This window comes from Haliotis rufescens, unplaced genomic scaffold (assembly GCF_023055435.1).
Source record: "Haliotis rufescens isolate VD_foot unplaced genomic scaffold, xgHalRufe1.0.p SCAF_119, whole genome shotgun sequence".
NCBI lineage: Eukaryota > Metazoa > Mollusca > Gastropoda > Lepetellida > Haliotidae > Haliotis > Haliotis rufescens.
This window is the reverse complement of record NW_025963801.1, coordinates 551,678-695,856: the sequence shown is the minus strand read 5'-3', so window position 1 is coordinate 695,856 and position 144,179 is coordinate 551,678. Positions and strand designations below refer to the sequence as shown.

Here is a 144,179-nt window from a genome sequence, read left to right as displayed (position 1 = left end):
GGGTACGCTCACCTTTGTACCTGGTATCATCACTATTCAATAATGACTCAGTAACACATGCTCATGATATAGTCGGAAAGATACATGGAAAGGGCTTTGTCACTTTTATCTATCACAGACAAGCACTTACTACAAAGTGCTACATGTTCACGTTACATCTGAGACCGACGCCAAATATATATTGGACCGATCTATAAATGATCTATAAATATCTTGTGAACAACATCACGTTGTACGTTGCTAGCCTGCAAGAGTTGCGTCCCTTATAACACAAGCAACACGCTGTTCGTCCTGCGCTGTGACTATATATATTATATAGTTGTTGAGACAGCGAAAGTACAATGTCTGAAACTGATATAAAGAAGATGGTGTGTGTATATATATACTGAATGGAATTTCATGGATTAATCTTGTATTTCATTTCAGATATGCACAACAACATTGCTACTCTCTTGTGAACAGGTCGATAAACAATACATACCACTTTTTTCGTTGAACATGCATGTCCATTGTATCATGCGCACCCCCTTCTATGGTATTCAGTATTTTTTGGAAAAATTCGAGTATTATGAGCAGAATTTATTTAAGTCTTTGGAAGTCAATGTTTTGCATCGTATCCCTTCAGCAAACTCAGGTAAACGAATAAGTGATATATTTGGTTAATGCAAATTTGAAATTTGAGATAAAACATCACTAGACATGACGATTTGCCGTTTAAATTGTATTTACACTTCTACTAGGCATTGTTTTATATGCACCCGTTAAGATCCGGGTTAGAATTGGTCTCCAGCAATCCATGCTTGTCGCGAGAGGCGACTAACGGGGTCGGGTGGTCAGGCTAGCTGACTTGGTTGATGCATGTCATCATATCCTAAAATGCGTAGATCGATGCTCATGATATCAATCACTGGATTGTCTGGTCCAGAGTAGATTATTTACAGACCGCCGTCATATAGCTGGAATATTGCTGAGTACGGCGTTAAACAACAAACAAACAACCAGAGTGTCTGAGTTGTGTTTAGCATTGCTTCGGTTGTCACAGCGTGTCAGCACCTTGAGATCGATGTAGGTGGGCCGAGATATGGAGAATCCCTGGCCAATATACACGTGGGCTACAATGGGATGTTATTAATGACAGTGCACACACAAGGCTACTTTAACAACTTATTTACGCAAAGAACAATGAAGAACAAGGCGAGTTTTTTTTTCACGTTAAACATTGTTCGAGAGGGAAGTGTCCAGTGAGTTATTCCCCATAGATGTAGTTGGACAGCGCAGATTAACGCAATCGGCATTGGGAAAAAAGGTCCACCACCCCCCACCCCACCCCCCCACCCCCCTCATGGTTTATTCTCCCTGCAGTGTTTTATTGTTTGATAAACAGCTCCCACTCGTCGTGTATTTCTTAAACACCGGGTGCTGTAAGCATTATGTAAAAAGTCAGATAATCTTGTTATGAAATAAGTAGCTTCAGATGTATAGAACCATTTATATTTGTCCACATTAACATGATTAGTAAAATGTTCTTGAAGAAAATGTGTCCTTGATTTGCAAACACGACATAGCATTCATCTTTTATTCCATATTACAAAGTGGGTTAACTGTTAAAGGAATATCAATCGCCTTGACCGACGAACGTGCGATCCTCATCCTAGTTCCATCCGGACGGACACCAGCGTTGCAGTGTTTCAAACCATTAACTTTACAAAGGGGTGAGAACAACATGTAAAACAGTATTTGTTCTTGATACAGATGATACTGGAACATCATGTAAACTGATGAGCACAGGAAGTATACCTTGGAAAATTGGATTTGATCGAACATTGCAAAAGTTATCGAAACGTTACAAGGATGACAACAACGCGACTACGAGACCCGTGTCAAATACATAAAGATCGAGTAACTGTCTTTTGTTGTTTCATTATTAGCCACCAGGAAAGTCAACATTGGTGTGTACTTTCTTTTGCCCGGCTGTTCAGGATAGAACAATATAATGACACTGTTAGCAAGACAGAGGCTTCGGCCACAATGAATGATTGACTCGCCGGATCAATCTAAATATTTACTCGAAAACGTTATGGAATAACTCTATGAGGACAATGTTGGACTTTGTTTTATTCCCAGTACGTTGCTTTGTCTTGTTCGTCCAGTAAAAGCCTGTAAAAGTCGATTGTCGATTCCAGCACGCTTTGAAACCCAGTGTTTGCTGGTACACAGGTGTCTCTTTGCACATATAAATAATTGTTCAAATAATATACAAACAATGCTGCCAACCAAACACCAAATAAATAAACGATAGTGTGGAATACCGGTAAATAAGCATACACTATTCTTAATATATCTACTTTGAAGTAATAATATATTGTATGGCGTATTGATCCGTGAGGACTATTCGCCAAGAAACTAAATCGAAATCGTTCTTAAAAATATTGATCAAACCTAATATATAATGAATTCTGTATCCATTTCGCAGTGAAAAGCCAAGAGGATTTCACGTCCCAATCAACAACAACAGATTGCAGCACAGACTTTACAATGCTGACTTATGGTGCCAACGATTTCACTGAAAAATAAAAAAAGACCAGCGATACATTACATCCATTTTTTGCATCATAGTGAGTGAGTGAGTTGGGTTTAACGCCCTTTTAACTGTATTACAATTATATCACGGCGTGTCAGCTTAATGTGGGAGGAAAGCCCGAAATGATTCAGGTCTCAGACGTTTATCGCTTCGGTGAAACCCACGAGCACGGGTATGGTGCTGACAAACCTAGAAACATAACCGGGGCGAAAATGGATTCGAACCCACAATCATAGGTTTCTGGCGTGCCAAGGGACGCAACTCTGCACAGCGAATCGCGGCGCTTTAGACGACTGGGCCACCCGTGCCCCCTGCATCATAGACGCAACGAGTTGAATACTCACATTTTTATATGAGTTATCAACATTATGTACAGCCTCCTTCCGGATGATGATAAAATGTGCAAGCTTTAAATATTTTTTATCCGTATTTTAATAATGATGACTCCCTGAATATAATACGACCTCGGCAATGTCGGACAAGTCCATTTTATGCACAGGTGGTATTTCCCGCATATTGTCTCAATGCTCACGTCCATTACCTGTACCTTTCTCCCAATGACGATTGTCATATCTCCCCCTGTTTTGGATGCGATGTAGATCAGCCATCGCATTTATCTGCGTTGCCCAGCTACATCTATGAGGAACATCTCACTAGACACTCCCCTTTCAAAAATAGCGTCGTTCAATATACGACGTCATCAAGTTGCGAGCGCATTTTCGAATCTCCAAAAATAATGTCATGATAGAATAATAAACCACACTTCGTTCTTCATTTGTCTTTGCAATTTATCGCGTAGCTTTCTTATATGATGGTAATATTGAAGCAACCAATTCAATACCCGCAAGTCAGAAAATTGTCAAAGTTACGAGGAGTTTTCTAAATTATATATTTTACAGATTATCTTCGTAATTTGTACCGAATAAACAGTCTGTACTTTGAATGTATTGTTATGAAAACAAGAATTCGCTTGCCCGCAAACTCGTCAAAAGTGATCATACCACTCAAGTACGTTGCAAATTGTGTGTGTGTGTCCAACATTTCGGACCAAAGCTCACGTGAAGGTTTTGGGAAGTATTGCATAGGAAGTACTCAAAAAAATTGGAGACTTTGTTTAATGTGTTTTATTAACATGTTTACATTGCAACGCATTAGATATGTGAAAAGCGATATCACTACAGAAAACCAGTTCAGCCATGCCAAAATAATGGCGTCATTCAGAATCACATTTCAATGAAATATTAAGTTCCTATATGACCAGAACGCATTTTCAGCAAAGGACATACCTAAAAATACCCGTAGGACTATTGTGTCCAAATGATATCTTGTGTCAGACAAAAAAACATTTTTCTTTTTAAAATACCAGGCTGTTACTTAAGAAATTATTGTATTTATAAATTGACGGATTTCAAAATGTGTGATAGATGTACGAATGCCTTAGATACAATAACGGTTTTCTTTCTTGCAAGTGTTTTACTTTTCTTGCTAATTGTCAGAATCCACTGAATGGTATGACGAAGCAAACGTTTTCCACCAATCAGAAGAATTTATTTCTACAACCAATCAAAAATGAGAAAATGTTATACAATTAATTAACCAGTTACAGCACAACTGATGAAACAGTGAAACTAACACGTTGTCTCTGTGAAACAAGGGTTGCCATTAAAATGCTACTTTGCTAGAATTGCCAATGTATCTATGCCTAGTCCAGATTTGATAAAAGTGCACAAAATAGTTCCAAGGCCAATGTAGCACATCTGCGTATATAGACAACACTTTACATATGTTAACAAAGACACTAAAAGCAATGTTGCTTGATATTCAGATATGTTCGTCATAAATACTACGGAATAAAAACACTAAAATCTAATGCTTTAATTAAAATATGTCAAAATATGTCAACTTAGTATAGGTAAAAGTGTATGGTCAAAAGTGCCATGATCATACTATATCAAGATCAAAATATCGTGAAAAGGACACATTCGTGTGGAACCCAACTACTTACTACACATCTATCAAATTTCATAACATTTTCAAACAATATAGTGCCAAAGCACTGCCGCTCACCTGAAAATCTAGTCAACGGTTTGAAATGTTAACAAAGACAGGCACTTAACAAATCATTGCTGTCAACCGTTATTTAAAAAAAGTGATTGAGTGAGTGAGTTGGGTTTAACGCCGCTTTTAACAGTATTACAGTTAAATCACGGCGTGTCAGATTAATATGGGAGGAACGCCCAAAGTGATGCAGGTCTCAGACGTTTACCACTGCAACTCTGCACAGCGAATCGCGGTGCCTTAGACGACTGGGCCACCCGTGCCCCCGTATTCAAATGATGTCTGCACACACTCTTCAAAAAATGAAACGCACAGGCAGGTTTTTAGGAAATTTATTGTACCTAGCTTTCCTTTGATAAAGGGCAGTTACTCTAGCGGACGGACCATGGATTGCTGCGAAAGGCAAATAGAAACAATTTGTGTAGGCAGTTGTTATTCTGCCTTGGTGTAGTTACGCCACTGTCTAAGAAACAGGTTTCAGTTGGAACTTTATTGTCACTGTCCGACTGACAAATCAGTGACCTTCTGACGTAATACATATTCATGCACATTCATGCATATTCATGCACATGTATTCTAGGAATACATTGAAATGTTAAGGTACCGTTTGTGAGATGAGAAAGGTGTTTTTTTACAGCAAATATTAAGAATGACAATACATGATAAAGAGGTTATCACGCGTGAGTGTTTATCAGGAACGTCATAAATTAATTACTGTTGATCCTAATATTAACGCGTCTCCAAATTAATACGACTGCTGACCCCTAGCTAACAATACGACTCAATATCAAAGCGACTCCCAACACCCCATCACCAGTAAACATATTTATTTACAAAGATATATTCCTGACCCATATAAGAATTTTCAAGATGGCGGCCGTGATTCACTGTAAGGCAAACTTCTCAGAACTGGCAATGCGCCTGTGCCTAGTCCACCTATAGTAAAAATGTAAAGAATAGTGCCACGGGCACTGTAGCTCACCTGGGTGTGTAAGCAACAGGTTACAAACGTCAACAACGACAGACACTTAAATAAAAGTTGAAGTCAGCATTGATATTCAACTATTTTCTGCGTACATATTACGGACTAACAACTAACAAATATCTGACGGTTTAAACTAAAAATATGTCATCTTAAGAAGAAACACACATTTTCAGATTACTCAATCTGTCACTTTTCAGAGAAGAATAAATACGTTTATAGCGCCACTTAGCCTTTAAAAGAATAGAAGAGCGTAGGTAGAAACTGTCAGAATATCTTGAAAAGAGAAACATGCGTTATCCCCGATACTAACGACACATTTACCGAACTACATCACATTTGAAACAATATAGTGCCGATGGCAATGTAGCCCACTTGGGTTTGAAGACAACAGTTTACACACGTCAAAAAGGACAGACACTAAAAGAAAAGTTGCTGTCAGCATTGATATTCAGATATATTCTTATAAATACTACGGAATAAAAACTCTAAAATGTATAGTTCAAACCAAATATGTAAAGAATACATGCATAGCATAGGTAAAAGTGCCATGATCATAATATCCAGTGAAAAACTACATATATACCAAATTTCATTACATTTTGAAACAATTCAGTGTCAATGCACTGTAGCTCACCTGGAAATCTAATCAACGGTTCAAAATGTCTACAAAGATAGCTACTTAAGAACGGCTGAAATCAGCCTTTATATTGAAATAATGTCTGCATAAAACCTGAAGAAATTTTTTTGACGATTTGAACAAATTGTGTGATCATATATAGAGAAACATAATCAAAGATCAGCTTACTCAATCCGGCATTTTCAGATGAGAATAAATTTATATAAGAGAATTTGAGAGCATGGTCAAAACAAGATCAAAAGTTAATTCTTCTTTCCGAAAAGGAACACAAAACATATCAGTATTGAATCCGACAACAAAATTAACAAATAGCAAATGCAATTACATTTTGTACAAACATGGTTGAGTAATGGCAATAAATACTTTTTCAACATTGATGCCGTGGGGGCCATATTAAAACTTCACATTCGAAACATTTGAACCTCTTCGGTTAAAAATTTAAATATTGCAAACACTGAGCATACGTGTATTGAGTTCCAATATTATTTACACATATACGAAATTTCATTATATTGTGAACCCAAATTGCCGACTTATGGTCATTAAAAGGTATTTCAAAATGGCTGCTGTCGCAGTTAAATTGAAAATTGGATTCGAACCTTTTGAGCAAACTCGGTTGTCATCATACATGTATGTGAAGGGTTAGTTTCATTTGTTCGGCTGTTTCCGAGGAGAATATTGCAAGACACACTACGTATGACGCACGATTGAGACCGGACGATGGACAAGAACGCCGTGAAAAAGCCCACTTGACTTTCAGGTGAGTAGGAGTAAAACGGTTAATCGATTCAGCTTGACACTTCGGTTCCGACGATCCCAATACCTGTCAGATGGGTGTCATGGTAGATTACCCAAGCCTATCGTCCACTGCCGATTTCACCAGATGTAATTAGGGTCCACGGCGACACTCAAATCAAGAACTGAAAAAATAATCGATTTTACAGACAGAAAGTAAATTTGGATTTCATCGAGATGAATCCTTCATTTCGGTATCCAGTGTTTTTGGAAGATGTATTCGTTTGTTGAATCGTCCAAATTTACAGATTTCAGGATTAACGGATCATTGGTACGTCATGTGTATATTTTTCAGAATGTTCTAACAGCTTCTTACGACAACCATGGTCGCTTTTTAAGGCAAGCATGTACACCGCACCGCACCGCACCGCACCACTTCACACCACACCCTAACCACATCACATCACACCCTAACCCCAATTTGTTTTCTCTGTAAAAGATACAGGTTCCCAATGGCACCTGATCCATGAATTAAAGTCATTTGTAAATGCAAAACGGCATTATTTGTTGATTTCCATTTTGTATAGGAGCGGACATAAAGGCAAATTATTGGCATGACTGTGTTACAAATGTTATTCTAACACATCCTACGGCATGGGTCTCACCGTCGGAAGGGTTAACGACCAGGGTTAGAGGTCCGTTTGGTTGACAGCTGCCAGCAAATCCTCCGCACAGAATGTCCACCTTGGTCCCATCGGTTGACCTGTTCACTTGTTTCCAGGCGTTATTACCAAACAGATTCCAGGTTGTCTGTCGAACAGCATGAAGAGAACGTTCATTATTTGTTTGCTTTATCAACACAAACGCATGATTGGAAACCGCTTCCAAAGGTATCAAATCGATCTCGGAATAGATGCGAAGGGAAAATAATTACGTTTGGTTGTTGCCATCAATGATAAATTAAAAATATCAAACTGTGAAATCATGTGGGGATTCCAAGATAGAACTTGTCCTCAGCAACCTAGAACTAGTCCTCAGTAACCTAGAACTTGTCCTCAGTAACCTAGAATTTCTCCTCAGTAACCTAGAACTTGTCCTCGGCAACGTAGAACTTGTCCTCAGTAACCTAGAACTTGTCCTCAGTAACCTAGAAGTTGTCCTCAGTAACCTAGAACTTGTCCTCAGTAACCTAGAACTTGTCCTAAGCAACCTAGAACTTGTCCTCAGTAACCTAGAACTTGTCCTCAGCAACCTAGAACTAGTCCTCAGTAACCTAGAACTTGTCCTCAGTAACCTAGAATTTGTCCTCAGTAACCTAGAACTTGTCCTCGGCAACGTAGAACTTGTCCTCAGTAACCTAGAACTTGTCCTCAGTAACCTAGAACTTGTCCTCAGTAACCTAGAACTTGTCCTCAGTAACCTAGAACTTGTCCTAAGCAACCTAGAACTTGTCCTCAGTAACCTAGAACTTGTCCTAAGCAACCTAGAACTTGTCCTCAGTAACCTAGAACTTGTCCTCTGTAACCTAGAACTCGTCCTCAGTAACGTAAAACTTGTCCCCAGTAACCTAGAACTTGTCCTCGGTAACCTAGAACCTGTCCTCGGTAACCTAGAACTTGTCCTCAGTAACCTAGAACTTGTCCTCGGTAACGTAGAACTTGTCCTCGGTAACCTAGAACTTGTCCTCGGTAACCTAGAACTTGTCCTCAGTAACCTATAACTTGTCCTCAGTAACCTAGAACTTGGTCCCGGTAACGTAGAACTTGTCCTCGGTAACGTAGAACTTGTCCTCGGTAACCTAGAACTTGTCCTCAGCAACCTAGAACTTGTCCTCAGCAACCCAGAACTTGTCCTCAGTAACCTAGAACTTGTCCTCAGTGACCTAGAACTTGTCCTCGGTAACCTAGACGTTGGCTGTGGCTACCGCATACTCTCGTCGGTTCACCGTTTAATGTCAATATTCTTTTCTGTATGTCCGCTCCCCCCTTGAAGAACGTTTGCTATGCATATGTGCGATGTAGGGATAAGCCCACTTCTACACCTCTAACTGACTACAAATTAAACAATAATAATTTAAAGTCATACACCAAATCTTCCTTAAACATCGCTCCATAGACACCTACTTCATACCATCAAAAGTGAACACTGAATGATTATTCCAGACCGAAAACAGGAAACGATGGCGTTTTTATGGGGCGCCATTTGCGATCATTAACCCGTGTCGATTTATGTTTTCGGTGGTCATGTTGTCAGTCACTGGTTTCCCTGGAGTCATTTACAAACTGTCGTGATATAACTCAAATATAGCTGAATGCGACGTTGCACAACATTCACTCAATCACGAACTTCCTCTAATGCAAAGAATCCTTCGGTTCAAAGCATTCCCATACACAATGTAGGAGAGACGAGACACGTTTGCGCGAACAAGGGAGCTTCCTATTAGCATGACACTTCTACACAATTTTAAAATCATTAAATATTGACATCATTACACTGATGACGGGAGTAGATCGATATAGTTCTTTTTTAAAGTTTCTTTTATTCATCTTGTGATGAAGCAAACGATCTTGATACCCATTGTCTCTGCTGGAACATTTCAATGTAGAGATATATAGAATACTAAACGAGCTCCCGTGTAATACCAATTTTATGAAACGAGTGAATAGTTGTGGTATCTGACTCGCTTTCGCTCGTCAGATACCACAACTATTCTCGAGTTTCATAAAATTGGTTTTACACGAGAGCGAGTTTAGTATTTTATTTATTACTTGTCATTTATAATGATTTTAGAATTATACTGTTGAGTGTAAATAGGCTGACACCTACACGATCCATGGCATAATCCAATTGAGTTTAACAGAATAATACTTCAAACACGTCAAAAGTTGAAACGTATGAATTTAATATCATACAATGGTCCACCTTTAGAATTCAGGCGTTCGTCCCACAAAATTATCGTAGTGCTAAGGCTATCACAACTCACATAATTTAACTAAGACTAACGACTGTCGTTGCGCTAGAGTACGATCGCCTTGTGGAACGGGGCCTTGCACCTCAAAGTTTACAATCACGTCACAATACCCGATGACGTTATTTGTTGAATTTTGTTGCAAGATCCATCGGCGAAACAATGCCATGTGACGTCAGCCTAGCAACAAGGTTGCTGGGGTCATCGAGTGTGCATAAGCTCCTCCCAGTGATCTATCATCTCCACACACAATGTCGTTGAATACGCCAAGGGATGTTGAGAACTTTCAATATTTGTTCGTGAAACGTGTTCCGAGAGTACATAAGCACGCGTTTTGGTATTACACAATGTGTAATAAAGCTGTATGTTTATTAAACGGGTGATCTCTTCACGGGCAAGTAATAAAAGGTCGTATCTCTTACAACAATGTACAGTGAAGACTTATCCCTACAGGCAGGGTACAGTGAAAGCTCGTTTATCCGGAGGGTACCGTTCGTGGTGGATAGTGGGGGAAACCAATATCCGGATTAACGAATTAGGGAGAGTAGTAATATCGTATTAGGTGTCGACTTTTTGATATTTTGATCGTGGTGATGTGTGTTGGGAGAACGATTTACTGAACAATAACTTTGCTAGACAGTCTGAAGACAATAACGTTGTAAATATACATATATATATATATATACAATCACATTACAATCTCATCCTTTCAGGTACCCATGAGCTTCAGGGTCAACAGATGCATATTTCGAACAAAAAACAATAGACGAAAAGTCGAGATAATGACTCGAATGTGTAACACGTGAATGACAGAGCAAAGGAGAATACCAGTGAAACTACTTTTGAACAAAAATTGCCGGGCAAAAGAAAGTAAACACTTGAAAATTGGATTTGACCCAAATATTACAAACGTTATCAAGGTTGAAAACACTTCAAACCTAAGATCCAAAATACAGTTATGAAACCAGCATCAAATACATCACCGTCGAGTAACCATGTCTTGTTTCTTTCATTTTCAGCCACATGCACCATCAAAGTGGGTGTATACTTTCAGTTTATGTGAAGAAACGTACGGTAGGGTCAATGATGAGCCCTGTCCCCGCTGTGTCGATGGTGAAGTTGCCCTTTGGTCCACACGAAGCCCGGACCCCTTCTATGTGTCGGGAATAAGCATCATCTGCATGGCCATACGAATAGCTCTCGGTCAAGTCCCCAACCATAGGAGCGAACGTCACATCACTCTTGTCGACTGTCATGGCCTAGAAGGAGTACACACTCATTCATTTTCAAATCATTATTCATTGGTCGGGTGTTCTTTGATGCCATGCATAAGGTAGAGAACACACTAAGTGTACCCGCGGCGTACTTGAATACACAGATATGATGGTTGTTTAGTTATCAATATATTTACGGTATTTGGGAAAGGTGAATACAATTTGGAATTTTACAACAGGTGAAATTAGTAGCAATCGTTTTTAGAATTTTAAAATTCAGATATGGGTTGGAAAAGTTGGATATTGAGAATGGTTACTTGGTGTTAATATTTTGTTGGGCGATGGGATATGGCTTGAGTTTATCCTCAATAAACAATCCAGCTCTTGACAAGACAAGAAAATGAATGAAATAGATAAATACGCATTTCACCACATGGCTTACCATCGTTATTATACACTACATAAGAAAGTCATTGCCAGAGAATAACTTCGATTTTCTGGTGAAACAGATGCCATGGGGCGTAAAAGACAAAAAAGTGATAAAAGTTGGACACAAAGCTCTTTTAAAGTTGCAGGGGGTGAAACAAGTACGATAAAAAGTTATAAAACTCAAATAATCTCCCAAAGATGGTTCATTTCTCGATATAACCTTCATATCTCAGCATTGCACAATAATCACCATTCTAGCATATATACCTGTGTTCAGATATAGCAGGTACAAGGTCAAGGACACTTACAAATGGGCTCAAAGTTACTCGGATCTTCAGGAATTGGTACACCCCTTCACCAAAGCCTGTTGGGGTTTCTGAGCCACATGAAGGCCTGTAAACACCAGGTCTGAAGCCACCATTGTAGTTTGGCAAGGTGATATATTCTTCTGGTGAAGCTGTCTCCATGAGGTGGCAGTACATCTTTACAGGTTTCCCGGCGAACACAACCGGATACAGCCAATAATCGTCGTCAGCGGTGACCTTGAACTTGCTTTTCACCTCTGCACACGACTTTGCTGCATCGTAAAACATAAACCAAAATGTGGCAAATTGATAAACTGCACGATGGTTCTTTCCTTATGACAACTTCTGTGTAAAGCAGCGTTAAACCATTCTTACCTTCTTATTGTTTATTTAAGTTCAAAGCGGCGTTAAACCATTCTTACGTTCTTATTGTATGCTTAAGTTCAAAGCGGCGTTAAACCATTCTTACCTTCTTATTGTATACTTAAGTTCAAAGCGGCGATAAACCATTCTTACCTTCTTATTGTATACTTAAGTTCAAAGCGGCAATAAACCATTTTTACCTTCTTATTGTATACTTAAGTTCAAAGCGGCGATAAACCATTCTTACCTTCTTATTGTATACTTAAGTTCAAAGCGGCGTTAAACCGTTCATACCTTCTTATTGTATACTTAAGTTCAAAGCAGCGATAAACCATTCTTACCTTCTTAGTGTATACTTAAGTTCAAGGCGGCGTTAAACTATTTTTACCTTTCCAATGTATACTTAAGTTACCACATAAACCAAAAGGTGGCAAATTGATAAACTGCACGATGGTTCTTTCCTTATGACAACTTCTGTTCAAAGCAGCGTTAAACCATTCTTACGTTCTTATTGTATACTTAAGTTCAAAGCGGCGATAAACCATTCTTACCCTTCTTATTGTATACTTAAGTTCAAAGCAGCGATAAACCATTCTTACCTTCTTATTGTATACTTAAGTTCAAAGCGGCGATAAACCATTCTTACCCTTCTTATTGTATACTTAAGTTCAAAGCGGCGATAAACCATTCTTACCTTCTTATTGTATACTTAAGTTCAAAGCAGCGTTAAACTAATTTTACCTTTCTATTGTATACTTAAGTTCAAAGCGGCGTTAAACTATTCTTACCTTCTTATTGTATACTTAAGTTCAAAGCGTCGTTAAACTATTCCTACCTTCTTATTGTATACTTAAGTTCAAGGCGGCGTTAAACTATTCTTACCTTCTTATTGTATGCTTAAGTTCAAGGCGGCTTTAAACTCTTCTTACCTTCTTACTGTATACTTAAGTTCAAAGCGGCGTAAAACTATTCTTACCTTCCAATATACTTCAGTTCAAAGCGGCGTAAAACTATTCTTACCTTCTTATTGTATACTTAAGTTCAAAGCGGCGTTAAACCATTCTTACCTTCTTATTGTATGCTTAAGTTCAAGGCGGCGTTAAACTCTTCTTACCTTCTTACTGTATGCTAAAGTTCAAGACGGCGTTAAACTATTCTTACCTTCGTACTGTATACTTAAGTTCAAGGCGGCGTTAAACTCTTCTTACCTTCTTACTGTATGCTTAAGTTCAAGACGGCGTTAAACTCTTCTTACCTTCTTACTGTATACTTAAGTTCAAGGTGGTGTTAAACTCTTCTTACCTTCTTACTGTATACTTAAGTTCAAAGCGGCGTTAAACTATTCCTACCTTCTTATTGTATGCTTAAGTTCAAGGTGGTGTTAAACTCTTCTTACCTTCTTACTGTATACTTAAGTTCAAAGCGGCGTTAAACTATTCCTACCTTCTTATTGTATGCTTAAGTTCAAGATGGCTTTAAACTATTATTACCTTCTTATTGTATGCTTAAGTTCAAGGCGGTGTTAAACTCTTCTTACCTTCTTACTGTATACTTAAGTTCAAAGCAGCGTTAAACTATTCTTACCTTCCTATATACTTAAGTTCAAAGCGGCGTAAAACTATTCTTACCTTCTTATTGTATACTTAAGTACAAGACGGCGTTAAACTCTTCTTACCTTCTTATTGTATGCTTAAGTTCAAGACGGCTTTAAACTATTCTTACCTTCTAATTGTATACTTAAGTTCAAAGCGGCGTTAAATCATTCTTACCTTCTTATTGTATGCTTAAGTTCAAAGCGGCGTTAAACCATTCTTACCTTCTTATTGTATACTTAAGTTCAAAGCGGCGATAAACCATTCTTACCTTCTTATTGTATACTTAAGTTCAAAGCGGCGATAAACCATTCTTACATTCTTATTGTATACTTAAGTTCAAAGCGGCGTTAAACCGTTCATACCTTCTTATTGTATACTTAAGTTCAAAGCGGCGATAAACCATTCTTACCTTCTTATTGTATACTTAAGTTCAAGGCAGCGTTAAACTATTTTTACCTTTCAAATGTATACTAAAGTTGCCACATAAACCAAAAGGTGGCAAATTGATAAACTGCACGATGCTTCTTTCCTTATGACAACTTCTGTTCAAAGCAGCGTTAAACCATTCTTACGTTCTTATTGTATACTTAAGTTCAAAGCGGCGATAAACCATTCTTACCTTCTTATTGTATACTTAAGTTCAAAGCGGCGTTAAACTAATTTTACCTTTCTATTGTATACTTAAGTTCAAAGCGGCGTTAAACTATTCTTACCTTCTTATTGTATACTTAAGTTCAAGGCGGCGTTAAACTCTTCTTACCTTCTAATTGTATACTTAAGTTCAAAGCGTCGTCAAACCATTCTTTCCTTCTTATTGTATACTTAAGTTCAAAGCGGCGTTAAACCATTCTTACCTTGTTATTGTATACTTAAGTTCAAAGCGGCGATAAACCATTCTTACCTTCTTATTGTATACTTAAGTTCAAAGCGGCGATAAACCATTCTTACCTTCTTATTGTATACTTAAGTTCAAAGCGGCGTTAAACCATTCTTACCTTCTTATTGTATACTTAAGTTCAAAGCGGCGATAAACCATTCTTACCTTCTTATTGTATACTTAAGTTCAAAGCGGCGATAAACCATTCTTACATTCTTATTGTATACTTAAGTTCAAAGCGGCGTTAAACCGTTCATACCTTCTTATTGTATACTTAAGTTCAAAGCGGCGATAAACCATTCTTACCTTCTTATTGTATACTTAAGTTCAAGGCGGCGTTAAACTATTTTTACCTTTCCAATGTATACTTAAGTTACCACATAAACCAAAAGGTGGCAAATTGATAAACTGCATGATGGTTCTTTCCTTATGACAACTTCTGTTCAAAGCGGCGTTAAACCATTCTTACGTTCTTATTGTATACTTAAGTTCAAAGCGGCGTTAAACCATTCTTACGTTCTTATTGTATGCTTAAGTTCAAGGCGGCGTTAAACTCTTCTTACCATCTTATTGTATGCTTAAGTTCAAGACGGCGTTAAACTATTCTTACCTTCTTACTGTATACTTAAGTTCAAGGCGGCGTTAAACTCTTCTTACCTTCTTACTGTATGCTTAAGTTCAAGGCAGTGTTAAACTCTTCTTACCTTCTTACTGTATACTTAAGTTCTAAGCGGCGATAAACCATTCTTACCCTTCTTATTGTATACTTAAGTTCAAAGCGGCGATAAACCATTCTTACCTTCTTATTGTATACTTAAGTTCAAAGCTGTGTTAAACTAATTTTACCTTTCTATTGTATACTTAAGTTCAAAGCGGCGTTAAACTATTCTTACCTTCTTATTGTATACTTAAGTTCAAAGCGTCGTTAAACTATTCTTACCTTCTTATTGTATACTTAAGTTCAAGGCGGCTTTAAACTATTCTTACCTTCTTATTGTATGCTTAAGTTCAAGGCGGTGTTAAACTCTTCTTACCTTCTTACTGTATACTTAAGTTCAAAGCCGCGTAAAACTATTCTTACCTTCCTATATACTTAAGTTCAAAGCGGCGTAAAACTATTCTTACCTTCTTATTGTATACTTAAGTTCAAAGCGGCGTTAAACCATTCTTACCTTCTTATTGTATGCTTAAGTTCAAGGCGGCGTTAAACTCTTCTTACCTTCTTATTGTATGCTTAAGTTCAAGACGGCGTTAAACTATTCTTACCTTCTTATTGTATACTTAAGTTCAAGGCGGCGTTAAACTCTTCTTACCTTCTTACTGTATACTTAAGTTCAAGACGGCGTTAAACTCTTCTTACCTTCTTATTGTATGCTTAAGTTCAAGGCGGTGTTAAACTCTTCTTACCTTCTTACTGTAAACTTAAGTTCAAAGCGGCGTAAAACTATTCTTACCTTCCAATATACTTAAGTTCAAAGCGGCGTAAAACTATTCTTACCTTCTTATTGTATACTTAAGTTCAAAGCGGCGTTAAACCATTCTTACCTTCTTATTGTATGCTTAAGTTCAAGGCGGCGTTAAACTCTTCTTACCTTCTTATTGTATGCTTAAGTTCAAGACGGCGTTCAACTATTCTTACCTTCTTACTGTATACTTAAGTTCAAGGCGGCGTTAAACTCTTCTTACCTTCTTACTGTATGCTTAAGTTCAAGGCGGTGTTAAACTCTTCTTACCTTCTTACTGTATGCTTAAGTTCAAAGCGGCGTTAAACTATTCTTACCTTCCTATATACTTAAGTTCAAAGCGGCGTAAAACTATTCTTACCTTATTATTGTATGCTTAAGTTCAGGACGGCTTTAAACTATTCTTACCTTCTAATTGTATACTTAAGTTCAAAGCGGCGTTAAACCATTCTTACCTTCCTATTGTATACTTAAGTTCAAGGCGGCATTAAACTCTTCTAACCTTCTTACTGCATACTTAAGTTCAAAGCGGCGTAAAACTATTCTTACCTTCCAATATACTTAAGTTCAAAGCGGCGTTAAACTATTCTTACCTTTTTATTGTATACTTAAGTTCCAGGCGGTGATAAACCATTCTTACTTTCTTATTGTATACTTAAGTTTAAAGCGGCGTTTAACCATTCTTACCTTCTTATTGTGTGCTGAAGGCGGCGTTAAACCATTCTTACTTTCTTATTGTATACTTAAGTTTAAAGCGGCGTTAAACCATTCTTACCTTCTTATTGTGTGCTGAAGGCGGTGTTAAACTTTTCTTACCTTTTTATTGTATACTTAAGTTCAAAGCGGCGTTAAACTATTCTTACCTTCTTATTGTATTCTTAAGTTCAAAGCGGCGTTAAACCATTCTTACCTCCCCATGTATACTTAAGTTGAAATCGGCGTTAAATTATTCTTTCCTTCTTATTGTATACTTAAGTTCAAAGCGGCGTTAAACTATTTTCACTCACTAACCTCTGTTGTACCTCTGTACCTCTGTTGTACCCCAAAGATGCCATTACCCCTAAACTATAAACCTTGGAAAAGGTTATGTACCTTCTGTTCTTGGTTTTCATATTTCCTGAACATCTTTTTGAACTATCTGCATATGGCATAGCTCCCACTCTGATAAATGTCTATGACACCAGTTTATAAGATGAGATTGCCAAAACAGTGTACACCAGATGGGTACTTCTGGTATCAAAAATGCAGCAAACGCAAAATATTAATACCTATTCCCACTGAACAGTTACAGTGTCACTGGAACATCTATCGTGTTCTCTATTTAATTTTGAGTATATCACTTTGAAAATGAAAACAGATACTATTATTCACCCGATTAATACAGGGTACGGGTGGGTGTTTATTACAAGCAATGTAAGGTGACAAATGTAAGCAAATGGTAGTTAATATGAACTCGAGCACCAAATACATTCACATAATCAATGTGATGCTTATTTCAAATATACTTAACAACAAATGTTCCTGTGACATTGAATAAGATTTAATGCAAAGTTACGTTTTTTACCAAATCTGAAACAATTTCGGTTTACAACAGAAAAAAGACTCCTGTAAGTGTTCAATTGTTTAATTTGCCATACTAACTTGAAAATGCGTGATTTCATAAAAAAAACATGAACATGCCAAAATGTCAATTTACAAATCAATAGCATGTGTGTCCACCTCTGGTTGCGATGCAAGCAACACATCTTCGTCTCATAGAAGTGACCAGGCGTCGCACAAAGTCCTGTGGGATATCTGTCCATATCTGCTGGAGCATGTTTCGAAGTTTCTGGAGTGTCTGTGGAACGCGTGGTTGGCGTCGAAGGCGCCGATCCATCTCATTCCAGATGTGTTCGATTGGTGAGAGGGGAGCGAGCCGGTCAGGGGATGACATTTATAATAAAAATAATAATAATAATATATGCATTTGTATAGCGCAGCATTCACTGTGCATAAGTGCTCTGTGCGCTGACATTCACGTTGTTTTGTTGAAGAGAATCCTGAACAAGTCGAGCAATATGAGGCCGGGCGTTGTCATGTTGAAAGGTAATGCCTGGGCCATGACGACGCAAAAACGGTAGAACAACAGCGATCTCGTCGCGGTAGCGCAGTCTATTGAACTTTCCCTCTACCACTATGAAGCGGATCCTCTGTCTTCCCACCCCATACTATAACGCTGCCGCCCCCGAACCGATCTTCTTCCATGAAACAATGATTGACGTAACGTTTACCTCGACGTCGGTACACTCGAATCCGTCCATCGCTGTGGCTGAGGTGAAAACGAGACTCGTCAGTGAATAGAACTTTTGCCCACTACATGGCCGTCCAGCGTAGGCGCTGTCTGCACCACTGTAGACGTGGTTTCCTGTCAAAATGGGACGTCTGGCGGGTCTTCTGGCGACAATCCCTGCAGATCTGAGGCGACGACGTACGGTTTGTGAAGAATCGTCGAAGGTCAGTGATGCTGCTTGCAGTCACTGTTGCTGGCTGGAATCGATTTCGTAGGTGTTTTGTTCGAATCCAGTTGTCTTGTCGATTATTGGTTACGCGTGGCCTGCCACTCCGCGGATGGTCTCTGACTGCATCCGTCTGTTGCAAACGTTGCAATAAACAACAAATGGTGTTTCTGTGGACGTTAAATTGTCTTGCAACATCACGTTGACTCGATCCTGCTTCAAGCATACCAATGGCTCGCAGACGCTCATTTTCGGTCAGGCATGGCATTTCGTAATGTTGAATAATTGCGTAATTTTGTTGTTTTTCTGAGTGTTGTTGTCAGCACGATGCTAAAGAATGCATATGGAATCCCGTTAACGCACATGTTTTTATACCCATTCTTGGGTAGTGAAATGCATTGGGCTTGCATCAAAGTCAACTTTTGCATGGAATGCATGCTTGATTCCATATATGTACTTCAATATTGAAAACCAAACTTTACTTGTTTGAAAAATACACTAAAATATTGGTGTTACAGGAACTTTTGTTGTTGCGTATATGTACGCCTTTCAACACTAAATTAAATTTGTTATCGATATCAGTAGTTCGTTACTCGTTAAACCTTGGCCGACAATTTTGATTCCCTACAACTCACATAGGTATCATTCATGTTCTGGCATGAACGATACATTTATCAATTGTGGGGGAATCCATGGCAGTGTAAGTGCGTTACATTGTTTCTGTTGAGATTCGTTAGGATCTCACTGCATTGTATTTGGACAGTGATTAGTTGTCAGGAATTTAGTACTATTTCTTGTAAGCAGTGGTGAGGAAGATCCGAAATAGCATGGGTGGATGTCAAGCGTTGTAGAAACATTTGGAATATTCTATCTCAAAATCACTGTGGTAATTTGAATATCATTTATTTTATTTCACGAATTTTAAAGGACAATTTTGAATTATTCCATGCGGAATGTCACTCTTACGATGTTATTTGCTTAAATGAAACATGGCTTCATGGTGGTATCCCTAATGATGATATTTTTGTTCCTGATTTCATCGTTCTTTTCGAAAAGGCAGGAAAGTAATCAAAGTAATCAATCACCTTGCACCGACCAATCTCTGTAATCTTGTTCCACCTACAAAATCATATCTGGTCTCCATACAAAATACCACAGGCACATCCACCCTCACACCCCATCCGACCCAACCCCACACAACCCACAACCTCACTCCCACACACCTGTCATCATATGATGGAACAATAATGGAACAATTTAAAAAATAGCCATGTGGTCAACTTAACAAGCAATCTTCAACAGTTGCCTAATCTAGAGGAACAGCTCTCGTTTAATGAATTTGTCCTACCTTTCAATCGCAGTCCCCCAAAGTAGGAAGAATCCCCAGCATAAGTGGTCGGAGTGACATCATGCTCAAAATACCGACATGTTCTTGTAGTGTGGTTGTACAAGATACCAGCACACCGAGCCTCCCGGAGACATTGCAGGGTACATTCCAGAACATCCACATCAGTTGAGAGCGCCATGGAGGAGGCGATGGTCGGCTTGTTGTTCATGTCAACTCCCCGACGAACAAATATGACTTCATCACTTGAGCAAATGCCAGAACAAATGATTGAAGATAAGATCGCGAAGCGATGCACAGCCTTGAAATATACACACATCGCTGAACTTTCTTAATGAGTGATGTGTAAAATCTATTTTCAAAATGACCAACATAAATTGTGATGTTCCCGAGATCTTAGCACAAGTCAATCTCTTCCCTCGTACTCATGTACTTCCGTAGACACTGCTGATCAATACTTACCTGAATGCTGGTTTAGCTAGAAACAATGTACATCGTGGATGGTGTTGACAGTGTTGGACAGATTGAAAGCAACAAAGATTCGTTGCATTACACTCGGACGTTCTCTAGATTTTGAAGAGCCTGTATGCAAACAGTTATATATTTGACCATCACTCGAGCTGTTTAAAGCTTTGATATCGCTGATTCAGCTATACAGATTTAGGTGTCTATGTGCCATTCAATGTTAAGCCTGAACCATGAAACAAATATGACCAAGACGATTGTTCGTCCTGAAGTTAATGATCAATGTCGATATGTGTTAATGTGTAAATGTTAAATGTGTTTGCAGTCAGCAAAGTTTTTAGACATTTGTTTGTTTTCCAACAACCATTAATGATCTCTGTTCACCAATTCTTTTATCCTTCCATATTTGTTTCGTATGGTATGAAAACACTGTATGTTTATTCGGTTTTAAGGTCACATGGCCCATTGTACGGTTGACATCTCAGTTTCATTTGTTAAGTCAAGTGATATACATGACATACAAGATCTATCTGATAGAGAAGATATGTTTCAACAATATGGCTGGCTAATCAACGTATAACAGCAGAGTTGTTGGATTTTAAAAGACTGATCATTAACATCTTGTTTTTATGCATATTGTTAAACCTTGAAATATACATTTCTCTAAGATGTTCATTCTTATCACATACTCGTAAAATATGAAATCCATCCTCAGTCTTTCTTAATTGGCAGTTCTTACAGATACGCATTTTAACTTCTCTTTTTTTCACATCTTCGTCTGAAATGTTCATTGAAATTGTGTTATGACACTCTGGACTTAAATACAGCTCTAACAAGCGACCTATCATCAAACATTATTTACTTCTCTGGTTCTGTAGCAGAGTTAATATCATTGTAATGGCTGGACATACCAGCTTTGACTATGCATGTTACGCAACCTTTGTTAAAAGGGTATAAGAACAAATTTGTATCCCCAACACCTTGGGAAATCCAAACAAAAGAATAACCACATGAAATAATATATATCTGGCATTGGACATCCAATTCGTTTACAATTGTCACCAAGAGCTTCCAGTAGTTTAGAACATTGTTAGTGATATCTTTGCGATCCCATCCTCAGTAAGTTTCACCAATATTTTGTCATATTGGAGTTGACTGAATATATCAAAGGGAAAGCGTACTGTTTCACCTAAAGTTTGGAAGCATATTTTCCAACCTTTAAAAAGCGTTTAAAGTAAGAAAAATGTACTTTTTCAATATCGTCATTATATTTTGTACCCAATATTTCTGCTCCATATAACAAGATTGGCGCAATGTTGCGGTCAAATATAATAGCACAAAAATAAGGATAAATGTATATTTTGCTTGCCAAAATAATAGGTAGGTATAATTGCCTTTAGTTTTACGCCGCTTGTAGCAATATTCCAGCAATATCAGGGCGGGGGACACAAGATACGGGCTTCGAACATTGTGCCTATGTCGGGAATCGAACCCGAGTCTTCGGCGTGAGAATAAGTAAAGAATTGAGATTACATCCCATGGTATGAATTTGATCTTATGGTACTACAATTTGGACAACTTCTTTCAGTGGCATTTAGAGGTTGGTGTGATGAAGAAAGACAAGTTCTATGGATGAACAACTTCTTTATTACAATTAATGCGACGTTTCGGTGTAGATCCTAACACCTTTATCAAGCAAGTGATGGATAGTGCTGAACAACATACATGTAGGTATATATACTTATTAACATCAATGTTTATACAGTTAATAGATTGATGGACACAGAGAGCTAATTAAGATGATTGGAAGCCAGTGAATGACTAATGGGACAGGGTAAACAACCACGGAAGCTGATTGGGATGATTGGAAGCCAGTGAATTAAAAGCCATTGAATTCTCTAATGGACACAGAACTAATTGTAATGAAGAAGTTGTTCATCCATAGAACTTGTCTTTCTACAATTTGGACATATGAGTGAGTGAGTGAGTGAGTATGATTTTACGCCGCTTTTAGCAATATTCCAGCAATATCACTGCGGGGGACACCAGAAAATGGGCTTCACACATTGTACCCATGTCAGGAATCGAACCCGGGTCTTCGGCGTAACGAGCGAACGCTTTAACCACTAGGCTACCCGACCGCCCCCTTGGACATATGAAGAAATAATAAGTAGTGTCCTCGAACATCGAACCACAGGAACAAGAAGGGTTTTCAGAGATGTGTCTATCGCACGTGTGGGCATTCAAGTCACTACATCTTAGTCTGATGTCGCGAGAGATAGATTTGGTATATTCTCTACTCGTAGTCTGAGTAACAATGATGTGTATGATCATCGGTTTTATCAATAATTAGTTTAAACGATCCTCTGGATCCCCGTTGGTCAAATCTGACGATGAATTGTTCCATAAGTTATTGGTAGTGGGAATAAATGATTTTGCATATTTTTCAGTTCTGCAATTAATAACTTGTAAGTTGGAACTATTCCTCGGTGAGTAATTACTTATATATAATTAAGATGGACACGCGCAAAGGAACAAGATCAGACAGATAAGTGGGAGTTACAATCTTGAAGTAAGACGAGAATAGTATCGCTTGCTTGATAAAGGTGTTAGGATCTACACCGAAACGTCGCACTAATTGTAATAAAGAAGTTGTTCATCCATAGAACTTGTCTTACTTCATCACACCAACTTCTAAATGCCACTGAAAGAAGAGTTACAATCTTCTCTGGTTAAAATGTCCCTCGTTAAAACGCCAAACGCCTCGTTATAACGCCACCGCCAACCTTTCTCAGAACAAATATGTAGTCAAATTCCCTGGTTATAATGCCAATTTCTTTTTTGTGCAAGGCGGTCAACTTCCACAACTTCCACACACCCGCTACCATGATGAGGTCATTATTCAGTAAGTGTGCAAAGTTAAGATAATTGAAATCACCTTGACCTGTCAACTGAGACGTTCAATTCACTCTCAGATGATGAGATCATCTCTACTGGGAAGGACTTTGATGAAGCATCCCTAGATGTGTTTGGACTAAACGACAGGAAGATGATAACCTTCCCAAACCCCCTTCCCAACAGGAGGCTAGAAAACTCATCGGATTGTTTTGAGCCCTTGTTTGTTGCAGAATCCTGTGACATTAAAATGTGTTCAGACAGTATGGACACACCTGTTTCCTGATCGGCTACAAACAAGTGAGTGAGTAAGTTAGTATGGTTTTACGCCACTTTTAGCAATATTCCAGCAATATCACGGCGGGGGACACCAGAAATGGGCTTCACACATTGTACCCATGTCGGGAATCGAACCCGAGTCTTCGGCGTGACGAGCGAACGCTTTAACCACTAGGCTACCCGATCGCCATCTTCAAACAAACAAACGAACAACAATGTGTGACTTCTTTAAGCCACAATTAATGTCAGTATGACAGTGTGCTAATCATTACTTTGCTATGTCCATTCAGTCCACAAATAATATGAATGTTTTATTTTTTTTCTAATTACAATTGTGTGTACTTGTTGAGTACAACATTGATGTTAACTAAATGTATATGTATTCATAGCTTGGTTTTGACTGACGAGAATGGCTACTACGGTTATAACGCCACCCTGGTTATAACGCCAACCTGGTTATAACGCCACCCTGGTAATAACGCCACCCTGGTTATAACGCCAACCTGGTTATAACGCCACCCTGGTAATAACGTTACCCTGGTTATAACGCCAACCTGGTTATAACGCCAACCTGGTTATAACGCCAACCTGGTTATAACGCCTGTTCTTCCTGGCGTTATATCCAGGGTAGCCCGTAACTAAATAACCATTTCATAGCAGAGCATCATTTTAAAATTGTTTCGCCTTCTCCCATGAACTTTAAACTTTGTTTCCTCGAAGATATTTCCATGACAAGTGCCTCTTGCAACCACCAGATGAAGTTGTTTCTAATATTTAACTGACCTGTCGCGCAATTATATTATCCCATATCAGTGATTTGTACACAGTCTAAAAAGTTTCCCGAGATAAATGACATTTAAAACTTCGAAAACAATGTATCATAGCGCGCACTTTCTTTACAGTTTCCTCGATATGTTTAATCCAAAGTCAATATTGTCAATATTGTCAAGATCAAACCTGGATGTTTGTGCTTCTGTCATATCAGTTGATTTTAATTGCTAACGCGGGTTTTATGCAAGGAATTAAATTTCTTGAAAATTGCATTGTTTCCGTTTTGTGGATTAAAATGAACTTGCCATGTAAAAATGCTAGAGTTGAAAATCATATCTCAATCATAATTACTAACAGTAGCAGTGTGAATATGGTCATCTAATATTGAATATTGAAAAGATAACCCCTTCAATGATATCATTAATATTAATATATCAAAACAACAGCTGTCCTAAACTTGATCCCTGTAGCACGCCTGCATTTTACTAGGTTAAGGTCAGATTGGGAGCCCCTTGGATTACTACTCTCTGTTTCAGGGTTGTTAAACCATTTCAATAGGCTTCCATTTATACCGTCCGCCTTTAGTTTAAACAAAATTCCTTACCATACTATTCTACAGCTCTACATCCATCATAGAATACAGCTCTTACTTCTTTACCATAATTCAGCGTACTATAAAAGCATACAAGTATGCAGTTGACAGTGAGTAGAATCACCTGGCATAAAACCAGACTGTAAGTTTGTAATTATGTTTTTATCTCTAAAATAATTTAAAACGTGTTGAAAAACACACTTTTCAAAAAGCTTTTGAAAAACAGGTTGTAAGTAGTATAACAGGTCTATAGTTTGCGCAGTCACTAATGCTGTTTTTCCTATGAATTTCAAACATTATATATAAGAAATGTATTCCTACTACGAAATGTCGGTGTTATGTTGATATGGGTGACTCGGATATCTTAAGTATGTCAAAAAGAAAACACATGTCGAGTACATTTTCCTTTACAAATAATGATACATCAGTAGTTTTACAAGATATAGTGGTTTAGACATTGGGTGTTACTTCATGAATACTTTGTATTACCCATCAAATCAGAATGTCTTTAAGACATACCTTACAGCCTGTGGAAGTTCTCCCTGGGGACCACCTACTGGTGTTAATGTTAATTTATCTTATTCTTTTTATCGGGACCCGTGAAGATCCGGCGTAGAATAGGTCTTCAGCAACCATGCTTGCTGTAAATGGCTACTGTGCTTGTCGTAAGAGGAAACTAACGGGATCGGGTGGTCAGGCTCGCCGACATGGTTGATGCATGTCATCGTATCCCAATTGCGTAGATGGATGTTCATGACATCAATTACAGTAACTGTATTGTCTGGTCCAGACTCGATTATTTACAGACCGCCGTCATATAGCTGGAATATTGCTGAGTGCGGGGTTAAACAACAACAACAACAACAAAAAACATAACAAAAAAAACAAGACTTAGTCTTACCGGAACGTCATTACCACGGTGTTGTCAGTCGAGATGATGTGACCAGATATAGGTTTTTATCACTGTGGTCATTTGATTCGAATTAAGTAATTATATCCGCTCTCATGTCCAGCAGACAGGGGGCACGGGTGGCCCAGTCGTGCAGAGTTGCGTCCCTTGGGCACGCCAGAAACCTATGATTGTGGGTTCGAATCCCGGTTCGCCCCGATTGTGTTTTTAGGTTTGTCAGCACCATACCTTTGCTCGTGGGTATCACCGAAGTGGTAGACGTCTGAGACCTGCATCACCTCGGGCTTTCCTCCCACATTAAGATGACACGCCGCGATATAACTGTAATACAGTTAAAAGCGGCGTTGAACCCAACTCACTCACTCACTCACTCCAGCAGACATATAAATATTTGATGTTTTCATTATATAATGCCTCACTTTCAATTATATAACTGTTATCATATTATGCTGTTTCTGTGTGTTAATAGCTGTTATACTTGGATTCCTCTGATGTCGTGGATACGTCTCTAGGACAGTCATCTAAGGAGCATCAGGTCGCTGTACAAATTTCGCCCCTTACGTGTGCCAGATTCTGAGGATCTACTCCACGTTTCGTCCTATTAATGGTTCTTGGTTTATCAGCACGACACATGTGCACGCCGGTGTCAGTAAAGTAATTGCACTAAGGCACATTAGGTATTTAAAGTAAGCTAGCACTGTCTTACATGAAAATTGACTCAGAACGTTATCATTTCAGTTGTTGTGAAAATATTCTGGAAATAAAAACCGAAAGTTTCATGAAACCATTATTGGTGAAATAATAAGAAACAACATACGATAAAAGTACGTAAAAGTAAATAAGTTTCCTTTCTGCTTCTTAAAGTACATACTCTTTTCTTAAATGTGTCATTACATTCAGTGCTAATCATTATTCAATATCTCTCATACGTCACTCTCCAAAGCGCAGGTACTTCAAGTTAAGTGCACATGTGCGAAAACATCCACTCTGATTCGCCCTTCCTCCCGACAGTGTACTCGATGTCCCAGTGAACCGACTAGGCCTGACTCAGCCAACGGAACATAGATCCTGTTGCTGGTCGGCGTTCAACGTTACATCAAAGCCCCCGGGGTAGCGGGGGAGGGACAGCGCGTTGATAGAAGGTGGAGAGAGAGGTAGAGCCATAGGGACCAGTGTTGTTGTAGGGACAATGGGAGTGTCGCTCTCGGCCTGGTATATCAACATTGGAAAGAAATATTTACTACTGGTAAGTAAATGTCATTATTATAATATTCTATAACGTATTCTCAATGTGTTGTGTATGTTTATTCTCGAACGACACTCGTCTTGATGAACTATACCAGCTGACACAGCAACTTTAACACCCTAACGTATTGTATGTGATCGTCAAGGTGAAATAAGCATCTATGATACACATATTGTTATCCTATTGCGATATTAATATGGTGCATGGACAGACTAGATGATATATTTCGTGTTGATCACTAAGTGCCCAACAACAGGTTATTCTACTTCTATATTTGCTGCATTGGCCGGGAGAGATCCCTCTGCTATAAATCGTGATCGTTTCAATATGTTCCTCATAATGTTTGCTTACGGCAAATACTGTATTTCATATTTCATTTACGTGACATTTCAAACGTATTGTACTGCAAGTGGTGATAAAACTGTATGCACATAAACCGTATGTACATTTAAAATCTTTTCCAAAGGGGCAGTTCCGTTTTGTTGACATGGTTCAAGTTTGTCACACAAAGAGTCAATTTTGCCGCAAGTCACGAGACTTGTTGCAAAGGTGTAGATGGCTTTTATAACGTGCAAACATTTAAACTCAACGTAATATGTTAAATTTGTTGCAAGTTTCCTTGTTGCTGTATGTCAACGTTATATTTCCAGTCAAGCCCAAATTAATATAAGAAACATTCCTTAAAACCTATGAAGGGAAAAGATGGCATTGGGGACCACCAACTGACGATGTTACAAAGGTCTTCCTGTCGGAACATCATTACCACGGTGTGGTCAGTCGAGTTGAAATGACCAGTTACAGGTGGTCATCAAAGCCAAGGCAGAGGTCACTACGGTCACTTGATACTCCACAACATGTCAGGAGGCACGTAGTGATAATTAAGTAAATATGACCGTCCGATGACCGATATGCTTCGCTGCGTGTCCAATAGACCTGTAGGCATAGGGTGTAGATGCAGGAGGTTTTTTTCACTAAAATACTAAGTAGCTTATTTGACCCTAACTGTAATTAGGGAGTCTATAAACGATAAAATATTATATGCACATGAAAGGACTATATAAACAAATAAAGAATATAATCATCATAATACATTACATGTATATGGTCTTGAGGTTACGCGCGATGATATATGCATCGCATTTGACAAAAAAAACATCAAAACCGATTCCTTGCTATGATTATTTTTGGCTTGTGGTTTTGCTGGATAAACAACAAGACATATATTCCCCAGATGAATTTGTCTTCATGCTGAAAAGATTCCAAACTGAAGGAGGTGTTCGAAATATATTACTGATTGCGACAAAAACAGATTCCATAATTATAAGAAATATCTGTTAAAAGCAGATTCCTACGTACGATTTGAAATACAACAACATCGATGCGAGATCGTTTGTCAAATGTAAGAGCTCAAAGATTAGCTAACGCATGAAAGTGAGTGTTTTATCGCATATTTAAATATTAGTTTAGTGTGGGTTCGAATCCCGGACGGGACCCCCCTAAAAAAAAAACCAAATAAATAATAATATAAATATACGAGAATCTGTACTTTACAAAGAAAGTGTTATCCCAAATATAACATTTGTTACATTTGACCACTTTCTAAATGGCATTGTGTATTCATAGTAGTTTAGTTATATCATGGCATGTCAGCTGGATGTGGGAGGAAAGTCCGAGGAGGTGCATGTCTTAGATGTCTACCACTTGGTGAAACCCACAAGAGGTGGATGCTGCTTACAAACCTGGAAACATCACTAGGGCCAACCGGGATTCGAACCAGTTTTCTGGCACGTCTAAGGGACGCAACTCTGCACAGCGACTAGGGGACCCGTGCCCACATCATTCAAAAACATATATTGTAATATTCACGTGAACGATCTTGAAGTAACTGTTCTATTTTGACAGCATGTGAAGTTTAGATATCATGGTTTAGGCACACCAGTGCTAAAAGGACGTTGTGGTTTCTGTTCGCCTCAAGCGTTCATTTCAATGTTTACGCCAAGACGTTGTGGCAATGTATTATTGGGTGTGGTGGATGTATATAGAATATGTCGCCTGATATACTCCTGTCCCAAAAACATCTTTTTCAGACTGTTGATGCCGCCAATAGTTGAAATCATACGATTACAGGCCTGTCTCACACAGTGCAGCTTCTCAAAGGGCGTACATTTTCTCTGTTCACATTCATGGAGCATGTCAGGGCAAGGCATGCACGCGATCTCGTGGGTTGCCAAAGACATGCACAGGTCATATAAACATATGCATATAAACATTCCAACGTATAACAATTGACACATATTTCCTTCGCTGGTTGTCAATTTCCTTAAGCTTCAGTCACATTTCTGATCTCCCACTGTGCATTCATACAAACGATATGTTTTCCTGGTGTAAATTTCAGCCCGACCTGTGTTTGACGCCCTTATCAAATGTTGCGTGTGTTGTACATTGATGGGCTGAAGGGATGCTGATATAGCCTTGCTGTGCCATACAGGCAACGATTGCCGGGATGAGGTTGGGTTCAATGAGAATCTATAGGCGTTAGGAGCTAAATGTCATTATTGACATCAGAGCCGATCAGGCCATCGGAGAAATCATTCATCACATCAAAGCTGTTTAAGTTCTGGATTGTTCAATAAAAACTACAGAACCCTTTCCTTCATCATTAGAAATCACTGCTAAAAGCCGAGTCCATGTTATAATATTAACTATATCATAACCATGTGTTTATGAATCACTGTCGAGTTGTGCTGTTACCATGTGTTCGCGAAAAGGTGAGCGTACCTTCGCGAACGGTGCCAGATATGGATACGTAGATGTAGTGTACACTCTGGTAATATATAATGAGTAAGAAGGGAACTGTCCCGTGGGTACGTTGAACGCTAATACGGAGTCAGTCAGAGACTATGCTATACTAAGGTGATGTGAGTCGAGGTGTAATGGGGTCTAATGTCGCGATCAAGATTATGGAATTTATATATATTTATTATATTTATATAATTATATATATATATATATATATATATATATATGTGTGTGTGTGTGTGTGTGTGTGTGTGTGTGTGTGTGTGTCTGTGTGTCTGTGCGTGTCTGTGGGTGTCTGTGTGGTCTTTGTAGTAGTCCGGACCTTTGCCTGTTCTATAGTGCAAGGGGGCATGGGTGGCCCAGTCGTCTAAGGCGCTGTGCAGAGTTGCGCCCCTTGGGCACGCCAGAAACCTATGATTGTGGGTTCGAATCCCGCTTCGCCCCAATTATGTTTCTAGGTTTGTAAGCACCATACCCGTGCTCGTGGGTTTCACCGAAGTGGTAAACGTCTGAGACCTGCATCACTTCGGGCTTTCCTCCCACATTAAGATGACACGCCGCGATATAACTGGAATACTGTTAAAAACGGCGTTAAACCCAACTCACTCACTCACTCACTCACTATAGTGCCAGCCCACTGAGATACCTTGCCGTATTTTAAAGTGTGCATCCCTCTGAGAAACAGTATATTGACTCTAATCAGACCAGTCCTTGTTTTAGCTCCTTTATGCCGAGGCAGGAAAACAACAAGTACCATCGTTTAACGTCTGTTGGTATGCACCCGCCCTTCCGTTCCCCTGGCGGACGTACGTGCCACTACGCCACGGAGGCGGACAAAATAGGCTAACACTGTTGTGTAATGTAATAAATGAGCAAATGTTCACATAGAAACTATGCCATGTTTATTGTATCAAGTAATAAATATACCTGAGACATCAAAAACCTGCTTAAGTCTTACTAATTCTCTAAAGCACTCCCTGAAACTGTTATTTGTTCGGCTTTTTGCCCTTGATCTGCGTCTATGTGGATGTGTAGTGTGAACAGATATATATGTGTCTTTGTTCCATCAACTACAGCTGGGTAACACCTGTTCAACAGGTTTTCAAAAGGAATATACTCCCCTTAGATCTGAGGAAATAGGACTATTTTGACACTAACACGACCACATAGACCAGTCTATGCTCAGTCTGGGTTCTCAGCCATGTGGGTGACCCATTTCCTGTGAATCCGGAAGTGAAACGGTTCTGGTATTTCCCCACGAGGGAAAACATTTCCCCGATGAATGTAATTACTCGACATGTGTTCCTCCCTCACACGGAATCTCTTTGTCCACGGTGTGTGTATGTAGGGTGGCCACAATTACCTTTCCCGGTCAAGTTCAAGTAACACTTGTTTCATTCAAGCTTGAATTAGCCTCATCCGCTTGTGGTTAGTGGGTCGACCTGAAACCTTATTTGATTAAGTCATGACTGCTTTGTATGTATTGGTAAAAGTGTGTGAATGTGCATTTGCATTTGCGTGGGCATCCATTAGTCGGGAAACACGTACGATTCGGACAAACGCACCCAGTGCATTTACAAAGGGACCATGGAGCTGCACGTACTGCACGTGCAGCAGCACTACGAACGGTATTTAAGTGCAGGGTTTTTGATTGCCTGGCATTTCGTCAATCGAACCGTGAGAGTTCAACAACATGCCAAGATTAAAAGAAGTGCAAAGAAACAACGTCATAGGCAGGCAGGGTAGTCCCGATCAGCTGTAGCCAGGGTTTTCAATGTAGCGCCCAGCACCATCACAAGGCTATGCGATCGGTTTCAATAGCATAGGTCAACACGTAATCGACCAAGGTCGGGGCGACCAAAAGTAACCATCCGCGCCCAAGATCGCTACATCCGACTGCGCCACCTACGTGAAAGGTCGACCACAGCCACTTCAATCGCATCCCAAATCCCCGGACGGCGCAGAATCTCCGACCAGACCGTACGAAACCGTTTAAGAGCAGCAGGTCTACGAGCAAGACGTCCTGTTCGACGCGTCATATTGAGTCGACAACATCGTCAACAACGACTGCATTGGTGTCGTCAACAGAGGGTATGGCCTCAAATCCGATGGCGAGAGGTCTGGTTCAGCGACGAATCAAGATGGATCGACGAATCGAAGGGATGGAAGAGCACGTGTCTACAGACGTCGGGGAGAACGTTACTCCGGAAACTGCGTACATGAAGTGGACGGGTTTGGTGGGGGTAGCGTTATGAATTGGGCGGCTATCTCTCATCATGGGAGGACAGGTTTGGATCGAACCCCTGACCTTCAGCTCTCCGGACGGACGCTCTACCCATCTTGCCATCTTGCCATCTAGCCATCTAGACCCATCTTGCTTGCATCTATGCATATAATGACATTACATTACCCTGTGTATAAAAGGATTTAGGGTGTCTCCTCGGCCAAAACTGGCCTTGCATGGTCCGTACTTTACTGTTTACTGTGTGTATGCATGTATGTATCTTCCATGTACATAATATATATATGTGACGCGTCTTCATAAACAATCAGTTCATTCAGTTCGGTAACGTATACGATTATACCTTATTTAATTAAAGTTAACTGTTAAAATATTATAATGTCTTTAAAACGCTTGGTATTACATGTATTTGAAATTATTTAAGTTATGAAATATCACGCAAAATCACACAAACCACAAAAATCACAATCACCACCAAACCAATAGAACTGTACCGTATCCTCTGTTACAGCCACGGGGGCGGTGCCGTAGGCTAGTGGTGTTCGCTCGTGACACCGAAGGCCCGGGTTCGTTTCCCTATATTGGGACAATGTGTGAAGCCTATTTCTGGTGTACGCCACCATCAGCGATGTAATACTCACAACATTCTCTCCCATTCAATTTTCGCCCCCTTCTGAGCTCCAGCAGCCTGTAATGGCCCCCTTCTCTTCTCCAGCAGCCAGTAATGGTCCCCTTCTCAGCTCCAGCAGCCTGTAATAATCCCCTTCTACGCTCCAGCAGCCTGTAATAATCCCCTTCTACGCTCCAGCAGCCTGTAATGGTCCCCTTCTCACCTCCAGCAACCTGTAATGATCCCCTTCTCTTCTCCAGCAGCCTGTAATGGTCCCCTTCTGAGCTCCAGCAGCCTGTAATGGCCCCCTTCTCTTCTCCAGCAGCCAGTAATGGTCCCCTTCTCAGCTCCAGCAGCCTGTAATAATCCCCTTCTACGCTCCAGCAGCCTGTAATGGTCCCCTTCTCAGCTCCAGCAGCCTGTAATGGTCCCCTTCTCAGCTCGAGCAGCCAGTAATGGTCCCCTTCTACGCTCCAGCAGCCTGTAATAATCCCCTTCTACGCTCCAGCAGCCAGTAATGGTCCCCTTCTCAGCTCCAGCAGCCTGTAATAATCCCCTTCTACGCTCCAGCAGCCTGTAATGGTCCCCTTCTCACCTCCAGCAACCTGTAATGATCCCCTTCTCTTCTCCAGCAGCCTGTAATGGTCCCCTTCTCAGCTCCAGCAGCCTGTAATGGTCCCCTTCTCAGCTCGAGCAGCCTGTAATGATCCCCCTTCTCTTCTCCAGCAGCCTGTAATGGTCCCCTTCTCAGCTCCAGCAGCCTGTAATGGTCCCCTTCTCAGCTCGAGCAGCCTGTAATGGTCCCCTTCTCTTCTTCAGCAGCCTGTAATGGTCCCCTTCTCAGCTCCAGCAGCCTGTAATGATCCCCTTCTCTTCTCAAGCAGCCTGTAATGATCCCCTTCTCACCTCCAGCAGCCTGTAATGATCCCCTTCTCACATCCAGCAGCCTGTAATAGTCCCCTTCCAAGCTCAAACAGCCTGTAATTGTCCCCTTCTCTTCTCCAGCAGACTGCACTGATCCCCTTCTCAGTTCTTGGTGACATAAAGAAACTTGAGCGTTCCTAAAGTGGATCAATTTTATTTAACATTTTTACACAACACTTTTTTTCGGAGATTAGTCTACAGTGTACCACATCTTGAGGAATAACCCATCAGACATGAACCAACTAACTATCCAGCGTTATATCACGTCCAGCTCTATGCATTATTGGTTGATTGTGTGTTTATCACTACCAGGTACAAAATAAAACAGCCATCTGACGCATGTTGCAAGCTATGACCACGTAGATGTCGTAATTCATGTTGTGTCTTGTGTTGCAGGTGCTGTGGGCGGCGGGATGTGCCGTGTTGTTCTGGAGAACATACTGCTACTTCAAGTACGACCCCGGCTTCTATTACGTTCATCGGATGCTAGGGGTAGGTTGTGAGGGGCACCCCACTCTTGTTATACCTCTATATTACAGCATCTCATATATCCAGAAACCTCACTTGAGGAGCCTAACTTCCATGCCCAACAACAACGCCATTCAGCTTTGTCGTACGTGGTCTTTGACGAATGAACACCCCTTAAAGCAATGATTTATAGGCTTTTACTCATTTCGCTACTGGTGTCCTCAATTATTTTCAGTGATCCATTCTTATAATTTTCACCTTGAATTTGCCTTTTACGCCCAATGGAATCTGCTTGGCTTGATAATCGGGCGTTGACGGGCAGAGTATGGAGGGTTTACTTACTTACTTACTTATATTGGAGATTTAACGTGCGCTTTCCGACTGCAAGCGTATGTCGCACACGGACTCTCTCGGGATTATTCAACTCAACCTTGAAGTATCTGGAGTCCTACTATAATTCTAACAGTGATACGAAGTACGTAACCTTGCAGTTTGGACTGGATATGTAACTAGATATTTACAGCAATACAGAGATCTATTACTGATCCACCCTACCCCAGCTGCGGGTCATTGATGCTTGACCTGTTGTGACTCCGACGACGAAACCGCGGGACAAGGCGATTTCTAATATTTAAGTAACTTAAACAAAGGAACACGTCAAATTGAAGAATATGATGATATCTTGCTATTCAAACAATGAAGATTTTCTCTACAGAGAAATAAACTGAGAGCAAAAGATTCCAAAATAAAACCACGTAGAATTATTATTTGAGTAGTTATGGTAGTGTATTATATATTGTATACTGTATAACATTGTTTTTGTGTGAGAGATACGGGAAGTACGCTCTTGTCCCTTTCTATACAGTCTAACTCCTACTGGGAATTTCAATGCAGTTCCATCACAATATAGAATATTCTATATGTTTCTATAATACTCTATCACAGTCCATGGTATTCCGGAAGTTAACATATGTCAGTAGCATCTAAATGTAGTAACTTCCTCAAAACTGCTAACATTAAACAGTACTACATTCCTGACAACTATTCACTGTCCAAATACAATACAATGAGCTTCTACAGAATCTCAACAGAAACAATGTAATACACTTACAATCATTATTTACAAAATAAATGATGAGTGGGCGTTGTTTATTTCTTATATGAGCTATCAACATTAAGTACAGCCTCTTTAAGGATGTTGATAAAATGTACAAGCTTTAAACATATTAACCCCTATTTAAATAATGATGACTCCCTCAATAGCATCCGCCCTCGGCAACGTCGGACAAGTCCATTTTATGCACAGGTGGGTATTTCCTGCCTATGCTCACAATCCTCACGTCGATTATCTGCACCTTTTCTCCCAATACCGATTGTCATATCTCCCCCGGTTTTGGATGCGATGTAGATCAGCCATCGCATTTATCTGCGTTGTCCTGATACATCTATGAGGAACAACTCACCAGACACTTCTATCTCAAAAGTAACGTCGTCAAACATACGACGTCATCAAGTTGTGAGCGCATATTCGAATCTCCAGAAATGACGTGATGATAGATCTATGTTTTATCGTGAAATAAACCACGCTTTGTTCTTCATTGTTCTTTGCGATTTATCGCGTAGCTTTCTTATATTTAGCAATAAAATACACTTCCATATAACAATTCAAAGAATACTTCTACATGTCAGTATTCTTTTATTGCTGACTAAGCGGCAGTATCGTTCATTTTTTTACATAATATCGCGAACTTAAGATATATTTAATTGAAAATCAAACCATTAATAAAATTAAATAAGAGGTATAGTTTCTTTTACCCCCATGTTGTGCACCTGGGTACAGTTACAATAAAAGTTTTTATGACAAAATACAATATTGTTTTATCTGAATTTCAAGTTCTTTGTGTATATCTACGTATATTCTATCAAGTTATTGTGTACGTTCTGACGTAATGTCGGATTGAATCAAGAAGGAAAGAGCCAAGTCTTTGTGTTATCTGAATACAATAACGTCAGTGGTTTCCATGGTATGGGGTGCTAGGCAATTGTGAATATGACACACGGCACATCGAAGCGTGCTCGGGATGTTTATAACAGGTTCCTGATAACCTTTCTCGCTACGAACATACTCAACCATGCATTGTGCATATCGCTACACTCATGTGCGTGAGTCACGGGAATGGCTGAAATTTCCGGACAAAGATAAGACCCGTGTTTACACACTTCAGCGTGTTGCTAACAGAGGGGATAGTTTTATACGATACCTTTATGGCAACCACGTGTTCCACTGACATTATGCTTATGCTGCTGTAGATTACGAGTTACATTGAAACCCCTTTAGATGGGAACCCTTTTATTCCCATATACATTAAACTACGTTTATAACGAACACGCTTATAACGAACTGATGGATATAACGAATTTATTTTTGGGGGTCCCTGTCATTTGATGTGTACATGCTGTGCATATGCCTGTTACGAACTACGGTTATAACGAACTAAAATTAATTATCTCTTTGGGTTTGCTATAACCGTAGTTCGTTATAAGCATATGTACAGCATATTTACAGCAAATGGCCGGGATAAAAAAAACAAATTCGTTATATCCGTCAGTTCGTTATAATCGTGTTCGTTATACATGTAATGTGACTTCCATGCTGCAAGTCGAGAGCGTTATGACTTGTAAGGTTCGCATAAGGCAAATATATATTCCTGATATATGATATGGACGATACGGAAACACTATTGGCTAATAGTGAGTGAGTGAGTGAGTTTGATTTAACGCCGCTTTTAACAGTATTCCAGTTATATCGCGGCGTGTCAGCTTAATGTGGGAGGAAAGCCCGAAATGATGCAGGTCTCAGACGTTAAAAAAATACCGCTTCGGTGAAACCCGAGAGCAAGGGTATGCAACTGACTCATAAGCTCAGTTAGCTAGGTATTGTTATGAAACAAGTGTTATATTTTGTTACGGGTCAAATGAGACATGTTGATTTAAGTTTGAAATTATACAGCCTGAGAAAGTTCATATGATGTCCGTATTCTTTTGCCGAAGTACATGTTTGTGTTTATAAAATGTTTATATCTTATTTCGGGAGGCGATTGAACTACCTTGTGAACCTAGCGTAATACCATATACATGATTGGAAACGCGTTAACTTGAAATCTCAAAACGATATTTCGTTTAAGACTAGGTGCCGTCTAGGTTCCGGGAGAATCGATTCTTTTGTAACATTTTGCGACCGTTTAAGTCGAATACATCGGATATGTCGATTTCAAAGTAAGAGTCCCAACATTTCATGAGTCACGTTACGTTGTATTCTTAAAACTTGGAACATGAATTTCTTGTTAATATAATAACGACGCTTGTCTCGAAATCCGGGTTACTCGAAGTGTTTTTCATGTGTGTTTATTGCTCGGTTCCAGCCCTGGTTATGCATCTCACGAGGTTCGGCCGCCGTTCTCAACCTCAACTGCGGCTTTGTCCTGCTACCAATGTGTCGATCGCTCCTCACCCTACTGCGCAGACTCAACAGGAGGGTGAGCGTTCCATCACGTATTAGTCACTCTTAATGACACATTAGACATCCCTCCTGCCAATTATATGATACATACGTTGATACCTTCTACAAACACGCCACATCGACGGGATAGGCAGGAAGCAAAACTCATTGGGTAGAGAAAGAAGTTGTAAACAGCCTTATGTAATATTACGTAATAATGTGCTCATGTAAAAAACGTACCTGAACCGTTTAACTTGGATCATGTTCTCGATTTGGGCAATCTGCCACTTGCGTTTTTCTTGTTTCATTTCAGATATCTGTAGAAACTATGCGACTGATCCTTGACACATGCAAAGGCTTCCATATAACTTGCGCCTTCTTCATATGTATAAATGCAGGTAACGATATACAGAATAAAGGGATAGTAAAGTTATATACTTGATTATCTACAAATGTTTATACTTTTATTCATTTATTGTAAATCATAACGTTGGTGTAATATGAGATAATTTCATACCACAAAGCCAAACTGAGAAACTAATAAATTGTACTTGTATTAAAAAGTCCCGTCAATCCGAATGTATTCTCCGGTTTTAACGAATTTCTGGATTAACGATTCCTGAGCACGTAGTGATGACCCTATACGGAGCAGTAATTGTCCTGGTGTTGAGGTTTCGGAATACACAGGGTCCGGATTGATGAGGTTTCGGAATACACAGGGTCCGGATTGATGAGGTTTCGGGATACACAGGGTTCGGATTGATGAGGTTTCGGAAGACACAGGGTTCGGATTGATGAGGTTTTGGGATACACAGGGTCCGGTCTGACGAGGTTTCACTCTATGTGTTTCAGTTATTCATTTTGTTGCTCACATGTTCAATGCCAGAAACTTCTCCCAGTATTACAACCCGGCTATCCCTGGCGTCAACGGTGCACATTTCTCCAACCAGGTAAGTTCAATAACATCTACGTTACTTCTCGTAACAGCTCGATAACAGCACGATAACTGCACGACTTCAACACGCGAAGCGTTCGTGAACAATCACGCTTTTGTATTATCCCGTAGAAGAGCTCATAAAATATGTACATCCCCTGAGTATTATCCTCATGTTGATGACGTTCACCATGTTTGTGCCACCAGCGAGCAAGGGTAGAGTTATGTCAGACCGAGGATCATAATCGGAGAGTCTGAGATTCGAACCCTCGATCAGCGGATCTATGTAGTCAAGGGGCGCAACCGTACCCAGTAAATTGCGGTGCCTAGACCGCTGGGCTGCAGTCTCTCTTTTGACAGGGTCCGCCCGGAGAGCGGAAGGTCCGGGGTTCGACCCCCGGCCGCGTCATACCGAAAGACGTTAAATGATGGTACTTGTTGTTACCCTGGCGCTGGGCATTAAGGGACTAAAACAAGGACTGGTCGGCTCGAAGTGAGTATACTGTGTCTGAGTGGGGTATTCATGTTAAACTGCGGCATGGTATCTCAGTGAGCTAGCACTTCATTTCACCTCACCTCACATCTTTTGACAGGGAAGTCATGGTTCGGATCCCTCATTCTGATCCGATCATAATTCTTGGTTTGTCAGCACCTAATCTCATTAAAATCAGATATTTTCCTCCGATACGATATAAACACTACACCAGGGTCTGCGAACACTTCCACAGAAGTCCGCGTCAGGCGAACTTTGATCGTCCCATCACAATGAAGGAAGCATAGGATCTTTAGAGAATTTGATGAAGGACAAAACTATTCTGCTTCATTTAATAACCACCCTGAGCCAGAAATTTCGATTTTAACAAAATATAACACACAGAACGCACAGGAGACAAATATTCCTCCGAAGGTACTGCCCTTTGGGTGAAAAGGTGCTATGGCGCTAATACACGTCAAGGTGAATCCAATATACTCAACAATACAATGGCGCGACATTTTTCGTTTACATTCGGAACAACCCGATTAACTTCGTTTTCGACACAAATCAGACATGCAGGTCTGAATTTCTCGCTCACTCCGACCGAGAGTTTAGAAGCCTCGGTTCTGACTGGCTGACGCGACCTTCTGTGGATATGGAGGTTGGTTGGTTGGTTGTTTAACGCCGCACTCAGCAATATTCCAGCTATAAGACGGCGGTCTGTAAAATAATCGAGTCTGGACCAGACAATCGAGTGATTGACATCATGAGCATCGATCAACGCAATTGGGATCGATGACATGTATCAACCAAGTCAGCCAGCCTGACCACCCGATCCCGTTAGTCGCCTTTTACGACAAGCATACTCGCCTTTTACGGCAAGCATGGGTTGCTGAAGATCTATTCTACCCCGGAATCTTCACGTGTCGGATATGGAGGTGGACTCGTGCCTGAGATTCTGATTGTAATGAGTACGTGATCAAGGGTGCTGCTACGTGTTAAATGTCTACAGCTAGTCGGGGTTTCTTTTTTATTCAATCCTTTGTATAACTAACTTACTGGCCAAAACATGTTCATGTCTGAATCTAATTCCCCGTCGTGATACAACTGGAATATTAATAAAAATGGCAAAAAATTAATGTCCTTATTTGAATAAAGTCCATTTATTTGTTGTGACCTTGTTATGATTGACTAATACAACTGTTGGTTTTTTTAATCCAAAAATACATATTATGAATTCAAGTTTTTATTTTTTTTATTTTCAGGATCCTCTCCTTGTTGCCATAACAACAGGTAAGTTATTTATTTCTTACTTTTTTGTCTTTCTTTCTACCAAGTATGTGCTTTTGTATGCTAGACACTAGAGTAATGTTTTGTTATACGAATGCATTGAAGACATGCATGATGGTCATGACTTCAGTTTGTACATTGCCTGTCATGGTCTCGGCGTGGAACCTTGCTCATGATATCAACCATTGGTTTGTTCTGGGTCCGATTCGGTTAGTTACACGCCGCCTTGAAATGGCTGGAATATTGCTGACTGCGGAGTAGAACAAACAAACAAAGCTCTATTTATCACTTAAAGAAGTATCTGTCTCTTGCAGTTCCTGGCATCACAGGCATGCTGATGATGATGATTCTGATTATGATTGTAACATCCAGTTTCCGCTACATGAGGTGAGAATCGCAGCGCACGTCTGTGATATGAGTTTGAATGAGGTCGTGCTTTCAGCAGCTTTTTGCTTTCGCAACAAGAAGAAAATAAGGTCCACTGGTAATTTCTTGAATTAACACTATTATAGTCACATTTTTCTTATTATTATTATTTTTTTTTTTTTTAAATATTCAAACGATAGGCTGCCGTTAGGCCGCCGATAGGCAACCAGAAGGCTGAGGTAGAGCATACCGAATTGATCAGTTCGTTCACGTTTACCATTCAGTTCAAATCAAACGATCAAAGGTATGGTGGTAACAAAGTAAATGGACACCTTTCTTGTTAATATTTAGCGTGTCCCTTGTTTATTTCAGGGACACCAACTACGACCTGTTCTGGTACACTCACAGACTGATCGTGGTGTTCTACATCCTTCTTCTTATACACGCCTTAAGGTAAGCAATGTGTCTGGCACGTGCTTCAGGGACTGGGGTGAGTGAGTGAGTGAAAAAACAGATATTTTACGGCTTGTCAGCTTGACGTGGGAGGAAAGCCCGAAGTTCACCTCTTTGGTGAAATTCACGAGCACGGATCTGGTGCTGAAAACCTTGAAACATAAGGATGGCGGACGGGATTCGAACCCACACTTATAATTTTCTGGCATACCCAAGATACGCAACCCTGCAAAGTGCATTAAGGCGCCTTAAATTGTCATCATACTAGTTTGAAACAATACGCTGTAAGAATTCTGCTTTTGGTGTATCCTTCAGTACTTACGTTGCTCCTTTTACTCACACTTAAATCCATTTTCAATGCTGTGATTTTTAATCAAAGGGAGTTATATTTATCTTAATGTTCAGTTAATTATCATTATACTTCTTGTTGATAACTCGTTATTTGATGATTTTTCTAATTATTATTACATGATCATTATTGTTATCATTATTACTTCTTTGGCGTGTTCTATTTGATGGAAGCATAATAATTCTATTTTATTATTCTCTAAGCTCTAAAGGGGCGATCGGTCAGCCTAGTGGTTAAAGCGTTCGCTCGTCACGCCGAAGACCCGGGTCCAATTCCCGACATGGGTACAATGTGGGAAGCCCATTTCTAGTGTCCCCCGCCGTGATATTGCTGGAATATTGCTAAAAGCGGCGTAAAGCCATACTCTCTTACTCGCTCTAAGATCTACAAACTCTGTTGTCAGGGGACCAATAAGGAAGCAGATCAACATTCCCGCTCACACACCCGGATGTAACGATACTTTGACAATGTCAATGGCAGAACCGGAACCGGAAGCAGAATATTCATTCCACTCCTACCGGTGTCAAGAGGAACCAAAATTTGACAGTATTGGTTGTCAGGTGTGTTATCCATAATTAACGTACAGTTTTGTTAATGTCGCATCTGATCTAAATCTCTAACTGGTTTGAACGTTTTCCATGAACAATCACTGCTCCATTGTCGTTCTGAAATGACCTGTAATGGGATGTCCTCAGATCTTTGTTTGGCGGTAACGAGAACTAGAGTCTGATTTTAATTCGATTGATTGTGATTCCATTGAAAGAGATATAGTCGTTCCAAACAATAATAATCCATCTTCCCAAAACAAGAGAGTTATCTGAAAGTCCAGTTTCCACCCTTGCCGAACTAAGTTGGTATTATGGAGTGACATTTTGGCTGGACCAACGAGTCTATGCATAGTCCAATCAAAATCGCGCACCGAAATCGAAATCCGGGTCGTAAACTATCTAGCAGATTTCGGTCGATTGCAGGATGTGCGTTGTCAGCAGATATTTTCCCAATTTCTTCATGTTTTTATTCAAGGTGCTCACGTGATTCGATGCACTTCGCGATGTAAGACCCGGTGTATCACAATTTTGATCTTGGTTATTGATCAGATCGTCTTGACTGGGCGCCGTCGTTTTGTTTTAAACAAATGCAAGTCATACGAGAGGTGTTATCTGATTGGTCCATAGGAGAGGCTAAAAAGAGACATAACTCGTAATAACCAGTGGTGGCGCTACGATCGAGCCCAGGAATTCCAGCCTAGTTCGGCAAGGGTGAAAATTGGACTTTTAAAGTCAGTTAACTCTCTTGCCTCGGAAAGATGTAATAATCTGGAAGGCAGGGTGTTTGGATTGACGGGGTCCAGCGAGGCTCCATTGTACTACTCATATCATACCAAGTCTTCCCCTGTGTTCCAGTCCTGGCTATGGATAGGGATACCCCTTCTTCTCTACGTCATAGATGGTGCTTTCCGGATGAAACAAAGGGAGACAACTGTTATTGTCACGGACATAATCGAACATTATTGTGACGTCATTGAAATCCATATGCACACAGATTTGCACAAACCTTCACCAGGGCAGGTAATTATATATGATATATACAATTACTATATCAAATGGGTTTCTCTTGGTTTTTTATTCAGAAAACTATAAATCAATACGTTATTCGTACTCCGAGATTCTTTAAAGGAATAGCATCTATTCGTTTTCGTAATTCGCGTTTGAATTAGCGAATAAGGACTATATATGGATGTTAGCATTACTAAATGAAATAAACACTCATTCCTGTGTTGAAAATTGCATGTTTGAGGACAAAATTCATTCAGCAGTGATATTTGAAAAACGAAAAATTCTCTCTTTGGCATTCAGATGGTGAGGTGAGGTGAAATGGGTTTAACGTCCCGTCCTAGGTATAGCGACTTGCCATTCAGGAGTGTTTAAAGACGGACAGGGGGATATTTAGTGATTCGTTATCCGAGGATAATTCAAACATGAATAGCGAATAACGACAATTTTCATTATTCCTTGTGCGAATCTCGTAGAATGAATGACGAATAAAGTATTAACTTGTGGTTGCCTGCACATGAATATATGAAGAATGATAACACTGGTTAAATATCTAACTTACTCGCTCATTATAACACAACACGTTATGGGTTCGGCTGCTTTGGTTATTGCCGATGTCGACGTTACAACATGTAACTGATGACGTTTCCATCCCAGGAACCTATAATTTAAAATGAGAAAAATCTACCACTTCACATATAATATAACAGTAAATATCTGAGTCATCGCTTTATTGCAGTATGTTTTGATCCAGTGCCCGAGACTATCCGTTTTTGAATGGCATCCGTACTCCATCACAAAGGTATTGTAGAAAATCATTAGTATTTTTGTAACACTCCGTATGAATTATAGAGATGCTTTGTGCGTTCGTATTGAAACATAACTTCAGATTACTTGTATATCTTTATCAAGATGGGCTGTTGCTCATTAATATGCATTAATTATGAATATTGCACCTTATTCGGCTGGTCATTCTTTCAGTGTCCAACAAGAGACCGTCCAGAAATATCAGTACATATCCGAACACGTGGTGACTGGTCAGGTGAATTGGTAACTATTAATCAATATCTTGTCATTTCCATTATTGAAGCCCGAGTGATGAGAAACACTGTGACAATACGCCTCTCCCTAAGGACGATATATGAGGCACGGGCCAGTGCATGCTCTGTCGCTAATACAAGAATCCGCCGATCGTGGGTAGAATCCCTTATTTGGAAAGATCCTTGATCAAAGCGGTGTAAAACCAGACTCACTCACTCCCTGACAATGAATAGGGATATCCGTTTTTACGAACTATAGCGTTCACTCACTCACTCACTCACTCACTCACTCACTCGCTCACTCATCTTTATCAACAGCGGCGTTAAACCAAACTCACTCACACCCTCACAATGAATAGGGATATCCGTTTTTACGATCTATAGCTTTCACTCACTCACTCACTCACTCACTCACTCACTCACTCACTCACTCACTCACTCACTCACTCACTCACTCACTCACTCACGCACTCACTCACTCACTCCGTTTATTATCAACAACAAACCAAATGCACGTGTAGGAGCACGGCTGACCCCGTGTCGTTCACCGTGTCTGCCCAGTAGCTGTAAGCTGTGACGCATGATCTCCATCCTCATCCTGCAGTCACGTGGTAGTCTTGCTGCCGCCTCACCTGTTTTGTGACAATCTCAGTTAGGGAATTAAAGGCATGATGGGACACTTGGCTGTCTGGCTCTGGGCACAGACTTATATTTTGCGGTGGATTTGTGAAATAAGACCTTGAGATGTGTTAACATACGTGACATCCAGAAAATATATAACTACAAATTTCCAAAATCGAAATTTCTTAAATGTTTGTTTTTTTGTTCATCATGATGTGTGCATTTCACATAGACCTTGTTGTTATATTGTTATATTATTGTTAGGTTATATGTTGCTTTTCACTATATTTATAGGGGCGGTCGGATAGCCTTGTGGTTAAAGCGTTCGCTCGTCACGCCGAAGACCCGGGTTCGATACCCGACATGGGTTCAATGTGTGAAGCCCATTTCTGGTGTCCCCCGCCGTGATATTGCTCGAATATTGCTAAAAGCGGCGTAAAACCAAACTTAACCACTCACTCACTCACTATATTTATAATTGCGTTCATAGTTCATAATTGCATGCAGAGTTGCGTCCCTTGGGCATGCCAGAATCCTAATGTCATGGGTTCGAATCCCGGATCACCCCGATTATGTTTCTCGGTTGTTCAGCACCATATCCATGCTCGTGGTCTACAACAAAAAGTGATAAACGTCTAAGAGCTGCATCACTTCGGGCTTCCTCTCACGCCGTGATATTATTGACATATTGTTCCAAAGCAAAACTCACTCACTCACCCTCCCATCCACTTATTAGCGTACAGCTATCGGGCGGGATCATCCTAGAACAGCCAAGTCCCGTTAATCCGACATGGTTAGTTGGTTGCATGTGATTATGTCGAATTAACGAGTATGTCGGAATTTTTTTTCACCGTCAGGAGACGATTCTGGGTCAGAGCAGGTGCCTAGTTCCAATGACTCTTGAAAGAGCCGACTTAAATGGGGATCGGTTGGTCAGCCTTTGTGACTGTGTGTTATTGTGCCCAATGACGTGGACCGTTAATCATGTATTCAGCCACTGGTCCAGACTCGATTACGTAATGTCGTCGTGATATAGCCGGAATATAGGGGACTGTGACTAAACTAATATTTACTCAAATTTACCATGTTTGTCAATCACCAACTCATTCATTTATCTTGACATTAGCATGATTTTAAAGTGCGACAATATTTTCCAATGATTCAATATTGTCCTACTTAGTTGAATTATTTAGGCGGGGCAGGCGGGTTTTATGTGTAGTGTTCTCTCCAGAGAGAATGGTCGATGATTGATTGTCATCGAGTTCTACCAGACAAACCAGTGGTTGATGGTATGAGCATCCACCCAAGACGTCGAGGTGCAATGGCACGCAATCAGCCACACGCAATGTAGTCACCTCCATTTAGTCGACACTGTCGCAAGCTAGTTTTAAACTGATGAATTATGTTTGGGATTCCCGAGATTTATTGGTTAGCACAGTGATGCTGAAGAACGTCAGTGAGACTATCCTGTAGCTCAGCACGAACTATTTTGCATAACTGTATTGGATTGGAAACTATAAAAATACTTGTATTTTGTACATGGGAATTAGTTTTTGGGTTAGTGTGATTTTACGCAACCTAATTTTCCAGCAATATAGCGGCGGGACTCCACGAGAAATGGGTTTCACACATTGCATAAAATTAGGGGATAGTGCGTGGGTACATTTTCAGGCCGCTTTTACCATAATGTCATGTGTATTAGCGCGTGTGGGAAAGTCCGAAGTGAACAACATTTAGGCTTTAACCACTTTAGTGAAATCCACTGACTCACTTTGAATCATAAACAGAGCGAATCTGTGATTCGAATTAACGTTCTTCGGATTCTAACACGCCTAAGGGGGGCAACTCTGCAGAGCGGTTTGCCACTGCTTGGCCTGATCCCATCGTGCCTCTTGTTGGGATCAGTGCATCGGCGTGACAAGCTAAGGTCGGGCAATCCCACAATCTCTAAACAACCAATAAACATCGGTGTTCTGCTTTCAACCGGCACATCATAACCTGTATTAACAAAAATAGACTTTTTGAAAATTTATTTTACAATTGTTGGTCCCGAAGATCATATCAACTGTTTATTTCAGAGCGACTCAGGGCACATGTACAGGAGTCGCTACACGAGGAGCGGGAAGAATCTGTTGAGTCACTTGATGAAACACCTCGGTAAGACGATGTCCATTATCATACCTAATAGTCAGATCTGATTTGTCCACGTGATCTTGATAAAATACTTTATCATACTTCCATGTCAAAATTATGAGATTTTATTTTTCCACGTGATCATGATAAAATACTATGTATTCCGCCTTGGAATGAAACAAATGTCTCAGCGGGAGAAAAAATCTCTTATACCCCGCCACGAGCAAGACTGCACGTGGATTTCTAAGAGGCAGAATAAATCCCTTACATACCCCCTTCGAAACAAAAAGCCGCACGCTTTTCCGAGTCAATGAAAGTCACATGTCTTAGCACACAAAAAATCTCAGCTCAATCGAACAGCTGTTTTCTATCTGTTTGGAATTTGTCCTATCTCCTTCACAATGTCATATCATAAAATGTCGGTAGGATAAATTCGTTGCAGTAGGATCTCTCGAAATACATGGGGCTTTAAGCGTCGGGACACATAAAACGCCACGGACCCCGAGTGATCCTGCTACAACCTATAGGTCAATACCCAGCTTGTTAGGGCCTCTCTATCAGCCTGGCTGGTCGTGGGGTGACGTAATCTGGCATCTGCATTACTGATTACGACATCCCAAGGCCGTAACTGTGGCTCTTCATTGGATGATATCTATAACCCGACGTGGGTGCCGTTGTACAAAGCGATCATACGCAAGTGTAACTCCCATACCTTAACATAGACTTACGACAGTCGTGTTGCTAAGGTTGTTTTGTACAATGACACCCAGGGACATATTGACTACACCCCAGAGCCAAACATGTGTCAACTTTTGCCGCTGTCCCTTTCATGTCTATGTTATTTTAGTGTAGACAGTGATAAGTGCAAACAACATCTGCTGGTACTATTTGGTCTGCCTTAAGAGCAACAGTCCCAGAGCTGAGTGAAGCCGTAACGAGTAATGCAGATGAACTTATGCTACTATCACACCAAAGTAGTTTCATCCCGTTCTACCCCGTTCTAAACAAAATACTAGAACGGGCTGTGATCACGGTAGAACGCGTAGTTTGGCGTAAAATACGATGCTAGTTGGTTCATAAGCAGTCCCCAATACGTCTATCTCGTTCCTAGCCAGTCTGCAGTCCGTTTGTATCCAGTTCAGATCGTGTAAAAGTGCCCGTTCACCTCATCCCGACAACGTTTCGAAGCAGTTCCAGCACGTCCGTAGCCGTCCTGAACCCGTTCTTAACCAGTTCTACCTCGTTCACAATACGCCCAAGCCAGTTCTAACTAATTCTTAACCCGACCAACTCGTTCGCAGTACGTCCTTATCTCGTCCCAAGTGCGTGTGTATTCGCGTCCTGGCCCGTCCTTGCCCGACTCCTATGGATACCGAGCGCGTTGTAGCCAGTCTTCATTCAAGTTCAGGGCTCCGAGCTGTACACATCATGCCTCCAAAGAGAAGTCGACCCGGTCGGTGCGCACACGTACTGAAATTTAGGTCCGACTGCACCACGTCGTAACACGTCCCTAGTAGGTTCAAAGTACGGCAATTCCGTTCGAAGTACGGCAGTTCAGTTCGTAATACCTGTTTCTCGTTTTAAGTACTGTCAATCCGACGAATTGCAGAACGGGATGGACGGGATAAAATTTTGAGCAGAATCAAAGTTCTAGAGCACCCTCCACGTCCATGAAGTTCGTAAAAAGACTGTCAATAGTTGCTACTACGTCCACTACCTTCATACACAGTTGGAGCTCGTTCGACAACATTTTCTCGAACGTATTGAGAACTAGTTTGGTGTGATGTGGGTATTACATTAGCCCCAGGCCGCAACTGTGTGGTTGGTTGGCTGGTTGGTTGGTCGGTCGGTCGGTCGGTTGGTTGGATGGATTGTTGGTTGGTTGATTCGTTGTTTAACGTTGCACCCAGCAATATCCCTGCTTATCCGCCTCTTACGACAAGCATGTTTGCTGAAGACCAATTTTAACCGGGATCTTCACGGTTGACTGTTGGCGGTGATGTCCTGCTGGCGTCGTATCGGGCGCTATATGATGTACTCTTTGATTGTCTTGAAGCACACGAAAAATTATGCTCATGCATTGTTTTGTATATAGGCTGAAGCTTGTGGTTGATGGGCCGTTTGGAGGGCCTCTGGACACAGTTCTTCAGAGTCGAGTTGCAGTGTGTATAGCTGGCGGAATAGGAATAACACCCTTCATTGCAGTATTGAACCATGTCAGGTAAATAGCTGATATTGCAGAACTTACTGATCTTTCTTGTCAAATTGAACACATCAATGAGTGAGTGAGTTGGGTTTTACGCTGCTTTGAACAGTATTCCAGTTATATCACGGCGTGTCAGCTTAATGTGGGAGGAAAGTCCAAAGTGATGCAGGTCTCAGATGTTCATCACTTCGGTGAAACCCACGAGCAGGGGTATGGTGCTGACAAACCTAGAAACATAATCGGGGCGAACTGGGATTCGAACCCACAATCATAGGTTTCTGGCGTGTCAAAGGGACGCAACTCTGCACAGCGAATCACAGTGGCGCCTTAGACGACTAGGCCACCTGTGTGTGTGTGTGTGTGTGTGTGTCTGTGTGTGTGCGCGTGCGTGTGTGTGTGTGTGTGTGTGTGTGAGAGAGAGAGAGAGTGAGAGAGAGAGAAAGACAGAGAGAGATCAATGGAAGTATTGAGATGACTAGTTTCGAATCACTCTTTGAATGTCGCAGTCGCCTTGGCGTCATAATTAACTGTGTTGAGTCCTTATCACATGTCGACCTGACCATCAGTCTTGGTGTCTTAGCATCAGTCTTGGTGTCTTAGCATCAGTCTTGGTGTCTTAGCATCAGTCTTGGTGTCTTAGCATCAGTCTTGGTGTCTTAGCATCAGTCTTGGTGTCTTAGCATCAGTCTTGGTGTCTTAGCATCAGTCTTGGTGTCTTAGCATCAGTCTTGGTGTCTTAGCATCAGTCTTGGTGTCTTAGCATCAGTCTTGGTGTCTTAGCATCAGTCTTGGTGTCTTAGCATCAGTCTTGGTGTCTTAGCATCAGTCTTGGTGTCTTAGCATCAGTCTTGGTGTCTTAGCATCAGTCTTGGTGTCTTAGCATCAGTCTTGGTGTCTTAGCATCAGTCTTGGTGTCTTAGCATCAGTCTTGGTGTCTTAGCATCAGTCTTGGTGTCTTAGCATCAGTCTTGGTGTCTTAGCATCAGTCTTGGTGTCTTAGCATCAGTCTTGGTGTCTTAGCATCAGTCTTGGTGTCTTACCATCAGTCTTGGTGTCTTAGCATCAGTCTTGGCGTCTTAGCATCAGTCTTGGTGTCTTAGCATCAGTCTTGGCGTCTTAGCATCAGTCTTGGCGTCTTAGCATCAGTCTTGGTGTCTTAGCATCAGTCTTGGTGTCTTAGCATCAGTCTTGGTGTCTTAGCATCAGTCTTGGTGTCTTAGCATCAGTCTTGGTGTCTTAGCACCTCACCCTTACACGTGGGTTTCACCTGTTGTAAACGTCCACGGCCATCGTAGTTTTAGAATCCAGCAGACTTGACCTGACATTTTTGAAGTTTTAGCCATAGTGACGTCAACCCAGCTCACAGAGTTTGCTCTTGTTACCGTTTGATTTCATTAAAGTATGTGAGTTGGGTTTGAGACCGCTTTTAACAGCATTCCAGTAATATAACGGCGTCAGATTGGTGTGAGAGATAATCTCGAAGTGATGCAGGTCTCAGACGTTTACCACTTTGCTGTAACGTTGAGCACGGGTATGGTGCTGATAAACCTAGAAACATAATCGGGGCGAACCGGGATTCGAACCCACAATCATAGGTTTCTGGCGTGATTTCATTAACGAGTAACAGACAAATTGTCACACATGGTAAAGTACATGGCTATTTGAACAATTACAATGTTGCTTGAAACGAGTTATACCCTCTAACTGAATGTTATGGGTATTTAAAAGGCTGTTTCAAGCAAGTATATGCCGCCTGCCAAGCACCAGCATTCCCAATCGTCTACATATATTTCAGGTCCAGCAAACAGAAGTTAAAACCAAAGCGCCTGTACTTAATATGGGTGTGTCGATCTGTACTTGAGCTCACCTGGTTCTTAGCAACGATAATATCCACCCATCAACATGTGAGTCTATCATCCTAGTGTGTGTTCATCAACATATGAGTCTATCATCTTAGTATGTGTTCATCAACATGTGAGTCTATCATCTTAGTATGTGTTCATCAACATGTGAGTCTATCATCTTAGTATGTGTTCATCAACATGTGAGTCTATCATCTTAGTGTGTGTTCATCAACATGTGAGTGTCATCTTAGTGTGTGTTCATCAACATGTGAGTCTATCATCCTAGTATGTGTTCATCAACATGTGAGTGTCATCTTAGTATGTGTTCATCAACATGTGAGTCTAACATCTTAGTATGTGTTCATCAACATGTGAGTATCATCTTAGTGTGTGTTCATCAACATGTGAGTCTATCATCTTAGTGTGTGTTCATCAACATGTGAGTCTAGCATCTTAATGTGTGTTCATCAACATGTGAGTCTATCACCTTAGTATGTGTTCATCAACATGTGAGTATCATCTCAGTGTGTGTTCTTCAACATGTGAGTATATCATCTTAGTGTGTGTTCATCAACATGTGAGTCTATCATCTTAGTATGTGTTCATCAACATGTACGTTTATCATCTTAGTATGTGTTCATCAACATGTGAGTTTATCATCTTAGTATGTGTTCATCAACATGTGAGTCTATCACCTTAGTATGTGTTCATCAACATGTGAGTATCATCTCAGTATGTGTTCATCAACATGTGAGTATATCATCTTAGTATGTGTTCATCAACATGTGAGTCTATCATCTTAGTATGTGTTCATCAACATGTGAGTTTATCATCTTAGTATGTGTTCATCAACATGTGAGTTTATCATCTTAGTATGTGTTCATCAACATGAACACAGTGAGTCAGTAGTATTAGTACAAGCAGCATGTCGGTATATCATCATCCGTCAGCATAAAGTTGCATTTAGAAGTCGGTATGATGAGCAAGGGACATATTTTTAATGATATATAACTTCTCGATTACAATGAATAAATGTTTCCGTATAGAGACTAACACCGTTGACAAGTAAGTAAAATAACTTTAAGGTTGATGACCCTCTTCATCAGGAATTGATCTCTGGCAGGGTGTGTGTGTGTGCGTGCTTGTGCGTGTGCGTGTGTGTGTGGGGGTGGGGGTGGTCTGGTTTTGTTGGCCAGTTTCAGGTTGCCGAATTTTGCGCATCGGTCGTCTTTGTCAGTGTGTCAAGGTATTGATTGACTCTGGTGTAAAAGTTTCTCAGGGTAGAATTGTTGTCAGGATGGAGGAGGTCCTTGAACTGATGTTGTTTTACTATGCTTGTAACGGTGTTAGCGTTTAACTTAGTATCTGCACCGAAACGTCGCATTCATTGTAATAAAGAAGCCCTTCATCCATAGAAATATCTCACGTGTTCATAAAATATATAACAGGCAAATATCCCAACCATGAGATGACATTGTTTGTGCATGTATTTATCAAATGTGCTACGTTAGGTGATCTACATCATGAGATAAGCACCAATGTATGCACTTATGCTGAATCTGCTAATGCAGTTGTCTTTTGTCCATTTAAAAGTTATGGAATCAAAACATGCCTGATTTTCTGGACATCCGATTCCACTGCACGGATCTGCAAGAGTCTCACATACAGGTCAGTTCAAAGAAATCAAGGGCATGAGATGAAGAATAGCTTTATACGAAATATTCGCTGTGTACAATATTCGCTGTGTGTACCAGTAGTAGAGGATACAGTAACATGTTCATTTACTTGAAAAACAAAGCAATATTGGTATACAGTGAGTGAGTGAGTAAGGTTTTACGCCGCTTTTAGCAATATTCCAACAATCTCACAGCGGGGCACACCCGAAATGGGCTTCACACATTTTACCCATGTGGGCAATAACCTTTAACCAATAGGCTACCCCACCGTCCCTGTATGCAGTAGGGGGCGGTCGGGTAGCCTAGTGGTTAAAGCGTTCGCTCGTCACGCCAAAGACCCGGGTTCGACTCCCGACATGGGTACAATGTGTGAAGCCCATTTCTGGTGTCCCCCGCCGTGATATTGCTGGAATATTGCTAAAAGCGGCGTAAAACCATACTCACTCACTCACTGTATGCAGTAGTTCCGTGTTACCTCGAAATACTTGATACATCGACGCAGAATATGTACCTTCAAGGTCAAAGCATGGTATCATGGTTCTTAATCAGTGTTTGACCCCGCGTAAGTCGAAGTCGGAAAGTCGACGTGCATGGTTGATCCTTGACATCATACCGCTCTGTGAGTACGTTTGTCTCGAGAACCAGATAAATCGATATATTCTCGATAGTACCCCGAACTTCGAGGTTTCGATGTATTAACATAACCTTTATATGACGAAGTAGTGTTTGTGTGAAAGTGTTGTCTTCTTTAGGCAATTCCCCCTGAGCAGAGGGAGTTTGTTACCTCCCGTCTAGAACCAGGACGACCTGTCTGGCCTCAACACTTCAGTCAGTTCTGCGCGTCACACAGACGGTAGGTCTAACTAGGTCTGAACGGGTCTAAACGGGTCTAAACAGGCCCTTTATGTGTCAGCGATGATAATTATGAGACAAACTGTATGTGTACTCAGATTTATGGATGTAATTGAATATTTCATACTCAGACATTTGATACTGTCGGCGAGGGTCGGAGGTTATAATTGTTTATCAACATTATAAAAAGTAAATGTTTCGGGAAATGTGCGCATTTCACCTCGATTTGCGTGAGTGAGTGAGTTAAGATTTAACGTCACATCGGCATTATTTCAGCCATATCGTGACGAGAAGCGGTCACTATATATTCTGTGAAAAGTGCAGTGTATGTCCGAGATTCGAATTCCAATTAGCGACGTTATCAAGCAATCAGTTTGTGGCAGACATCCACATTCGTTTTACAGTAGTAATTGATGCAAGTTGTTTTTTTCTATAAATTTATGTTGAGAAACGTCTGACATTTCAACTAGTTGTGCCAACGTCCTCTATAAATGTTTTACTAGATGAACGATTCTCATTACAGTGAGACTGTCGACGTGTTTGCGTGCGGGCCCAAGGGTCTGATAACGGACGTTCAGAGGCAGTGTCTCCGAGGCAACGTGCAAAAGACTAATTTCATTTTTCACAGGGAATCTTTCTAAAACAAAAGCAACCAATTCTTCACAAAGAGTGAAATGAAAACGGTGCTTGCAATGTCGATGTCCTTTGACAAAAGTGCATGTTTCAGAAATATGCGCAAACATTAGTGACATATTGGGGAAATGATTGGGGGTCTAGTCGAACCAAACACGGGTGATACACTTCAGCATTTACGTTTTCATTCGACGTGAGAAAAGTTAATGATGCATGGGAATTCTCATGTTAGCTGCAGGACCTCGAGGTATAGTTTAACCAAGGTCCGGAGTCTTGAGGTCCTTGATACCAAGTACCAAAAATCGGAATAATGAAGTCATGGATTACCAAGGTCCGACGAAGGCAGTTTCTGTATAGTCAAGGTCGTGGATTATCAAGGTTCAGGGTAGTGGGGCCCAAGAGGTCAGAAATAACGTAATCTCATTAAATCCGATGCTTCTGCGTGATCTGAGGACAGCTCCAAAGGAGGTCAGGTCAGGTCAAGTAAACTTTTCAATCAGCCAATCAACATCGAAGCTTCTAAATTCTCGGTATGAAAGCACCATTTGAATGGCACGAGATCCCACTCATCCTTCATTCAGATTGGGTGATCAAATGTTGCTAAGGTTTCATCTGACGCCATCTTCTAAGGAGGTGTCCTCGGATCTTCAGGCAGAGACAAAATGTAAAGAAGTAACGGATCTGATTTTAATGAGATTAGAAGTAAAAGATTTTGTTTTACTCACTCGAGACAGAATTCTGTGTTATATTAACAATGTGCTTTCTGTTGGCACTGCATTCTGTTGCAAATATGTTTTACAATCATACGTTATTATACCTTAGTTTGTCAATAAAGAATAAAATTCACGTTTGTGGTTTTTTCCACGACGCCATGCACGCACAGGACTGGGTGAATATGGTACTCGCATTCCTCTGTCGGGGGGGTGGGGGGGTGGGGGGGGTGGGGGGGGGCGCACGGGTGGCCCAGTCGTCTATGGCGCCACGATTCGTTGTGCGTTCCTTGGACACGCCAGAAACCTATGATTGTGGGTTCGAATCCCGGTTCGCCCCGTTTATGTTGGTCAGCACCATACCCGTGCTCGTGGGTTTTATCGAAGTGGTAAACGTCTGAGACCTGCATCACTTCGGGCTATCCTCCCACATTAAGCTGACACACCGCGATATAACTGGAATACTGTTAAAAGCTGTGTTTAACCAAACTCACTCACTCACTCACTCCTCTGTAAGGGAAGTCATCTATTGTGAATATCTGATAGGACTCTTATGTTATTGACAGGTGTATATATTCCGCTTAAAACAAAGGAATGTTTTCCTTGGATAGCGATATTATGTTATTGTTTGTTATGCAAATCAATAGGTATGAAATACCAAGCTTATGCATTTAAGAGTGAACGACATGAGTCTAAGGCTGTTTCAGGGGCCGTAGACGTTACGTGTTTATTTATCAGAGTAACGACATATAGGGCCACCATAATTCCCAAATATGACGCATCAGCATCAATGATGTCCGATGCAATTACCTATTTTGACTTGTACTATTTGTTCCCGTGTTTGTGCAGGTAAATAATTGTTTGTTTGTTTGTTTGTTGTTTAACGCCACAATAAGCAATATTCCAGCTATATGACGGCGGTCTGAACCTAGTCGAGTCTTAACCAGACAATCCAGTGATTGACATCATGAGCATCCATCTACGAATTTGGGATACGATGACATACATCAACTAAGTCAGCGAGCCTGACCAACGGATCCCGTTAGTCGCCTCTTACAAGTGTTGTCGCCTTTTAATACAAGAATGGGTTGCTGAAGACCTATTCTACCCCCGCATCTTCACGGGTCGGTGTACACTTGACTTGCCTTTGCATGTGTATGTAACGGGGGCCACCGGTAGGGCAGGATACGCTCACCTTCGCGAACACCATCATCAATATTTGATAGTGATTCATAAACACATGCTCATGATGTAGTCGGAATCGTACAATTAACTCTAGATCTATTTCTATTAGAGAATGTTCATGACTATGGAAAGAGCTTTCTCGCGTTTATTTAGATAACAGACAATATGTCATTAAACGTTTTACAATTCACATCATGATAATACACATTGTACCTAGACATGTACAAATATTTACACATTACCATGGAAACGGACAGTTTCTGCCCAAATGAACACATGTAGCCGCTGGAAAACTGTCTGTTCTGATGATCTGAATGTCGTGTTGTAATCCTCATAGGGTAGCCATGCATACTCACCTGAGGCCTGTAATGTTCATCTTTATTATAAAGTGGGGCACCGTCAACTCCAACTTGTCATGTTGGTACAGTTTCTCGAGCTACGAATATGTCGACATGTACTCGATTTCAGTATTGGATTGTCCAAAGAACATTTCGCTCCTCAGATTAACCTTTTTTGCAGTTATGTAGTTCCAAGATTCAAAGTGTTTTAAAACTTATTATATGTTAAACTAAACAAAATGTACATATTGTGGGTTCAAATACTTGCTGCAGTGACACGTTCAAGTGGGTTTTCTAATGAGAATGACTCCTCTTATCTACCCAAAGACACTTGCTCCTATGGCGTCTCTAGTGACAGTTGTTCCTCATAGCTACCCTGAGACACCTGCTCCTTATGGCGTCTCTAGTGACAGATGTTCCTCATAGCTGCCCTGAGACACCTGCTCCTTATGGCGTCTCTAGTGACAGTTGTTCCTCATAGCTACCCTGAGACACTTGCTCTTTACAGCGTCTCTAGTGACAGATGTTTTTTCCTCGTAGCTACCCTGAGACACTTGCTCCTCACAGCGTCTCAAGTAACAGATGTTCCTCGTAGCTACCATGAGACACTAGCTCCTTACAGCGTCTCTAGTGACAGAAGTTCCTCATAGCAACCCTGCGGCACTTGCTCCTTACAGCGTCTCTAGTGACAGATGTTCCTCATAGCTACCCTGAGACACTTGCTCCTTACAGCGTCTCTAGTGACAGGTGTTCCTCGTAGCTACCTTGAGACACTTGCTCGTAACAACGTCTCTCAATTGGTCGTTATGGCAACTCTTATAACATAATACAGTCCGCATGTTCTAAAATGAATCAACAACAGATATGTCACACCGTCACAGTCTATATGTACGGTTCCCCTGTCCGACGCTCGGCATTAAAGGGCTAAAACAAGTCAGTATACTGTGTCTGAGTGGGGTAATCATGTTAAACTGTGGCATGGCATCTCAGTGGGCTGGCACTATAAAAGCGGCATCAACGCTGTTTGACGCGACATTTAACCCCATTTAACCCCACCTCACCTGTCTGTACGTGACAAGAGCCAGACACACGCCCTGTTTATGTCACCCTGATTGCAAGGACAACAAACGTACGTATTTCTGTCATAGTTTCAATTTCAGCGTTTATACTTTTTCATTCTTACACATGTCACCTTCACCATTCTTTCCTTTAACATAATTCGATATACATACACACTGCCAAGAAAGACACTATAACTACAACAAAAAATAGTTGCAGACTCGACGAGAATACATAGAGTAGGTAATCCTGGTGGTAGTCGATGTCCTATCGGTGACGAAGAGTGGCCTTTAATATTTGAATGCATTTAAACGTAGAAATGATATACAGACAAGGAAAGGGCCTTCATGAACGACGCATGAAACAATCTGAGAGGACCTTTACCCATCATCTTGTTTACATCATTAAACCCATCCACAATAATGTATGTTAAAGGGATGACCACAACTTTCCAATAGTCAACTTTCCCTAAATGTCGAGCAATAGCAGCTCCTGCCTTTGGTGTCTACATTTCACACCCTTTGGTGTACCATCGAGCATGCCCTTTCTATGAAGGTTTCAAAGAGAGTCAAACGATTCTTCATACGTGAGTGAGTGAGTGAGTATGGTTTTACGCCGCTTTTAGCAATATTCCAGCAACATCACGGCGGGGGACACCAGAAATGGGCTTTACGCATTGTACCCATGTCGGGAATCGAACCCGGGTCTTTAGCGTGACGAACGAACGCTTAAACCACTAGGCTACCCGACCGTCCCTGATTCTTCATACGATGTTGCTGATCAGTGTCATGACATTCAAGACTATAGTAAGTTGTCAAAACGTTTTTTTCTGGTATACATGTTGAGGACATTTCCAAATGCATCACTGACAAAAATTATGTCTGATGCAATTCCCTATTTTAATTTATACCATACGCTCCAGTGTTTTTACATATGAATATTTGACTTGCCTCCACCAGTGGAACCTATCCACGAACGCCTGGTATAATCACTAACTGATAACTGATAATGATTCATAAACACATGCTTATGATATAGTCGGAATCGTACAATGGACTCTGCTTTTAGATGATGATGCTTTTAGATGATCCCTTATGGAAGGGATTTTGAGGCTTTCATTTACAGCGAATCGGTGTGGATGGATCTTGCTACTGTGACTCTGTTGAGCCATGACACAAGAGACGACCAATCACATCCCTCTAATGAGCGTGTGTTCTTACTTCTGCTTAACATCATGTCGACATTGATGAAGCGCGAGAAGACTGTAGTGGCGAGGTCGCCGTCAATCTATAAATGGTTCGCGTGACAATGAAGCTTACATTTGAAGGACCGGCGTCACGGTATAGGACATTGCCGTCCATGTTGCAGTAGAGTCTGGGAATGGGGAACGTGACAGTGTTGGACCCTTGGGAACAGCTGTTTGCATCAGGGAAACTAAGGTCACTGGGGCCTATCGGGTATTTGGCAACGTCTGTGTACCTTGCCACCATAGGTGAGTAAAGAATGACAATCAATTGTACAGCGATCAAATCCTATTGAGTTGTTCTGTAACACCTCTTTGACGCACGCATTACCGCTGTCGAATCGCAGATAACAAATGAACATTTCATGTGAATTGTTGGAGTGACGGATGTACCGGTAGGGAAGGACATGTTTACCCTTTTGTCGAACACCTGGTGTCATCACTGAATTTCAGTGTGAGAATCATATAGTTCGCTGTAAGTTTGTCCTTTCCGCCTTGTGGAATCTGTATCGGTGGATAATCGAGACTGGTTATTATCAGGCTTTGACGTCTTAAATATCATGATAGTCATCTTTTCTTTGATGTTGGTTATCCCATCTAGGATCTGGTACATCTTTCTCGGTTATTCTTGTTGCATTGTTTATTCTTGAGTAATTAACATAATGTATAAACATGTTCCCACTGCTGTTTTATGCTACCTTCAGTTATCATTTGGTAACATTTGTCAAAACATTTAGAAAGAACATGTACAGCTTTATCATTCCCATGTATCCGTGAGTAGAAAGACCGACCATCCCGCCATCTAAACGCGTAACAAGTTTACTTTATGTTTCCAAGAAAGACCTCACCGCTATCAATGAGACCCGTGAAGATTCCGGTTTAAAATGATCTTCAGGAACCTATTCTTGCAGTAAAAGGCGACTATGCTTGTCGTAAGAGGCGACTAACGGGGTCGGGTGGTCAGGCTCGCTGAGTTGGTTGATGCATGTCATCGTATCCCAATTTCGTGGATGGATGCTCATGATGTCAATCACTGGATTGTTTTGTTCAGACTCGATTATTTTCAGACCGCCGTCATATAGCTGGAATATTGCTGAGTGCGGCGTTAAACAACAAAGAAATTAACAAGCTATCCATGATTTATCCATTACAAATCGATCACTTTCCGCACATGGCCTTGGGAATATCATCTTTCCGAGGTTTTAAAAGAGGGTATTTTCATCACTTATTTCCAAGATTTGAAAGTTTGGAAATGTTTGCAACAAAGCTATTTCTTCCAGCATATTCGTCAGTGGTAAGTTACAAGACAAATAGATTGAAGATTAGGGGTCAACAACTATATGTTTCTTGGGCGCATTTTTCCAAAAAGTGACTTTTGTTTATTGAGGAGGAATGATATTTAAATATTTCAGAAACAAACTGGAAACGCATTCAAATCGGCCCTGTAATACAATGTCAGTTTATATCATGGATTCCATTGGCTGGGAATACACTGAATATAATGACGTGCCGATGTCCGAGAAACAATAATGCTTATTTCTTAAATGAGATATCAATATTGTGTACAGACGCTTTAAGGGTGTTACTAACACGTACAAGCTTTGAAAATATTTACCCCTATTTAAATAAATATATATATATAAAATCAAAACTCCTTGAATAGAATCCAACCTCGGAAACAAATCCATTTTATAAACTGGGGGTGGGGGTGGGGGGGTGGGGGGGGATGGGTGGGGATACTTTCTCGCACATTCTCACATCTCTCTCACTATAGGATGCGATCCTTCGGCCATCTACGCTGCCCGGCTACATCTACTGGGAACAACTCACTTGACACCTCCCTCTCAAAAAATAACGTCGTCAAATTTACGATGTTGCGAGCGCATGTTCGAACCTCCAGAAATGATGTCATGATAGTTTGATGAATGTCTTATCGTGATATAAACTTCGCTTCGTTCTTCATTGTTCTTATCGAGTGGCTATCTGACGTTATTATTTGTAAGGTAGCTACGCGATAAATCTCGATCGATCTCATCCAAATTAGAGATAATTATGCCAATTGGTATTGGGAGAAAAGATACAGATAATCTGATTGTGAGAATATGCGGGAAATATCAATATTAAACCCACCTGTTCATAAAATGGACTTTGGATTCTTTTGAGTGTGCACATTCTTAACAAAGGGTAAATATTTTTAAAGGTAAATTTTATCAACATCCTTAAAGAGACTGTACATTATGTTAATATCTCATATAAGAAATAAACGACTCGTGGCCGTTGTTTATCGTACAATAAAACCCTGCAGAGAAAATAAACCCGGGGCTGCGCATCGGGGCTTTTTACATCATCTTTACGAAGGTGTGTGTGTGTGTGTGTGTGTGTGTGTGTGTGTGTGTGTGTGTGTGTGTGTGTGTGTGTGTGTGTGTGTGCAGCTGGACGGACTATTGCCAGTTTTGGAGTGCTAGCCCATTGATTACTGTGATACCATGCCCCAGTTTAAACATGAACACCCCCATTAAGACACAGTATGCTGGACGGAATATATCACTTGAAAGAATACAAAGAATTTGTCCATTCTGTAACTCTGCAATAGAAGACGAAATACATTTTACCTTTGAATGTCCTTATTATGCAGAATTACGTACTAAATATATACCAGAATGTTTCTTATCTAAGACAAGTAGAATAGCTTTTGTTTCTATTTTGTCATCGAATGATGCCGATGTAATGTTTAAACTGTCTTTATTTGTAAAACATGGGATGGAACTACGAAATAACATGTTGAGTGGAAATTCATAATTTTAATTACCTCACCCTAGAAAGTCCTCATGATTATCACCGATTGTTAAATGAATGTTATATTTATATAATTTTTGTTGTATCTCCCAATCTGTAAATTCTCACCCACTGTATTTATCTGAACTTGTATATGGGCCGATGGCCTTTGATACAATAAACATCTTTGACTTTGACTTTGACTTTGACACAGTATGCTGACTCCGGGAGACTGGTTCGTGTTATATCCCAAATGCCAAGTGCCAGACAGAGTAACAATAAATACCAGCTTTCAACGCCTCGTGGTGTGACGTGATTGAGGATCGAACCACTGACCTTACGCTGTCTGGGCAGACGCTCTATCCACTGGACCATGGAGACGCTATAGGTTTAGAATGAAAAGTACTTGAAGTGATTGACAAAAACATGCAGCACAAGTTGAAGTTACTGTTCTTTTTAGACTGTGAGTTTCTTTTTGCAGTTTTTTTCTTCTCAAAGGCCATCACGGAAGAAAACAAAATGATGTGCCGCCGTTATCGACATTGATAGAAATAAGATAGTATGTGTTCCTCACTCTTGAAGTGTTCATGACAAAATGACATTACTGAATGACATTTATACTAACGACTGGTTCGGTTGATGCAGTGGGGAAATGAAGTAGACTTGTGGTTAAAGCTTTGGCTTATAGCCCCAATGGGGGCGGTCGGGTAGCCTAGTGGTTAAAGCGTTCGCTTGTCACGCCGATGACCCGGGTTCGAATCCCGACATGGGTACAATGTGTGAAGCCCATTTCTGGTGTCCCCCGCCGTGATATTGCTGGAATATTGCTAAAAGCGGCGTAAAACCAAACTCACTCACTTACTCACTCACTCACTCATTCATAGCCCCAATAACCCGGCTCCGATTCTCCGATTTCTAAGAAAAACAAGAGCTTGTCTTGCCATATTCAGCTGTCACTAATGAAGTTTCTTCAACACACACACACACACACATACACACACGCAGGCACGCACGCACACACACACACACACACACACACGTTATAAACGCACTGTATTTCACCTGACTCCAAGAACTATATCAAACTTTGTCAATATTGAAATGACAATATACACCTATCTAAATCTCTAGAACCTATGTGGCATACTTATTGCAGGTATCATCGCCACGTTTGGGAACGGCCTCGTCTGTTATGTTATTTTACGGAGCAAGAAGCTACGATCCCGGCCCCACAACATGCTGCTGGTCAACATGGCGTTCTCAGACCTGTGTATCACGGCTTTCGGCTACCCGTACACCACCATATCCGGCTTTGCCAACAAGTATATGTTTGGCTGGGTGTACTGCAAGATGCAAGGATTCCTCACCTTCACCTTTGCCCAGTCATCCATGAACACCCTTGCTGTCATCAGCATTTACCGTTACGTGTCTGTCTGCAAGCCTCATCTCAGTAAGTATGATGCATGTCATTTATTTACCTAGTATCCATTTCACATTGGTTCCATGAATGTCCTGTGTAGACTCTGGTTCCAATTATCCAGGTAGCGTGGAGACATTGGTTCCATTACTCCATGCCCCGTGTAAACCCTGGTTCCATTACTCCATGTCCTGTGTAGACATTGGTTCCATTACTCCATGTCCTGTGTAGACATTGGTTCCATTACTCCATGCCCCGTGTAAACCCTGGTTCTATTACTCCATGTCACGTGTAGACATTGGTTCCATTACTCCATGTCACGTGTAGACATTGGTTCCATTACACCATGTCCTGTGTAGACATTGGTTCCATTACTCCATGCCCCGTGTAAACCCTGGTTCTATTACTCCATGCCCCGTGTAGACATTGGTTGCATTACTCCATGTCCTGTGTAGACATTGGTTCCATTACTCCATGTCACGTGTAGACATTGGTTCTATTACTCCATCCCCCGTGTAGACATTGGTTCCATTACTCCATGTCCTGTGTAGACATTGGTTCCATTACTCCATGCCCCGTGTAGACATTGGTTGCATTACTCCATGTCCTGTGTAGACATTGGTTCCATTACTCCATGCCCCGTGTAGACATTGGTTGCATTACTCCATGTCCTGTGTAGACATTGGTTCCATTACTCCATGCCCCGTGTAGACATTGGTTCCATTACTCCATCCCTGTGTAGACATTGGTTCCATTACTCCATGCCCCGTGTAGACATTGGTTCCATTACTCCATGCCCCGTGTAGACATTGGTTCCATTACTCCATCCCTGTGTAGACATTGGTTCCATTACTCCATGCCCCGTGTAGACATTGGTTCCATTACTCCATGCCCCGTGTAGACATTGGTTGCATTACTCCATGTCCTGTGTAGACATTGGTTCCATTACTCCATCCCCCGTGTAGACATTGGTTGCATTACTCCATGCCCCGTGTAGACATTGGTTCCATTACTCCATGCCCTGTGTAGACATTGGTTCCATTACTCCATGTCCTGTGTAGACATTGGTTCCATTACTCCATGTCCTGTGTAGACATTGGTTCCATTACTCCATGTCCTGTGTAGACATTGGTTCCATTACTCCATGCCCCGTGTAGACATTGGTTGCATTACTCCATGTCCTGTGTAGACATTGGTTCCATTACTCCATGTCACGTGTAGACATTGGTTGCATTACTCCATGTCCTGTGTAGACATTGGTTGCATTACTCCATGTCCTGTGTAGACATTGGTTCCATTACTCCATGTCCTGTGTAGACATTGGTTCCATTACTCCATGTCCTGTGTAGACATTGGTTCCATTACTCCATGTCCTGTGTAGACATTGGTTCCATTACTCCATGTCCTGTGTAGACATTGGTTCCATTACTCCATGTCCTGTGTAGACATTGGTTCCATTACTCCATGTCCTGTGTAGACATTGGTTCCATTACTCCATGTCACGTGTAGACATTGGTTCCATTACTCCATCCCTGTGTAGACATTGGTTCCATTACTCCATGTCCTGTGTAGACATTGGTTCCATTACTCCATGTCCTGTGTAGACATTGGTTCCATTACTCCATGTCCTGTGTAGACATTGGTTCCATTACTCCATGTCCTGTGTAGACATTGGTTCCATTACTCCATGTCCTGTGTAGACATTGGTTCCATTACTCCATGTCCTGTGTAGACATTGGTTCCATTACTCCATGTCCTGTGTAGACATTGGTTCCATTACTCCATGTCCTGTGTAGACATTGGTTCCATTACTCCATGCCCCGTGTAGACATTGGTTCCATTACTCCATCCCTGTGTAGACATTGGTTCCATTACTCCATGTCCTGTGTAGACATTGGTTCCATTACTCCATCCCTGTGTAGACATTGGTTCCATTACTCCATCCCCGTGTAGACATTGGTTCCATTACTCCATCCCTGTGTAGACATTGGTTGCATTACTCCATGTCCTGTGTAGACATTGGTTCCATTACTCCATCCCTGTGTAGACATTGGTTCCATTACTCCATGTCCTGTGTAGACATTGGTTGCATTACTCCATGCCCCGTGTAGACATTGGTTCCATTACTCCATGCCCCGTGTAGACATTGGTTGCATTACTCCATGTCCTGTGTAGACATTGGTTCCATTACTCCATGTCCTGTGTAGACATTGGTTCCATTACTCCATCCCCGTGTAGACATTGGTTGCATTACTCCATGTCCTGTGTAGACATTGGTTCCATTACTCCATGCCCCGTGTAGACATTGGTTCCATTACTCCATGTCCTGTGTAGACATTGGTTCCATTACTCCATCCCTGTGTAGACATTGGTTCCATTACTCCATGTCCTGTGTAGACATTGGTTGCATTACTCCATGCCCCGTGTAGACATTGGTTCCATTACTCCATGCCCCGTGTAGACATTGGTTGCATTACTCCATGTCCTGTGTAGACATTGGTTCCATTACTCCATGTCCTGTGTAGACATTGGTTCCATTACTCCATCCCCGTGTAGACATTGGTTGCATTACTCCATGTCCTGTGTAGACATTGGTTCCATTACTCCATGCCCCGTGTAGACATTGGTTCCATTACTCCATGTCCTGTGTAGACATTGGTTCCATTACTCCATCCCTGTGTAGACATTGGTTCCATTACTCCATGCCCTGTGTAGACATTGGTTCCATTACTCCATGCCCTGTGTAGACATTGGTTCCATTACTCCATGTCACGTGTAGACATTGGTTCCATTACTCCATGTCCTGTGTAGACATTGGTTCCATTACTCCATGTCCTGTGTAGACATTGGTTCCATTACTCCATCCCCGTGTAGACATTGGTTCCATTACTCCATGTCCTGTGTAGACATTGGTTCCATTACTCCATGTCCTGTGTAGACATTGGTTCCATTACTCCATGCCCCGTGTAGACATTGGTTCCATTACTCCATGTCCTGTGTAGACATTGGTTCCATTACTCCATGCCCCGTGTAAACCCTGGTTCTATTACTCCATGTCACGTGTAGACATTGGTTCCATTACTCCACGCCCCGTGTAGACATAGGTTCTATTACTCCATGTTCATTGTAGACATTGGTTCTATTACTCTATGTCACGTTTAGACATTGGTTCCATTACTCGATGACTCGTGTAGACATTTAATTTAGTTTTTTTACTCCATGTCACGTGTAGACATTGGTTCCATTACTCCATGCCCCGTGTAGACATTGGTTCCATTACTCAATGTCACGTGTAGACATTGGTTGCATTACTCCCTGTCACGTCTAGACATTGGTTGCATTACTCCATGCCCCGTGTAGACATTGGTTCCATTACTCAATGTCACGTGTAGACATTGGTTGCATTACTCCATGTCACGTGTAGACATTGGTTGCATTACTCCATGCCCCGTGTAGACATTGGTTCCATTACTCAATGTCACGTGTAGACATTGGTTACATTACTCCATGTCACGTCTAGACATTGGTTGCATTACTCCATGCCCCGTGTAGACATTGGTTCCATTACTCAATGTCACGTGTAGACATTGGTTGCATTACTCCATGTCACGTGTAGACATCGGTTGCATTACTCCATGCCCCGTGTAGACATTGGTTCCATTACTCAATGTCACGTGTAGACATTGGTTGCATTACTCCATGTCACGTGTAGACAATGATTCTGTGACTACATGACACCATGAGACAATGATTCTGTGACTACATGACACCATGAGACAATAGTTTGGTGGCTCCATGACACCATGGGACAATGGTTCTGTGACTCCATGACACCATAAGACAATGGTTCTGTGACTCCATGACACCACCATACAATCGTTCTGAGACTCCATGACACCATGAGACAATGATTCTGTGACTACATGATACCATGAGACAATGATTCTGTGACTACATGACACCATGAGACAATGGTTTGGTGGCTCCATGACACCATGAGACAATGGTTTGGTGGCTCCATGACACCATGAGACAATGGTTTGGTGGCTCCATGACACCATGAGACAATGGTTTGGTGGCTCCATGACACCATGAGACAATGGTTTGGTGGCTCCATGACACCATGAGACAATGGTTCTGTGACTCCATTACACCACCATACAATGGTTCTGAGACTCCATGACACCATGAGACAATGATTCTGTGACTACATGATACCATGAGACAATGATTCTGTGACTACATGACACCATGAGACAATGGTTTGGTGGCTCCATGACACCATGGGACAATGGTTCTGTGACTCCATGACACCATAAGACAATGGTTCTGTGACTCCATGACACCACCATACAATGGTTCTGAGACTCCATGACACCATGAGACAATGATTCTGTGACTACATGATACCATGAGACAATGATTCTGTGACTACATGATACCATGAGACAATGGTTTGGTGGCTCCATGACACCATGGGACAATGGTTCTGTGACTCCATGACACCATGAGACAATGGTTTGGTAGCTCCATGACACCATGAGACAATGGTTTGGTGGCTCCATGACACCATGAGACAATGGTTTGGTGGCTCCATGACACCACCATACAATGGTTCTGAGACTCCATGACACCATGAGACAATGATTCTGTGACTACATGATACCATGAGACAATGATTCTGTGACTACATGATACCATGAGACAATGGTTTGGTGGCTCCATGACACCATGAGACAATGGTTTGGTGGCTCCATGACACCATGGGACAATGGTTCTGTGACTCCATGACACCATAAGACAATGGTTCTGTGACTCCATGACACCACCATACAATGGTTCTGAGACTCCATGACACCATGAGACAATGATTCTGTGACTACATGATACCATGAGACAATGATTCTGTGACTACATGACACCATGAGACAATGGTTTGGTGGCTCCATGACACCATGAGAAAATGGTTTGGTGGCTCCATGACACCATGAGACAATGGTTTGGTGGCTCCATGACACCATGAGACAATGGTTTGGTGGCTCCATGACACCATGAGACAATGGTTTGGTGGCTCCATGACACCATGAGACAATGGTTTGGTGGCTCCATGACACCATGAGACAATGGTTTGGTGGCTCCATGACACCATGAGACAATGGTTTGGTGGCTCCATGACACCATGAGACAATGGTTTGGTGGCTCTGTGACTCCATGACACCATGAGACATTGATTCTGTGACTACATGACACCATGAGACAATGGTTTGGTGGCTCCATGACACCATGAGACAATGGTTTGGTGGTTCCATGACACCATGAGACAATGGTTTGGTGGCTCCATGAGACAATGGTTTGGTGGCTCCATGACACCATGAGATAATGGTTTGGTGGCTCCATGACACCACGAGACAATGGTTCTGAGACTCCATGACACCATGAGACAATGGTTTGGTTGCTCCATGACACCATGACACAATGGTTTGGTGACTCCATGAGCAATGACACAGTGGCTCGGTGACTCCATGACATCATTAGACATGACATAGTGGTTCCTTGACCTGGTAGATCTCGTTTCTTATAAAATCAGGAGCCGGACAAAAGAATAATAAATTTAATGAATTTCATCTTCTTTTGAAATATTAAGATGTGTGTATATTCTTTCACCTTGGGGTATTGGTAACTGATGGATATGGGTTTGAAATGGTATTATCCAGCCACGAACTGGCGAGACAACAAGTGCAACAACTTTTGGCAGAATTGTCTGAGTAGGCGTGACCTTTGAGTTCTTGTTTTACTGTTGTAGCGTATACAGTGTTATCAAGGTCAGTCAGGTGGTATTATTGCCTCTAATTCTATCCCCTAGACTACAAGTTGACGGTGAGTATGACCCAGTTCGTGTTGTTTCTCACGTGGCTGTACACTGTGCTATGGACGGCGCCGCCACTGTTCGGGTGGAGCCGCTACACCATCGAGCCGTTCGGGACGTCGTGCAGCATCGACTGGACCAGTGCCAATGATTGGGACGTCGCCTACGTCTACTGCCTCGTGGTCTTCTGCTACCTCGTCCACATTGCGATCATGTCCTTCTCCTACTATAAGATAGTGAAGAAGTCCGCGACGCTGAGAATGAACACACGTAAAACTATGGACCTTGATGAAGCAAAGCAAGTCCACAAGATGAAGGTTGAGATCAAAGTCACTGGGGTAAGAAGGATGACTATGACACTGAACTAAAGTCAATCTTATTAAAAAAAGGGGCGCGGTGCAAGCCACCAATCGCTTAAAGTAACTGTATAAAGCAAAGTAATCGCTCATTCTGGAGCAATCTCATTAAAAGCAGATCTAAGTTCTCGCTATCGCTAAACAAAGATCTGAGGACATCCCCTTACGGGTCACGTCAGAGCGACCTCAGTTTTCAGAAGGCAGCTTTCTCGTGCTTTACGGCACTAATTTCAAATTGGCGGCTACGCTTCGAAACATATTTTGACAAATTCTCGATTAAAAATTAGAAACCTGAACAAACGAATATTTTGGAATCGCTAAAAGATGGTCCAGATTGTATGGATTCAGTCGTTAAACCCGTAACTATAGTTCGGAATACCCCGTGTTAAAGTTTTCGAGGATGCATGATTAGAAATCACATTCCGACTGTCACTTTCATGATCTGGTAAGCGACGCTCTGATTGGTCGGATAAAAGGTCGTTCTGACGTGACCTCTAATGGGATGTCCTCAGATCTTTGTTTAGCGATAGCGAGATTTCATTTTAATGAGATTGATTCTGGAGTCGAAGCGCTTGCGCATTCTTCCATTCCGGCGCAACTACCGCTTGGCTGCCTTGCCCTAATGAAGAACGTAATAGAAGAGGCTCGATGACGAGCCGATGAACTTATGACTATTGGTGAATACTTTGAAGGTGTGGAGCAGATTGGGGACGCTGGGGTGTCAGCTGCCTGTGTCCATTTCCCAGTTGATCCAGTCAAGAATTTCTTGTTCCGCTGTCAAGCTTAAATTTCCGTCAGCCGCCTTTTCGGTTTGGTCAGCCAGCGCTTTGTGCGATTGCAAGCGGTGGAAGGTTAGCGCCCTGTTGTAAAGTGAATCGCTGTACATCGCTTACAAGCGATTGGCGTTTGGCAACGCACCCCAGATATTGATTGTTCGCTACCGCTACATCAAAGATCTGAGGACATCCCATTACAGGTCACGTCAGAACGACCTTTTGAGAACTCTAACCGACTAATGACATGACTAACAGGAAGTCGACATTAGCCATTCAGAAAGCGGCTTTCTCGAGCTACACGAAACTAGTTTCAAATGGCGTCTTCCATTTCCGATTACTGTTGAAATATATTTGGACAAATGTTGTCTGTTGAAAACTGAACAAAAGAAACAAATGCACAATAGATGGCCCAGACTGTATGGCAGTACTAGCCATGGGCTATGGAGAGTCTGTCAAATGTTTATCGCATTGAATCGAAAAATAGACTATGTTAGTATTCGGAATCAGTCGTACTGTCTTTTGGAATTAACAAACACATCTCGTTCTCGTAAGCAAAGTCCTGATTGGTCGGAAGAAAGGTCGTTCTGATCTCAGATCTTTGTGTCGCGGTAGCGAGCAGAAGATCCGATGGTAATGATATTATGATTCTGATAATTTCACTATTATCTGGGTCTTGCTTCTCTGTAAATAAGGACCGACTCCGTGGTCTAGTGGTAGAGCGTCCGCCCGGAAAGCGTCATACCAAAAGACGTTAAAAGGTGGTACTTGTTGTTACCCTGTCTGGCGCTAGGCATTAAGGGGCTAAAACAAGGACTGGTCGGCTCAGAGTCAGTATACTGTGTCTGAGTGGGGTATTCATGTTAAAACTGCGGCATGGTATCTCAGTTGGCTAGCACTATAAATCGGCATCAGTCCGGACTAGTACAAGCAGCCACACACACACGTGCATGCACGTCGCTATATATAAGTGCAATAATCTTGGACGCGACGTTAAACCCAATTTCACCTCACCTCACCTCTGTAAATAAGACTTTCTGATCTCCAGTTCAATGGATACATAAATAGAAAATATATTTTGATATACATGCAAAACTACATGCGAATTATAAGCAGTTGTAACAGAATCAGCATAGCTTAATGAACAAGGCATTTTAGGACAGTATATGCTTATATCATTATGTACAGGGACATGAGGTAGCCTTGTGGGTAAAACGTTCGCTCCTCACGCCGAAGATCCGAGTTCTATCCCCCACATGGGTACAATGTGTGAAGCTTATTTCGAGTGTCCCCTGACGTGATATTGCTGGAATATTGCTAAAAAGGCGTAAAACCATACTCACTCACATAAGCACGTGGGACACACCAGTAATCATCTATAAACAGTAACAACGTCTACCAGGCAGTATTTAAAGTATCTCTCCCGTTTTCTCACAATATGTTCATCAAAGTGGCAATACGATCGTGAGCGATCTGCAACAGAGGAAGATGAAGCCTAGACACCTGCAGGCACATGCTCCCCTCTCTCTGCGTGATGGTAAATCTCAGTCTCTCGTCTCTCCCTGTTTCCCACACTGCGCGAGACGTGATCAGTGGCCGAGCTAAAACAGGTACTCGTTGCCCTTGTGAACCTATTACTGGAAACCAATTCCTTACAGACGAATAAATCTGCTTAATCCTCAACGATTGCACTAAGTCAGAATTCAGATAGATTGACTATGAGGTGAGGTGAGGTGAGGTGAGGTAAAATAGGATTTGAGGTCGCGTTCAAGATTATTGCTCTTATATTTCGTGTGTGTGTTTGTGCGTGCGTGCGTGAGTGTGTGTGTGCTTGTACTAATCTATATATTGTTATAGTGCTAGTCCACTGAGATACAATAACAGTTTAACATGGGTACCCCACTCAGACACAGTGTACTGACTCCGTGCCGATCAAGCAGTGTTTTAGCCCCTTGATGCCAGGCAGGGTAACAACAGGTACCATCTTTTACATCTTTTGGTATGACGCTGCCTGGGATCGAACCCCGGCCCTTCCGCTCTCCTGGAAGACGCTCTTCCACTAGACTACGGACGCGGTCCTGGAATTGACTACGAACATTTAGGCACCATTGATAACTTTATTAACTATCGGTAGCTTATCGTGTCTTTGATAATGATTGTTGTCCTTGTATATTATAATAATGATAGTTTAAGCTAAAAGTTAGATCCCATTCGTCTCTTAGTGTTAAATATCAGTGCGAATAAATGACAACCGCCATGTGAGAACTAACATATTTTCCATCATTCTCATCATTCTTGCCCGACTTTGAGAAAAGATAACGGTAGTAACCTACCGATAGACATCATGTTGTTACATAGAGACACTTAATTACCCATCTGAAGCAATTCTGTCAGACTTTAGGTTTGTCGCCAAGTTAAATTCACGAATGGGTGAGTTGGTTTTACCGCCGCTTTGAACAGCATTGCGATTATATCTCGTCGTGTCAACTTGATGTGGGAGGAAAGCCCGAAGTGACTCAGGTCTCAGACGTTTACCACTTTGGAGAGGCCCACGAGCAGGGGCATGGTTCTGACAAAGCTAGACACATAATCAGGGCGAACGATCATAGATTCCTGGCACACCTAAGGGCCGCAACTCTGCATAGCAAATTCCAGCGCCTAAGATGGCTGGGCCATGCGTACAGCCTATTTCTCAGAAAGATACACCTTGATGTCTCAGTCAATAATAGATACATTTCCATAACATGGTACTTTGTATTAAAAACAGGTTTTAAATGCAACTGTTTGTTGCCATGCTAAATAAGAGTCCCCCGTATCGGACCATTTCATAAATTAATCAAGTGATATGCAGTTGGGTTTTTTTAAATAATGATGATGAGTATGGTTTGTTCCAGATGTGTCTGACAATGGTCATCATCTTCACCATAGTGTGGTCCCCCTACACCTTCGTGTGCCTGTGGTCAGTGTACGACCCCAACCTGCCTATATGGACGACCACTCTCCCCACCATGTTCGCCAAACTGGCCAGCATGCTCAATCCATTTATCTATGTGGCCACCAACAGATCTTTCAAGGACGCTGCGAAAGAGTTAATCTTCGCCCGACGGAACAGGATCCATGCAATTGAGGACTTTCGCAGAAAGAGGTAATTATTAACGATGCCATTTACTAGTATCCAGTGCATGTATACACCTACACTAGCACTGTTACTCTATACTTTCCTATATAAAGTATGGAGCTACAATCCTCACAGCGCTACGACTGTCGTAAGCCTATGTTAAAGTATGGAGCTACGATCTTCTTAGCACTACGACTGTCGTAAGTCCATGTTAAAGTATGGGAGCTACGATCGTCTCAGCACTACGACTGTCGTAAGCCTATGTTAAAGTAAGGGAGCTACGATCGCCTCAGCACTACGACTGGCGTAAGTCCATGTTAAAGTATGGGAGCTACGATCGTCTCAGCACTACGACTGTCGTAAGCCTATGTTAAAGTAAGGGAGCTACGATCGCCTCAGCACTACGACTGGCGTAAGCCTATGTTAAAGTATGGGAGCTACGATCGCCTCAGCACTACGACTGGCGTAAGCCTATGTTAAAGTATGGGAGCTACGATCGCCTCAGCACTACGACTGGCGTAAGCCTATGTTAAAGTATGGGAGCTACGATCGCCTCAGCACTACGACTGGCGTAAGCCTATGTTAAAGTATGGGAGCTACGATCGCCTCAGCACTACGACTGGCGTAAGCCTATGTTAAAGTATGGGAGCTACGATCGCCTCAGCACTACGACTGGCGTAAGCCTATGTTAAAGTATGGGAGCTACGATCGCCTCAGCACTACGACTGGCGTAAGCCTATGTTAAAGTATGGGAGCTACGATCGCCTCAGCACTACGACTGGCGTAAGTCCATGTTAAAGTATGGGAGTTACGATCATCTCAGCGCTACGACTGTCGTAAGCCTATGTTAAAGTATGGGAGTTACGATCGTCTCAGCACTACGACTTTCGTTGTAATTCGGGATATGTCAAATGTTATGCGAGATTGGATTGGATTCGCAATGCATTGTAAAAATGTGTTTAGAATTTCAACACAGACAAGACTTGTTTAGATCTTAACGTGATTAGGAATGTGTTTCAATCCTAAACAGATACACATTTGGTGTGTTCTATGGAAACGCATTTAGGTCTAAACTCAAGTAATGAGCTATTGACTCACAGTCTAATCACCACCTTAACACAACATCTCTATCATCTAAACATGTGTCCAATATAAACACGTTTAAATATGTATCAAATTTTAACATGTTGAAAGTTGATATATGTTTTTGATTTAAACATGTTTAATATGTTTGGGATTTAATTGAGTGAGTGAGTTGGATTTAACGCCGCTTTTAACAGTATTCCAGTTATATCGCGACGTGTCAGCTTAATGTGGGAGGAAAGCCCGAAGTGATGCAGGTCTCAGACGTTTCCCACTTCGGTGAAACCCACGAGCACGGGTATGGTTCTGACAAACCTAGAAACATAATCGGGGCGAACATGGATTCGAACCCACAATCATAGGTTTCTGGCGTGCCCAAGGGACGCAACTCTGCACAGCGAATCGCTGCGCCTTAGACGACTGGGCCACCCGTGCCCCCGTTTGGGATTTAAACCTGTTTCAATAAAGTGCATATCATAAGGCAGTAAGTCAAATATGGCTAAGATGTAAAGAATATATTGAAATTACACGTGGAAACAGATTCACGGGCACTTGCAAAACACATATACCACCAGGACTTACAACGAACTTGGTACAATAATAACATAAACATATACAACTTAACTTGGTTAATGGTGGCTAGGAGAATTGACACTTGTTAGCGACAGGGGCACGGGTGGCCCAGTCGTCTAAGGCGGCGCGATTTGCTGTGCAGAGTTGCGTCCCTTGGACATGCAAGAAACCTATGATTGTGGGTTCGAATCCCGGTTCGCCCCTATTATGTTTCTAGGTTTGTCAGCACCATACCCGTAATTGTGGGTTTCACCAAAGTGGTAAACGTCTGAGACCTGCATCACTTCGGGCTTTCCTCCCACATTAAGCTGACACGCCGTGATATAACTGGAATAATGTTAAAAGCGGCGTTAAACCCAACTCACTCACTCACTCACTGTAACCGACAACAGTCTCCGCAGCACAGGTGGTAGCGTGAAGGACTACAATTCAAGAGGTTGCAGGTTCGTTTCCCGGCCGGGTTTAATAATCTCTATGTTCAGAAATGTGATGTGGTTGTATGACTAGTAGTATTCCTCTCATACATGTTGCTGACAATGAAAATTACTACGATAGACCATTCACATGCGTTAGTGACAACCACCCACCAATCACCAAATTAATCCAGTTATACTGCTAAAATAGCTTTTTCCAGACCCCATCCCCAACCACGTCTGTAACCCCATTAAACGCTATTCTAAACGTATTACCGTATTATCCCATATTGCATTAGGTTCCTCACAACCTCGGGTAAACCTAGTAACCAGCTCATCTTCCAAACCCAAGTTTCGAGGTGGTTCTCTTCCAAACTTTGGTTTTGAAATAGATCACACTCTTAAACCACTTTGAGGTTTTACATTTCAATTGTCATACCCAGGTTTTACAATTAACGTTTTATAAAGTTGCCTCTTGGTGTGAACACAATTCTGATTGATGATTGGTTTAAAGTCACATTTTTACATGAAAATTCCATGACGTGAATCGAACCTGCAACCTCACGTGAGTTTTGTAACCCACTGTTTTCCCACTGAGCTGCAGAGGCAGGTGATGAGTAGTTGTTAAATGTATCATGTCATGACTCCAGCTAGTCCATGCTGCACGTGTTTTTTTCTTTCGCACGCTTTGAGCTAATTCCTTTTAAACCGCGATTTTCAGACTGGCTGATAAACGTTCAGTCTTGAATCGAATACGTGCATCTGGAGCCAAGGCATTTTTCTTCCAAACGATTTCAAATAATGACAGCACATGTCTGTCTCACATAATAAATTCAATTGATATCTAACGTCGTACTCAGAACAGCACAGTCGTATCGCAGAGGCAGGTGTGAGACGAGTATCACATGTAACTTTGTATCCACGAATGAATTAATATCATCACAGCTGGTATTGGCAATGACCACCGAAAGGTAGCCACGTCATTTGTGAAACATTGTCCATAGATTGTAGTATATGTTTGTGTCCATCTCCCTACAGGAGGACGACTGAGAAGTCCATCTACACGATTGACCGGACAAAGGAGGGTATCTACATAGGTGTGGCGGAGGTCAAGATATCAACCAGAGACACTACATTCTTCTGAAGACTTCTTTTGTGCGTAGCGTAGGGGCTGAAGCTACGAGCGGCGTTGTATCCAGTTACTGAGGCTTGGCCCGTCGTCCGTCTGTCTCTCTGTCTGCTGACGACTCTGGCCACGGGTACATCTCATCGCAGCTAAACAGCATCTAGAAAGTCAATAACTGCCATAGAGTTCGCTCAGTTATAATGAGACCATGGCCATGAAAATGAGTTGAATCAAACTTGATTACTCGCAAGTAATGTTAAAATTGATGACGTTTGTGTTTTAGTCACGTGATAGTTGTATTCAGAGTTTGTTGCCAGCAAACATTGTCAGTAATGAGGTGGGGTGGGGTGGAGGGGGATGGTTGGGTGGGGTGGGGTAAAGTGAGGTGAGGTGAGGTGGGGCGGAGGGGGATGGTGGGGTGGGGTGGGGTAAAGTGAGGTGAGGTGGGTTAGGTGAGGTGGGGTGAGGTGATGGGGAGGAGGCAATGTGAAGGTGAGGTGAAAAGGGTTTTAACGTCACGTTCAAGATTATTGCACTTATATAGGATGTACAAGCACGTGAGTGTGTGTGCGATTATTTGTGTGCGTGTGTGTATGACTGTTTTTACTAGTCCAGACTAATGCTGGTGTGTTAGTGCTAGCCCTCTAGTATACCAAGCCGCAGTTGTAACGTAGATACCCTACACATTATACTGCCTCAGAGCCAACTTGTCCTTGTAATATCATCTAATGCCGAGCGCCAGGCAGGATAACAACAAGTACCATCTGTTAACGGTATGACGCGGCCTATGGATCGAACCTCTGACCTTCTGCTCTCCGAGCAGATGCTCTATCAACTTGACCCTGGAGGCGATCTTGTCAGTGATAGGTCAAAGGGTATGACTTGTTCTTGACTCAAGAATATGTTTTCCATATCCGGGAAAATCTCTTAAATGCAGTTTATATCGTTGACGAGTTTTCGGCCAAATTCAAGGTTTCTCAATTTATATCAAAGAGAGAGAATTTAAAATTTTGAGCTTCTCATTCTCCGACGATGATGTCACAAAGAAAGCAGTAGTTATAACAGCAGCGGTTTAGAAAAATATCTTGTATGCTAGTGAAGTGCGTTAATTACAACGTTGGAGTGTTTACTGCGACATATGTTTGTTTAAAGGCAATTCTCAATGATTCATTTAATAACTGGACTCAATCCTTGCCCATTCACTCATTCATTATCAAAGACCAAAGATTTCGCATTGTATTTTGTCATGGTACAACTGAGAATTCCACTGCATGTATACATTCCGTTTTCACAGAGTGAACAGCTATATGGTACATGTAGATTTGACGGCGCTGAATTGAGCATTTCAAACCTCATGCTAACATTTTCAATATTTCTCATTTTCAATGTTGTCAAATTTCGGTTTTTATGCACATTCATTGAACATAAAAAAATTAAAAAACGAACAACGTTGTGTCGAATTACAAGGGATCTGAGAAAGAAATAGATTTACCCAAGTGCTCGACACATCCGAAATCATGGTCACAACACTGAAAGCATGACAGCGTACACAATGTAATAAACTTGTACTCTAAACCGAAGTGTGCTACATCTGAACACTAGACAGATGGAAGTTACACTTTAAGAACGTGTCCATGTGTTCTGAAAATATTCTGAACGCTGATTGTGATTGTGGGTTCGAATCCCGGTTCGCCCCGATTATGTTTCTAGGTGTGTCAGCACCATACCCGTGCTCGTGGGTTTCACCGAAGTGGTACACGTCTGAGACCTGCATCACTTCGGGCTTTCCTCCCACATTAAGCTGACACGCCGCGATATAACTGGAATACGGTTAAAAGCGGCGATAAACCCAACTCACTCACTCACTGTTCCTCCTTGGCCTAGTCGTGTGCTGAGTTCATTAATTGCCGTGGTACTGGTAATCTGCAATGCGCCCTGTAATAGAACAACAAAAGAACGGTTGTCTGTTTCTCTAAAATATTTCACATAAAAAAACAAAAACCATTGTCCTGTGTAGTTTTAGTTCTTTGCGTTCGGTACATACTTACACTACTCTCCGCCGATGTCGATGCATTGCTCTCGCTGATCATGGCCTCAGATTCCAAATAAAGATTTTCTGAGATTTGTAGCATGCAGCCCTCTTTGCACGTTCAAAGACGAACATCTGTCTGGAGTCATACAAAACCTGGAGTATATATTTATTTACTTGAACATCATTTCGGAAACTTTCAAATAGTCACAAGTGCAAACTGGTTTTGGATTTAGTCTCAAAATTTGAAATTAATGCGTGGGGAACAATGACAGAAATGGCGGGTAAAGGAATATGTCGTCTGTATTGGGCAGGTTTTTACTTCGTATGTGATATATGATTTTATCACCGAAATATTTAGGATTGAATATGAAGAAAAGTATTCCTAGATGGATACTTACCACAGATACCCCTTAGATGATGGTAATTGTAGCGCCCAAAAAATGCGACGTCACGCCAGTTTTCTCACATAACGGATGTGGTTCACTGAGCATGGGCAGCTTTGAATGCTAGTTAGAAAAACAGAACCCCGATGGAACACGTGTTGATGGAACACGTGTTGTCGCTTATAACATAAGTGTGTTGCTTATCATTTTATATTAATTATATTCATGTTGTGTTATTTCCAAGTATTACCAAAATAATATGCTGTATTTCAATAATCATTTTTGTTTTATTTAGTCAGGCTATATGTGAGTTATTAAAACAATGTATGCCGGGTTTGTAGAGTGGTTATTATTCATCAAAATATCACCCTTCTTATACATATTTTCTGTTTGGCTTACCAATCTATCAGCCGCTAGATCTTTTCTTCTCAAAAGACTAACACAAATATCTGGTCGAATTAAACATTTATCTATCAGTATTCAGCACTTTATCTCTGCTAATATGCATGGACCCAGGAGAAAACACGCGCTTTCTACAACAGATCACAGGCGTTCAGCAATAGAACACGCGCTGCCCGAATTAGAATATTCGTGTTCTGTGGCAGAACGTGTGGACGCGTCCAGGCTTCAGTATTAGAACACATACTCTTAGAGTGCGTGAGACGTGCTACTCAATCAATGTACAAACATCGTTCCTTTGATGATCTCCGAGTGAAATGTAGAATTGTATGTGCACATATTTCAATTAGAATAATATAGCTTATGTTTGCACTTGCCTTTGTCCTTGTGACTGCAACTAAGTTCGAGACAACCGAAAATACGATACATCCGATTCGCCAATTAGTGGAAAACTTTGAAATAATCGGACTGGGCAATCAATTCGACACAACCGAAAATTCAACACATCAGAGTCCGACACAACGGTTGGTTGGTTGGATGGTTGGTTGGTTGTTTAACGCCGACGTGACTCAGGTCTCAGACGTTTACCACTTTGGAGAAGCCCACGAGCTGGGGCATGGTTCTGACAAAGCTAGACTCATAATCAGGGCGAACCAAGATTCGTACCCACGATCATAGTTGGTTCGTTGGTTTGTTGTTTAACGCCGCACTCAGCAATATTCCAACTATATGACGGCGGTCTGTAAATAATCGAGTCTGGACCAGACAATCCAGTGATTGATATCATGAGCATCGATCGACGTAATTGGGATCGATGACATGCATCAACCAAGTCAGCGATCCCATTAGTCACCTCTTGCGACAAGCGTGGTCGCCTTTTACGGCAAGCATGGGTTGCTGAAGACCTATTCTACCCTGGATCTTCACGGGTTCCAACTGTACATACTATAAGCTATATGTCGTTGTATCTGATATGAGCTATTTGTCATTATTCATGTCATCAGATGGCAGTTTACATACTCATATTTCCATTAAATGTCATTTTCATGTTATTAACTCGATGTCATTGCGCATACAATCAACTAGATCTATACTGAACCGCAAAAGAAACGTCACCCCAAGTAACATTGCATGAAAAGTTGTTATTTAAATATCTGGATAAGTTTCTAAAATTTAACATGACCTTGTTCGAAAAAATGAAATTTGATGGAAAAAAAACCTAAGCAGATGACAATAAAACCGACCGCCCAAATGCATCACGGCAACGACCATGGTAACACATATATGTGTTTGTTTGTTTTTTGTTTTGTTTTGTTTGTGTTATTTTTGTTGCTGTTTTTGTTTGATTGTTTGTTGTTGTTTGGTTGTTTTTATTTTGTTTTGCTTTTTGTTCTGTTTTTGTTTGGTTGTTTTTGCGGGGGTGTTTAACGTCGCACACAGCAATATTCCAGCCATATGACGACGTTCTGTAAATCATCGAGTCTTGGCCAGACATTCCAGTGGTTGACATCATGAGCATCGATCTACGCATCAACCAAGTCAGCGAGCCTGACCATACGATCCCGTCAGTCGCCTCTTACAACTGTGTATGTCATTGTAAATCAAGTGTCACTGTAACGGAGTAAGCTTAATTGAAAGAGCTGTTGAAAGAACTTCGTTAAAAGGTGTCATTGTTAGATGTATCGCCTAATGAAGAAGATTCAGCATCAAGAAAATGTTTTTTGGTGGGTGGATGGGTATTAAGGGAGTGATTCGTTAGTAAATGATTAGAAAAGTGAGGCTAATTAGGTAAGAAAAGGCTTACTGTTTAACGAATAGCAACATTTTATTGACACTTTTAACATCTTTGAAATCAGTATAATGATGATAATGTTGAGTTCAAACCATAGGCTTTTTATGTAAGGTTGTGTAATAAAGCATTAAATTTAATTCTTTAACTACGACAAGGTTGGCCCTTCTAAGAAATTTGCCTGCCCTCGACCGCTTGCGCTCCGCACTTTGCGCAGCCGCTAGAAGATCAGGGTACCAGTCTCCCGGGTACACTGGAGTGTAACGAAGGTGTCACGCGCTGGGATGGAGCTTACTAGCGCCTGACACGATGGCGCTATCGCTGTGAGGAGCTTCATGCGACCACAACACACACACTCCGTCGCAGTGGTGACTCAGCATAACACCACTGCCACAGGCTAATTTGCATATCACGTGACTGGACTTTTCTCTTGTTTGTAAACAAACGCGCTTTTTCAGAAATCAGTATAGAACGGACTAATGCAAGTATTTGGGGGCGCTTTACATATTGTTTTGCATAACTATATAGATATGCTACTACAACTGCGACAGTGAGTTGCATGACAATATATACTTATGCATCAAAGTGACCGTGTCGCTAGCTCTCCGTTGGGCTTCGATGACAGCACGTGGAGCCGTACAACCAATGTAAACATAGGATAACTACGCAAAAACAAGTAGATTTTTACGTATTTGCATACTTTCTAAATGAAAGTTAACCATTCTTTGACATTTGTTTATGAAAATGTGTAGACTTGTCAAACATGAAACGGATGAAAAGCATATACAATATCTTGAATGGACTGTGAAAGATGTGACGAATCGTCACATGGCGCTGGCCTGTGGCAGAGGTACTATGCTAGCTGGCTGCCGGCCGCATGGAACTCTGGGTAGGAGAGTGCACAACACAGTCACATTCGCCACAACTCGCATATTTCCGTAACTGACAAGAAGGCGTTTCTCGTGACCTCGTCACGATCAAGACGCAATGCGGAAGTACACAGCCAGCATTGATGTACGTAAACAACAGCGCGTTACCGTGAGTCAGTGAATCAAAATATCTTATGCGAATTTGCATTTCATAGATGAAACATTTTACGGGTTAACATTAACACGGTAGCTATACACGTTTCTGTGATCGACGATGGCAGACGAAAAGAGTGACAAGACCGGGGAGAACGTATTCCTTTCCCCAGAATGTCCGGTAGAAAAGGTGACTGTGTATTCCGACAGAGCGGAGGTGTGTCGTCAGATCCACACCACCGTCGTCAAAGGTGTCAATGAAATTGTCCTCAAACAACTGCCGGCGAGCATCGACTCCGATTCTATCAGGTGAGATTCACACAATGTAGAGTTGCCGTTCTAACGTTCTACAATAATCAAAGTATGTGTGACAATTAGGGCTGGGACGGGGTACTCGGGTCGGGTGGGTCCTGAGTAAGACCCGGGTACCCACAGGACTACCCGGACCCGTGGTTAGTCAAGTGATATATTGTTTAATGAAAAAAATTCACAAAAGCTCAGTGGTTACACTACTATACAAGTAGCTAATGTTCGCATTTCTTTCTGACGATGCACACATTCCTTTTGACTTGATAAAGCTTCAGTCAACTTCAGTGAACCATGAGCTGATTGTCGGATACATGTACCGTATTCAACGTAATAAGCACCCCGCTCTAATAAGCAGCCATGCCGACATTTGCTAAGATATTGGCTAGTGAACAATCCCAATTAGCACCCCTTCCGATTGATCAATGTACACAGGACATATATTTGCGTATAATACGCACTTGTGTGTTATATGCACCCTTAATAAGGGGCAATTAAATTCTGGAAAAATATATCTGTCGTACATAAACATTTCAGCCTGTCAGCATAAACCACGAAATTTATCTTTCAACTCTGTTGTTTTTTTCCCCACCAAAATAATATTCTAATAAGAGCCCCCTATTTCTAATTTTGAGAGCTCCCTGGGTGCTTATTACGTCGAATACGGTATCTAAATAGTTTTAGCCAGGGCTGCGGTAAAACAATTACCAATCCGATATTTTGTTCCCAACTCTTCAGACTTGCAGTGGGTACCCGGGTAGGTTCGGGTAATAGGGGGTCGGGTACCCGGGTAGTAAATTTGGACTCGTCCCAGCCCTAGTGACAATACATTTGGGCAGAAAAACTTGATAGAAATCTACTATGGGGGTGTATTTCAAGCACAGGAACTCGACGATAGCGTGTATAGCATAATATATTCGTAAAGAAAAAAATCACACCCCTCTAGGTTCTATATATATAGACGTGTATATCGGGGTGTGATTTTTTTCTCTATGAATACATTTTGCTATGCATGCTATCATCGAGTTCCTGTGATTTCAAGTTATTATGTTGGCAATAGTGAGCTTAAAATACAGCACCATTCTTTGTTTAACTGAGATCGTACACGCACTCAAAACTTAAATTTAAACTGTATCAATGCCACTTCACTTAATATCTTTGCTAGGTCCGTGAAGATCCGGGGTAGAATTGGTCTTCAGCAACCCATGCTTGCTGTAAAAGGTGACTATGCTTGTTGTAAGAGGCGAGGGATCGGGTGGCCAGGCTTGCCGACTTGGTTAATGCATGTCATCGTATCCCAATTGCGTGGATCAATCCTCTTAATGTCAATCACTGGATTGTCTGGTCCAGACTCCATTGTTTAAAGACGTCATATAGCTGGAATATTGCTGAGTGCAGCATTAAACAATGAACAAACAAACAATATCTTCACTAACACCAAAAGTCAGCATTTAATTTTGTCATGGTAGAATGGAGATACCATATTCACAGTAATAAACGCCCTACTCCAATAAGTGTCCCTGAGCAACTACTAGACCAATCTGTAAGTTATATGAGTATGTGAGAAAATTATACATGACAGTCCATATTTTTAAAAATATAAATCACAGATGTTATCCAGAAAAAAGCAGCTAGAAACGGTATGTTATTGCCTAGAAACTTTGCTCATAGCCTTCAAAATTGTTTTTGAAAATAAATATTATATTACATAATTGTAAATGTAATTGAAAACATTTTGATTTTTTTCTTGGCCATATTTCAAACTTTGCCGAGGTACCCTGCCAAAAGAGAGCGCATTTCATTGACTTGCTCTTTCTTGGATACAGTTCAGAGTCATTTCAGCATGCAGAATGTATTGCTTGCTACCTGATGTCTTAACTAGATTGGTACAAACATTTCAGTCTGCCTATTGAGGAATAAAACAGATTACTCTAACATGGGCAAACGTTGGCTATCAACGTTGAGCTAACGTTATTTTGACCGGCGGGCCAACATTGGCTAAATATCGTTGGTCAAATGATGTTTAGACAACATTGGCCCAGTGTTGGGCCGCGGGTCGAAATTAATGTTGCCCAACATAAGTGATAACGTTGGCCCAATGTCTGAGTGCTATCGGAGGCACAGGTGGCCCAGTTGTCTAAGGCGCCGCGATTCGCTTTGCAGAGTTGCGTCCCTTGGGCATGCCAGAAACCTATGATTGTGGGTTCGAATCTCGGTTCGCCCCTATTATGTTTATAGGTTTGTCAGCACCATACCCGTGCTCATAGGTTTCACCGAAGTGGTTAACGTCTGAGACCTGCATCACTTCGGGCTTTCCTCCCACATCAAGCTGACACACCATGATAGAACTGGAATAATGTTAAAAGCGGCGTTAAACCCACATCACTCACTCACTCTGAGTGCTATCTGGGTAGACTCAAGGGTGTTAAGCACAGACTGCACTTGGTGCAGTATGTCCCATATGTATAGATGAAGATCCAGCCTCCAGGCCAGGGCCCACTTGCACAAAGTGATCTTAGCGCTAGGATGATCTTAACTCCATACTTTAACAAGGCTTACAATAGTCTTAGCGCTAAGATCGTTTTGTGCAAGTGGGCCCAGTTCTAGAGATATAAGGTTTCGAAATGAAAGCCTAAACCTAAGGGTTGAGTAAGGGTTAGACTTCTACAAGTACTGGCAAGTTTACATAGGCTGGGTCTAAACTAAACTTAACAAGGGTCCAGGGTGCTAGTAAAGGAAACATGGTATTTGATTTCAAGTGTCTGTGTTGTAGGGTCGAGGGAACAGGACAGGCAACAATAGCTGAGGTGACATTCCAGAGGAAGCATACCACGCCAGACGAGGCCGACATATCCAGCAAGGAGAAAGAGCTAGAGATTCAGATTGCTGACTTGAAGAAGGAGAAAGATCACATTGTAGCAAATCAGAATGTTATGACCAAGCAGTGGAAACTGCTGGAAAACTTTGGAAACACTGTGTCCAAGTCCACAAAGGTAAAGAGTCTCCGTCAGAAGTTCTTTTCAACCCTAAATTTGTACAAAAATGCAATCTCATTAAAATCAGATCTTAGTTGTCACTATCGCTAAACAAAGATCTGAGGACATCCCATTACCATGATTACGGGTCACGTCAGGCCGACCTTGCGAGAACTTTGACCGACGAATGGAATGACCAATCAGAAGGCTGCTTTATCATGCTTTATGGCACTAATTTCAAATTGACGACAACGCTTCGAAACATATTTTGACAAATTCTCAATTACAAATTTGAAACCTAAACAAAAGAACATTCTGGAATGGCTAATAGATGGTCTAGATTGTATGGATTCAGTCATTAAACCCGTAACTATCGTTCCGAATACCCCGTGTTAAAGTTTTCGAGGTTGTATGATTAGAAATCCCATACCGACTGTCACTTTCATGATCTGGTAAGCGACGCTCTGATTGGTCAGATGAAAGGTCGTTCCGTTGTGACCCCTAATGGGATGTCTTCAGATCTTTGTTTAGCGGTAGCGAGAACTAGGGTTTGATTTTAATTAAATTGTACAAAAATGTTGCCAAGTGCATGTTTAACGTCAGTGATAACACAATTTTAATTCTGGTAATGACACTCTCTCAACGAACACAGGACAACAATTTGAATCTGTCATTATTGTGGGTATACAGTAGCACAGACCTTGTAGGTGCCGTATGTCATTCACATGATGTCATACAACAATGGACTTCTCAGTCTGCCAAGAATGAGGCAATCTTAGGCCCTTCATGGATCTGAATCCGACATACCATAGTTCCTCCAATTAGTGCCCCGACCCTTATTCTTTGAACAAACTTCAAAACCAGCCAGGTAATAAATGCTCCACTGGTAAGAAAACCTGCACTTATTATTTCAAGTACAGTGTTGCATAATCTACTGTCACTAATAAACTAACATTCAATAGAATTTTATGTTCTTGATACAGAATTTATTTCAAGTAGAACATGTAGAAGTGATTTATATCACTATCTACGTGATATATAGAAGGGGTGGTCGGGTAGCCTAGTGGTTAAAGCGTTCGCTCGTCACGCCAAAGACCCGGGTTCGATTCACAATGTGTGAAGCCCATTTCTGGTGTCCCCCGCTGTGATATTGCTGGAATATTGCTAAAAGCGGCGTAAAACCATACTCACTCACTCACTCACTGATATATAGAAGTGAACTTGCATGGCTCTTGTTACAGATGGGAGGTTATTGTGGTGTACGCTGTGTTATACCTGGCACTTATTGGAGGCCTGCGCTTATTAAATACTTGACACTTATGAGTTGTACTGTATTCTGTATTCCAGAACAAGAGCACCAACTTGGACACAGCCTACTTCCAGGGCGTGACAGACTTCCTGCAGCTGTACAGGGATGAGGGAGGCAAACTGGAGACCACAAGGCTGGAGCTGGCTGAACAAATTGCCAAGCTGGATGAGAAGATTAACGCTGCCGCCAGCAACCTCTCGGGACTGAGAGCGAACAGAGGTCATCAAACAGAGTCCAGGTATGTTGGATTACGGGATGTCATCTCTGATGGTTTTCCATGTGCTGGTTTTCCTTTATTGTTTTAATGCAATAAGTTCTAATATCAAGGAGTTTAAAACAAGCCAGTCAACCAACCATAGCACAGCACAAGTCCTCAGGCCATGAACGGGATCTGTTTAAGGTTTCAAAATATTTATGTATCTCACTTCACAACTTTAATCTGGGGGTCTTTTCAGGATTCAGTTCATTAGACTTTTTTTCAACATGTCATATGTATTAATGTGTGACATAAAATACACAATGAAAATAATTTTTTGATGCAAACATTATCAGGAACCTCTGGAGTTACGAAGGTCACTTTTATGCTTGTGATCACAGCAATATTGTTCAAATATATGCTTAGAGACTTAAATTGCTTGTCATTTTCAAAATGTAATTTCCGCAAATCTCTTAGGCAATCTGCAAATATCAGTACATGTTATATTTTGCTTGTGACAACTTATATTTTGAGTTTGACATTTATGTTCTGCTATGGCTGCCAGTAGTGCCATAGATGGAAAGGTTTGGCAATTTTACTGACATTTGGTGCGGACTTGAGGTCGAATTAATCCCTGGAAGAACATGTCATTTTGGACTTCTGGTTTGTCAGTTATTTATGTATCTGGGTGTAATTCACTGAACTTGCAGTGATGACGCTGGTTGGGTAGAGATTTCTGATACTTCATGTACTTATCTTTCTTTAACCTATGGCCTTGCTGATCTACTATAGTAGTCCAGAAACATTCAGGTTAGCTACAGCACCTAGACTAAGTGGCTCTATTATTGAGTTTCCTTGTTTTCCTGTTATGATATCTTTATGATTTATCAGCAAATATTGTAGACAACTTCAGGGGGCACGGGTGGCCCAGTCGTCTAAGGCGCCGCGATTCGCTTGCAGAGTTGCGTCCCTTGGGCATGCCAGAAACCTATGATTGTGGGTTCGAATCCCGGTTCGCCCCAATTATGTTTCTGGGGTTTGTCAGCACCATACCCGTGCTCGTGGGTTTCACCAAAGTGGTAAACGTCTGAGACCTGTATCACTTCGGGCTTTCCTCCCACATTAAGCTGACACACCATGATATAACTGGAATAATGTTAAAAGCGGTGTTAAACCCAACTCACTCACTCACTCACTGACTGTAGACAACTTCAGGTAAATTGTCCTACTTTGTGGCTGTGATTGTTCAATCTCCACAACCAGCTCACTAACCCTTGGAGGTGATTTTGCAGCTTTGATCAGGTGAGCTGTATTGTGCTGCCAGCCCAAGGATTTAACTTTGAAGTGAAATACAAGCTTCTTTGAGTGATATGCAGTATACCAACAATATCACGTCGAGGAGACACCAGAAATGGGCTTCCCACACTGTACACACCCGTGTCAGGCTTCTGTGGTTATTGTTGGGTAATTGTGTTCCAGAGAATGCACCATCGTGCTGGAGAGTGAAGGTGAACACAAGGTGTCCCTGCTGGTGTCCTATGTGGTGTTGCAGGCCTCCTGGACCCCCAGCTACGACCTGCGCATGTTCACTGCCGAAGGGGTGCTGAAGGTAAGCTGAATATTTAGTTGTTGTGCTTAACTGTTTAGTTGTAGTTAAATTTTGTGAATGAGTGGGATTTCATTTTGATAACAATGTTCATTTTTGTTTTCATAAAGGAATGGACAATTGATTATACCCCCGACCAATTATATTATATGTGCCAAGGAATTCCATCCTTCCTTCCCTCCGTCCATCCTTCTGAGTAATTTTTTGTGTGCAACCTATAACTTGAATACTACTGCATAGATTCTTTTCAAACTTGGTGAACACTTTTTATGACAATAGGAGTGCAGTCAAATATTTGGACAAATATATTACAGCTAATTATTGCTCTCTTTTTTTTTCATTTCAATCTTTCTTTTCTTCTTATTTTTCCTTTACATTCTTATTTTGCATGCAGATCATTTTCACAATTGCACGAAAAGCATATGATATGTTGACCAGAACTTGTAGCTGAAGCTGAACCAGAAGCTGCATGTTTTGTTACATAATAGTAGTCTGACAGTTTAAGTTGAATATTTGAGTTGAGTCCTTAACAAACATAATGATTATATTTAAAGGGTCATTATTTTCTATCCGGGAAAGCAAGAAATATTTTCTCCTTGTTAAGAATGATTTTCAATTCTGCTTTCTCAAGAAGCCAACTTTCCAAGTATGTGGGCGATTTTTTTTCTACAGTCCCCAAACACATGTTGTATAGTTTGTGATTGTTATTTACAAAAGTCTCATGTTTCATTGTAGACATAACCCTTTATTTTTTTAACAGATTTGTAGTAGGTAGGATGTTGTGTAAGAGTTTGTATTGACACCACTGTAGTGGAGTGTGCCCTGTACAACTAAATGTGATTTCTTCTTTGATAGTCATTTAGAAGTTGGAGTACTAAGTAAGGATAAGAATTTATGGATGAACAACTTCTTTATTACAATTAAGAGCAACGTTTCAAGCAAGAGATTTACAGAGTGTGGTTGACAAGTATCTATACAAGTAGGAGGCAATGTTTAATAGAATTGTTATACTGGAGTAGAGAAGCCTGTTATGTACACGCAAGGGTAGTGATGACAATCATCGGTGAAGTCAGTGCCATAAACAAAGAATGAAGTCAGTAATATAAACAATGGGATTATGATTGGGGTCTTCTCTCACATTGTTTATATTACTGGCTTCTGATTTTGATATGTGGATTTTCTGAGAGAAAAATGAATTTTTATATGTTTTGAAATTTGAAGTTTCTTTTTACTTCAACATTTGTTCAACATATAACTTGAAAACTACTTCATGGACTCTTTTCTAATAGGGGGTACAGTTTCTATACCAATAGGAGAGGTGCAGTGCAAAGTTTGAATTTGATAAGTGGATTTTCTGAGAAAATGTTGGGGTTTTTTTCATGTCAAGTACTAGTACTGTATCTGGCAAAGCTTGCCGATGATGCACCAGTGCATCTTTGAATCATGCCATTACTATGTTATATTATTGTGGTTTTTAAAAGAAACCAGGTCACATGTTATGGCATCATTATATTTCCAATATCAAAATTGTTTTTCAGCTGATTTTGGAGTCGATGTCAGGGGTATTAGTATTTTGATTCTGGAAAATTTTTACTGCAATTTGTGCAATGTATTCTAAAAAAAAGAAACAAAATGGTTAGATTTGATTATTTTTAGATACTATTTGCATATCATGGAGAACATAACAACTTAACATGAAATATAAAAGGAGTGTCACCAAAATCATCATCTTCAAGATGAAGACAGTTGTTTTAAACTACTGTAACCTGATAAGTCTTTCTCTCTCTCACACACATATGTCTTTGTACATTTTTGTGACTTTCCCTGATAAGACAAAATGCAAAAGCACTTTATATTTTAATATTATAAAATGTCTGCTTTTTATGGCCCTCCCAAAATATGTGTATTATTTTTTATTAAGAGTGCAGTATATCCGGTATATCAGTGAATTGAGGTTTATTCTCACCATGATACGTATCACAATATCTTGTTTTTATGTTTGGTATATCGGTTGATTTCAAACAGCAAGTTATATCATGTGTTTAATGTTACACACTTGCCAAATACATGTACTTTCGAAATATTTCCGTAATTCCAAAATGCAAAGTTCACATTCTGGACTTCTCGTGTGGCAGTGGTGTAACACCAAGTCATCACTGTCCCGGAGCGTTCATCCTTGCATGTATATTTTTGAATGAGGGAACATTCCAGCATCTTGTTTTTCCATTTATGAACATCAATTCCTTCGCTAATGTTTCAAATTGATTCTGAATTCAAAATTTTGAATTATACAATATATCGGATACATATCGCAATACGGCCTTGTGCATTGTAATATATTGTGATGCACTATAAACATATAATACAATTGGGATACGATGACATGCATCAATCAAGTCAGCAAGCTTGACCACCCAATCCCGTTAGTCGCCACTTATGACAAGCATAGTCGCCTTTAACAACAAGAATGGGTTGCTGAAGACCTATTCTACCCAGGATCTTCACAGGTCTGATGTCATGGTAACAGATGACTTCACAGTATTCTGCAAAGCATTGTGATGCAATTCATTGATCTGACCCGAACGATATGTCCTGTGGTAGCTCACTTGGGTATCATTATAGAATGGAGATATGATACACGAGATATTTGAGAAACACACCTTCTTTTTCAGATCATGTACTATGGGCAGATAACTCAGATAACTGGTGAGGATTGGATGGATGCTAAACTGTTCCTATCGACTGCCAGTCCCAGTGTCGGAGGCTCGGTACCGCAGTTGGGCACCGCTGTTCTCAGCATCCAACATCTCAGATCATTCAACTATCGCAGCAGGTATATCACAGTTTCTAATGCTACCTACATTGTGGTGGCATGTGGTCCTGTGCACAGCGCACAGATCACAAATCAGGTGAAGTTAAGCAACGTTGGTCTCGGAGAGTAGGTGGATGGTGGACCACGGTAAGCAGCTTGACTCCTGAGAGTTTCTAGGGCTTCGATCCTGCCCCACAATGAATCACATGTAACACATGTGGTGTCTCCTTAGGCAAGTGACTTTGTTCGAAATGTGCTTCTGTTCACCCAGCAGTGAGTGGGTACCCGGTATGATGAGATGGTAATGTGTCTGTTAACCTTCTAGCGCCTCACAGGCAGTTTGGGTTGTATACTCCCCAGGGAGCTGAGAATGTAAATCACTGATCCATTGACCGGGGTAATAATAGTGTAGCGCTATAAGCATCCACTTGGTGAATGGAATCTGGCGATCGGCGGACCAGTCCTTGTCAAAGCCCCTTAAGCCCCTTAATGCTGAGTGCCAGACAGGGTAACAACAAGTCCCATCTTTTATCATCTTTTGGTATGATGTGGCCGGGGATCAAACCCTGGACCTTCCACTATCCGGTAGGACGGTCTAGACAGAGGCAATCTTACAAATAGTATGGATGACTGGTGTAGTTTACTTTGCTCTCCTATGATATTTCACCCTTACATACCATCATTACTCCAGACATGAAGTCGTATGGAGCTGAAAGGTCTCATTAACATGATTAATATACCGTATTCGACGTAATAAGCAAGTGAATATATTGGCAAGTGATCAATCCCAATTAGCACCCCTTCCGATTGATCAATGTATAATACGCACTCGTGTGTTATATGCACCCTTAATTATGGGCAATTAAATTCTGGAAAAATATATCTGTCATATATAAACAGTTCAGGCCGTCAGCATAAACCACTAAATTTATCTTTCCACCAAAATAATATTCTAATGAGAGCCCCCTATTTCTAATTTTGAGAGCGCCCTAGGCGCTTATTACGTTGAATACGGTACATACATATGTGACATACCGATGGAGCAGCCTCCATCATACCCAATACGTTTGGTGAAAGCATACATTCCTCCAAGGACACTCAGATCAACCAACAGCCCAAAGCTCATATTGTCCCAGCCATTGTCCCAGCAACACTGTTAACGTTTCAGCCATGAAAAATGTCTCCTTCACGTCATTTTGCCTTTGGTACAATCTGCCCCTCACTTTCAAGAAATCTTGGTCACTAAGCAGGTTTCAGTCAAGATTAAAAATGTTTCTCTTCTAAAAGTGCCACAGGATGATCTCAAGCCTTTGTCTTTATGTAGCGTCCTGAGCAATCACTTGGTGATATTAATACAGGGTGCATAAGGAAGTAACGTATTACTATCCTTCCTTTTTGTTTTCTGACATATTTTCTTCCGAATTCTGCGGTTGCTTTACTTATACAGTTGAATTTTGAATAACCAGTCTTCAGACAATTGTTTTAGACAACTTTAAAACCTTGTTAGCTATCCATTTAAGGTGTGATATTGCAGAAATCATTCCCACCTGATGCTGGCTAACCAAGACTAGACAGGCTAACTAAGATCTCACTAGACATGCTGAGATCTCACTGTACTTTGGCTTACTATCTCACCAAACTGGACAACCAAGCTCTCACTAGACCCAGGGGTAGCTAAGATTTCACTAGACTCGGGCTAACCAAGATCTAACTAGATGCTGGCTCTCCAAGATCTCACTAGACCATGAGTGGCAAAGATCTCTCTAGACCGTGGGAAACAAAGATCTCACCAGACTTTGAGTAACTAAGATCTCACAGGACTCTTACTAAGATCTCACAAGACCATGAGTAACTAAGATCTCACAAGACCATGAGTAACTAAGATCTCACAGGACTCTTACTAAGACTTCACTAGACTCTGTCGAACTAAGATCTCACAAGACCATGAGTAACTAAGATCTCACCAGACTTTGAGTAACTAAGATCTCACAGGACTATTACTAAGATCTCACAAGACCATGAGTAACTAAGATCTCACAAGACCATGAGTAACTAAGATCTCACAGGACTCTAACTAAGACTTCACTTGACTCTGTCGAACTAAGACCTCACAAGACTCTGGCTTACCAAGATCTCATTAGATGCTGGCTCTCCAAGATCTCACTAGACCATGAGTAACAAAGATCTCTCTAAACCGTGGGTAACAAAGACCTCACAGGACTCTTACTAAGACTTCACTAGACTCTGTCGAACTAAGATCTCACAAGACCATGAGTAACTAAGATCTTACTAGACTGGGTAACTCAGATCACACCTGTAGGTCTGTGTTAAACATAAACATACAGGAGATACTCTGATGTTTAGATTCATGCCTCTGGCCAGAGCAAACAATCACTCTCTTGGGGATACTTCCTTGCACGATTCTTATTGTGAAGATGTGTATTCCTGTTCTGCAAGACTTAGATGTGATTCACCTCCTCAACTCATGGTCTACACTCATTCAACGGTAGGTTTATTTATTTCAGTTGTTTGATGGGCATTCATGAAGTTGGTGAGTAAATAAGAAGAGGTACAACTTTATGGATAACAACTTAACAACTAATATCGTTTTCCATGAAGTTGTACTTTTTCTAATTTAGGTTTATTTCAAGTACTATAAGATTTGTTTCTTACAACCAATAACAGGTCTCTTAGAAAGAAGACAGGGAGCTTTTCTTTGAAATCGGCCCCAATGGCTGCCCTGTCCCTGGAGGAAGCAGGATTTGCAGATTACGGGTCTGATGATCTATGCATGGCACTGCCCTCTCCAATGTCGTATGTCGAGACAAAGGTATCCAGGTGTTTTCACTTCTGTGTTATCTCTGCATGTTTTGTACCTTCTGTCTTGACACTGCATGTTTTGTACCTTCTGTCTTGTCACTGCATGTTTTGTACCTTCTGTCTTGACACTGCATGTTTTGTACCTTCTGTCTTGACACTGCATGTTTTGTACCTTCTGTCTTGTCCCTGCATGTTTTGTACCTTCTGTCTTGACACTGCATGTATTCTCACTTCTGTCTTGTCACTGCATGTTTTGTACCTTCTGTCTTGACACTGCATGTATTCTCACTTCTGTCTTGTCACTGCATGTATTCTCACTTCTGTCTTGTCACTGCATGTTTTGTACCTTCTGTCTTGACACTGCATGTTTTGTACCTTCTGTGTTGTCACTGCATGTATTCTCACTTCTGTCTTGACATTGCATGTTTTGTACCTTCTGTCTTGACACTGCATGTTTTGTACCTTCTGTGTTGTCACTGCATGTATTCTCACTTCTGTCTTGACATTGCATGTTTTGTACCTTCTGTCTTGACACTGCATGTTTTGTACCTTCTGTCTTGACACTGCATGTTTTGTACCTTCTGTCTTGACACTGCATGTTTTGTACCTTCTGTGTTGTCACTGCATGTATTCTCACTTCTGTCTTGACACTGCATGTTTTGTCACTTCTGTCCTCACAGTGCATGTGTTGTCACTAGATCTGTACTGTAGTCTTTGCTTAACTCCTCAATAGTTAAGGTGTCATAAGGACGAGTAGAAATTTGCCCTTTTTAAGGGTTTTGCTATATGTTATCATTATAAAGACTAGTGTACTAAAACTGTTAGTTTCTACCGCTGTGCATGTGTTCTCACTTCTGTGTTGAGTGTTTTAACTTCTGTCTTGTCACAACATGTGTTGTCACTGCATGTGTTGTCACTTCTGTCTGGTCACTGCATGTGTTGTCACTGCATGTGTTGTAACTGCATGTGTTGCCACCACATTTGTTGGCACTGCATGTGTTGTCACTGCATGTGTTGTTACTGCATGTGTTGTCACCACATGAGTTGTCACTGCATGTGTTGTCACTTCTGTCTGGTCACTGCATGTGTTGTCACCACATGATTTGTCACTGCATGTGTTGTCACTTCTGTCTGGTCACTGCATGTGTTGTCACCACATGATTTGTCACTGCATGTGTTGTCACTTCTGTCTGGTCACTGCATGTGTTGTCACCACATGATTTGTCACTGCATGTGTTGTCACTTCTGTCTGGTCACTGCATGTGTTGTCACCACATGAGTTGTAACTGCATGTGTTGTCACTTCTGTCTGGTCACTGCATGTGTTGTCACTGCATGTGTTGTCACTGCATGTGTTGTCACCACATGAGTTGTAACTGCATGTGTTGTCACTTCTGTCTGGTCACTGCATGTGTTGTCACTGCATGTGTTGTAACTGCATGTGTTGTCACTGCATGTGTTGTCACTGCATGTGTTGCCACCACATTTGTTGGCACTGCATGTGTTGTCACCACATGAGTTGTAACTGCATGTGTTGTCACTTCTGTCTGGTCACTGCATGTGTTGTCACTGCATGTGTTGTAACTGCATGTGTTGTCACTGCATGTGTTGTCACTGCATGTGTTGCCACCACATTTGTTGGCACTGCATGTGTTGTCACTGCATGTGTTGTTACTGCATGTGTTGTCACCACATGAGTTGTAACTGCATGTGTTGTCACTTCTGTCTGGTCACTGCATGTGTTGTCACTGCATGTGTTGTCGCCACATGAGTTGTAACTGCATGTGTTGTCACTTCTGTCTGGTCACTGCATGTGTTGTCACTGCATGTGTTGTCACTGCATGTGTTGTCACCACATGAGTTGTAACTGCATGTGTTGTCACTTCTGTCTGGTCACTGCATGTGTTGTCACTGCATGTGTTATCACTTGTCTTGTCACTGCACATTTTGTCACTACAAGTTGTCACTGCATGTGTTGTCACCACATGTGTTCCGCTGTGCATGTGTTCTCACTTCTGTGTTGAGTGTTTTAACTTCTGTCTTGTCACAACATGTGTTGTCACTGCATGTGTTGACACTTCTGTCTGGTCAGTCAAGTAGACTGAATGTTAAGGAAGACGTCTTGCATCATAATGGGAATTCTTTGTTTTCTTATACCCCCATCACACCAAACTAGTTCTCAATACGTGCGTGAAAATGTTGTTGAATGGGCTCCCACTGTGTATGAACATAGTGGACGTAGTAGCAACTATTGACAGTCTTTTTACGAATGGGGAGGGTGCTCTAGAACTTTGAGTCTGCTCAAAATTTTATCCTGTCCATCCCGTTCTGCAATTAGTCGGATTGGCAACGTACTTAAAACGAGAAAGACGTAGTCTGAACGGAATTGCCATACTTCAAACGGAATTGCCGTACTTGGACTCTACTAGGGACGTGTTACAACGTGGTGCAGTAGGACATAAATTTCAGTACGTGTGCACACCGACCGGGTCAACTTCTCTTTGGAGGCATGATGTGTACAGCTCGGAGCCCTGAACTGGAATGAAGACTGGCTACAACACGCTTGGTATCCATAGGAGTCGGGCCAGGACGGGCCAGGACGCGAATACACACGCACTTGGGACGAGATGAGGACGTACTGCGAACGGTTTGGCCGGGTTAAGAATAAGTTAGAACTGGCTTGGACGTATTGTAAACGAGGTAGAATGAGGTTGAACTGGTTAAGAACGGGTTCAGAACGGCTACAAACGTGCTCGAACTGCTTCAAAATATTGTCAGGATGAGGTGAATGGACACTTTTACACGATCTGAACTGGATACAAACGGACTGCAGACTGACTAAGAACGAGATAGACGTATTGAGGACTGCTTATGAACGAACCAGCATTATATAACAGTTTTGTGTTATGTGCATAATACATTTGCGAGGTGGGAACGGAGAGCAACCTCACTTTGATACATGGACAAACAAGCTCAAAACAGAGAAATGTCAAACAATAAAATATTTTCTGTAAAATCTCCCCCACCCCCTAATTTTATTCACCCCAAAATGCATATAATATTTTCTCATGACTGCCCCCACCTATACTATACTGAACCAATTTAAAAACTTCACAATCCTAAAATTTTAACATTTTGACCAGTTATCATTGTGGGCCCTTATTGTGTATTTAAACAGTAATGGCCACGTATTGTCTTCAGATAACACCCGTTTTTGTGCAGGTGAATTGATGAAAATCATGTGCACAGCACTATAGTGGCAAAAGTGTTTTTTCACGTGCAACTGGTCACTTGGCCCATAATACCGCACGTGTTTTCAGCCATACTTGTTAGCAGTCATTAACAAAAAAAGAAAAACACAAGAAAACATAAGTCTTTACGGACATTTTCTTGCCACGCCTTTCAAATGTGCAACATTAACGTGCCATCAGCATGTTGCAGACGGGAACGTCCGTAGCTGAAGTCGCAAGGACGATGGGTTGTAGTCGACGGACTGTTTATGATTTACAGACACGTCTGCAGCACCGCTGATCGCCCTCAGCCAGGTAGACCACGTGTGACGTCACATGCAGAGGATCGTCAGACAGTCCTACGTCACCCCCTTTACCGATTTTTGACAGCTACATCAACCAGAAATGAACTCTTTAGGGGGAGACTGAGTGCGCAAACTGTTCGAAACAGTCTGAGAACTGCTCACCTTCAAGCACGACGGCCATACTGTGGGCCGATTCTGACTCAATTACACAGACGTCAACGTCAATTGTGGGCACAGCGACACTTACAATGGACTCAAGATGTCTTCAGTGATGAATCCCGATTTAATCTTCGATTTGCTGATGGTAGGGCGAGGGTGTGGAGGCGCTGTCATGAATGTTACACCCAGTGTTGTGTACAGGAAGTTGACAGATTTCGAGGCGGAAGTGTCATGGTGTGGGGTGCTTTCTGTGGCAATGCACGTTCCAGGCTTCTTGTCATCCGTGGAAACCTCAACGCTGCTGCTTCCCACGACCAGGTACTGGCACCAGAACTTCTGCCTTTCATGGCGGCACATGGACCCGGTTTGATCTTCCAACACGACAATGCCAGACCCCACACAGCAATTTTGACAAGGAATTTCCTTCAGAATGCGGGAGTCAACGTCATGGTCGGGCCGTCAAGGTCTCCCGACCTCAATCCCATTGAACACGTCTGGGATGCTCTTGGCAGAAGTCTGCGCACTCTCCAGAACCAACCACAGAATTTGCAAGATCTTGGCACCATTTTGCAGCAACAATGGCGTCGTCTTCCCAATCATGTGTTCACAAGCATCACAAGGTCCATGCGAAGGCGTTGTGTGGCAGGTGTCAACGCACATGGTGGCCATACACGCTACAGAAATTGTGTGCCATCAGATTCTCGTGCTTGGGACTTATGATTTAAACTGTTGATGTTATTACCGAATACCGTAGGTGCTTGGAACAAATTATGGTTTACACTGTTAGTTAAAAACCTTCTTTGGACATTAATGATTAAAATTTACCTTCTCTGATACATTTGTCTGTTGTATATCATATATGGGATTACTTTTAAAAATGTGAAGTTTTTAATTTGACTCAGTATATAATAAATGACTGGCCGCTGAGTAAATTTCTGCAACTACCCTCTTTTGCTGTCTCATTTATCCATGATCCCCTTTCCTTTAATCTCTCTGCGATTTCAGGTGAATGAATCTGCCACCAGTACATCCTACGAAATAGCGCGTCAGTCAACCATCCCGAGTGACAACATGCCACACAAGGTGTCTGTTGGAATATTCGATGTCAAGCCCAAGCTGGAATATATCACTCTCCCCAAGGTCGAACCCAGGGCATATCTGCAGGCCAAGGTCACCAACAACTCCATGTTTACACTGTTACCCGGGGCAACAAGTATATTCCTTGACAACAGCTTTGTTGCTAAGGTGAGGATATAAGATCTTTTAGATTTGTTGAGAGTGATTTGATTTAGCAAGGTAAGTTACACAACAGAGTGAGTCACAGAGCAAAGAAACACACCCAACGAAGTAAGTCACACAGTAACATAAGTCACAGAGCAAAGTTACAAAAAAAAACAAAGTAAGTAACAAAACAAAGTCACACAACAAAGTAACACAACAGCAAAGTAAGTAACACAACGGCAAAGTAAGTAATACAACAAAGTAAGTCACACAACAGAGTAAGTCGGACAGCAAAGTAAGTCACACGGCAAAGTAAATCACACAACAAAGTAAGGTACACAACGAAGTAAGTCACGTGCAGCAAAGGAAGTCACACTGCAATGTTTTTTCTTTGTATGTATGTTGTTTAAAGCCGCACTCTGCAATATGACAGCTATAGATCACGGGGCGGTTTGTGAAAAATTGAGTCTGGGCAAGACAATCCATTGATTGACAATGTGAGCATCAATCTACTCAACTGGGATACAATGACATGCATCAACCAAGTCAAGGACTCTGACAACCTGATCACATAGGTCGCCCACAGCAAAGTAGGTCAGACAGAAAAGACAATCAGGTTCTATCCCTGTGGTAACATCTGCTTCTATTGCCAGGCTGAGATCAAGTTGGTGTCTCCGGGGGAGGAGTTCTTGTGTTCCCTGGGTGTCGATCCTGCGGTCAGGGTGATGTATAAGCCACTCAAGAAGTTCATGGGCTCCTCGGGTCTCATCAGCAAGTCCACCACCACAACCTTCGAGCAAGTGGTGGAGATCAAGAACACTCATGAGTACACCATCGATATTGTCCTGAAACTCCAGCTGCCACGCAGTAGTGATGAGAAAATCAAGGTAAGCCATACTGAAGCAGCTCTTTGATTTTCCATGATAAATGTACTGATGAAATAAGGCATTGTATTAAGTGATTTACAGGTTTTTTTTGCAAAAAGCTTGCCTATCGCCTGGGTTGTTGTCTGTCATCCATCTTTCCTTCGTTTTGTCCGTCAACATCTTCTATTTTATAAATGGCCCTGAAATTCTAGGAGTATGTCCAGCCATGGCAGCACCCTACCCTGACTGATATTTGCTCATGGCATTTTTAATCAAAATGTTAGGTTTCTTTTTTTCAAATCAAAAACATTTTGAAAAAGTGAAATATCTTTAAGAATCTGAAAGATTGACATACCGCATTCAACGTAATAAGCGCCAGGGGGCTCTCAAAATTAGAAATAAGGGGCTCTTATTAGAATATAGTTTTGGTGAAAGAGTTGAAAGATCGTAAATTTCATGGCTTATGAAATGATACAGAAGAAAAGTCTGTGCGTATTATACACGACAAATATATTTTTTCCAGAATTTAATTATCCGTAATTAAGGGTGCATATAACACACGAGTGCGTATTATACACGAATAAATAAGTCTTGTGTACATTGGTCAATCAGAAGGGTGCTACTTGGGATTGTTTACCAGACAATATATTAGCAAATATCGCCGTTGGCGCTTATTAGAGCGGGGTACTTATTACGTCGAATACAGTAGTGTCTCAAAACAGTAGGATTTTATCATGTCAGGACAAGTTAAAAAATATTATTATTTATCAGAAAATATTTGAACAGATTGAAACTGATGTGTACTTACACAAAAATGGCAAATTGAAGTCAGATAAAACAAATAATACAAAGGTATGACACCTGCCCTGTGGTATATGACTTTATGTGAGCTGTGAATGCTGACAATTCAGGGAAGATTTTGAAATCTGTTACCAGGATTGAGTATATTTGCCACATTCTTTAACATGTTTAAACATGAATTACAGTAAGTATGCAACATAATCAACAAACAAAATTAGGCCAAACAGTCAGTGCTTCTGCCTGTATATATTTTGTTTCTTGCACATAACTCATAACATTTCAGTATTTGTTCCTGAAAATTAGTAAACACACCAGGCAAGTGTTGATCTTTTGCCTTTAGCAATTCAGGATTTCTGTGTTTCAAAGGCAACAAATTCTGAAGGAGCTACGATTTGATTTTCAGGAGGATCTTGGTTTGAGATGTTTTATGTTAAGGAGCTCAGTTATGTTTTCTTGAGTAAGGATAAGAATTTATGGATTAACTTCTTTATTACAATTAAGAGCGACGTTTAAGTGTAGGTTCTAACACCGTTATCAAGTCTGAAACGTTGCTCTTAATTGTAATAAAGAAGTTTTCATCCATAAATTCTTATCCGTACTTAGTACTCCAACTTCTAAATGTCTATCAAAGAAGTTATGTTTTCCTACATAAACAGGTGCTAAGTTAAATTTAATATGTATTTTATCTTGATTATATATTATTAAGATAACAAACTGTGTTCAAAGGACACTTGAATATAGTTCTCAATACGCACCACTGTCTGCAAGAAAAAGGCATTAATATTTCATTTTGTTTGTCGATTATGGTTTTAGATGAAATAACACACACCATGACACACTATACATGCAAAGCGATCTTCACAAACATATTATTTCTCCAAAAACCTTTGCCAATTTATGAGCCGATTAATATCACTGGTGCTACTTCTTTTCTCAGGACTGTGAGTGTGATCAGTGGTTGGGTTCATCATGTACATAGATGACTTTGTCTCTGTCTTCTTTTTGTCAATGCATTTTATGTTTAGTTATTTAGCAGAAGGTTATTTTTTCTTTGCAGGTGGCGCTGTTGGAACCCTGTCTTGATATGAAACACCCAGAGAAGAATACTAACCCACACATCACCAAACAAAACCACATTGTGTGGAAGCTGAACCTTGACAAACAGGTATCAAGGGAGATAACTCTCAAATACACTGTCGACCACCCGCAACAACTTCAGACACAGTTCACAGAAACATTTGAGAATGAATGAGCTATGACCTATGGGACCTTTAATTTAAACAAATTTATTCCATTAATTATAGGTACTTAATGTAATTATCCCCCGACCAACAAAGTCCAACAAAGTTGGCGGGGGATATAGAAGCGGGCTCCATCCGTCGGTCGGTCATGTTTCGTTTCCGGAGCATAACTCAGAAACCATTCAATATCTTTTCATGAAACTTTGCAGGTTTGTCAGGTACATGCTGAACTGGTGTTTTTTGCTATTTAGAAATTTTATAATTTTTTATTTTTTACGTTTCCATGGCAGCAAGATGGACTTAGGTTCCAAACTCTTCTTTTTTTGGCAATTTCCACCTCGGTTAAAAAATGTAAGGGTTTGTTTAGATTTAATTTTGTCATAAATTCTGCAACAGGGGCGGGGGATATAGCCACGTTTGTTGCAAACTCTTGTTGTATACTGAATTGCAATTACTAACACTTCTCCCTAACATGTAGTAAGAATGTTCATTCATAACAATAGTATTGTATTTGATTACATAGCCCCCTCAGACATCAACACTAGCCTTAAAATGGGGGCATATGCTCGGACAAATTGGTTGTCCAGACAAGTTTAAATGGAGTCGTTCAAATTCCACTGTGTTTGATGATAACCTGTTAGTAAATTATTCCCTGGTTGAAAAGAGATAATATCTCACACAATAAATACATATATTAATTCAAGATTTGACACCACATTGTGGAACATTATTCCCCTTGAAAAATGTTTTTTTATAAGACAGGGACAAAATGTGACTAAGTGTCTCTTTATTCTTTGTCAAATTAAGACATTGACCGGAACATTCATTAGAATATGCGATTTTTAATCAAAACTTATGATGACATATTTTTGTGAAAATAGTTTTAGTAAAACAGACTTAAGCTGTCAGCGTATGTGATGCGACCTTTTGATACATATTTTTCAGTTTTTGTATTTTGAAGAATGTTTATTTGTATGAAATGTGCCTTGTTTTTGGAAGATCATGACTTCTGTGATTTAAATGAGATTGTTTCAAATGTCACGTACAGGCAGCTAAAATTGACATAACCAGGTGTGCGTTTACTGTTATCTGGTCTACTGTTGATGTTTAAGCCAAGGGATGAAACTCTTGTTTCGTTTGCATCTTACTATAATTACTGTGTGATATAAATTATTATTCACCATATGTGAGTGCATTTTCCCGAGGCAAGGGAGTTAACTGACTGTAATTGTCCAGTTTCCACCTTTGCCGAACTAGGCTGAAATTTCCGGATTCGATCGTATCGCCCCCAGTGGCTATGTATTGGAGAAAACACGCTCACGAGGTTTTGGTAGACAGAGCATGCCCTGGGGAGAGGGAAAAAACAAGGAGGCGAAGCCCCCGCGGTTTTTCCCGACCCCCAGGGCATGCTCTGTCTACCAAAACCGAGGGAAAGCGTTTTTCCATGCTTATAAACCGAAAAAAGAAACTTAAAACAATATTTTTCAACATTTTTATGTTTCGAACATACTTTCCATGAACCTTAGGAAACGCGCGTAAAATATCTGTTGCTGGCGTACGGATCTTGAAAAGGACATTCTAAAAACCAGTGAGGCTTATCAACACATCTGTAGCCTCGTGGTACACTCACTAGGCAAGAGATATGAAGGTTGCGGGTTCTATCCTCGGGAATATAAAGAAAACATTTCATTACATGTTACAATCTGAACGGAAGTTATATTAATAAAATATCCAGGACATTATATAAAATTCCCGGGATATTATATAAAATCCCAGGGACATTACAACGTCCCTGTTTATGAGATTAACCCGACTTGAAAGTAAAACTTCACAATAGGTTTTAATGCCTATAGAAAGAAGTCTCTTACTTAATAGCGATCCCAATGAATAGGTTTATAATAAGAGTTATGTCCCTTCTATGTCCCTCCTATCAAGCTCCTTCCCAGCGCGTGACACCTTCGTTACACTCTCGGTAACATATATAGAGCTCCGCGAACGGGCTATCGCTGTGAGGAGATTGTCCCTCCTAAGAGTAATCAGATTCCACCTGTCATATCACTTGCATTTGCTTCAAACAAAATGGCGGCTTCCAGTCTGGTCGATAGTCAAGATCTATATTGTAATAAAACGGGTCTTACCTCTCGAAGTGCATCAAGCACCTTGATTAAAAACATGAAAGATCTGGAAAATATCTGTCGATGCCCAGTTGACAGTACAAATGCTCTGCAAATCTTGCAATCTGCACGGCAGTTTTACGTATAGGACGTCGATTTCATTTCGGGATTTTGATTGGCTATGCACTCGTTATTGGCTCGTTAGTCCAGCCAAAATAGTCTCCATAATTGCAGCCTAGTTTGTCAAGGGTGGAAACTAGACATTTATAGTCAGTTAACTCCCTTGCCTTGGGAAGATACTGTAAATGAGAATTTATCATATAAATCCATGTCTAAAGTACATAAAACTCCAAATGTAAGTGAGACTTTGTTGTGGAAATTCCTTTCTCTAAAATACATAAGAACCCCCACAAATCTGGATGAACTGATGTCGGTACTAACAAATATTTTTGTAGATTGTTTAACTCAGTATCACCCAATAGACACGGTGTCCGACCAAGGGTGTGTAGATTAACTGGGTTTCAGTGTATATGTTTCGTATTGGATGTGTTGTAGCTAGGATTATGTGAGACACACTAAATACCTTATGGGTGACGGTTTTGTTAATCTGCGGATTTGTGTTTACGTCAGATGTTTTGCTTTATTTATGATTGCTGTTTAGCTTCTTTTACACATGCTGTTGAAACATACCAAGTTGTTAGTAGATGTCTGTCTGACATACCTGAAGTTTAATATAGGTCGCCTAACTAAATGCTCATCTCTTTCCGCTCACCCCAATATTGTAGGTTTTTTTCCTAAGACGATTGTTATAAGTTTCATTTTATGCATTTTAGATATATACATTGTATTTGTAATACGATTGAATAAATATTTTTGTGGATCAGTTGGTTCAGGTTGTGCGTCATCATTCCAGAACGTTTAATGGGTACTCATGCTGTTAGCCTCTGTTTTGACTGGAACAGTTATACTCCCAAGTAATCTGTGCTTTTTACTTAATGTATCTGGTGATCAGGCTCCATGTGTTGTCATGGTAATATCGGCGCCGGACGTGTCACATAATATTAACCACTCTGGACCGTACCAATCTCATGAAAATCAGATCTTTGTTCTCGCTATCGCTAAACAAAGATCTGAGGACATCCCATTACGGGTCACGTCAGAACGATCTTTTATCCGACCAATCAAAGCATCGCTTACCAAATCGTGAAAGTGACAGTCGGAATGTGTTTCCTAATCATGCAACCTCGAAAACGTTAACACGGGGTATTCCGAACGACAGTTACGGCCCCTACGACTGATTCCGTCAAAATTATCGTCTGTCTTTCGCTTCCGTGGGATAAACATTTGAACGGAGGAGGCGTTGCACAGTACCTGGGAAGCACTGCCATACAATCTCAACCACATATTAGACATTCCGGAATGTTCGTTTGTTCAGTTTTCAAAATTTTAATCGAGAACTGTGTCAACATATTTTTCAAGCATAGTCTGAAATGGAAGTCGCCTTATTGCTCTATTTTTAGTCCTGTCCAGCATCCATTGGTCGCAAATACCAAGCTACGATTCATCTCGTCAAACTAACGTCAGGCTGATTTTGCACAGTTTATCAGAAATATTACAAAATGTGGTGCACAATTATATATTCCTCTTGTTCCTAATTCATGTACCCTTTGAATAGTCAAACCTTACCTTTACAACTGAGTGCCTGAGTCATTAGTTTTAAAATATTATGTGATCGAATGTACTTCCTAATTTGAGACAACGATCGTTTCATTCGACGCCTGAAGTTCATTTCCATAGGAAAGATCTGGCAGTATTCAGTGGATGTAGCCCGTGAAGGTAGAATTATAGGTCTTCGGCAACCCAAGCTTGCCGTAAAAGGCGACTATGCTTGTCGTTAGAAGCGACTAACGGGATCGGGTGGTCAGGCTCGCTGATCCCAATTGCGTAGATCGATGCTCATGATGTCAATCATTGAATTGTTTGGTCCAGACTCGAATTGTTTACAGACCACCCTCATATAGCTGGAATAATGCTGAGTGCGGCGTTGAACAATAAACAAACAAACAAACAAACCAGTGGAAGTCTGAGAGCAAATGCGGCGCAGTACAAAGCTACGATTTCACTGATTGGTTGATTGCGTGTGTTTATACCCGATAGGGGGCCACGGTGGCCCAGTCGTCTAAGGCGCCAGAAACCTATGAATGTGGGTTCGAATCCCGGTTCGCCCCAATTATGTTTATAGGTTTGTCGTGCTCGTGGCTTTCACCGAAGTGGTAAACGTCATGGACCTGCATCACTTGGGGCTTTCCCCCCACATTAAGCTTACACGCCGTGATATAACTGGAATACTGTTAAAAGCGGCGTAAAACCCAACTCACTCACTCAATTATACCCGATAGCATGTGACGTGGTTCATGACATCAACCTCTGATTTGTCTGGTCCTGAGTTGATGATTTACAGACTGCAGTGACATACGTGCCATGTTACTGAGTGCGACAACAAACAAACAATTCTAATGTGTTGACACGATTGTGTTTAAGAAAATGCCGAACCTTAGTCTACCTGCTCTATATGTCCTCATGACATCTGACTGAAACCCTTGTATTAGTCTCCGCCCGGAGAACGGAAGGTCCGGGGTTCGATCCCCAACCGCGTCATACCAAAAGACGTTAAAAGATGGTACTTGTTGTTACCCTGTCTGGCGCTCGGCATTAAGGGCCTAAAACAAGGACTGTCAGGACTCGGAGTCAGTATACAGTGTCTGAGTGGGGTATTCATGTTAAACTGCGGCATGGTATCTCAGTGGGCTAGCACTATAAATCGGAATCAGTCCGGACTAGTACAAGCAGCCACACACACACACACACACGTGCATGCACGTCGCTATGTAAGTGCAATAATCTTAGACGCGACGTTAAACCCAATTTAAAAAATTCACCTCACCTCACCTTGTATTAGTCCTGTCAGCACTACCTTCTGTTATAGTAGAATCATGCTTAGAGCCGCATGCTGGAACGTGAACACCATATTTTGTCGATGGGGCACGGTTTGTCAGCACCATACCCGTGCTCGTGGGTTTCACCGAAGTGGTAAACGCCTGAGACCTGCATCACTTCGGGCTTTCCTTCCACATTAAGCTGACACGCCGTGATGTAACTGGAATACTGTTAAAAGCGGCGTTAAACCCAACTCAATCACTCACTATTTGGTCGATTCCTATGTTCAGAATTCTATGGAACACATAAAAAGCAATCTTAAACATGTATAGAAATATTTATTTGAAATATGTTTCACAGAGCTACATAAATCCATGCAGACACGGACAGATATCAATATACATTCAACTCGAACACCATAATTCCCACAAACCCTACTTATGCTTGGGTAAAAACAGAAAAACAAAGTAAACTCAATTATTATATACCCAAATAACCAATCATCCTTGTATAACAGGAGAACACAACTGGCTATTCAATCTCAACACATGTTCCCGAGGCAAGTGAGTTAACTGACTATAAAAGTGGGAACTGGACTTAAGTCAGTTAACTCTCTTGCCTCGGGAAGATGATCTCAACATGGAAAGGTTCAATTCTTTCATATGAGGCATTTAACATTTTACGTATAATTTTATATACTACAAACATTTTCAACGCCTAAGGAGTCGTGAAAAAAGTACACGTTTTCAAACTGGCAAACCCCATTATTCAACGATATAAAAGGAAACTAAATTATCTATAGTATGAAATAGGGCATCAGTATTCCATGCACAAGTGGAGTTTAATACAAAAAAGACGTAAGATGCAACATACTAACCGTCCAATTATGACAACACTATAACTGCCTTATGATAATACGAGCTGACAAAGTCCTCGTTGTCATGGTAATAAAATAAACATACAAAAATCGATTATATAAACATCTTTCAAACAAAAATAGACACGACGTCGGAACAAACCAACTGCATTTGTAAAATATTGCCAAATAAATCTACAACCGTAAACAAACAATTATAAGCGAATAAGAAATGAACAGAACTTGAGTTTGAATATAAGGCAACAAATAAATCAATAATTAATAAAATCTGTGTGATGGATGCATGCTCTTTTCACCCAAAATAGATTTGTTTAAGTCGTGCATGTTACAATACGTGTCCAACATTTCATGTTACAACAGCAAGCTCAGCCTCTGAAGACGGAGGAATTGGTTCCATCGAAGAACATTCGCTTTGAGTAGATCCTGTTGTCGCGGAGATCGGGGACGTCCTCCACATGAATGAGGTGGTGCCTGCATTTGAAGAAAGAGCATCAAATTCCAGTAACAGCAAGGATGAATCTGCATGATTCTGGTGGAGGCAGTTCTGGCGTGATGTGAGGTGGAATGGTGTTAACGTTGTTCCATAGTATTGCACTTATTGCACGTGTTTGCGCACGTGTCCGCTTGTAATAACCCGTGCTAATAAAGTCTTGCGATGTTTCCAAATGTGATTTTGACGCTATTATCAGTACAATGTCCATGTTTAAACTAGGGAGCACGGGTGATCCCAGTTGGTCTTGGGTTCGAATCCCACATTCGCCCTTATTATGTTTCTAGCTTTTTCAGCAGCTTGCCTGTCCTCGTGGGTTTCACCAAAGTGGTAAACGCCGGACACCTGCATCACTTCGGGCTTTCCTTCCACATTAAACTGACACGCCGTGATATAACTGGAATATTGTTAAAAGTGTCGGTAAACCCAACTCTAGTAAAGTCGCTTTGTGGAATGTGTATGCACGAAGTACTTTTCTCAAACACATACAATGGCATTTCTTCGTCCATTAGGGGCGGTCGGGTAGCCTAGTGGTTATAGCGTTCGCTCGTCACGCCGAAGACCCGGGTTCGATTCCCGACATGGGTACAATGTGTGAAGCCCATTTCAGGTGTACCCCGCCGTGATTTTGCTGGAATATTGCTAAAAGCGGCATAAAACCATACTCACTCACTCACTCTCCTTCCATTACTTCCAATTCTTTGCCCGAGTGACAAAAATATCAGAACAAAACTTTCGGTGTTCATGTACTTATTGTCATTAGAAAGAACTTAGTGGTTTCGGTACCGGTGAAAGCAATGCAGGTGCCAGCATCTGTACCAACACGTCGAGTTCAAAGAATAAACAAGTTTAAATTCACAACTCGACCCTATCCTCAATGATTATGCAGCTTCTAAAATGCCACTGAAAGATATGTAGTGAGTGAGTGAGTGAGTATGGTTTTACGCCGCTTTTAGCAATATTCCAGCAATATCACAGAAATGGGCTTCACACATTGTACCCATGTCGGGACTCGAACCCGGGTCTTCGGCGTGACGAGCGAACGCTTTAACCACTAGGCTACCCGACCGCCCCGAAAGATATGTAGAGATTATCATACGGGTATAGTCATACTGATTTTACGAAACGAGCGTCAGAATTCTTGTATTTCCCGAGCGAGAACGAAGACAATACATGAATTCTTAAACGAGTTTTGTAAAATCAGTATGACATACATGCGATTGTAATAATTTCTAAATCATCCTTTATTTCTAGATCTTTATCCTTTTGTGCTCCACTTTAAAAATGCACAGACTACGACCGCAGTCTCAGAAAACCACAATTTACGAATGTCCACAATCTTCATCTGTGACATCGATCTAGTGACGATCTTACGTCACAATCAGATTCGAATGACGTCAACAATGACGTATATGTAAACCATACACTGGTACGCGTGAAGTGATACTGTATTTGAACTAGTATTTATCATCCCAAACCGATTCCCACAGGAGAAATAACTGAGAAGAGCTTATGCATATGTCCCTTTGCCCCCGCATATGTACACGCGACAGTAAAAAATTCAAAACGTTATTTACGGCAAGTAATAAATAAAATACTAAACTCACTTTCGCTCGTCAGATACCAGAACTATTCACTCGTTTCATAAAATTGGAATTACACGGGAGCACGTTAAATATTCTATGTTTATGAACTCAGGTATTTCTAACTCTGTAGGTGAGAACGCACGTTATGATCCAGGCATGGACAGCAACTTACCTTGAATGGCAGAAGCTCCTGAAGTCGCGAATCTGTAGACGAGGAAGGAGAGTATTCCTCCTCCACCCGGCTTCCAGCATCTCGTCCGTCCCCCACTCTGCGTCATCCCTCTTCTCCTGGTCTTCATCCCCCTCGTCCTCTTCCTTCCCCTCCTGCTCTTCCTCGCGACTCTGGGCCTCCCGCACCAAGACCGAGTAAGGCAGGTAATTTGAGTTTCTACCTATCTCATATACATTCGGTGGATTCTCATCGAATCTGACTTTCCTCAAGGGGCGAGTGCAGTCAGTATGAATGCGAGTTTGAGCCCCTTCCGGATAACGTATTTTGATCCGTTCCTTGCGAAGGCCTTCTCTTGCTTTACAGGGATCAATGATCTTCGGTTGATCTGGGAACAGACTGGGAGAGTCACAGTTTATACGTTTCCTGCCTGACTTCTTTCTTCGTGGACGTTTACCCATCTCCTGTTTGGGCTGAAGGTGTTCCTGGGGCCCGTGAGCGACCCGAGGCAGCTCGCTATCAGCATCAGCATATGATGGATGAATCTTGGTGTACACGTTCGGCAGGTTCCAGCCTTCTTGACTCAGTCTCGCTCTGATGTTTATCAAAGAATCAAAGACTGGGATCCGCTGGGAAGGATTGTCATCTTCCTGTTCTTGAGATGCGGCTTCTTCATCATCAACGTCATCATCTCCCTCTGCTTCCTTGACATCAGGATCGTTAGCATATGAGAACCTTCTCTGAATGGGAGGAACGAAAAACTTTGCTTGATCGTCGACCAGACTAGAGTTGGAGTATGACTGCCTGTCGGCGGTCGTGTACGGGAAATTCTCGTATTCCTTCAAGGGTTCCCGGACTGTCGCTGGATTTGGTTTGCCTGGCTTGGTCATCTTCTCCATCCGGATCGTCCGCTTGATGTTCTGGGTGTGGTCCGGGAATGTTGTGGGGGCACGGGGACAGATGTACAGGTCCCGCATGCACTGTGCCAAGCATTCTCTGGTTGGTCGACTCAGGGCATACGTGCCTGTCATGGTGTTAAAGCAAAGAAAACACTTATATATCTAAGTAGGTTGAACCAACACAACTGAGCCATTTTATTGTATATATTCCTGGAAACAGTAAAGTGACAAAACACGGGAGCTAAAATCCGCTGTGGAGTTGCGTCCCCTTGTCACACAAGGATCCGATTGCCGTTAGTTCAAATCTTAAATTCATCCCGGTGATGATGTTGGGTCTTTCAGCTTCTTACCCGTAATTTGGGCTCCACAAAGGGGTAAACGTTTTCGACTTACCTAACTTGTTGATCAAGCTGACCCGCCATGACACAACTGAAACACTGTTTAAAGCACACACCCTACATACTTCCCCAGGCATGTTCACAAACGAAGCTACCGTGAATGGAATGCGTTTCAGCAAACCAGGATATGAGTTTAGGTCACAGTCGCGTTCAAGATTATTTCACTTTTGGATAGAGACGTGTATGCACGTGTGTGTGCTGCTACTATTTCGAACTTCTGCCAGTTTCATAGTGTTAGTCCACTGAGATACCATGCCGTGGTTTAATATGGATAGCGCACTCAGACACATAATACTGACCCACGCCGGTCAGTCGTTGCATTATGCCCTCGATGCCGACGGCTAGGCGGGGTAACTAGTGACATATTTTAACGTATTTTGGTATAACGCGACCAGGTGGTCGATCCACCGATCTTCCGGGCAAACGCTCTAGCAACTACACCACGGAGGAAACGTGTAGAAGACTCTCTGGGCAAACTGTGGAATACGTCGGACATAGAAGTGGTGAGGGTGAAATGGGGTTAACGTCACGTTCAATATTATTGCACTTATATAGCGACGTGCATGCACGTGTGTGTGTGTGGTGTATGTGTATGGCTGCTTGTACTACTCCGGACTGATGCAGATTTTATAATGCCAGCGCACTGAGATACCATGCTGCAGTTTAACATGTATAACCTACTCAGACACAGTATACTGACTCCGAGCCGAACAGTCCTTCTTTTAGCCCCTCAATACCGAGCACCAGTCAGGGTAACAACAAGTACCATCTTTTAACGTCTTTTGGTATGACGCGGCCAGGGATCGAACCCGAACCTTCCGCTCTCCGGACAGACACTCTACCACAAGACCACGGAGACGGACGAAATATCAGTGACGTGTGTATATATTTATTACTCAACTGCATCTTCGATTATCCAGGGTATTGTATATCCCCATTATATTATGAGACTCCCATGAAGCCCTAGTCTACTCCACGACTGAAAGTGCGCGGGTGTTTTAGATTCCACAAAACCATCTTACTACGTATTGTGATTGAGTGAGTATGGTTTTACGCCACTTTCAGCAATATTCCAGCAATATCACGGCGGGGGACACCAGAAATGGGCTTCACACATGGTACCCACGGGAATCGAACCCGTGTCATCGGCGTGAGGAGCGAACGCTTTAACCACTAGGCTACCCAATCGCCACCTTGGTACGCATAGGACGAGCGTGTATTGTCATGTACTGTCAGTGCTGCCGGAAGACCACTTCGTAGAGAGCCGTCTACACTTTCTTCAGGGGGCGGTGGGGTAGCCCAGTGGTTGAAATGTACGCTTGTCACGCTGATGCCCCGGGTTTGATTTCCAATGATAATCCTGGAATAATACGTTACAGACAGGTGGGGAATAACCATCTTCCCGAGGCAAGAGAGTTAACTGACTTTAAAAGTCCAGTTTCCACCCTTGCCGAACTAGGCTGGTATTATGGAGTTACATTTTGGCTGGACTAACGAGTCTATGCATAGTCCAATCAAAATCGCGCACCGAAATCGAAATCCGGTTCGTAAAGTGTCATGCAGATTTCGGTCGACTGAAGGATTTGCAAAGCATGTGCACCGCTAACTCGTTGTCAACAGATATTTTCTAAATCTTTTCATGTTTCTAATCAAGGTGCTCACGTGATTTGATGCACTTCGCGATGTTAGACTCGTTTTATCACAATATAGATCTTGATTATCGATCAGATCGTCTTGACTGGGCGCCACCGTTTTATTTGAAGCAAATGCAAGTGATACGAGAGGTTGAATCTGATTGGTCAATAGAAGAGGCATAGACAGGACATAACTCGTAACAGCCACTGGTGGCGCTACGATCGAGCCCAGGAATTCCAGCCTAGTTCGGCAAGGGTGGAAACTGGACTTTTAAAGTCAGTTAACTCTCTTGCCTCGGGAAGATGGTTAACTCACTTGCCTCGGGAAGATGGGGAATAACTTACCGTCATTCTGCTGGCGGTCAGGGTCGTTCCGTGGGAAGATGGCTGGGGCCGGTCTGTGGGGAACCCGTCGGGACTTGTTGTGAGTCATGTTCATCCGACGCCTGTACATAATGTGTGAGTGTCAGAAAACGACAAGCATATATTGGTTTCCGAACACATGCAAAGCTGAAATGCCTGGCATGTAACCGGGGTCATTATTGCTTGGAAAGGGTTTCAGGAAATTCTTTACTGTGGCAATGAAATGGGAGTTTTAAATTATAATGATTTCGCAATGATATTAATAAGATATTAAACAATATCTGACTTAATTAGAGTAAGTAAGATTCAATAAAGTGTTTAATGTGTATCAAATGTATGAAAGAAACGGGACACTCTTACCCGACATCGTCGTGATTGGGTTTCGGTGACCTGAAATGTATGAATGTCTGAGGGTAAAGTTCATACATCCAATTTGTATACAAAGATATTAAGACAATGGCCAGAAATGAGTTCAGTTTTGGTTTACGGATTTTGAAAGAGATTGATTGGGCCGGTAGGTCGCAAAAAAAATGCTTTGTAAGGATTTTGTAATCATCAAATATTTGTGTTGGATCGGTAAGTGATATATTTTTTTAAATCTTGTCCCGGTTTGGTCCTTTTAAAGATTATAAATCTTAAATCTGACATCGGCATTTCATTGTCATTTTATTATTTTCGAATTATTCGATTTTTAAGGTAGGCGGATCCGAAAACCAAAAAAAAATAAAAAATGTAAGTCCTAATGACGTCACTATCACTCCTATATCCTCCCTCGGTTTTCTACTGAATCATATGAAACGGATCGGGTGGTCAGACTATGTTCGCGTTGATTGTGTGGAGGTATACCCCGATTGTGTGGACCACCGTTTTTTTCTGGTCCAGACTGGGTGGGGTAGGGCGACGTGACATATATGGAATATATGCAATAATCATGCTAAATTCCTGATTGGGTTTGATTTGGTTCTGTATGATGTGTTTGATTCATTGTGTCTCTTACAAGCAGGTTACATGTATTCAACCTATTACGATCCGGGTTACAATACCCGTGAAGATCCGGGGTAGAATAGGTCTTCAGCAACCCATGCTTGCCGTAAAAGGCGACTATGCTTGTCGTAAGAGGCGACTGACGGGATCGGGTGGTCAGACTTGGTTAATGCATTCATAGTATCCTTATTGCTTGGATCGATGCTCATGATGTCAATCAGTGGATTGTCTGATCCAGATTCGATTATTTACAGACCGCCGTCATATAGGAGGAATATTGCTGAGTGCGGCGTTAAACAACAAACAAACAAACATGCACATGGGGTGAAATAAAAGTCTAATAAATAAACATGGATGTTGGAGCATGACTAAGTGAGATAGTTACTTGCTCTTCAGGTCAATATCGACGAACTTCGGCGATATCTGACGTAATAAACATTTGTAAATGATTGATTTTGTGCACCGTGGACCAAGTTAAGTAATAACTGACTTCATTGAATCAATATGTTTTGTGTAGATGGAGGTATTAACGTAAGATCCACTGTACACACTGAGTAAATTAGCATAGCGGACAGTACTTAGTCCGTTAGTGGGAGTGGCTTAAAGTTTGTCGATTTGTGGAAGATAAACGCATAACAAAGTGTATGGTTAGCCCATAAAATGCCACCGAATCACTTGCAATAATTTTATCTATTCAAAGCAAATTAATTCACAGTAAAGACTTCAGTAAGTAACTCACATGAAACTCTCCACATCGCCCGTTCTCACCCCCAACGGGACCAGGTGCACACTGGCGATGTTGTTCCGACTGCAACAGTAAAACAATAAAACAGCTGCTTTGCATTTGTATTTTCAATGCGTTTTATTCATCGAAACCTGAACGTAGAAAACAGAAATTGAAACCTGCCGCTGGGATGTTTCATCACACTGAAAATAATTATTAAGATTTGATACTAATGCGAAATAAGGCCCTGACCATTATTAGGTACCGAATTGTCGTTTGCAGTCTTTTTAAACACGTTTTACGTTTATTGTTGATTTATTGAAGATCGATTAGGGCGCTGGTAATGACTTTGTACGGCAGCTTCAGATAGCGTCATTTGGTGCAATTTATCTACTTCGATTTTAAGTGCAGAATATTTGTTTACTTTTAATGTCCGGCAACTTGCAGCGGTCGCCAGTAACTATGGGAAAGGTGTAAATCCTGCTGGGGAATTCTGAAGGTAGCAGAGGTACTGCGTAAGTCCCCTTGGTTCCTGGTAGGGTGACATTGGTTTTCATGTTGAGGATCTTTTGCCCGTTTTATATCGTACGTTGTCTAATACTAAGATATTTTAATATTCTACAACTAGTTTTTAGTCAGTTTGTGATATATTGCTAGTTATTATACTGTTCTTCGACGACAAGTGTTAAAATAGTAATAGTTGCCATTCTTACAGAGTATATGTCTAGTATTTCAGGTCAAATGAATGACTGTCCTGTCATACTCACAATCTGGCCAGGGGGTCCCATGGTTCACAGAGCGGGACGTCGTGTAGTGGGTTCTCGCCCCATCGTTGCGGCCTTGGCGAACTGGCAAATGAAACATGCTGAATAGATAGAGATACATCGGATATTCTAACAACGGCACACAATCCATTCTTTCGTTATAACAGTTCCAGGTGTATCACGGCAACTGCAGCTCAATTTTGGAGGGCTTCAGGAATGACAGGTCTCTGTTGTTAACCATTTTTTCAGACCCACATGCCCATGTTTGTGTTTGTAAGACCTAGGTACATCTACTAGGGGGGAACTAGGACACAAACCCTCAATCAGCGGATCCTGTACATCGCGCTTCACGGCTTTCGGTGGCTGTATCATCCGCCAGACTGGTTCCCCGAGTATTCTGCGCTGGCGCTACACTGAGCGCTAGCGCAGCATACCCAGGGAATCAGGCTGTATCATCCGTGTACTTGTTAACACGCTCTCTATTTTCTCTGGTGGTGATAAATTTGGACTGAGTGATTTATGTATTGCCAATTTGTTTAGTGTGCTTTTATCTTTTGGTTAAACGTGAAATGTTTTGTTTTGGTTTTTTTTGTATGTGGAGCCCATTTGGAACAATATCAAGAATATGTTTTATAGGCCCTTTGAAGGTGGCATTTTTCCTTATAGCGAATTCGTTCTAGATTATTATTGAGTAAGCGAGTATGGTTTTACGCCGTTTTTAGCAATATTACAGCAATATCACGGCGCGGGATACCAGAAATGGGCTTCATACATTGTACCCATGTAGGGAATCGAACCTGGGTCTTCGGCGTAACGAGCGAACGCTTTAACCAGAAGGCTACCCGCCCGCCCATAGTGACTACTGAAGAAATAATTTTTTGTCAACTTTCCTTAACTGTAGTACAACTGCATATACTATTATCATCTGTGATTTTAATGTTGACATTTATCGTTTTAAAGTACACTGTAGCCCTACAGGTTGGACATCAAATTTAACAGTGTAGATATAAACTGACAAAAGAAAGACGCTTGAAAATTGGATTTCACCAAAAAAATACAAACGTTAATTAGGATGAAAACAGTCGCCGAAACACTGCAATCTTGAGTCCCACGTGAGACACAACTATGATATCCGTATCAAATACATAACCATCGAATAACTACTTATTGTTTGTTTCAGTTTTACCCACCATCAAACATGGTTGTATACTTTCTTTTGCCCAGCAGTGTATTATGGATTGCTGTCATTCAAATGAAGTGATGATACTATAATATTTGTATCACTCTCACTCTAGGCTGACGAAAAGTTGTGCTCACTTATTGCATTTGGGATTTCCTGGAGTTTTGGGTTTTTTTTGTTTTTGTTTTTTAGCTTTAAGTTTTCAAGACAACATTCGTGATTTATCATCAGTTATCCAATACGCGTAGTGCCTGTATATTATTTGGAAGGTCGTTTGATTAACCGCGTAACCGAGGCAGGCGTTGTTTGGATAGGATGTCTCTACGTTACGTCTGTAGAACCAACGTTTATTCTGATATTTACGGTAAATTGAAAAAAAGTTCGCCTCGTCAACATAATTTTTTTACACACCAGTAAAATGTTGAAAGTGCTTTTTGCTATTCAGGATTTTTTAAAGTTTATATTTTTGAGTTTTTGGAAACTTGTGGAAATGAAAGTTGCGTTTCCAAGGCAACATGTCGGTCATTTGCCCAAATGAGAGTAGGGTGATTTCCGTCGTTTAAATCCTAAGCTGGTCAATTTTACATGTGAAACTTTGCATAAAATTCAGAGAAGTGACGAAATGGTGTCTACATGTATTGGTATTCATGATATTTTGGATTTTTCGTTTCCAAGGCAACGTTCGATCGAATGTAAGTATGGTTCATTTCAACAACATCATACACAAACGCTTCAATATCTTCCGGAAGACTTTGTAATACATCATGTCAGGTAATCGCAGAACTGATGTCGTTTGCTTTTCAGTAATTAAAAGCGTTCAGTTTTCGTCAACTGAAAGTAGGCTTTGTGTCTAATGCCAAACTAGGTTCAAACCTGAATTTGTTTTGTTTCAAGAGTATAGCTCTCAATTGGTTCTGTATTCTAAAGGAGGGTTTGAATTACCAAGCTACATGTTGTGCCTTTGTGTATACATCAGACTAGTAAGGTTCCTATTAATGTTGGGGTAATTCTAACCAATTCAGTTCGTCGTCACTTCCAACCGACTTAGGTGTCCTTTTGTACGCATTCTAAAGAGTACAGTGTAGTAGAAAATGAATGGGCTGTTTAGATTCGTTCACTGTCCTCATTCACATTTTGCCACATCGTAATTATTCTGATGCCGACATACGAGTGGAGTTTGATGCTTTGCATCACTATTTTCTTATACAGTAAACCACGGTAATAACGAACTCGAAGTGAGCACTAATTTTAGTTCGTAATAACCGAAGTTCGTTATAAGCATATATACGACATTTATACAACAAATGGTCGGGACGGAACAATAAGTTCGTTATATCAGTCAGTTCGTTATGTGCGTGTTCGTTATAACCGTAGTTTATTGTATGTACTTTTGTATGTGATCAATTATTTGTGCAGGGGATGGAGTGATGCATTTTCAGGTCTTCGGACCGCCTCGGAGATTCTAATGTTGGAAGAGAAAGGTGAACTGTCGTGCAAAAGAAAGTATACACTGGAAAAATGTATTTCACCAAAGACTTTACAAACGTGATCAAGAAGTTCATAGGATGAACACAGTCGACGAAACACTTTAAACTTAAGGCCCAACTATGATACCCGTGTCAAATACATCACCATCGAATATAAACCATTTCCTTTTCTTTTCATGTTAGCCATCATTAAATGAGGGCGTAAACTTTCTTTTTTCTCCAGCAGTTAAGTCGGCAAAATACACCCTGTTACACAGCAACCCACTGACAACACCGCGACATATTAAGCATGGGTGCTTCGCAAGTAAACGCCACTGACCTCTGGTCACTGTGTCCCGTGTACAATGTCCTTGACTTGGGAGCATAGGTAGGGACAACGAGAGACGCCATCCCGACAATGTCCGCTTCACCGACAGACCAGACACGTCTGTGACGTCATACGATTGTTACGTCATCGCCTTGCTACGACTGGGTCTAAACTGGTTCCCGGCTCCCTATGCGCGTCGTCAACTTGCGCCAAGCCGGTACAGTAAGCTGGTTCCCAGCTCCCTATGCGCGTCGTCAACTTGCGCCAAGCTAGGAGCCGGTACAGGCCAAAATTAAAAAAAACACTCGGCGTCTTTATTTGACGTCACATCCGGTGATTTTCCAAAATGGCTACGCTAATGCCATAATGTTGTAATTATTATGTAGATTTTGAATATCTTTTATACATTTTTTCACACATTTAATTTCAGGTTTTTTTGCTATTCTATTCCAATTTCAATGTTTTCAACAGAAGTTTCATCATTTTAACGTAATCATCCAATAAATATATTGCAACCACACACATTTCTATTTTGTCAGAAGAGTCACATCATATATATTACGAGTTATTCCTTATTCCTTAAATTGAACACCAACCCACGTAAACATAAGCATTTTTGACGTCATGGAATGGAATGGCAAAGTTAGGAATATTTTAAATGCGACATTTATATTGTATGCGTGGCTCTGCATATGCCGACATATATAAACTTCCTACATGCGTATCTCGTTCAAATACCTGAGAATATTTTATTCGCTCAAAGTTTTCTGACAAGTGTACAGTAAATATTTTTCTCGCATAGCACAATTTGGGGGTGTATTCGAAAACCTGCGAAATGTTCATGCAAAGAATACGCTAGACAATATTCACTATTACTTCTCTTGCATATTGATACCATGTGCGTAAAATGCATGAAGAAAATAATTTTGGCTATTTAAGACAAGGACTGGTCGGCTAGGAGTCAGTATACTGTCTCTGAGTGGGGGTATTCATGTTAAACTGCGACATGGTATCTCAGTGAGCTAGCACCATAAATCGGCATCAGTCTGGACTAGTACAAGCAGCCACACAAACACACACACGTACATGCACGTCGCCATATAAGTGCAATAATCTTGGACGCGACGTTAAACCCCATTTCACCTCACATCACCTAATACGTATCAATCTATAATGTTATCAAAAGATACGGCCACCTTGAACTAAGGAAAGAGCACTTCCCATCAACGTAAGGGGGAATAATCATTGTATCTGTGTGATTGAACGAAGCATCATAAAATGAATTTCTTTACTGCACACCTGGATTGAGATTATATGATTACAAGATGTGCCGAAGCTATTTTAATAAAAGTAAATATGAATTAAAATATGTCAGAATCGAATGTTTTTTCATCAATTCTTTTTTTAGTATACGCGATTATCACTGTGTTCATGCACATGGAAGAATTTAATATTGTGGTGTTGCTTTCTAATTTTACATTTTACATTCGACATTCTCAGGTTACAGTTTTCTGAAGTTTTTTATGCAACTTTGTTCCCGAGATAATGTACATGTCAAGCTATCTATGTACTTAAAAAAAGACTATGTACATGTACTAAATAGTTTATTCAAAAATAAGAAAAACATATCGACCCAAAAAGTAATTAAATACTTAAAATTTGTTGAGCAATAAATTTCTTTATCATATGTTTATCGGATAACCCACGAGGTACGAGTGAAATCAAAGTTGGTTGGTTTGGTTTGGTTTTTAACGCCGCACTCAGCAATATTCCAGCTTTATGACGGCGGTCTGTAAATAATCGAGTCTGGACCATATAATCCTGTGATTAATATCACGAGCATCGATCCACGCAATTGGGATCGATGACATGCATCAACTAAGTCAGTGAGCCTGACCACCCGATCCCGTTAGTCGCCTCTTACGACAAGCATAGTCACCTTTTACGACAAGTATGGGTTAGCTGAAGATATCTTCTACCCCGGAAGTAGACAGTTCGAATTCTGAACCTTCCGATTTGCATGCCGAAATGATAAATTTGCAAAGAATAATGTTTAGTTCCACCTTTCCTGTGTCATTTACCCTCATGGTGTCTGCATGGCGCTCAGTGCTGTGCTGACATCGCGGTTACAAAAACGTATACATTGTATAAAAAAAAGTAACAACGTTCTTATTTCTTCACACAACGTTACAAAATTCTACGAAATAATGGATAAAGTTGTTGCAAAATGAGTTTATTTCTGATGCCATCGTTGAAATTGTGAGTAATTTTTCGTGTTTAGACTATTCACACAATCAGTTGGTCTCTAATGTTTCAGCTCCATTTGTGACATCTGTTATTTTGTGATGTTCTCTCACGTTTTAGCTCTAGTTGAGATGCGCCACCTCCTCGATTAATATGATGCTCTCTGATGTTTCAGATTCAGTTGAGATGCGCCAAATCCTATGATTATAATTTGTTGGTCGTTTAATGTTTGAGTTCCAGTTGAGACGCGCAACTACCTACTATGATTAGCTGTTTTTTATGATTCATATCCAGTTTGAGACGCGTCACTTAGACGATGCCATGCTATGCTGGACTTTCTCTGTTAAGACTGTGGTCAGTAGATATAGGGGTGCATTTTGCTGGTCAGAATGTTCCGAGTAGTGGGGAAAGTATAACCTTCCGCATTCATGGTGAAGTGTAAGAATGAGTTGCGGGTGCTGTCCACGCCCAATGATACCCCAGTTACGGTAGAAAGGCAGTTGTAGTGTCAGCCTTTGCACTTATATTGAGAGTTATTAAAACGCTTCTGGTTGAGATGCGCCAAATTCTATGAGGAGTTAATCTTTAAATGTTTCAGATCCAGTTGAGACACGCCACCTCTATAAGGAGTTTGTCTTTAAATGTTTCAGATCCAGTTGAGATGCGCCTCTTCTATAAGGAGTTAGTCTTTCATGCTACAAATTTGCAATTTTTTGTCATTACTGAAAGTAATATTCCTTATAGCCGGAACGGTTTGTATCAGCACGCATGTAGCTGTCTTCGCTGATAAATAATTGCGATATTACTGATTCTATATCAAGTGGCGAAGACTATTGTGTAGAAGCAAGTTATGAAGCAAATCAGAACTGCCTTGATTGACAACGGTATAAGAATATATACCGAAACGTCGCCTTTACTGTAATTAAAGAAATTGTATCCATAAATTGTGTCTACTTTGTCAGAACAGCTTTGATTTAGTTTTTCACATTCGAAAAGGCGAGTTCACTCTCTCCATCCCAGCTTTTTTTGCGGTCATCTCTGTACTTCTGCCACTGACTAGAGAGTATGGAGACCCATATAGAGAAACATAGGTCGTGAAATGGAAAATATTCTAGAACGTGGAGCTTGTTTTTTACGTTTGTTTACAAAACCTTCCGTTAGCCGATCCTGTTCAGTTTCCTGAATAAGCGCGTGTGTTTACAACAAGTCCGGATGGTAATGTTTCTATTCTACAATGTCGAAAAACAGTTTGTGTTTTAAGATTTCTGGGCATCGGATACTCAAAAACGCATAATGTTTACCTTCTAAGTATTCACCTATTGTAGCTACATGATCGGGATTTGGGTCCCAAGACATACCCATTGTGTGAGTTAAAAAGCCCTCTTGGTGCCTTAGATGTCAAACACCAAGTCTACAGAGTATTATAACCATCATCCCAATCTCTGATGTCGAACGGGGCGGCGGGGTAGCGTAGTGGTTAAAGCTTTCGCTCGTCACGCCGAACACGCGGGCTCGATCCCCCACATGAGTATAATGTGTGAAACCATGCCTGGTGTCCCCCGCCGTGATATTGCTAGAATGTTGCTGAAAGCGGCGTAAAACCATACTCACTCACTCTAGTGTCGCGCTGCATATTTGTATAGACTGTGTGTAATGGCAATTTGGCATGGCGCTAGACACGAAACGACATTGCAGATTGTCATTTTGTTTATGATGCTGGGCCTAGATTTTCGAAACGATCTTAGTTAAGATTAACACCTTACGATCAAAGATAAGATATCTTAAGTTTACGATAAGACACAGCTTCGAAACTATCTGAACCTGTCTCATATCGTACAAAGGTGCGATACTTATCGTAACTCTTTAGAGAGAACCCATTTGTGTTGGAGACTGAAAAAGCGTGGTGTTTACCAACGACAGCACGGGGATTTCCCAGCCGCAAACGATAACACGGAGAAATATCTCGGAATAAATGATCAGCTGATAGTTGTCAACTGGTCACATTGTTCTGCACGCATCTATTTCCGTTCTTTCCGGTGATATAAAATGTTTTGTGGCTCCCAAAATACCATTCATTATGTTAATTTGCAACACTGACCGATTATATAGGCTTTGCATGTTTGTATACAATTAGTTGGCGAATATTCGGGTAAAGGCCACAAAATAGATCAGAAACAGGGAGACAACACGAGCAGCTCTGTGCATTTATTAGACGTGTCGTCAATAAATAGTTGTCTATAAATGTTTTGCGGCAAATACAATATGATCATAACAACTCTATGTAATTCATTTGTAGTCAACTCGTTCAAAGGGACATTACACACCAACCTCTTCACAAAAGATTATTTATTTGGCATCCACTGTAAAACAGATGCGTACTAATGCATGTTAGCTACATTTATCACAACTTTCTGAATGTTTGCATGCTACAGTCACATTTATGACATCTTTGTTAGTCTACGTTTCACGAATGCAGGTGAGAATAATTGCATATGTAGCTAGATTCTAGTCGTTGATTGGGCGGTGGGGAAGCTAGTGGATAAAACGTTCGCCCGTCACGACGAAGGCCCGGGTTTGAATCTCCACATGGGTACAATGTGTGAAGCCCATGTCTGCTTTCCCCCGCCGTGATATTGCTGGAATATTGCTAAAAGCGGCGTAAAACCAAACTCACTCACTCTCGTCGTTGGTGCTCTTCTTTGTAGCATATGTGTGTCACGTAAAGACAGTTTTCGAAAAGAAAAATGTTACATATAGTGTTACTACACTAAAGCTATTAGAATTAAAATATAGTGAGAAAAGATACTTTACTATTCTTGCTTAAAATGGTCTTCTCTCGAATGCGCCGTTGCGTAAAAGCATGGCGTAAAAAGTCAAGGTCGAAAGTAAGGGAGGTTATTCTAAGTGACAATGATGAAACCTTTGATCGAACAGCAGACATTCAGCATTATTCAAGTCTGTTGTATACTTGGTCAGTTTGACAATGCTGCCTATGTTTTTGTTCATGACCAAAGTCACGTTACTGGCGAACACCCCAACATTACACCTTGAAACACACAGGAAACAGCGCACACTTGAACTTATCGTAATGCAAAGCGGATAAATTTTGTTGTGTTGTTTATGTCTCCAATGTATTTCATGAATAATCAACGGAGACAATTATGATAACAAGCTGTTTGTGTGTACATGTAGGTTTGCCGTCTTCTCGAACCTATTTGGCCAGGGCCGTGCTGAAGAAATATTGTTCTATAGGGTTACATCTGTAACCTGTTACTTTCAGCAGGAAAGGATCGCCACAGATATAAGTAACTGAAAGCAGTAGTGTACAGGGTAAGAGTAGGTTATTAAGGATCGTGTAAATGGCGAATGAATGCACAGGCCCTCAAGTGTTACTCTTGTATTGCGAGTCCAGTAAAGTACGGTTATAACGAACTCAAAGGGACCACTAATTTTAGTTCGTTATAACCGTAGTTCGTTATAAGCATATATACAGCATAACTACATCAAATACTCGGGACCAAAAATGTAAGTTCGTTATATTCGTAAGTTCGTTATAAGCGTGTTCGTTATAACCGTAGTTTACTGTATTTCACGTCGGTGGGCACCAATGATTGGATTCACACGTTGAACCTACGTGGTACCTCCAGTCAGCCAGGAATGATAAAATCACGCCACGTATCATTATGAATCTGAATGATGTATGGTCAGCAGTTACCCAGTTTTCGTGGCGAAATGGCCAAAGGCGCCACAATTTACAACGTAAATGTCAGATCCTTTCTTCTGCTGCTGGGTTTCAGCAAAGAATTAAAATATTAGACATCTACTTCTTGCGTTTCATTTACAGTGTTGAACCCAACTCCCCAACTGTATCTGTGAATAAAAGACACCAGAAACTGTACTCATTTGTGTGTCATGTGATACAAACACACACAAAAGGTTTCAAACAATACATTGTTACATAGTATTGGAGCCACACTTTAATCAACATAATGTTACAGACTTTTTTATTCAAATGGAGTTCAACCGATATTGTGAAAGTATATTTGATACAAACGAATCGAACGTACACACCGTCCGGGATTCCAAACGTACCCAAAGTTTCTAGGTAAGATTCAGGATCACCATGATGGAAAAGGTCAACAATGTCTGGCATCTTTGCTGCCAGGTCGCTGTGCTCAGTGGGATCTTCTGTATCTAGGAGACCGCCTCCGTGGTCTAGTGGGAGGAGCGTCCTTCGAGAGAGTGGAAGGATCGGGTTTCGATCCCGGCTGCGTCATGACAAAAGATGGTACTTGTTGTTACCCTGCCTGGCGCTCTGCATTAAAGGGCTAAAACAAGGAGTGGTCGGCTCGGAGTATATTATGTCTGAGTGGGGTATTCATGTTGCACGGCGGCATGGTATCTCAGTGGAATAGCAGAATAAAGTCGCATTAGTCCGGGCTAGTACAAGCAGTCACACCCACGTGCATGCACGTCGCAATATAAGTATAAGTATAAGTAACACCATTTCACCATGTATGTATGTATGTATGTATGTATGTATGTATGTATGTATGTTTGTATGTATGTATGTATGTATGTATGTACTTTGACAGATGAAATATATCCTCAAGTATATTACTTGTTAATTAATTATAGACATCATACCGAGTTGTTTGTTACAACTTTACAATGCATTCGTGCTTCGGTACAGAGAGGACAAAAAAACATACAGAATCTCCATCACCGACATTAAATGTACCTTTACGAACGTGTTGAACACCAAGTGTATTATATCAACTTCAAAATTATAACCAGAGTTTTTGTGTAATTAAGTAAATTACTATTTTGGATATATATATTACTATTATATATATATCTATCACGGCGGGGGACACCAGAAATGGGCTTCACACACTGTACCAATGTCGGTATTCGAACCCGTGTCTTCGGCGTGACGAGCGAACGCTTTAACCACTAGGCTACCCGACCGCCCCGACATACATATATATATAGTTTACTCAGTGTGCCCCCTAGGAAGGAGCAAGAAGTAGCCCCGAAACGGGGTTACTGTTTGTACTGAGCACTATTGTGTGTCATCACTGATTTTCAGTGATCCTTTGTCATATTTTCATCCCTTTTATGAAAAAGGTTTATGGCAACATTGACTTCACATAAATGTTGACGTTGTCCTTTAATATTTAGTGTAGTCTAATACAGCATGGATACTAGGTTTAAGGCAATGGTAATATTCCAACTACGTGGCGGCAGTCTGTAAATAATCGAACCAGACAATCCAGTGATTGACATCATGAGCATCGATCACCACGCAATTGGGATACGATGACATGCATCTACCGGATGCAAGGATGGGTTGCTGAGGACCTTTTCTACGGTCCAGACATTAGCTGGAGAGTTCATAACGATGTCTCGGAATTTCAGGGTCACGCATGACCTAAGAGTTGGCAATATTGTGGGTTCGATTCGCCTCGACTAATATCCTTGGTCTGTCAGCACCATATGCCTTTGCGTCCTGGTTATACCAGAGTGATACACTGCGAAATAACTGCGATAATGTTCAGATCGGCGTCAAATCCAACTCACTCACTCCAGGAATGACCAGCGTTGTCAGTTAGTTGACGGTAATCTGTACTTCTGTATCACACCATTAGACAGTCCAACGTACAGTTTTCCATCAGCATCAGTCGCTACACAACACGGGCCAACTACGCCGTCATTTGACGTCAACACCTGTCCAACAAACTGGCCATCAGCCTTGACCTTGATAATGGCGTTTTGAGCGTGGTCCGCAATAAATACGTCCCCTTTGGTGGATGCGGCAACACCTCTAGGCGATTGTAATGTCCCATCCCTCAGCGGAGGAAACTGAAACACCTCACAGCCATCTTCGTCCAGACATATGACCTTGACCTTGCCTGCATCACTAACTATAACGAGACCGTCGTCCGATTTGCACAAATATGACGGATCGTCGAAGAGTCGTTTAGTTTTATTAATCACACAGAGAGCTGTCAAAAAGATAGAAGACGTGTCGTCCTCGTAAGACACATAATACAATTTGGGGCCATCTTTATCTTTAAAACACCCTACAAACAGATTGGGCTTCATGAAGCACAAGCTGTTAAAGACGGTGTTACAGTCCAGCACTCGGACTAGTTCTATCCCGGGCGTGACCTTGAAGAATAAGATTGACTTGGTATCAGGGACGCTAACGGCCACAGTCTGGTCTCCCACAGACGTTACTCCCCTTGGTGCATCCCCAATAAACTTGGCATTGGAAGACATCTTCATCCCATGTTGATAAAATGACCTTAGTGTCCGATTGACGGGGTCCGTGACGACAATAATAATCTTATCGTTGTCGGTGATGAGGCACATGTCATGCATGCTGTGTTTGCCACCTTCGGCGTGTATTATCTTTTCGAGAACTGCCTTATCGTTCATCTCTGGCCTTGCATCATCCGGCGAGTCAGCGGCCGGACTCTCCAGTGTACTTGTTAACGCAATGTTCATTTCAGGCAGATTTATATTCGCTCCCGATAGAGAGTTTATTTCCTCCTCCGAAGTCACTTGTATTGCCTGGGGTTTGACGTTCATGTCAGTTTCACACATTTCTATTTCAGATTTGGATTTCAAAGCATTTGATATCAACAGAAGATGCTCCTTGGACTGACGCACAAGTTCAGTGGTTGAGACAATCCTGTCTTTTAACTCTGCTTCATTACTGTGGAATTTTGACTCGATTTCAGCCATAAAGGTAGCTTCCTTCTCCTTCAGTATCTTTCTCTGTCGGTCAAATTCTTCAGCAATGTAGTCCCTTCGTGAACCTACGTGTCTGTTCAAGTCAATCAGTGCCTGTGACAATCTGGTTTCTTCTAACGAAACACGTTGGAGATTTTGCTCGATCGTTGCCTGTTTACGAGCAAGGTTCTCCTCGATCAGGGCTTTGCCATCAGACACAGTCACAATGTCGTCACATGTCCTGTGATTGACAACCTGACACGTGTGACACAGACTTACTTGACAGCTCGTGCAATACATCTCGATGGCTCGGCCGTGTTCAATGCAAAGAAGGGTACTTCTTTTGAGGCTGTTGCTAAGGTGATCCCGAACATCCACGACTTGGTGTTCGTCCTGCTCCGTGTGCAGATGACGACATTGGTTACAGATCGTCATGTTGCATGTGTTACACCAGTGTGAGGCTCGAACCTGCTCATCAGATAAACATCCCTGGCACCCTGTAACAGAATAGATAGCCATTCGAAAACACTTTGGGTAGATATGCCATAAAAATATGTCCTTAATTATGTACACGTTAATTTTCTTAAAATCCTTAAATTTGCGTCATCGCTACAAGCAAGACATTCATAAGCTGATGTGTGTGACTTCTAGCTAAACATGTATGAGGATAAGCATTTACTGCAGAGCCCCAGATAAGCTGCGTATCTGCGTAAAATACGCATCAGAAATACGCAGAGAAATAAAATTCAAGCATATCAAATACGCAACGAACATTCCAGATACGCTACAAAAATACTTGTGCGTATCATCAAAATTTGTGAAGTAACCCTGCGTATTCGATTAGCAAATCAGCAACTTATTTTGAAATTATATACGGGCATTCCGTCAACCTTGCCAAACTCCACGATGACAGTTACATCATGATCATTTGCCATCACACTTTCTTGTGGAAGTATCGTGGAATGTTTTAGTCCTATAAAGCTCTCGAACCCACACGACACCAGTTTGCAGGGACTAGATGAATAGTGTTTTTAAATATTTAACTTAGATACCCACATGTGTAAAAACTAGTAGGTAACAGAAATTTGAATACCCAGATAGAATTACTGTTACCAATGATTTTAAAATGCATGGGTAAAATACCCACAACACCAAAAGCTTATCTGGAGCTCTGATTTACTAATTATCCAAATGGGAACAACCCTTGTTTGGTCACGTTTAAAATGCCATTAACGACGTAGGAAACATTCTTGTGTGTTCCTTTTCAGATAACAATTTTGTAATAGCGTTCCATGAACGTTTTGAAGCGATGATGGCGCCAAGACACTAGTGTTTTGAACAATATATTTCCGAAATGTCTTTAATGTCTAGATCATTATATTTTAAGATATTTCAAAATTAATAAATATATCATAGTATCATTTCCGTAGTTTCTGGGATCATATTTAGAATTAATCACGATTTGCTTTATTTCGGCAACTGAGGGCACCTGGATTACAAAGTGTTGATTTTACAAAATACTAGTACCCAGAGCAACATTTATCATCCAAACACTGCAGGTACGCAGAGCGGTATTTTGGGGGTCGGAAAAGACATATTGGGCATCCGGGCCCACAACTAAGTACACAGAGACAATATTATTTACAATGTCTCGACTTGAAATGAGTTCCAGTTACAATTGAGCATAAAACCGTTCTAAACATGCCCGGTCGTCGAAGGCGCCGCGATTCGCTGTGCAGAGTTGCGTCCCTTGGGCACGCCAGAAACCTATGATTGTGGGTTTGAATCCTGGTTCGCCCCAATTATGTTTCTAGGTTTGTCAGCACCATACCCGTGCTCGTGTGTTTCACCGAAGTGGTAAACGTCTGAGACCTGCATCACTTCGGGCTTTCCTCCCACATTAAGCTGACACGCCGCGATATAACTGTAATACTGTTAAAAGCGGCGTTAAACCCAACTCACTCACTCACTCACTCACTCACTCATATTTACGGGGAAAGATTTCGTATTTTGATACTTCAACCATCAATGTCTGATATTAATTTGTAAATTTAGCTTATTATCATAAACGATTCTTGATATTAAGAATACTGACTTGTATATCCGAGAGTTGACAAGAGTTTGTGGAACCAGGATTCTGTGAAGGATGCTGACGCCTTGATGGGAATCAGATGATTGAGACTAGAGGGCACTCTACAAGGCTCTTTTATCAGGGGGATAATAGTAGACCGATCTGCTCTCATAGAGTGAGCAAGTATCTGGTCCAAGTCATACGTGTTCCACTTGCTGTCGACAAAGGACGGAGTGAGAACGACGAGGAATGCATCCGATGCGTCAAGGAAAAACTGGTTATTTTCCCACTCAGTCTTGCCTGGATGGTAGTCCCGGTAGTGGTTGACACACTTCATGTTATAGGGTGCTGCCTCCAGGTGGTCAACCAGCTTCTCAACCCACTCCCTGTCTTCGTCCGCATATGTAAGGAACGCGTCGTAGCGGAGAGCATCACCCTGTACCACCCCACTCGCCATTTTGGAGACGTCGGGCTGATCGGGACAAATGAAATTTTATAAGTAACTCTTACATAATTTAATCATGACGAGATGTTCCCCCTATATCAAGTGAGTGACTGAGACTGGTGAAAAAAACTGTGCAGAGTTGCGTCCCTTGGGCACGCCAGAAATCTATGATCGTACCTTCGAATCCCAGTTCGCCCCGACTATGTTTCTAGGTTTGTCAGCACCGTACACGAAGTGGTAACGTCTGAGACCTGCATTACTTCGGGCTTTCCTCAAGCATTAAGCTGACACGCCGTGATATAAATGGAATACTGTTAAAAGCGGTGTTAAACCCAACGCACTCACAAATCAGAATTCAGGCTCAAAGTTTTAATTAAAAAATATATTCTGGTTTTGTAGCTGCAGCTGAAAAAAATCTATTCTCGATACAAGCCCCCTTTGATGACCCTCAATTTGTTTGGTGCAGTGAGTTAAACCAAAATTGATGCAAATGATGCTGCCCCCCAAATATATGCCACGAATTTATAGAACCTCATTCAGCGCAACTTGGAGGCATAGGCTATACAGTAGAGAGCAGCTGATGGTGAAACACAACAGGAAATCTCAAGTGGAATAGGAGCGTGAGTAGAATATCTATATTGTGCGTGTGTAGTGTTAACAATTAATTAAATATACGGCCGATCTTTAGTAATTATTATATTACCTCGCACACTGGAATAGAAGTACGAACCACTCCCACCTCGTTAATGTCCTGAACAAGACGAGTCGTCTCCACAGTGACAGCAGTGACCCAGATCTTCTTCCGAATGACTACGAATGCCACGATACAAGTTACAAGTATGACCTGAAATGATAACACTGTATTTCCTAGACGAATACCAACGTTGTATTAAAGTGAGGATTCTTGGATTCACCATTAAAACAGAAACATACCTTTCGTATCAGTTCATGTGCTGTGGAACGCTCGCTGACATACGGGGCTGGGGCGCATGACGTTCAGTACATTCTGCGTTTGCGAGGCCCTGACCTCAATAATGTTTAGAACTTTGAACGCCTTTGACGCGTGTAGGCTAGAACTGATTGTACCGCGTGCTTCACCTTTGTTTGTTGAACTATAGTGCGAGTCAGCTGTGTATTCGATCCACATTTATTTTTGTATTTCCTATTAGAACAAATTAAGACATTATACATTCCCGCGGGCTCAAAACGGAGCAAACTTGACCGTTGGTTTAAATGCGGAGTAACTATCGTCGCGATAACGTCAAACTCTTTACAGCAATGACCATACACAAGCTCCATGAATTCGGTACCTCTCGCTAGTTTCCGTAACCTACAACGGGACGAGTTGGTCGCAAACTCCTCCACAACGCCGTAACTACACTGACTAAAACTCACGTCATTACTCAGTGACTAATATAACAAACCATTCACTCTTATCGCATGTCTATATAAAATAGCGACTGAATGAGTATGGTTTTACGCTGATTTAAGCAGTATTCCAGCAAATTCACGGCGATAAAGCTGGTGAACCATACCAGTGGTCGAAATAAGCGCCTGCCCGGTAGCCCGTGGCTACTGGGTTTTTTCTCCTGGCTAATGAAAATCCAATGTAGGTACCCCGACTGACTAGCTTAATTTTCTACCTTGCGAGCTATAATACAAATATTCATCTCCAATCTCAACTAGGAAATGTTCACTTGAATAATAGGACCAATTTCTCAAACACAATAATCTCTTGTTATTCAGCTGTCACAACTACAATAGTTAGTGAGGGAAACCTGTAAACAATGCCTTCTTAAAAATGAAGTTTGCGAGTAAGAAATTATTTAATTTGCAGGCTAGTGCAGACGAAACACACACTGCGGGCCATTCCATATGAATGAATTTACTATTTATAAGGGGCGGTGGGGGTAGCCTAGCGGTAAAAGCATTCGGTCGTCAGGGCTCGACTCCCCACTGGGGTACAATGTGTGAAGCCCATTTACCCAGCCGTGATATTGCTGGAATATTGCTACAAGCGGCGTAATAGCAGAATTCCTAAATAAATACTCATGGATCACTCACGGTAACTGTTATCCTCTTGGCAGGCACAGAACACGGTGAATAACGCTTGCTCAGACTGGCAAATTGACAAAGTCGTGCCCCCTTGACAAAGGCGTGGATCTCGTACTTCATCCTCTGCATCATCAATCAAACCGGAAATGAAAGTTAAAGCGGACGGATGACTCTGTTGGCCTCAAATTCATGGTATACAGACCGCCTCCGTGGTCTAGTGGTAGAGCGTACGCCCGGAGAGCGGAAGGTCCGGGGCTAAAACAAGGGTCTAAAACAAGGACTGGTCGGCTCGGAGTCAGTATACTGTGTCATCGGGGTGGTAGTCATGTTAAACTGCGGCATGGTATCTCAGTGTGCTAGCACTATAAATCGGCATCAGTCCGGACTAGTACAAGCAGCCACACACACACATACACGTACACATATCGCTATATAAGTGCAATAATCTTGGACGCGACGTTAAACCCAATTTCACCTCACCTCATAGTATACAATGTATGGATGAGAGGAGAACGTCCCACGAGTATTGTGGATAAGGATAAGAATATGTTCGAGTTGTGAAGCATGCGTTGCCAGCAGTCTGCTATGTAGGGCAATGATGAGACATGCCCCGACGACGAGGTCATGCAGGTGTCGCCTCAGACCACAAATATTTTCCTTCTTTGCTGTCTACAGTGACATGACAGCCCACCATGATTAATGTAGGTCGTAAGCTGTCCTCGTGTTGCATGCTGACAAACCTGCCACTTAAACCGTAAAATATTGGCCTGGATCCCAGAACAGGACTATATATTCTCCTATATTCTTTCCGGTACATGTTAAAATTATGGGGGGGGGGCGGGGCAACTTAGGTCTGAGGCCAGCTTTCGTGACCAACTCGTGTTCGTGTTCGAGGCCAGGTTTAAGGAAGGTTTAGACTGGTTCAGGTGGGGTGAAATAGGGCTTAATGTCGCGTTCAAGACTATTGTTCTTACATAGCGATGTGCATGCGCGTAGGGGGGGGGGTAATTGAATGAAGGGGGAGGGGGGGGGAACAGATTTTAGTACCGAAATATTTTCATGGAATATGTTTTCACCTTAGTACACAATAAGAATTACTTTGACTAATAAGAAAGCATTGTTTTAAGAATAAGGAAAAACACCAAACCCTGCCCAAACAAGTCCATGGTCCACCACTGTATGGCGCTCAGGAACATCTGCTACACCAAAATGATATTTCCTTACAACTACTAATAAATGACTTGGTCTTCATTACACAGTTCATTTCTGAAGGTCAGTTTCTGTTCAGGGAGTCGTTATTATTAACATTTGGGTAAATATTTTTAAAGCTTGAACTGTTTATCAACATCCATAAAGAGGCAGTTCATAATGTTGATATCTTATATAAGACATAAACGACTCGTGGTCGTTGTTTATCGTACAATAAAACACTGCTGCGTCCCTCATGGTTCGTCTCCCTGCAGTTTTTTATTGCACGATAAATAACTCACACTCGTTGTTTATTTCTTAAATACAATCACTTTTATACAATATGTACATTTGATTTATGCGATCAACAGATACCCTAACATGAAATTATTACATCCTATGAACATATAGTTAATAAAAATATCACAACACCACACCACCGTCAACGTTTCTTTTTCTGTTATCTAATATGTACGTACCAAATACAAACTATTACTTTTTCTATTTTCTATGAATAAAAACTGTATGTATACCTATTTATACTTATGATGGTAATTTTTCCGTTAAAAGAGGGGAATTCCAGAAAGATTATTAATAGAAACTACAGGTACGGGACCAGTTGGTATACAGTTTTGAAATTACCTGCAAGACAGTCAGATTACAGATTATTACCAAGATAAATAATGTATACAGCAATGACCTTATTAAGGCCTGATGGAAATGTATAGATAAGATCCACATCGAGCGTAGAAATGACAAGGTATCCTAGCACAATAATGTATGTATGTATGGCATAACGAGAACATGAAAATAGGAAATACGTTTGATTAATGATCTTCTTGATAATAACAGGCAATTCTTGTCTGTCGAAACCTTCAAAACTGTTTTCAATTTGAAAACCAATTAATCGGCTCACGTTTTCTTCACGCTGTATAATACTACTGTCGAAGCCAATGATTACGAAAAATTGCCATTATCCAACAATCTCCCTTTTAACCATTTCATATATATCATCTGAACAACCATAAAAAGGTTCAGTGTTTCTATAAAATACTTATTAAAAACATATGAGTGGAATAATCATGATGCTAAATGGGATTACGAACTCGGAAACGATATTGAAGAACAAGACCGAAAGAGTTCTCTCCCTTTTAGTTGCACGATATGTGACTAAACTACAATGGTTCCACTATCTAATTTGACATCCTATATTGCCAACAAAGTGTTTTCCTAATCAAATGGGATACGTAGATAGTACAAGTTGTAGCTTATGTTCGTTCTAATGAAACAGAAAGTGTAATACAGTAAACCAAGGTTATAACGAACTCAAAGGGACTACTAATTTTAGTTCGTTATAACCGTAAATCGTTTTAGCATATATACAGCATAAGTACAGCAAATAGTCGGGACTAAACAGTTAGTTCGTTATGTCCGTCAGTTCGTTATAAGCGTGTTCGTTATAACCGTAGTTTACTGTACATATATTTTGGGAATGCCAAAAAGTGAGCTCCATTTGGCGAGACATTTGGATATCGCACAAAACGCAAAATCCTGTAAGATAATGTTCTTTTTTGGTTATTTATCAAAAATAAACATCTACTGAACCTTATCTTTAGTTTGTCAAAACGAATCATTTTCAACTGTAATATTAGAAATAACTTTCCACCAACATTACAAATTATACAAAAGGAGCTTACTGAAAGTAAACAAAGTATACATCCGTCATTTCTTTAGATAACTTTAATAAGCTTTAGTCAAGCTATCATGCTTATTTATTTGAATATATTGTTATGCAAAACAGTGTTAATGCTCTAGTAAAATAAACAAATTATATAAAAACATGTATTTCACATAGCAGCTACAGTATTGAAATATTTGATCCACACTTTTCAGGACATTGCCACTGTCACTCCATTGTCTTTGTAATGAGAGTAAGCATTCGTTGCCGAGATGGCAAACACAACTATATGCGCATGAAATTATACAAGGGTTTTCAACAACATCAATGTAACACTTACTAAGACTGCCGACTGAGCCACATATATAGCACGCGTGAAGCTAACTGGGCCGGGCATAGCACACGTTAAGCTAACTAAGCCGGGCATAGCACACGTTAAGCTAACTAAGCCGGGCATAGCACACGTTAAGCTAACAAAGCCGGGCATAGCACACGTTAAGCTAACAAAGCCGGGCATAGCACACGTTAAGCTAACAAAGCCGGGCATAGCACACGTTAAGCTTACAAAGCCGGGCATAGCACACGAGAAGTTAACTAAGCCGGGCATAGCACACGTTAAGCTAACTGGGACGGGCATAGCACACGTGAAGCAAATTGGGACGGGCATAGCACACGTGAAGCTAACTGGGACGGGCATAGCACACGTTAAGCTAACTGAGCTGGGCACAGCAGAGAAACTTTAAATATGTTGATCAATAATTATTTTGTATCAAACATATGAAGTTATCTTGATGGGAATTGCGTGGATCGATGCTCATGATGTCGGTCACTAGGGCTGGGACGATTCACCGATACATCGATGTACATTACAGTTCGATACGACTATCGATTCGTGGGTCTATGTATCGACACAAAACAATACACAGCTGATATAATACGAGTAACAAAACGTATTTGCCGCTGTTTACATCGTCCGTTTTGTTCCAACGCAGTCAGTAAAGAAAATAAAGCGATGATACAAGGGCAAATATGATTGGTTGATTTTCGTAGTACGACCAATCAAATGACTCGTATTAGTTTCAGCCTTCAAACGTGGCAACTGGTTTTCCGGCCAAGAAGCATCGAGTCCGCAGACACCGTAGGCCGGTTTACGGGCCAAGCCGTAGTCACGTCAAAATAGTATATATTTGTATGGACCTACCTGTAATATCATTCATTTATTAAATCTATCACATTTCATAATGTCTGAAATCCATATTCCAATTCAATTGATAATTTTTTGTCGATAAATTAAAAAAATATTCACTAATTCCCGCGATGTTATTCTTCCCCGCCCTTAAGGCGGGGAAGTATACGGGAGAGGTTAATTTTGGAGCATGTAAGTCGACATGTTGGTTTCTTTTAAATTTCAAGCCACACAGTTACCGAAACGAAACATACAAATCATGTGAAATGTGCGTGAAATGTTGATGTTTATCTTTTCCAGCAATAAGAGATACTTCAAAATCGTCTTTCTATTCTGAGACTTAGTCACTTTTCGTAATGCTGATAGCCCATGAAATTTGTTCATTTTGTTTTTAAAAGAGTTAAAAATGATCCCATTACGCTAAAGTTAACCGGTCTATATTTTGTAAAAATAAACTATTGCGCATTGAGCGATTATCTCCTTTAGCTATAGGCGTAGTATAGAAGTGATAAATTCACGCACTGACCTTGCATTGCTGTACATCGTATCTTATTCAAGCTGTATCACTGAGAGTGAGTGATTATCTCCCTTACCCGAACAGTTCAATTGCGCACTACCTTTGCAATGTATCGTATGTTATTCAGGCAGCCATCGAGAAACGTTCAAGGAAGGAATTTAGGCCAAGCCTGTCACGCGCACTCAATTTTCACACTGCTATTGCAACATATTGTTCAACACGATTAAATAACAGGCTTCTATAAAGTATGACTTTCTTCAATAAACAACACATGTAAAACAACGGGTTTGATATGAGAATTTTTTTATTAGTTGTCTTCATAATCACCTGTATGGCGCTTGCTGTGCATAGTTGAGCACAGCATTGTTTTAAATACTTCACTGTATGTAATGTATGGTACATACCGTTTCACGCGGCGGTTTACGTTTCTGCATGGTTTATTGCTTTGACAAAAAAAATTAACTTCCAGCAGAGATCATACACCCGTATATGTTCTTTGCTTCTGGATACATAGGAAATCAACAGGTTGGTCTGTAGTTTGCAATTATTTCCAAAAAGATAATACGGTTGCATGATATCTTCACGATGTTTGGGTTCTTCTAAACAAGTTTTCAATCTAAGCCGGAAGCAATCACAACACAAACCCAGTGAACCAAACGGAACCATACACAAGAGTGAGTGAGGTAGTTGGGTTTAACGCCGTCTTGAATAGTATTCCGTGTCAGCTTGAAGTGGGAGGAAAGTCTGAAGTGATGCAGGTCTTAGACGTTCACCACTTTGGTGAAACCAACGAGCAAGGGTTTTGTGCTGACAACAAAATCGGGGCGAACCGAGATTCAAACACACTGTCATAGGTTTCTGGCGTGCCCAAGGGACACAACTCTGCATAGCGAATTGCAGCACCTTCGGCGACTGGGCCAACCATGCCCCCGTAAACAACTGTAAGAAACTATTATACAACAAAGATGTTTTAGATGAGATATGTATTGCGGAACATTCCATGAAGAAACAGTGGCAATATTGCACAATCACAAACTACAAAATACATGCACAATAAACGACAATTAAAAAACACAGGAACATTCAACATTCAAAAGAGGTAGAATTTAATTTCTAAAACAAGTGTTTTATAATGATATGGAAACGATATGAGAATTGAGCAAAACTATGGTAATGTAGTACATACATGTACAAGGAATTTGTTTGTAATTGTTGATATGTTAACAGATCTTGGAAGTTGTTTCTGGATAACTGTTGGTAAACTTATTAAGAATCTGCTCCTTTTAACAGAGTGTACCAAATTCTTTATCATGATTGGGGATTATTTGTGATTCTCTTTCTTGGTTGTATTATGTAAGACAGTGCGAAATGTTGTTCATCTTCTGAGACATCACATGTTTCACAGGGACGTTGTTCAAATGGGGTTGGTGTTTTTGTATATCTACAATTTTTTCAATTTTAAGTTTGTGATTACTTAAACGAAGTTTTGAGAAAAGTGACCTATGGCCTTTGTTTTTACAATATGTAAGATAATTCTCAATATTTATAGATAACGTGACCAAACTGTATGTTCCTAACTTGCTGCTAGATAAATGGGAATCCATTAATGATTGCGTGAATTTTTACATTTGAACTGAAATATATTTAGAGTGTATTCATTACATTTTTTGTGTTTACTATTTAAAAGGTTTGCTTTATTGATATTATTGAAAATATTGAAATATTGATATTTGCTGCAAAAGCATGCTTTAGAGTGACATTTGTTGTGTTATCTATATATTTTTTTTATTGGTACTAATAGTGGGTAAACATCAAGTTTTGCCTGACAGGCCCAGTTTTCTTGCCTGGGTTTTCTTTGTGCTGACCAGTTAAAGACACTGTTTCTTTTATTGTGCTTTCCAAAGATAAGTACATTAATAACAACCAATTTGTACTTAACACAAATTCTCTCCTCCCATAGCTTACACTTCCTTCCTCTGCACATAACATTATATGGCGGGGAGCTATTGATGCTCTGCAGCAATCTCTACTTGTTGAAATACGGGTCCACATCGAACATGTCAAAGAGCAAAATAAAGACGTTTTAAACAAATCTTTGAATATATTATACAAAGTAATAAATAATATCAACAAAAATATATCTAAAAGTAATCAAACTTACATCTAAGTTATTATTTCCATCTTTTCGTGCGATCGCGTGTAATGTAAGTCAAATGACATTTCGGCTTTCGTCGCCTTGAATTCTCGGCTCGGACACGATGTTTGATGCAAAAATATATGCATGAAAAATCTTTGTCACAGCTCGTAACCTAGCACGATACGTTCACGAAGTTCCATATTTTTAATATATATCGTGATTTCCTGCTTAAAACGTTCAGAATAGCACGATTTAACAAAAATCTTTCGCCAACTTCTGAAATTTATCAAACACGAGCTTGGTATCACAGCTGTAATTTGATTGGCTGCCTTAGGTCACGTGCTCAAAATTGTCCAATCACGAAACTTGTAGCAGATTTCGGCAAGAGAGCGTCATTAGAAACCAATTTTAATCCAATAAAACTGCTTGTTACAACTACGGAAAAAAACAGTCGATGTTACGAGAATGTAGATGAAGGAATAAGCTTTCCAGCGATGTGTCATATGCCATTCTTCGACGAACGTTTTATTCATACGAAGCCTCGAAAACGGGGGTATTTCTTCATGTTACTGAGCAGACAGCCGCTGTTATCGGGAAATGGGTGATGACAGAAACTATTCATAATTCTTTTTTTAAAATGATTTTCCAATTACGTAAACAATGAAAATAAAACAGAAATAGGTAAGTGGATTTTATGAAATCTTATAATTGCCGAAAATCGTCAAGTTTTCACTTCCTTGGTCCTTAATCTGGATGTTAACAACGTGTTAGCTTACATTTTTTATTTACAACGAACTTAATCAAGTTGTAAATGCATTATTTTAAAAAATGTGAAAAACATAACTTTCATATTTATAAACCAAATAGTTCTGCTGTTCAGATGGCATTTAGAATGCATTTTTATTGCAGAAAATCCAGGTATTTAGTCAGGCTCCTTAACTCAGGTGTTTTGAGTCTTGCTATTGAGTGACATGTGCTGTGTTTGACACCTGTTCTGAAGGAAAATTTGAGTTATTTGATGAGAACTATTTTACATTAAACTTTCATCATCTTCCACCAGCTTGTGACATTATTTTTTGGATCGTATCGTGACCCCACTATCGTGATACGTATCGTATCGTGACCTTGTGTATCGTCCCAGCCCTATCGGTCACTGAATTGTCTGATCGAGGCTCGATTGTTTGCAGACCGCCGTTATGTAGCTGGAATATTGCTGAGTGTAGCGTTAAACAACAAACAAACAAACAAATATTTGCTCATGTCAGACACTGGAGTGTCTGGTCCTGCGGCAATAAACAACTTCATACATACAAAACAAATATAACACTTATGTCTAAACATAGTAGCAATGAAGGTTTGAATGATGAGCAATAAAAGGTTGACATGCAACTACGCCATCGATGCTCCTACCCTTGGTGGCCATTCGATATTATCAAACGATCAAACAATTCAGGATAATGAATAATTGATTATCTCTTTGGTGTCGTTGGTGACCGTTCAGACCAGCTGCTACAACAACCTTTTTACGTCAGCTGTATCTTCAGGCGCTATTTTGCACAGTCACTTAAACTTACTATTAATGTACTATACTTTAATAGTCAATGACCAACATCCTCCGCAGTGGTCCCGAGGGAGGATCATTGTTTGATGGTCACGTTCTGGTAGCCACCGAACACTCTTTCCAAGCGTTGCTTTAACCCAAACGACGCTAACATTATCATGTTGTTCATAGTATCGTGGTTTGTGCCTAAACATATGTCTAAACTGGTAGACATGTTCAGAACGCGAATTCCATTGTGACGTACTTACGTCACGTGGTACTTCAAGTCTTCCAGCCTTTGGATATAGTTCGATGGCTTCCTTTAATCATCCATTGAATCTAATACAGTAAACTACGGTTATAACGAACTCAAAGGGACTACTAATTTTAGTTCGTTATAACCGTAATTCGTTATAAGCATATATACAGCATAACTACAGCAAATAGTCGGGACTAAAAAGTTAGTTCGTTATAAGCGTGTTCGTTATAACCGTACTTTACTGTATGTGAATTATAACGCCGTTGATCAACGGGGCACCATGTTCTTGAAGGACGATCTAGTTTCCGCCTTCAAATAACGTAGTAATTTGGGAAGACGATGTTCAAACACATTTACAATTCACATTAAAATGGAGGAGAATTATACAAACATGATTAAATTTATGAAAGAAAATAACACATCACAAGAATGTCATGACCCTATACATGTTCAGACAAAGGATCACCTTGGCTGCAACCCCTAGATATTTTGAAAAATGGGGATCCAAACTAGTAAACATGATTGAATTCCGTTGTACATTTCTTTATCTATCTTCTAATTGAATTTCCAAAACCAAAAGAATAGTGTTTCCTCTATGAACTCCCAATCAACTATATCAAATGCCTTTTCAATTCAATTCAATTCTTTATTGTATGAAAGGCAACAGGCCCATTTACAACGGAGTTACATAACATATTTTATAAAATACAAAGTCAAGGTAACAATTCACTTCGTAACAAAAAAGCATTATGTATGTACAAAGCCAGTTGATGTTGTGTTATAAGATCCTTGCAAGACAGTAATGAAGACAATCTTTTAGCATTAAAATGAGATAGAGACCACTGCGGTAAGTACTTGTTTCTTAGATTTTCGTATATAGGGCAAATAAACATGAAATGGTATTCATCTTCGACAACAATGTCACAAAATGGGCATAATCGTATCGATTTCTCAACAGATGAAAATCTCCCTGTGTTAATTTTTAGATCATTCAAGCCAAGTCTAAAACGAATAAGGGTGTTACGAGAATTCCTGTACCGTAAATTTGATAAATAAGATTCTGGTTCAAGCAATGACTTGAATTGGCGATAAGTATCATATCTTGAACTTTCATAAATATCTGAAATCTACAAAATCAAATCTACAAGTAATAATAAACCTAGCATCTGATATGTATCGGTGTAGTCCTGTTGTTCATAGATGTGTCTTGTTATTTCACCAGTGTATCTTCCAGCCGTAAACCCTTTTTGATCATTGTTAATCAGGAGGTTTTTGTAGAACACTGATAGTAAGCTTATTGGTCGCCAGGGGGCACGGGTGGCCCAGTCGTCTAAGGCGCCGCGACTCCCTGTGCAGAGTTGCGTCCCTTGGGCACGCCAGAAACCTATGATTGTGGGTTCGAATCCCGGTTCGCCCCGATTATGTTTCTAGGTATGTCAGCACCATACCCGTGCTCGTGGGTTTCACTGAAGTGGTAAACGTCTGAGACCTGCATCAACTCGGGCTTTCCTCCCACATTAAGCTGACACACCGCGATATAACTGGAATACTGTTAAAAGCGGCGTTAAATCCAACTCACTCACTCACTCACTATTGGTCGCCAGGTTTTAAAATGTTGCTTTGGTTTCTTTCCTTTTTGGATACACGTTATGAGTAACTGTCTTTGTGATATTGATAATTGTTCATTTATGTAAGCGTCATTTAAGGATTTTATTCGATATTTCCCCAGGTCATTCAAGAAAAAATTTATTTATCAAAATATGTTGGAAATGTTTAGCACTTAGCAGCTGAGCATATCCCTCAAGTACCTTCGTGTGGGTCATTTCGCACAGAACCATCCACACGAATGTGCACGTTTCAGACACGAATAGTTACCAATAATCAATTAATTAATCATTGACCAACTCATTCATTGAGACAGAGAGGAAGCGTGACGGGTGCAATGGATCCGTTTACGTGTTGTCACCTCAAGTATACTTGAACTTTATAGGCTTTCAAGATTATTGCACTTAGTGCATGCACGTGTGTGTGTGGCTGATTGTACTTGTCCGGACTGATGCCGATTTATAGTGATAAACCCCTAGGATACCATACCGCAGTTTAACATGAATACCCCACTCAGTCACAGTATACTGACTCCGAGCTGACCAGTCCTTGTTTTATCCCCTTAATGCCGAGCGCCAGACAGGGTAACAACACGTACCATCTTTCGGTATGACGCGGCCGGGAATCGAACCCCGGACCTTTCGCTCTCGGGACGGACATGAAGATGAATATTTGTGTAGTGCAATGTAGTGATTGAGTTGGGTGTAACTCCTCATTGAACTGAATATACATCAAGGCATGAGAAAAGGGAGAGAAAGCCCATGGAGGTTATTTATGTAAAAACTACTGGGATGAAACCCATGAACAAGACCAATATCTTCAAATCATATTATAAAAAATGGGATTCAGTCCGTGCATCCGTGCATCCGTGCATCCGTATCACAAGAGATTGTCAAGCAGTACGTGCAATGCAGGATGGCAACCTGGGGAAATGTTCATGATGGGTTCAAAAAGCGCGTCCTTGTTAAAACGTCCCATGTGGCCTTTGCCGGAATGCGGTAGTTACATTATGTATAAGGGTAGGTAGGTAGATACTCACTGGTTTGTAATCTCTTTAAAAACATTTTTAAAAATACCATGCGTACGGAGTTGGTATCTTTATTGATTTTTCGCAAGAGAAGAAAATGTTAAATATTCAGATTATTAACCAATCATTATTAAAATCCTTATATAAGCCCCCGCGTTGATGCCTTTGTGTGCATAGCCCCCCGCGTTGATGTCTTCATGTATATAGACCCCGCTTTGATGTCTTCTGATGTGTAGCCCCGCGTTGATGTCTTCATGTGTATAGCCCTCGCGTTGATGTCTTCATGTGTATAGCCCTCGCGTTGATGTCTTTATGTGTATAGCCTCCGCGTTGATATCTTCATGTGTATAGCCCTCGCGTTGATGTCTTCATCTGTATAACCCTCGCGTTGATGTCTTAGTGTGTATAGCCCTCGTGTTGGTGTCTTCATACGTATAGCCCCCGCGTTGATGTCTTCATGTGTATAGCCCTCGCGTTGATGTCTTCATGTGTATAGCCCACGCGTTGATGTCTTCATGTGTATAGCCCCCGCGTTGATGTCTTAGTGTGTATAGCCCCCGCGTTGATGTCTTCATGTGTATAGCCCTCGCGTTGATGTCTTAGTGTGTATAGCCCCCGCGTTGATGCCTTCATGTGTAGCCCCGCGTTGATGTCTTCATGTGTATAGCCCCCGTTTTGATGTCTTCGTGTGTATAGCCCCCGCATTGATGTCTTCATGTGTATAGACCCCCGCGTTGATGTCTTCATGTGTATAGCCTCCGCGTTGATGTCTTCATGTGTATAGCCTCCGCGTTGATGTCTTCATGTGTATAGCCCCCGCGTTGATGTCTTCATGTGTAGCCCGCGTTGATGTCTTCATGTGTATAGACCCCCGCGTTGATGTCTTCATGTG

At 41.0% G+C, this 144,179-nt stretch overlaps 5 protein-coding genes across 6 annotated transcripts; 3 read left to right on the top strand and 2 right to left on the bottom strand.

Annotated features, from left to right (window-relative positions):
* The first annotated feature begins 26,964 nt into the window (after positions 1-26,964).
* On the top strand, positions 26,965-54,295 carry LOC124150683 (NADPH oxidase 4-like). Its single transcript, XM_048393220.1, has 18 exons — positions 26,965-27,208; positions 34,180-34,275; positions 37,674-37,787; positions 38,064-38,148; positions 38,603-38,700; positions 40,425-40,452; positions 40,764-40,836; positions 41,188-41,268; positions 42,021-42,177; positions 43,021-43,185; positions 43,910-43,972; positions 44,152-44,212; positions 46,910-46,988; positions 49,060-49,185; positions 50,966-51,074; positions 52,608-52,682; positions 53,443-53,543; positions 54,066-54,295. Exons 1-18 carry the CDS (start codon positions 27,152-27,154, stop codon positions 54,181-54,183), a joined length of 1,686 nt encoding a protein of 561 aa, XP_048249177.1. The 5' UTR covers positions 26,965-27,151; the 3' UTR covers positions 54,184-54,295.
* Positions 54,296-58,735: 4,440 nt separating this feature from the next.
* LOC124150634 (opsin-5-like) lies at positions 58,736-76,538 on the top strand. The gene is made up of 5 exons (XM_048393224.1): positions 58,736-58,959; positions 62,642-62,935; positions 68,766-69,106; positions 72,792-73,042; positions 76,123-76,538. Exons 1-5 carry the CDS (start codon positions 58,848-58,850, stop codon positions 76,226-76,228), a joined length of 1,104 nt encoding a protein of 367 aa, XP_048249181.1. The 5' UTR covers positions 58,736-58,847; the 3' UTR covers positions 76,229-76,538.
* Positions 76,539-81,736: 5,198 nt separating this feature from the next.
* On the top strand, positions 81,737-103,083 carry LOC124150681 (protein F37C4.5-like). 2 transcript variants are annotated; one of them, XM_048393219.1, is made up of 9 exons: positions 81,737-82,144; positions 84,915-85,134; positions 86,464-86,663; positions 88,101-88,230; positions 90,900-91,060; positions 93,404-93,545; positions 98,558-98,797; positions 99,427-99,660; positions 101,498-103,083. In XM_048393219.1, the coding sequence occupies exons 1-9, from the start codon at positions 81,957-81,959 to the stop codon at positions 101,690-101,692; spliced, it is 1,710 nt and encodes a 569-aa protein (XP_048249176.1). In that variant the 5' UTR covers positions 81,737-81,956; the 3' UTR covers positions 101,693-103,083. The 2 variants fall into 2 exon arrangements, with proteins under 2 accessions (XP_048249176.1, XP_046378639.2); XM_046522683.2 differs by lacking the exon at positions 93,404-93,545 and adding an exon at positions 93,725-93,869 and having other exon boundaries at positions 81,739-82,144; positions 101,498-103,082.
* Positions 103,084-107,053: 3,970 nt separating this feature from the next.
* On the bottom strand, positions 107,054-118,704 carry LOC124150680. The gene is made up of 7 exons (XM_046522682.2): positions 118,607-118,704; positions 115,624-115,704; positions 114,872-114,940; positions 113,509-113,538; positions 113,131-113,231; positions 109,858-110,878; positions 107,054-108,080 (listed from the first exon to the last, which is right to left on the bottom strand). Exons 1-7 carry the CDS (start codon positions 118,675-118,677, stop codon positions 107,975-107,977), a joined length of 1,479 nt encoding a protein of 492 aa, XP_046378638.2. The 5' UTR covers positions 118,678-118,704; the 3' UTR covers positions 107,054-107,974.
* A 6,093-nt stretch (positions 118,705-124,797) lies between these two features.
* Positions 124,798-132,235, bottom strand: LOC124150679. Its single transcript, XM_046522681.2, has 4 exons — positions 132,160-132,235; positions 130,799-130,939; positions 129,675-130,122; positions 124,798-128,076 (listed from the first exon to the last, which is right to left on the bottom strand). Exons 3-4 carry the CDS (start codon positions 130,105-130,107, stop codon positions 126,446-126,448), a joined length of 2,064 nt encoding a protein of 687 aa, XP_046378637.2. The 5' UTR covers positions 130,108-130,122; positions 130,799-130,939; positions 132,160-132,235; the 3' UTR covers positions 124,798-126,445.
* Between the last annotated feature and the right edge of the window lie 11,944 nt (positions 132,236-144,179).

What these genes read in the sequence shown, in the direction of transcription:
- LOC124150634 (XM_048393224.1), top strand. Translation starts at nt 58,848, where the DNA reads ATGGGGAACGTGACAGTGTTGGACCCTTGGGAACAGCTGTTTGCATCA. An exon ending in TGTCTGCAAGCCTCATCTCA is followed by an intron (nt 62,936 to 68,765) that starts GTAAGTATGATG and finishes TCTATCCCCTAG; the next exon opens with ACTACAAGTTGACGGTGAGT. An exon ending in GAGGACTTTCGCAGAAAGAG is followed by an intron (nt 73,043 to 76,122) that starts GTAATTATTAAC and finishes ATCTCCCTACAG; the next exon opens with GAGGACGACTGAGAAGTCCA.
- LOC124150683 (XM_048393220.1), top strand. Translation starts at nt 27,152, where the DNA reads ATGGGAGTGTCGCTCTCGGCCTGGTATATCAACATTGGAAAGAAATAT. An exon ending in GCAGTATTGAACCATGTCAG is followed by an intron (nt 49,186 to 50,965) that starts GTAAATAGCTGA and finishes CATATATTTCAG; the next exon opens with GTCCAGCAAACAGAAGTTAA. An exon ending in TTCTGCGCGTCACACAGACG is followed by an intron (nt 53,544 to 54,065) that starts GTAGGTCTAACT and finishes TTCTCATTACAG; the next exon opens with TGAGACTGTCGACGTGTTTG.
- LOC124150680 (XM_046522682.2), bottom strand. Translation starts at nt 118,677, where the DNA reads ATGGCGTCTCTCGTTGTCCCTACCTATGCTCCCAAGTCAAGGACATTG. An exon ending in CCCAATCACGACGATGTCGG is followed by an intron (nt 113,232 to 113,508) that starts GTAAGAGTGTCC and finishes CATTATGTACAG; the next exon opens with GCGTCGGATGAACATGACTC. An exon ending in TGACCGCCAGCAGAATGACG is followed by an intron (nt 110,879 to 113,130) that starts GTAAGTTATTCC and finishes ACACCATGACAG; the next exon opens with GCACGTATGCCCTGAGTCGA.
- LOC124150681 (XM_046522683.2), top strand. Translation starts at nt 81,957, where the DNA reads ATGGCAGACGAAAAGAGTGACAAGACCGGGGAGAACGTATTCCTTTCC. An exon ending in GGTCATCAAACAGAGTCCAG is followed by an intron (nt 86,664 to 88,100) that starts GTATGTTGGATT and finishes ATTGTGTTCCAG; the next exon opens with AGAATGCACCATCGTGCTGG. An exon ending in CTGCCGAAGGGGTGCTGAAG is followed by an intron (nt 88,231 to 90,899) that starts GTAAGCTGAATA and finishes CTTCTTTTTCAG; the next exon opens with ATCATGTACTATGGGCAGAT.
- LOC124150679 (XM_046522681.2), bottom strand. Translation starts at nt 130,107, where the DNA reads ATGGCGAGTGGGGTGGTACAGGGTGATGCTCTCCGCTACGACGCGTTC. An exon ending in GTCAACTCTCGGATATACAA is followed by an intron (nt 128,077 to 129,674) that starts GTCAGTATTCTT and finishes ATTCTGTTACAG; the next exon opens with GGTGCCAGGGATGTTTATCT.